The 119,126-nt window shown below is 38.2% G+C and overlaps 2 protein-coding genes and 1 long non-coding RNA gene across 6 annotated transcripts; 2 read left to right on the top strand and 1 right to left on the bottom strand.

The window, feature by feature from the left end:
- Positions 1-1,207: 1,207 nt before the first annotated feature.
- Positions 1,208-3,125, bottom strand: LOC124519031 (uncharacterized). Its single transcript, XR_006963972.1, has 2 exons — positions 3,010-3,125; positions 1,208-2,897 (listed from the first exon to the last, which is right to left on the bottom strand). It is a non-coding gene; the product is annotated as an uncharacterized LOC124519031 (long non-coding RNA).
- A 305-nt stretch (positions 3,126-3,430) lies between these two features.
- Positions 3,431-19,474, top strand: OTUD6B (OTU deubiquitinase 6B). Of its 3 annotated transcripts, XM_047088993.1 has the most exons (7): positions 3,431-3,566; positions 4,191-4,342; positions 6,777-6,857; positions 11,559-11,871; positions 13,690-13,751; positions 16,232-16,338; positions 17,134-19,474. In XM_047088993.1, the coding sequence occupies exons 1-7, from the start codon at positions 3,485-3,487 to the stop codon at positions 17,216-17,218; spliced, it is 882 nt and encodes a 293-aa protein (XP_046944949.1). In that variant the 5' UTR covers positions 3,431-3,484; the 3' UTR covers positions 17,219-19,474. The 3 variants fall into 3 exon arrangements, with proteins under 3 accessions (XP_046944949.1, XP_046944950.1, XP_046944951.1); XM_047088994.1 differs by lacking the exon at positions 16,232-16,338; XM_047088995.1 differs by lacking the exons at positions 3,431-3,566; positions 4,191-4,342; positions 6,777-6,857 and adding an exon at positions 9,275-9,607.
- Positions 19,475-34,684: 15,210 nt separating this feature from the next.
- LRRC69 (leucine rich repeat containing 69) lies at positions 34,685-118,917 on the top strand. 2 transcript variants are annotated; one of them, XM_047088859.1, is made up of 8 exons: positions 34,685-34,867; positions 54,978-55,104; positions 58,747-58,819; positions 65,324-65,519; positions 68,229-68,300; positions 97,235-97,336; positions 109,203-109,382; positions 118,807-118,917. In XM_047088859.1, the coding sequence occupies exons 1-8, from the start codon at positions 34,685-34,687 to the stop codon at positions 118,915-118,917; spliced, it is 1,044 nt and encodes a 347-aa protein (XP_046944815.1). The 2 variants fall into 2 exon arrangements, with proteins under 2 accessions (XP_046944815.1, XP_046944816.1); XM_047088860.1 differs by lacking the exons at positions 54,978-55,104; positions 58,747-58,819; positions 65,324-65,519; positions 68,229-68,300.
- Positions 118,918-119,126: the final 209 nt, after the last annotated feature.

Raw genomic sequence — 119,126 nt, 5'->3', positions numbered from 1 at the left:
CAGTTTACTCTCACAAAAATCATTTTTTTTTTTTAATTTGCATCCTAGTTAGTTAGCATATAGTGCAACAATGATTTCAGGAGTAGATTCCTTAGTGCCCCTTACCCATTTAGCCCATCCTCCCTCCCACACCCCCTCCAGTAACCCTGTTTGTTCTCCATATTTGAGTCTCTTTTGTCCCCCTCCCTGTTTTTATATTATTTTTGCTTCCCTTCCCTTATGTTCATCTGTTTTGTATATTAAAGTCCTCAAATGAGTGAAGTCATATGATATTTGTCTTTTCTGACACAATCTTTTCTTAAAAAAAAAAATTGTTTATTTTTGAGGTGGGGGGAGGGTCAGAGGGAGAGAGACAGGGAGACACAGAATCTGAAGCAGGCTCCAAGCTCTGAGCTGTCAGCACAGAATTTGATGCAGGGCTCGAACTCACAAACCGTGAGATCATGACCTGAGCCCAAGTCAAAGAGTCGGACACTCAACCGAACCACCTAGGCGTCCCTCAGTGAGAAACTTTATAGATGCTTAATATATTTTATAATCTAATCCTACGTTATTAGCCTGAGACCCATTTCTAACAAGCTCCTAGGCAATGCTGAAGACCATAATTTTCACAAGAGACCACAAAGCAGGAAGTATTATATGGAAGTCTAAGAAAGAGATGACACTTTAGTAAGTTTTTGTATGGGGGGGCAGGTGTGGTGGTAAGACTTAGACCGGAAGGTAACTAAATTTAGAAACTCCAGTTACTAAGTCTATCTTATTATGTGCATATTCCGCTCTTCACCTAATGTTCCTTGTTCCTTGCCTTTTATGCATCCATCCCACAACATGTAATGTAGAACATCCTTATTGTAGCATTTCCTGAATTACCAGTGTTTGTTGTAATTTTCTCTTTGCCGAAGTTATTTAAGAACATTCCAAAAATTCCAAGTGTGTGATTTTCCAACATCTAGTCTTAGCTTCAAGGCTGTTTTGCAATGTGGTCATTTGTGTAATGTGATCATACATTAAAGTTTTCTCTGTATCCTAACGTTAGATCATTTAGACATGTTTCAGGATAATCTGAAAATACAAATGAAGTAGCAAAGTAATACCTACTATACATACATACACACACACACACACTCCTATTTAATTACTTTATCTCCTTTCACTTACTTTACTAAGGACTATGAACGTTTAAGAGTCCATCAGTTTTTGCCATATGTATGTTAAGAATTACTTTATTAAATACATAAAATGCAACAATTTTAAGTCTACACTTAAAATGACTTATGTATACATCAGTAAAACCACCACTCAGATACTGAACATCTTACATATGAATGCCACGTTATTTACCACATAAAGCTTAAATATTACATCCTACAGCTTTATACTTTGTTATAGCTTAAATTCTGATAACAACGTTGCTCCTACTTCAATTTCTAGGACTTTGTTTCCTTGCTGTTTTTCACACTTCCTCTCCAATCCATAAAGCTGGTATATTCTAATTTACCCATAACCTTATTTCAGTGCCAAATTTACTTATAATGAACTACTACATGAAACAGGAACTACTGCTTTTCCCTGGACAAGATGTACATAAAACAAAGTTTTCATCTACCACCTCCCCAACCAGGAATTTAGAAATTTTCTTTTTACACAGTATTCACATTACAGATAAAATTGTTACTTTTTTCCCCACTATAATTAAAAATAGAGGACACAAAACTGTACCGATTTCCCATTTTGTCAGATTAACACTTGGAATGCCTTTACTGTGTCCTGTCCACACTGACAAAGCCCTTTTATTTTACTTATGTTTAGCTGAAGAGCTTGCATATCTTTGTCTACAATGCATACTAAAAATAACAGCTCTTACTTGCTTTCTAAATTATACATTTACCACACCTTTGCAGTTTAAAATGAGAGAAAGTGAAATTTTACATTTAACTTACAAATCTATTTTTTGCACTTAGTCTTATAACCCCACATCTAACAAGTTAATCTTAAGGCTGTTTAACTAGCTTTAATGCTTACCCAGTTTTTTTTTTTACCCTATTTTTTTCATACAATTGCTTCACTACCCTTGAATTGTTTTAACTTATGGTTTTTATGGGTTGCAGTAACGTCATTTAACAAATTTTTCAAGGACAGCATTTGGGTGATATACTTTATACTTTAACTCCTGAGTATCTGTGAATGTCTTCCAGTTGCCCTCGTATAGAAATAACTTAGCAGGATACAGAATTCTTGGCTCAAAATTATTTTCCCTTAAACCTCTGTAGACATTGCTTGTCTTTTTGGCATTCGGAGCTGCAAAAGAAATTTCAGGTCAGTCTGACTTTTACCCCTTTATGAGTAACCTGCTTTCTCTAAATACTCGTAGAATTTTTTCTTTATCTTCCAGTTTAACGTCACTAGGGTATGTCTAAGTGTTGCTTTCTTTTCGTTAAGTTCTGGTAGCCTATGAGCTTTTCTATTTGCCGATCTAGTTAGTCCCTCAAGTCTGGAAAATTTTCTACTATTGGTTCCTAAATTTTGTCTCTGCTTCAATTGCTTTGTCATCTATTTCAGGTATTCTTATTATGCGTAGATTGCATCTCTTGGTCAGATTCTCTAGTTGTCTCTTCTATCTTTTCCCTTTTTTTCCTCATGCTTAGTTTCTTTTTTCATTTATTTCTGTAATTCGTTTTTGTGGCCGACCGGGTTTGCATGTTTCCGTTCTCTTTCAATTCTCTTATACTTTTCCAAGTGCTCTGACAGTAGCCTCTTTATCTTCGAGCATAGGTCTGTAAGCTCCTGTACCATATGGTGGTCCATCCTTAAAACCTCTTCGGTTTCCACTTCTATATCCATTTCAAGAGGCGGCATTTTCTCAATTGTGAGCGGTTTCTGAACTCAGGTATTACGACCTTTAAAACAATGAACAAAACTTAATTCCCTACCGTTTGACTGACTCAGCCCAAAGATTCCCATGGATAGTTATTAACAGTTTTACTTATATGTTTTCTTTTTCTTCCTTACCTTTTGAACAGCACTTCTCAGGAATTTGACCAAAAGAAACGATTAGAGAACGCCGTCCGTCTGAAGACCCAACGAAAGGTAACGAACTTCCAAAATGGCTCCCGTCACGTCATCACTGCGCGCCTCACGTCAGAGCCGGTAGCCTGACGCGTAGCTTTATTCCTGAAGGAGCTATAACGCGCTAGCCAATCACGAAGCAGCAAACTGCAGCGGTCAAGCCACACCCCCACGCGCTGTCGTGCCCGCTCCCCCCCCACGGCCTCGCCTCCATAGACCAGAGTCACGGGAGTGCGCATGCGTCTATCGCATCGCCTTTCTCTTCGGCCCAATGACTCTGCTTAGATCCGGTACCGCCTCGAAGGCGGGACTGGGTCCCAGCCGCGACCAATGGCACCCCGGGTGAGGGTGAGGGGTGGAAGGTGCCTGTTAGCTCGTGGTGCAGCTACCGGCGCGTGTGCTGGGCTACCTGGTCGTCATGGAGGCAATCTTGGCGGAAGAGCTTGCTGAGGAAGAGCAGCTAGTGAGAAGGCATCGCAAAGAGAAGAAGGAGCTGCAAGGTGACCAGGGGGTGGGAAGTCTCCCGGACCCAGGAAAGGGCGCGTGGCGGGTCGGTTCTGAGGAATCTTGAGAGGCTTCTGATCTGGCTCCTCCTAGACTTTCCCAAAGTAGCTAGTATCCTCTTCCCTCTTAATCCCCTATCCCGGTGGTCCCTTAATCCGCCAGATCTTCAGAAGCTTCCTTTTCTTAGATCCGCCACGTCTCGGCTTCCCCATGTCACCGCCTGGGTGCTGGTGTCTGAGAATACCTCCAAGCCGTGATGTTGGGCCCAGACTGAACCGCCCCCTCCCCTGTCTCCCTTTCCCGTTCCTGAACCTGTTACCGACACTTGGATCTAATGGATGCTCTTAAAATACCTCACCTCAATTTTGAGGACTGAAAAGGGATAGTTAAAAGATTTAAAACTTGAGTCATTTTTCTTTTTCCTTTTCCTATCACACTAAACAAACGTACAGTTTTGAGGATTTTCTTTTTGTCTCCATCTGAGCTCTTATCTGTAAATGTCTAATAACGCAGTTACTCTTCTATCATTATTTGTTTCCACCTTTCTCCCCTTATTGTCCCCATTTCTCATTTCCTCTCAATCCTGAATTGTTGACTTAATGATTTTGGTGGCTTTTCAGCCAGAATTCAGGGTATGAAGAATGCTGTTCCCAAGAATGACAAAAAGAGGAGGAAGCAACTCACCGAAGATGTTGCTAAGTTGGAAGCAGAAATGGAACAGAAACATAAAGAAGAACTGGAGCAACTGAAGCTGACTTCTAAGGAAAGTAAAGTATGTAAAGTAATGTTTCTCTTTGCCTACAGCATTTGAAAGCCACTGCCCATCTCTAATATTAAACTGTTGACTATGTGACATCGTACAATTAGAGGGAACGGAAGTCACAATCATGCGTCACCATTCATTAATATTTCTGTGACCAGGTTTACATGGTAATGTGTTTTTGTAAGGGAGGTCAGCAAAAAAAGTACGCGTCAACTATTTACTTGCCCCATAGAGGAACAGATTGATAAAGTGGACTAGAGGAAGCTTCACCAAATGGAAGTTAGGACTTCTAGTCCCAGAATTGCCATTAAATAGTATTGTAACCTTGCTAAAGTTACTTAAACTTCCTGAGCATAAACTTCTCCACATATAATGTGATATAAATACTTCTGCTGCTTAAGCACGAGATTCTGTAAGAATCAAATGGGACAGCAAATATGAAATCATTTTTAGATTATAAAGTGCTTTATGAACAAGTTGTAATGAGTGAAAATTTACGTTTCTTGGGTAAATTGGAGCATACTGTCATTTTAACTAATACTTACTGTGGCTAATAGGTATTGTGTGCCAAGCACTTCAACATGTTTGTATTATCTCGTAATTTTTATAGTAACATACTAAGATATTATCCATGAAGTGAATGTAAAGAATCTCATTTTTCAAGAGGGAAATAGACTCAGAGAGATTAAGAACTTACTTCTGAACAGCTATTAAGTGCCAAAGCTAGAATTCAAAATCAGGATGGTCTTACTCCCAAGATGTGAATATTGAATTCTGTTACAACTTTGTATGGTGTGGTAGTTTATTGCATGAGTTTGGATACCAAGGATCACAGCCTCCATAACATTATTCCATTTTCGATAGTTAGAATGTTATGTCTGTGCAAAGTTTTATCTACCGTAATGTGGTTTTATTAAGTTTATTTTTGGTCTGTTCTTGACAGGGAAAACTTGTCTGTACTGATTAACAGTGGTCATTATATTAAACATATTCTCATTTTCTTTAGCCCTGTTAGCTAGTCATCAAGATCCTGGCCTTCTGTGCCTTAACATTTTAATAAAAAAAATTTTTATTTATTTATTTATTTTTGAGAGACAGTGAGACATAGTGAGAGTGGGGGAGGGGCAGAGAGAGAGGGAGACACAGGATCCGAAGCAGGCTCCAGGCTCTGAGCTATCAGCACAGAGCCGGACGCTGGGCTCGAACCCACAGACCATGAGATCATGACCTGAGCCGAAGTCGGACACTCAAACCAACTGAACCACCCAGGCGCCTCTGTGTCTTAGCATATTTTATTCCCAAGTAACCTAGTATGATGCCCAGGTGTTTGTGTTGTCACAATCATGGTATTCCAATTATCTTCTCATTTGCAATTTTGAGCTTTCCTACGTTTCCAAGGACAAAAATGTTTGATTCTTAAGCTACATGTTGTTTGTTAAAATACAAGCTCCCATTTTACTTTGACCTATTGTCTCTTTCATTGACTTAAGCTTGTTTTCTTTCTGAATGCTATATGAATTCTTATGTCATTGCTTTCCAGATGCTTTTCTGTTTCTTGCCTATTGTCAGCATGGCAGTTTGTAGATTTTAGCAGATTCCTCTGAAAAATATAACAATATTCATTTTATTAAAGTTGATGTAACTATTATTTGAAATCTTAATTTGGTTTTGATATTTTGATAATTTGGGAATAGCCTTGAAGAGTGCTGGCTCTATTGTTACTAGAGGTCTCTATATGCATTATGTATGTATCCTACTAAAAACTGGTTTAAGCTATAGTTGCAATAATAAAATGCTAGCTACTAATCCTGATCGTTAAAAGTCTAGCATCTTCTTTAGCAAACACATGATAGCCATTTGATGATTAAGATTGGTTGTGCTATCTGAACAATACCTTAACTTTTCTACCTATAGTTACCAGTTTGTAAATGGGAAAGGATAGAGAAAGCTCAATATGTTACTACGGTCAAGAAGCAGGGTTCATCAGGTTCTGGCTAATTAAGATGGAGAATGGCCTTTCCTGCCACATTTGAGCTTATGAAGGCAGTAGTGAACTGAGCCAGTGCAGGACCTTATGTATCCTATACGTACTGTCAATACTTAGAGAAGGGAAGGGTGGACTGCTGAATGAGTTGGCACATACAGAAAGTATTTGGGTTAATGGAGTAGGAATTGGAAGCAAGAAGGAAAAGCCTGCAGGGATGAGCATTATCTTTGGAGAGCTGTAAGAAAACCTTTTGGGAATCGGACGAATTCTCCCTTAAAAATAGAGAAAGGAGACACAACCATGTCTTGTAATAACGTATCTAGTAGTATTATTCAAATTTGAGTTGTGGGATTACATGCATTTGTGATTTTTTTCAATAATTTAATAGTCTAATACTTTGAATGATAAATTAAAAGTATTTTTCATTAATTCGTTAATGCTTTTTGTTTCCTTCAGATAGATTCTGTTGCTGTTAACATTTCAAACTTGGTTCTTGAGAATCAGCCACCTCGGATATCAAAAGCACAAAAGAGACGGGTATGAATGTCATGTCACCAAGTAATTAAGTTAGTGCTGTATGCTTATTACTCTCTTAGGTGTTGTGTAGGAAGGGAGTAGGAAAAAAAATGATGGAGTTCCTTGTCAAAGGACCTGAGCTAACATTTATTAGGCATTTGCTGTTTGCTAGGTACAATGCTAGGCTTATTATAGATTATATGAAATCTCATTTACTCCTGATTATAATCCTGTGAAGTAGATTCTTAATCTCATTTTAAGAAAATAGGCCTAACCAGTATAAAATAACATGTTCCGTTTCTAGTTCTCTTAAGAGAGTGGGCATAGAAGGGGAGTGTGCAAAGAATATTTTTTACAAATATATTATCCCAGACTTAATAATTTAGAATCTACACAGTGTGGGCCCAGATGGTTCTGATGCACAATTTTGGTTAAAAACTATGGTACTAAGTGGTGAAACAAGGATTTGAATCTAGAAATTAAGCAAGATACACAGGTGTCCAAAATTCTGAGGTTTATGCAGGTACCTATATAATGGTTAGCTGCAGTGGGAATTCAGAGAAGGAAAAGTTCATTGTGACAAGTGTTAAATGAGTTAGAATTTTAAGAAAATAGTTATTTAAAGAGGATATTTGAAGTACGATAAATAGCACGCATGTGGGCATGAAATAATTCTGCATCATGGTGAGAGCTATAAGGAAACTGATTTGTTGGAAGTAGTGAGTTCATGAAATCAAAACTATGGGACTGAGATTAGATAAGTAAGGGCTGTTCACTTGGGAAAAGAAAAAGGGGTTTTAAAAACAGTCTGTTTAGTCTCTAGTATTGTTTTACTAACACTTGATGTTTTATAGGATTTAAATACTTATTTTTAAGCTAACTTAGCGTTTTATAATTTAGTAGTACCCAGTTTAATTGGGCATGGTATTTGGGATCAGACTTTTGAAGGTTTTAATCCTACTTACTGTTGTGACTTTGGGTAAGATTCTCAACCTTTTTAAACCTGTTTCATATGTATAAAATGGGTGAAATAATACCTGCTTTGTAGAGTTATTGTAAGTATTAAGTAATGTACTGTTGCCAAAGCCCTAACACAGTGCCTGGAGAACTAGCGGGTCAGCCAATGATAGTATGTTTACTGTGTTCAGTCCTGCGTAGTGTGCCTCTTACAAATTCAACCCAACACCAGTAGCTTGTTTTTTGTTGTTTGAAAGTTGATTAAGTTGCAAATGGTCAAACATTTTCATGCTTATATAAGATTGTATTCTTGAGTAAATCTTATGATTGTGAATTTCACAGAATCATGAAACTTAGATTTTATGGTATCTTGGAGGTTATCTGTTTTAACTCCCTACTTAAGATACATGTTCTCTTTGTGATAGCCTTATAGTTGTCATCTAGCTGCTATAGATCAAAAGCAAAGGGCAGAGTTTTTGCTTGGCAGTAGCATAACAAAATATTTATTGGGATTGCCTCTACTTAGTAATTGATACATCTTGGAGTAGCCTATTTAATTTTGGAAAACATAGGCCCCAACTCCTTCCTGTCTGTATCTAATCTTATTCATCCCCAGCTGGACCCCAGCTGGACCAAAACAAAAAATTAAACTGCCTTTTCTCAAACATTTTGTTACTTTTCTCCTGAAACAATGCATAGCTAAAATGCATACCTTTTCAACTATACCCTCAAAAAATTTAGTATCTTTTGTAGTCAGCTGCTTAAATACTTGGCAGAGAAAACACCCTAGAAGTAATTCCCAAAGTTTTTTTTTATTGCTTTGTTATATTAATAGCATTAATAAGATTCTGGAACTGAAAACACTTAAAAGTTTATATAAGAAAATGAAACTTGAACTTTTTTTTCTTTTTAGACAAAGGCACCAAGGAATAAAAAGAATGGTGTTTGTCTTTGGGAGAGATACAACTCTCTTTTAGAAAAACATGACAAAAAGTTATAAATATTTATTATTGGAGTATCGGACAAATCTCTTATTTTTAATTGAGAAAAAAAGGGGAGTATTTTATTTAATTCAGCAGACTTGAATGGAAGAAGCTCTTTGGTATGCTGGAAAGAGCCCCAAGTAGAACTCAGGAGAACTGGGTTCCAAAAATAGGAAATTTGAGAGCCAGAATGAGTTCTAGTTCAATTTCTTCATTTTTCAAAATTGTCAGTGGCATACTGAAAGTTTGATACCAACCCAGGACTAGTACCCAGCTCTTAAGATTCCTCTTCAGAGTTGATTTTGCTGCATGACTTCATTGACAGGACTCTAGTTTTACTGACAATATATTTATGAAGTTAAGTGCTGTTTTCATCTTACATATATGCTTTTATTAGGTTTAATTGTTGCCATTCTGTCTCCAGCACTTGGGCTGTAGAAACCACAGTGCCTAGTGCCACTGGGAAACTATTAGTGGCTGGGAAAAGAATCCAGTGAATTTCCCACCTTGTGCCCTGGAAAGGAAACATAGTTACTGTGTAACATTAAAGTGGAGCTTGAGGACAAAAGTGAAATGCTTGGATTAGATTTTAGAAGCTTAAACGGTTTAGTATAAAATTCCACTCTTCCAGTAACTAGTACATAACATCATTAACTCCAGCTCCCATCTGCTCCAACTTTTATTCTGATTTAGGTGCCTGGATAGAAGGAGCGCTCTGTGTTGTCCTTGGTCCCACTCTGCTTCTAAACCAGCTGTATGGCCTTTGGAAATCTTTCTGCGTGCTGTTTCCTCAGAGGAAAATGAGGGGTTTTGGATTAGATGATATCCAAGGTGCTTATCCTCCCTCTCCCCTCTGAAAATGTTTTTTAGACTTTCATAAAGTAACAGTGCCATCTTGTGTTTTAAGATTTTTATGCCGCTGTGATGCACAGTTGTAGGTATGCAGTGAAATAAATTTGTTCATGTTATTTCTGGCATGGTTGGATTTGGGTGGAATAAACTTAAACAGGTGTATATTTCATTAGGAAGATAATACTGCTTTTGATTCAGGTAACTTACAAATCACTTTAGGTTCTAGTATGGCACCTACCAGGCAAGTAGTTCAAATGTGTGACAGTAAGTTACATTGAAATTTGCCTTTCCATTAATTTTTCTGCCCCAAGGAGGAATGAGAGCTAGGGACATGACAGTCTTTACCTTTTCTTACTTTTTCTTGATTTTTATTCTCTTAAATTGAAAAGCAGTCATGACCAGCATATAAATGAAGCATATTCATGGTAGAGAATTAGATGCAGAAAAGCATGCATGTGTGCACACACACAAAACAAAACTTATTTTGTAAACAAAAATGAGACTCTTAAATACAGAGAACAAACTGATGGTTGCTAGAGGGGAGGTAGATGGGGAATGGGCATGGGGGGCAAACAAATTATTTTGTAATTGTACCATCCAGAGAAAAGCACTATGAATATTTTGTGTATATTTTTCTAATTTTTAACTATGTATGTGTAGATTTAGTATATATTAGCTATATACATATCTTTTCTTAGCTCTTGACATGTTTCTGTGGTACCCTAGCTATATGCACTGTGTTCAGCTATGAAACAGTGCTTTCTGGCTTTGATCTTTGCTAGTCCAACTATCAGGATTTCTTTCTTTCCCCCCAGCCTTCCCACTCTACTTCTCATCCATCCTTCATGTCATAGATCTCATGCCCCACCCATACCTAATCCTTGCATATGTTGCCATGGGAAGAACTCTTCTGACATTTGAATAAGGAAAGCAAGTTGCAGAATATAATGTGATACCATTTTTGTTAAAGTATTTTTTCTATACTTTGAGTACATCAATATTTGTTAAAGCGCTTAGGAAAAAAAAATCTAGAAAGATACACACCTGACTTCTACAGCAGGCACTGAAATTGGCATTGGTCATTAGAGGAAGTTTTGTCTATCATGATACTTTAACTTTTTATAAGAATGTTTTTATCTGTTGTTTCAGTTAAGTGTGTGTGTGTGTGTGTGTGTGCGTGTGTACGTACACATGCACTGTTTTTTTCTTTAGGCTAGATAAATAGAATTCCCCTACCCTTCTAAAGTCTTTGGCATATTAATACTGCACAGGTGATTTAGCATGCTAATGCCTCAGTAGTGTAGTGATAAGTTAAAAAGCTTGGATTAGCTTGGCATAAATATGATAATGATGTTGCTTTAAGGCCTAGCACAACACAGTATTAAGGCAGTACTTTGAAATCAGTAACTAAAGCTTTTAGAAACGTATTTAAAAAAAATTTTTTTTTTAATGTTCATTTATTTTTGAAAGAGAGAGACAGAGACAGAATGCAAGTGGGGGAGGGGCAGAGAGAGAGAGGGAGACACAGAATCCTAAACAGGCTTCAGACTCTGAGCTGTCAGCACAGAGCCCGATGCGGAGCTTGAACTCATGAACCGTGAGATCATGACCTGAGCCAAAGTCAGATGCTTAACCGACTGAGCCACCCAGGCACCCCTCATGTAGTTTTTAAGTAGACTTTAAAGAAAAATTTGAAGGTTTTTTTTTTTTTTTTTTTTTGTCCTGGTATAGAGCTCGGTGCTGGGTACATGCAGATGAGAAAGATAGTTGCCCTTAAAGGAGTTCCCAGTATAGAAAATTCTACAAGTGATGCTTGTGGGAGAAGGGACAAAAATGGCAAAAGTCTTGAGGGTCTTACATTTCTATCCCCTTAATAAATGTAAAATAGTCCTCATTATTGTGAATTAACTTTCCTATATTCTCCTCCTAGGACAAAAAAGCTGCATTGGAAAAGGAGCGGGAAGAAAGGATAGCTGAAGCTGAAATTGAGAACTTATCTGGAGCCAGACACTTAGAAAGTGAAAAACTTGCTCAAATATTGGCAGCAAGACAGTTGGAAATTAAACAGATTCCATCTGATGGCCACTGTATGTATAGAGCCATTGAAGATCAACTCAAAGAACAGAAATGCCCTTTGACTGTGGCTGCCTTGAGAAGTCAAACTGCTGAATATATAAAAGGCCATGTGGAAGACTTTCTGCCATTTTTAACAAACCCTAATACGGGAGATATGTATACTCTAGGTAATTTATTTTTCTTTACTATGTCTTGTTGCTGCTGTTAAATAAAGTGATTCCTGGCATTGAGAAGAAGAAAAACCTATTATAGTTCTTATGGAGGAAAAAGTCTCAAAATTTAGGCAGAATTGTTTTTTATATTATAATAGATACTAGTATATTGTTTAAGGCAAAAGTGGAATAGGATTCATTATTATTACTGAGAAAATTATGTTTCTGAGTTCACATGTCACAAAGTAGGCATAGAGGGAGGTATGCTTTGACTAGTCTGTGGAAGTATAGGGTCCAAAGACCATAAGCAGAGAATGATCGGAAAACCAAATCCTTTTATCCTATACTTTGGGAAATTCAGTTTTACTTTCAATAAGCCACAATACTTAGGCAAAATTTGACTCTGCAAAACCAAAAACAAATGAGTTAATAACCTGCCTTATTATTCTCTCTAATACCTTTGACAATTAAGATAGAATATTTATGGGGAGGTAAAAAAAAGAAAAAAGAAAAACTAGCCAGTAAAGGAGAGAGCAGGAGAAAATCTGAAAGAGTGTTGGGGAGAGTCAGAGATATAATAGAGGAAAGTTCGTCCTTAAGAGAAGATTGCAGGTGTGGCAGTTTCCATTGGCAAGTCAAATGACCAGGAGGGGTAGGAGAAGGGATGGTTAAGGTTGACTTTACTTTAATGGAGTCCCTGACTCTGCTAGTTGCAGGGCAGTGGAAAAGAGTTGGCAACTCAGCATGCTGAATTTTAAAAAAAGACAAAAGACTTAATTTCTTATTCATTTAGTCAATATTTATTGAAGGCCACTATGTGCCAGGGACTCTTCTAGGCACTTCTAGGACCCTGAGCGCTGGGAATATAGCAGTGAATGAGGCAAACACACAGGACATACTTTTCTGTACATGTCCATAATTTTTTTCCTTTCCTCTAAACAGGAAGGGTATTAGTTTCCCATTTTTAACTTTCTGTATAAGGTGTGTATGCTCAAGATGTGCCATTAAACTGCACTTAGGTCCTACTCTCATGACTAGTCCAGGAAGTCCTTTCTTTGGCTAGAACTGATACTGAAGCAAATAAGGTAAATGCTTTAAAAATAACAAATAGAGGCACTGTTTGATGCTACTGCTGGCAAAGGAGTTTCAACTCCTTTCTAGTTTTACCCTGATTCTCTTTTCACATCTTTTTTTTTTTTTTTTTTAATGTTTATTTTTGAGAGAGAGAGACAGAGCGTGAGCTGGGGAAAGGCAGAGAGAGAGAGGGAGACACAAAATCTGAAGCAGACTCTAAGCTCTGAGCTGTCAGCACTGAGGCTGATGCAAGGCTCAAACTCACAGACCGTGAGCTCATGACCTAAGCCAAAGTTGGATGCTTAACCGACTGAGCCACCCAGGTGCCCCTCTTCTCACATCTCTTGTGGGGTCTTACAGTGGACCCAATTTAAGGCTGCAGTGTTTTAGTTCAGTGTATTTTTTCAGATGCAGGTTTGGATTTTAAAATACATGTCAAAATATTGAGTATGGTGGCAGTTTTGAGGGTTGCTTAGCTAAAGAGAGAAGAATAGGCTTGCTATGTAATTAAGTCCCTAGGCCTCAGCGTGAGGGAGAGAAACAGAAATGAATTGCTTTCCTCTCAGATGGAGAGGTGGTGGAAAGTTGGAGCGAGTTAAGTTTGGATCTGGGAATTGGATTAAATTCTAGAGAGTGCAGGTAGAGAAAGGAGTAGGTTTACAACTTGAGTAATGATCAGGAATTGTGGGAGCTATAAAAGGGATCTGGTAACATGAGTTATGAAAATTATTAAGTGCTATATTCTCATTTTTTCTACAGAAGAGTTTAGGAAGTACTGTGATGATATTGTCAACACAGCTGCATGGGGAGGTCAGCTTGAGGTAAGTTTGTAATTATTCATAGTATTTGTGGATTGTTAAATTATTTCTAAATCCCATATCAGATGTATTTTTCAGATGGTCCCACTTTCTCTTTGAGTATCCCTTTTTGTTACGTATTTGCCGTTTCTCTACTCATGAAGCATTGAAATGGGGAATTAACATTCTTAAGTATGTATCTTTGGGAAGTAAAGCACTATTTCATTTTAAATAGCCCAGTGGTTGATTTGTGGGTTGGTAAGGCTAATGTTACTCTTGGGTGTTTCCATTTGTGATGCTGCTCCTGGCAATATATTTGATTTTCTGGACTTAGAAAGTGATGATTTTATTCAAGTATAGTAAGATTTAGCCTAATGGCTCAGCTGATGAAAATCACTATTATAAAGTAAAGAGAAAACCGTATTTTTATGTGAAATTATGGGTCAGATCCTGCCACAGTACATCATAATTGGAATTCCAGTTGATACTGACTTCAGAGCAGTATCTGATGCATCAAAATTCACATGTAGGAAGACAGTATGTTCAGCCACTTGTAGGGAATTCATCAGGATTTTTTTAAAGCTTTATCTTACTTTAACTTTGCTTTATTGAAACAGAATAAACATCTAATAGTTCCAAGTGGTGATAAGGCAGCCTGGGGTATTCAAAAGTCAGGGGATAGGAGAGAAAGTCCTAGGTTTGGGTCCTGGCTTTCCTTCTACCTTTCAGTTTTGTGACCTGCGGGGAGTCAGCCATGTTTCCTGAGCTCGAGTGTCCTAATTGGATAGGGATAATAAAACCCCTGTGTGTACTTGGTAGGTCATTTGTGGACATTAAATAAGACAAGTATTGTATGCATAGAACTCTGTAAGCTAACGTGCCAGATGGATGAATCTAGCAGTAGAATTAATATTGTGTAGTGGTAATTAGTCACCTTGAATGGTTTGTGGATCTGAGTATTTCACTTCAAGAACTATACTTTTTGGAGAAATGACGTGAATGCTTCTTTAACGTCTTTTTCTCAGTAAGTCTGTATTTGTACCTCTTCTGAGCCACCAGAGGGAACTGTGTCCATTCGTTTTGTATGCCTCTCCTGGGTCTCTGAAACTCAGGAAATTGTCATAGTAGCTTTGTGACTACATTAGGAATAAAGGTGCTTGAACTTTCTTGAGGAGCACAAATTAATAGAACTACAGACCTAAGCAAGTCTTTTTAAAGAGAGAAAAAAAACTTTACAACATCTTTTGAAGGACATTTACTCATAAATTTTTGGTCTATGAATTCATTTGACATAGGAATTGCTGTTTTTACAATGGGGTAAATTTAAATTATTCAAGAGAAATTCTTTATATTATTTTTAAAGACTTCGAAGGGATGTTAAGATTTCCAGAGCTTGCTTCACACTCTCCATTCTGTGCTGGCTTTTAAAAATGTAATTTCAGGTATAAGAAAAAACTACCTCAAAGGAACATTTTATGAGGTAGAGTGTGGGATTAAGTTTGCTACTGTGCAGTACAGAATTTCCATATATTTGAAGAAATTTCTTACCCTTCTTTTACAACATCCTAAAAGGACCATGTTCCAGACAAAATGTTCTTATAATTGGGCAAATACATAGATGTGAGGGCACTAAGATTGAGGACTGTTGAATGATTAATTTATGAACTTGGGCTCCAGAGTCAGACTTCTCAGTTCAGTTGCAGGTCACTTTATTTCTTTACGCTTGACTTTGGGCAGGCATCTTGACCACTCGCTTTAGATTCTAGGTCTTTACCTATCCCATAGGATTATTGTCAGGATTGAATGAGTTAATTATACATAAAATGCTTAGTGTTCCTGGTCATAGTAGGTCTAAACAGTGTTACTACCAATATTTATTATTAACTGTTATTCATCTGCCTTTAAACTCTATTTTTATAATGTATGGTATGAAATTAACATTGTGTATTAATCATGTGGAAAATCCATGAAAGGATAGTACAATTCACATACATAACTTAGCTACTCATGCCTTGAATATTATGGAACAGTGGTTTTCAGCACTAGTACATTAGAATCATCTGAAAGCTTTTAGAAGAATAAACCTCCTAATATTTCCTGTTCTTTCTCTCCTTCTCCCAGCCCCTCCCAAATTGTGATTGATTTGATCTGGTGCCTGAGTGATAGTATTTTTAAAAACTGGCAGTTTTCAAGCAGTATTCAAAAGTAGAGGGACTAGTATAATGAACCTTTACTTCATTAACTATGGTATTGCTATTTCTAAAAAGCTGTTGTGTAGCCAGGGCTTGAAATTTCTGCATTTGATTTAATAAATATTACATTTGTTTTTTCAACAAATCGTATTAAATGTCTACTCTGTGGCAGGCAGGCTCTTGGTGCATAGTGAGGAACAGAGTAGACCTCTGTTGGATGATGGTTGCCCTATTCGTGCATACTCAGTAGTTTATGACTTGAGTAAGATTTACCTTTTTATTTTCCTTACTAATACATTTTCTTTCCTATAGCTAAGAGCCTTGTCTCATATTTTACAAACACCAATAGAGATAATACAGGCAGATTCTCCTCCTATTGTAGTTGGTGAAGAATATCAAAAAAACCCATTAATACTTGTGTAAGTACCTGGAAATTTCTACTGTTACATTTTTCATAGTTAAGACAAAAAGAATTATTCAAAGATGTTAGGTTGTATATGTTGATTAATTAGAAAAAATATGTCTTCGGTTGCATTAATTACGCTTATTTTATGTTAAAGGCAATTATAAAATTAGAAAGCATTGTCAGTCAATATGTGATTTAGATAATTGTTTAAACTTCTAGTGGTTTATTCTTGTGTATGAGTTAAGAATAAAATCATTTCTAAAGATTACAGATTTTAGGATTAGTTTTCATACTGTCTTAGTGTGACATTAATAATGCTAAGTTTCAACAAGAACAAAAGCGGAAATATATTCATGTTGCCTAATTGGTTATTCCTTAGAGAGTTTTTCTTCGTATTGTCAAAGTATTGTACATGATTGAGAATTCTTTTTTGAAACACAGCATGGAGAGTTTGCTGTTGGCTTTAGTGTTGTTTATTAGCCAGACTACCAAGGTAATCATTAATGGCTTAGATTTAGGTAAAATTTAAGGTTATTGAGTACTCAGCATCTCAGTAATTTTCCTTTGCCCCCTAATGATTGTGTTTTCCCTGACTTAAACTCAGCAGACAGAGTTATTGAACCAGATTTTACTGACTGCTGAAGCTTTTCAAATGGGTTTGAACTTTTAAGTAATATGTCAATGAAGTCTTTGAATGATACCCCTGTGGAGTGATTCATTGAGTGTTTGGTTTTATATACATAATAAACATTTATATACAATGAATTACTTTCGTCTAAACTACTCATTTCTCCTTTTCTCATTTCAGATATATGAGACATGCATACGGCTTAGGAGAACATTACAATTCTGTTACACAGTTGGTGAACACAGCTACTGAAAATTGCAGCTAGTTTACAAAATGTTACACAATTATGTTTTAGTACAGTGTGCCGATCTGAGTCTTCTTACAAGTGCTGGATTGTTCTGACATTACTGAAAAACACAACTACCTTAAATCAGTTTTATGGCAAAGCTACTAACAGATTTTTTTTTAAAGTATGCCAGAGATAAACTTTAACCAGTGTTCCCTTTGTGGTATTTAAAAACACTTGTGAGTCGTTGTGGAATACATCATTTACAGACTAAGATAGTACCTATTTGCTGATATTTTTACTAATATAGGGTCTTGAACATTCTGTTATGCGTTGAAATAAATTTGATTTTTCTCCTTATTACTAAAAGCTTTCAGTAACCATTTTAATGCAACTTTCTTGAAGAAATGAAATGACTTGGTCATTGCAAAAATGTGGTAAAGGTGACAGCAAATCTAATTAATGCTTATAAATGTATCTGATTTCAGTAACCCTGGTACTTGATGGAATTAATACTATGAAGCTTTTTATATAACCCCATCAAAGTGCAGCTAAAAAGCTTGCTTTAATAACTAAAAATTTTAAAATATTTATTCACATGGGAATCAGTTAAGTGTAAGAAATGAGAAATTTAAAGGTAAATAGGTGTTCCTATCAGATCAGACCTCTAAAGAAGTACCATCATGTTTTCTTACAGTTTTTTAGTGTCTTTTATTTTTTTATTCTATTTTTTTATTTTTTAAGTAATCTCTCCACCCAACGTGGGGACTTGAACACATGACCCCACAATAAATAGTTGCCTGCTCTATCAAGTGAACCAGCCAGAAGCTCCAGTACCATCATTTCTTGATCATATTCAAAACTGCAAATTTTTATATTCTTCGTTATGTTTTCCTCGTCACCACTTAGCTGCTTTGCTTTCCTTGTGGTCTTTTCCACTCATAAATAGTTTGTGGCCTCTCATTTTTTTTTTTTTTTAACTTGTACACACTGAAGGAGTAGCAATGTAAAAGGGTCCAAGGCCAACTTTACTTCAAATTCTCCTCATTTTCAATTTGTCTTACCAGACCTCTGTTTTTGTTTCATTCTCCAGGATTAGAAGAAAGTTAGTTAGCCTACATTTATTTCAGATATGTGAGAATGTTTATGTTACACATAGGGATCAAGTTGAAAGCCACTGTTTGGGAGCTAAGACTGAATAGTAAAATTAGTATACAATACTTTCTGATATGAATGATTTATCTGGCTCAGATTTCACATTATTCTTAACACTATTCTAAGAAGATAGTATCTGTATGTAGAAACATGTCTCGCTGATGATTTGTTATGTAACTAAGTATTAATGAAAATGAAACTTTTGGTTTCATCTGTTTTTCCCAAATTAGGAGTAAATACTAAGATTTAGCATCAAATTTATAATATTTCAATTTTTGCTCCATGAGCGCAACTAATTTTTGTAAGTAAATATTGGGTTTTATGATATTAAAACCAGTTGTTAGTCTCACATGCCCACCTGATGACAATGTGGGAAGCTGGTAGGGACTGTGGTCAGCTATAGCAAGTACTGCACGAAGGTGTTCTAGCTCAAATGATGAAAAACTGTTCTGTTTGCCTAACAAAGTATATTCTGAAGGCTGACTGTTTTGTAATCCTTGATCTGAAATTGTTTGGGTCTGAAATTATAAAAGAATTAAATTATAAAATGGTAAATGGCTGACTTTTTTTATGAAATCATCTGTTACTTTAAAATCAAAAGATAAGCATTAAGAAGTAATAAAAAAAGTATCATAAACCTAGTTAGTACAGATGCCATCTATATTTAAAATAACTTCCTCGTAATTATTTTTTCTTAATAAGATGAATGGAACCTTCTTGATTATAGGTTTATTTTTATTATTTTTTATTTTTAAATGGGCAGATATTGTTATGAGTAAGATTTGTGTTGTCAGCTTCTGTTCTTCCATAAAACTTCAAATAAAAATCATTTTAGCTGTAACCAAAAACTGAAGTCTTTAAAAAATGGCAGATGTAATTTAAAAACAGTATATACTAATTTAGTTTGCTGTATGATTATGGTCTAATGGAAGTTTCATAAGCTCTCTTTTCTCTTAATTCAGAAAAGTATATGTCAGAGTTTTGGAATATGTCTTTAGCCAAGAATTTTATCCACTTACATATGTTTACAAACTTATATAAAGCAAAAAAGAATGTATGTAACTATAGTGAGCAATATAGTTTTGCTCATGTTATCTGATGTTTGCCAAAAGAAGAATAAAAGATGTATGAATTAAATCATTTGTTCGTTCAAATTGTTATTCTTAAACAATTTTACAATTTAGAAATAGGGAAAATCCTCTTTGTTTTAGAATTTTATCCTGGCTTTATTTTGTCCTTATATATAATTGAGAATAATACAATCCCAAATTCTTGCTTTAAGGGTTTTGGAATAAATATATAAACATAGCACTATGTCTCAGACAAAATAGAGGAAGATAAGGAGATAGGCATTTAAGCCATGGCTCTTAGAAATCAGGTTGAAGCTTAAAACCTTTTAGAATAATGAAGGTTATTTAGGGTAAATGAAATTGAAGAATATTCTAAGACTCATGGGTGTTGAAGAAGGAAATTTGCACAAACTAATGCTGGTACAGGATTGTTAATGTATTGTTTTGGTCCAGGTGTCATGAACTAGCTGAAGGAGCAGATCTGTTGTGTTTCTGAGAATTTAATTGGTAATTTCATCATATTTTTACTGTTATTGAACAAATGAGTGTGATTTTTTCTTCCTTTCCATATGTTTTCACATACTGATTCTTCTTTCCTGTCTTAGATCTTCTTTAAAACCATTTTCCATCTTGCAGAAAAAATATAACTCAAAGGGTTTTGATTTTTTTTTTTTTTAAAGCAAGTTGTAGGAATTATCATTTCTTGTTCACCACCCTTCCTACTTGAAGGCCTTTGAGCTGCCATTGGGAGTTGAGAACTTCACCCAACCTATTTCACCTAGCTTACTGTCCTGGTCTCCATTTCATCAGCACCAACTCCCACCTGGCCGGGGCTGGGCACCCCAGTTCATACATGTTGGTTTCTAGTAACCACACACTAGTAATTAGTATTATTTGTATTTAGTTTATTATTATTGTTATTATTATTTTCCTTTAGTCTGTAAGTGCCTAGAAACAAGAACTTGTTGACTTACTAAATTATCTAGCACACTGCCTGGCCTATATAGTAAGTGCTTATTAATAAATGTTGACAGTCATAAGATCAATTGAGAGGATAAGCTTGGACTCTTAAGGAGTTGTCATTAGGTTAATGGACCATTAAGAGTACAGAGAGGTATTGACTTAGTATTGTGTCTGCTCACAAAAGGGCTGCTTTCTAATTTTCCTAACCCCTTGGATAAATCCTTAAGTCTTTAGGTCAATTTAAGGGAGGAATAGAACCCAAGAGAGCTTTTCTTTTTTCTTCTGACACTTGTTTTGTTTTGTTTTGTTTTGCCTTCATGTATCAGTCTACAGAATATAAAGATTCTTTATAAGTATACAGACCAAGAAACTATTAAGAACTTTGTTAATATATTGGCCAGGAAGAAGTTTGTAGTTGTCTTCTTTCAGTAGAATAAGGATGATGATTAGTCTAACTTATTGAATCAGATTACAGCTCTCTGCTGAAACTATCAATGCTCTGAACAGAGATGACTTCCAGTCTTCCTGCTGATTTTTCTTCTCCATGTTATTACCCTTACCTTGACAAAAGGAAACCCCTGTTTACTGTTTATTTACTGTTTATAATCTTAAGCAATACAGTATCAACCTGAGGACTAGTGAGAACCCAGTGTAGGAGTTTGCTGAGCAAAAATAAGAATCTAGTTTTAAAGAATAAACTGCTGTTTTTGAATCAGATATTTTCTCCCCTGAAATGAGAAGGGCATTCTACACCTATCTCAGAGTTTGTCAACAATGACACTACAGACATTTTAAGCTGGATAACTGTCATGAGGGCTGCCCTGTGCATTATAAGACACTTAGCATTGCTGGCTTCTAGCAACCAAGTGCCGGTGGTACTCTTCCCCGCACCCCCCACCCCCGGAGGTGTGAGGAAGGAAAATGTCTCCCAACATTTTCAATGTCTCCCTGGGGACAAAATCACCCCTAAATGAGAACCACTTACTATATCATAAGTTGTACTGCTAATGAGGTTGGCAAGTTTTAAGGAAAACCATTTAGAATAAAAATGGGGCACATTAGAGCTATTCGTCTGTTTTTTGTAACTTTGTCAACTGCCTAAAGCTAGACTTTACATGAACCCCCTTTGAAAAGCTCAATGGACCTTCTTTTTTCCCTTCTATTTTCAGACTGTTTCCTGACCCAGTGAGATGTGTTTATTTGACTTTTGAGACCACTGGTGGTAGTCAGGATACACTAAGTCAGTCTGTGGTAACAACTCAAAAATCTTGGTGGCTTGTTCGACAAAGGAGTGTTTCTTGTGTGTGCTATGTTTTTGCCAGTTGGCTGGGAGCTGTGCTCCATGTCTGTATACTCTGGGACCCAAGCTGTCACCATCTTAAACTTTTCTAGAAGAGAGCATTCTGGAGAGTTTCACTCCAACAAATAAATTCTGTGGTTCAGAAGGAACAGTCTGGTTTCCATTCGTTGACTTCAATTCTTCATACGGCCTCACCCAAACAGGAAAGTACCCAGAGGTATAGCCCTGCCATGCATGTGTCAAGACAGCTGAAATAATTGGTGAACATCATTAAGGATTTTCACATGTACTGGAGAGAATGGAATTTGGAATCAGACCTAGATTTAAGTCTTGACTGGCACTTAACAAACTTTTCAAACTGTGCATAAATTGAGGTGCCTGGACGGCTCATTAGGTTAAGTGTCTGACTCTTGCTTTCCACTCAGGTCATGTTATCTCAGTTCGTGAGTTCAAGCCCTGCTTCGGGCTCTGCGCTGACAGTGCGGAACCTGCTTGGGATTCTGTCTCCCTCTCTCTCAGCCCCTCCCCCACTTACTCTCCATCTCTCTCTCGAATAAAAATAAACTTTAAAAAAAAGCGCATAAATTTAACTTTTCAGAACACCAGTTTGCTTGTTCTAAAATAGGAATAATAACATTTACCTAGTAGAACAATAAAATATGAAAGTTTAGACAACACATCTTGCATTTTAGCATATGCTCATAGCATAATTTATGGTAAATAAAAATGGTTATTTTGCTGTGGTGTGTGTGTGGGGGGAGAGGGGGGATGTTTTTGCTAGTTTGTCACCAGAAAGGGAGGCAGACATGATAGAAAGGCTGTTGATTTCTTTTGGGAAAGTGGGATTGGGATTGTCGAGGTGGTTCACAAAGCAGAGCCCGGAGATGCTAGAAGGAGGGGGAGTTTCACTGTTGCCCTTGGTATTCAGCATGGAGGAATTTTCAGTAGCTTGTAGGCCATTATGACACGTAGGAAGCACTGAGATGGTAAAGTGAAAATTCTCATAGTATTTGTTTAGCTTCCTGTTATCTCAAAGGTTGACATTTATATTCTGTTTGGAATTGAGCTGTCAAGATTCTTTTTTTTTTTTTCAACGTTTATTTATTTTTTTGGGACAGAGAGAGACGGAGCATGAACGGGGGAAGGGCAGAGAGAGAGGGAGACACAGAATCGGAAACAGGCTCCAGGCTCTGAGCCATCAGCCCAGAGCCTGACGCGGGGCTCGAACTCATGGACCAGGAGATCGTGACCTGGCTGAAGTCGGACGCTTAACCGACTGCGCCACCCAGGCGCCCCGAGCTGTCAAGATTCTTGATCAGAATAGAATTTTTCAGGCTTGGCTGGGATATTCTTAACTGATTTTTTAAATGATATTGGTGAATTAATGTGAATTAAGGAAACACCTTTAGTAAGCTCCACAAAGAACGCCCACAACTGTCTGGGTTTAATCTCCACCACTGCACTGAAACTGCTTCTAGAAGCGGTGCCAGTGATCACCTTCCTGTTCTTATGTCCTCCTGGAAATTTCTGCTGCATTTAACACTGTAGACCACTCACTCCTTGAAATTCTCTCTTGCTGTTCACCACACTACTCTGCTGGTTCCTCCTCCTCAGCTCTGTTCTTGCTGCCCCTTTTCCCTTGACTGTCTTTCAGGATGTTCTCCTTGACTCCTTTTCTCTTGCTCCACCAGACTTCCGAACTGGTGGGCTGAATGTGACCCAAGAGGTATTTTGTTTGACCTATGCAGCGATGTAAAGAAAATTAGAAAGTGAATTAGTTGATAGTATTTACAAACTGGGAGATTTCACTTAATTAAGATCCATATTTCCACTTCTCAAAAAAATCAAAACTGTCAACACGGGGCCAGGTTTTCCTCATGGCAGCACTCAGCATGCATGTTGTTCGTCCACCACCACCCCCAGCTGGTCTGTGAAAATAAATTTCATGTCTCCGTCAAGAATGCCTCGGTCTCACTTTTGCACTGCTGGTGGGAATGCGCTCTGGTGCAGCCACTCTGGAAAACAGTATGGAGATTCCTCAAAAAATTAAAAATAGAACTACCCTATGATCCAGCAATTGCACTATTAGTTATTTATCCAAAGGATACAAAAATGCTGATTTGAAGGGGTACATGCACCCCAATGTTTATAGCAGCAACAGCCAAATTATGGAAAGAACCCAAATGTCCATCAACCGATGAATGGATAAAGAAGATGTGGTATAGGGGTGCCTGGGTGGCTCAGTTGGTTAAGCGGCCGACTTCGGCTCAGGTCATGATCTCGTGGTCTGTGAGTTCGAGCCCCGCGTCAGGCTCTGTGCTGACTGCTCAGAGCCTGGAGCCTGTTTCAGATTCTGTGTCTCCCTCTCTCTGACCCTCCCCTGTTCATGTTCTGTCTCTCTCTGTCTCCAAAATAAATAAACGTTAAAAAAAATTAAAAAAAAAAAAAAAGAAGATGTATATACATACAATGGAGTATTACTTGGCAATCAAGAAGAATGAAATCTTGCCATTTGTGACAATGTAGATGGAACTAGAATGTATTGTGTTAAGTGAAATAAGCCAGAGAAAGACATGATTTCACCCATATGGGGAATGTAAGAAACAAGACAGATGAACACGGGGGAAGGGAAGGAAAAATAAGATAAAAATAGAGCGAGGCAAACTATAAGAGACTCTTAAATACAGAGAACAAATTGCTGGAGGTGTGCTGGGTGGGGGGATGGGCTAAATGGAAGATGGGCATCAAACAGGGCACTTGCTGGGATGAACACTGGGTGTTATATGTAAGTGATGAATCACTAAATTCTACACCTGAAACCATTACTACACTATATGTTAACTAACTTGGATTTAAATAAAATTTAAAAAATAATATACGTGTGTGTATATATATAGATACAAGAATGCCTTGTTCTCAAGTCAAAATCTGGCTTGGTATTATAACATCCCACTTAGATTCTCCTTTTTGTTCTTTAATTCTATCTTTAGATTTTATAAATGTTTAGCTATCTTTATCTTACTGGGCTTGGTTTCATCTTATTGTTCTCTTTCCTAATCCTTTCTTTTCTACTTTTAATGGTTACTTCTTTCTGTTTTCTAATGTATTTGAGTTTTGGTAGAAACTTCCAAAATATATGTGTATGTGTATTTGTATGTGGGTGTTTAAGTAGAATCTAAGAGTTTCATCTAGCCTAGTAATCAAATGCTGATGTATAAGCTGATACCATTTGGAAAATAAAATTTTGTATAAGATGATGAATTTTTTATAAAGCAAACTCACTGTAAATAAATTTATTTATATTCCTTTTTTACCAGAGGGGTTTAAAATGTCCTTTTATGAAATTATGGTGGGAGTAGAGGAAAGAGAACTTTTAAAAATGACTTTACTTGGCAAAATTAAGAATTGATAACTGAATTTCATACAAATGTTTGCTGTGTTAAAGCCTGTGAACCACCAATGTTTCTAACCTCATGGATAAAGAAGAAGACAGCGCAGTGCAGGTCACGGTAGAGAGACCGGTCTTTGGAACAGTAGGCTTATATTCGCACCATGTATCAGTCCCAAGAATGGTACGTGCACACCTGAGATTTCCCAAAAGGTGGAGATCTTGACTTAAAATGTACCACAGGGGCACCTGGGTGGCTCAATCGGTTAAGCGTCCGACTTCGGCTCAGGTCATGATCTCATGGTTCATGAGTCCGAGCCCTGAGCTGAGCTTTGTGCTGTAGAGCTCAGAGCCTGCTTTATGTTCTATTTACCTCTCTCTCTGCCCCTCTCCCACTCACGCTCTCTCTCTCTCTCTCGAAAGTAAATAAATTTAAAACAATTTTTTTAATAAATTTAAAATTAAAAATTTAAAATAAATAAAAATTTAAAATAAATAAATAAATAATAAATAAATAAAAATTTTTAAATAAATGAATAAAAAATTAAAAGAAAAATGTACCAGAAAAACCACAACTACCTTTTACTGAACATTTACTATATGTGCACTAAATGCTTTACATAAGTGGGCTTATTTAGCCCTCACAGAAGGCCGGGTTGGTATTCTCATCCCTGTACTAGACATAATGGGAATGAAACTTGAAGAGCTTGGGAGCGAGCAACTTGCTAAGCCACACTGCCAGTGAGTGGTAAGGCTGACCTCAGAAGGCAGGCTTCTGAGAATCCAAAACCCTTGAAATCAAAACTTCCATTTCCATATTTAAAAAGAAAATGAACGAAGACAGAGGCAATGCCCTTTTTTATTACAGGACAGAAGATTTCTACAGTAGGATTCTAGTACATGAAGCATCTGCTCATGTTTGAAAACTTTTATCCCAAGTTTCAGACCATGTTTTCATCACGAGATAAGATTGCCAAAACAAATCAAGTAAGCGTGTTGTTTTCTGCCATAACCTGTTTGCTGAACTCCTGTTTTTAATGCATTTTTGCAGCTTTGAAAATCCTTTAATTTGTCATAGGGGCCCGTGTCATAGGATTGAGCCAGATTCTTTTGTGTTTTAGGTGTTAATCAATGTATTAATGTAATTACTGAGTGTTTTAAAGTCTTTTAGATTCTAGGATGCTATATATTTTAGCATTCCTACAGCACTGTATACTTCCAAAGTATTTTATAATCATTAGTTAGATGTTTCCCATACAGTCTCAGTGGGATAGATTGGTATTCTTTCTTGTTATTTTACTGATGAGGGCAGAGATAAAGCCAGTTTGACTGACTTGAAGTTTACAAGTCACTTGCTCCATCTAGATTAACATTCAGTTTAAGGTTCCTCATCTTGCGTTGAGTTCACAGGATGAGGCTGTCTCAAAAAATTGGTGATTTTTCAATTTGCCTACAAACAGACTGGTTTCTGGTTGTGGGAAACTCTGGATGCCAACATCCCATGGGGCCAACCCACACAGCAGAACTCACAGCTCTTTTAGCTGGGTGTTTCTAGGGAACACGTTTAGATGCAGGTCAAAACTCAGGTCTGAAATGGTAAACCCCATCTCTTTTACTCTATTTCTCTTTGTAGATTTAAAAAACATTTTTTAATGTTTATTTCATTTTTTTTTTGAGAGAGAGAGCATGAGCAGGGGAGGGGCAGAGAGAGAGGGAGGCACAGAATCCAAAGCAGGCTCTAAGCTCTGAGCTGTCAGCACAGAGCCTTACGTGGGGCTCGAACCCACGAACTGTGAGATCATGACCTGAGCCGAAGTCAGATATTCAACCGACTGAGCCACTCAGGCTCCCCTCTTCGTAGATTTTTAATGCCTTCAGAAACTGGGCTTGTGCCACAGCCTCACCCTGCCAAATACTACCCAACTCTCATTGCCCCACTTCATACCCTAAGTTGTGGTTCACCCCATCTAATGTACCTACGAGATCACGTTCTAGCGGCAATCTTACCCACATTATACCTTCTCATTTCTTCTCTATCCCTTTTTCCTCTCACCTAGAATAGTACACAAATGTCAAATTGCCATCCTGCCCACAGGGCTACTCCCTGAAACTCCCCCTTCCTTCATGCTGCCAAAGTGAACGGCCAGAAATGCAAATCTGAGTCCTATCTCCTAACCTAAACTTGCCAAGTCGCTCCCTGTTCCTACAGGATGAAGTCCACTCCTTAACATGGCATTTAAGGGAGATCCTTCATGACTAGTCCTGTGTACCTCTCCAGCATCACTTCCCATCACTTCTTCTTTTAGAATTATGCCCTCAAATTATTTATATTCCCTATGGCCCCATTATTTCATGCCTGTCAACATTTTTTTCACACTCCTTTTATTGAAATACATCCCCTCCCCCCCCCACACATGTATTTTGTCAACTGGTTAATTCTTTTTAATCCCTTATGACTGGACTCAGCAGTCAACAGCAGAAAATATTCCTTGAGCCAACAAGGTGCCTCAGTGCAAAATGGTACCCAGCATGTAATGGGCACTTAATAAATATTTGATTATTGTGGTATTCATTTTGCAACATATACACATATCAGGTCATTATTTTGTACATCTTAAACTTGTACAATGTTAAGTAAAACTGAAAAATGATAAATACCTGAGGAATGAATGACCTGTTTACACTTCTAATTTCCCTCTAGATTTATGCCCCTTGAAGACAATGACTATTATTCATATTTGTATATAAGGCATCTTGGACAGTGCCTAACAAATAGTTACTCAAAGTTTTTGTTTTAGATTTTATTTTAATTATATTTAATTGCATTAAAAAATCTTTTTAATGTTTATTTACTTTTGAGAGAGAGAGAGAGAGAGAGAGAGAGAGAGAGCAAGTGAGTGGGGGAGGGGCAGAGAGAGGGAGACATTGAATCCGAACCAGGCTCTAGGCTCTGAGCTGTCATCACAGAGCCTGATGCGGGACTGGAAGTTATGAACCATGAGATCATGACCTGAGACAAAGTCAAACGCTTAACCTAGTGAACCACCCATGTGCCCCTTGTATTGTATTTTAGAAAGAAAGTGTGAACTGTTGAGAGGGGCAGAGGGATAGAAGGAGAGAATCTTAAGCAGGCTCCATGCTGACATGGGGCTCGATCCCATGACCCTGGGATCATGACCTTACCCAAAATAAGAGTTGCATGCTCAACTGACTGAACCACCCATGTTCCCTGTTACTCTGTGTTTTTAACTTCTGTGCCTTCACATGTCTTTTCTTCTATATTTTCATGAACACTGATTTATGCTACTAATAGATTTTACATAAGGTGCTCTTTTAGACAACCCCTAGCCATAAAATTCAATTTAATTTAATGAACATTTAAATTAAATGTTGGCCTGCTCTATGCCAAGCATGGTGATAGAGATTGCAGTTCAAAGGTATAGCAAGGGAGAAATATGACAAGAACAATAATACAAAGTATTAAGTGTTAAATTAGAGTTTGTACAAAGTCTTCTTGAAACAAACATGGAAGCAATTCTGCTTGGAGAGAAGATCAAGGAAAATGATAGGGGAAATACTTGATCAGATTCTTCGAAGGATTAGGGACAGTTAGGCAGATAGGTGCGTGGCAAAGACATACAGGCACAAGGAATGGCAGAAGCAAAGGACTAAATACAGTTGATGCTTTTGACGAATAGCTAGTCGTCTTCTAACGGCAGCATACTAGGTTTGTGAAAGGAAATAACACAGAATGAAACTGGGGCTAGACTGGTATTTTGAGCCCCAACTCAATAGTTGGGATTTTAACTTCTAAGCAATGAGAGGCCACTGAAAGATTTTATTTAGGGTTATGGATTTATTGTCGAGGAAGATGTATTGTAAGATGACTGATGGCAGCGACAGTGTATGTAATGGCAGAGTGGCAGAATACGTAATGGAAGCGGTAATAGGTAGAGATAAGGAGAGATGAGGAGATGAGGAATAAGGTAGAGATGAGGAGACTTTGGACTGGGACAGCAGCAGTAGAAAGAAGCGGATAGATGTAAAGGGTGATGGTGTGGTGGATTTGTACTGGATCAGTTTAACTAAGCTCAGATTATGTCTCAGAATCCCCTTCCCTGCATAGTTTCAGGCCAATCCTGGCCACAAGAGACATTTTGCACAAAATGTGGAAGGCACAAGTCTGGCGGAAGCTTGGAAAGTTTTTGGGAAGGCAGCAAGTGTCAGTAACATGCGTACTGTTGCGAATCTGCCGGCTCACTTCTGGTGTGAATTAACCATTGAGCCTGTGGCTTCCCCGACTTCTGCCAGATCTCCTTCAGCATCTCTGAATCCTGGGTCAGGCACAGCACCACACATCAGCAACAGCCCTACGTAGATGGCTTACACGGTTCCCATAATTATCTCAGGCCAAAGTCTATATAATTCTTGTTGGTCTTTTTCTCTGATACAAAATTTGCTGCTGTAACAAAAAACTTAAGCCATGTAATGGGTTCTGGGACTGGGCCTCAGGGTAAGTCAGACGGGTCTTGAAGAGACTGTTAGCAGGAGCCTGATGCCACCCCAGGAAGGTGTTGGTGAGGGTTTAAAAGAATATGAGGGAGATATTACTGGAAATGTTATTGTTATGTTGTTGGAAGAAAGGTGACTCTTGTACACAGTAGCAGGAAGTTTAGCAATGATGCCGGCAGCATTAACATGGAAAATAAAAAGTATACCTCATTAACTGGATGATCTACCTATGGGGATTTCTAGACAGAATATTGAAGGTATAAGATTCTTCTAGGTGCCTATAGTAAAAGAGGAGAAAGGCAAGCAAAAAGAACTGTAAATGAGCCACAAATTGGGAGGTTTGAAAAATAAAATTTTCTTATTCATAGCCTCTCCAGACAGTAAATGTTGCTAAAATTACATGAGTTCCAGACAGAGAACAAATCAGGGAACTGTCAGGAAAACGAAGTCTGAAGAAGAAGCCATGGGCATGTTGAGACCTTTGCTGAGACCTCAGGAAGATGAAAGATGCTTTCTAGTCAACACATGAGAGAGCTTCTCAAGTTCTTAAGGCTTTTGTCCCGCAGTAGTCTCACAGGGAAACCAAAACAGAGAGGAGCTCTTGCAAAGACATTCTGGGTGTGGCTTCTGTTGGATGAAGAGAATTGTAAACTCAAGACAAGCCTACAAAGTTTTAAAAGGGACTGTATCAGTTTGGCTCAAATGTGACACCATAAAATGACAGGATGAAGCTTCACATGCTGCTGGTAGGAAGGTAGACTGATGCAGCCACTTTGGGAAACCGTCAACCAGGTCCTCAAAAGTACTCTATGACTCAGCAATTCCTCTTCTGGATAGACACTCAAGAAAACTGCACGCAGGGGGCGCCTGGGTGGCGCAGTCGGTTAAGCGTCCGACTTCAGCCAGGTCACCATCTCGCGGTCCGTGAGTTCGAGCCCCGCGTCAGGCTCTGGGCTGATGGCTCGGAGCCTGGAGCCTGTTTCCGATTCTGTGTCTCCCTCTCTCTCTGCCCCTCCCCCGTTCATGCTCTGTCTCTCTCTGTCCCAAAAATAAATAAAAAAACGTTGAAAAAAAAGAAAACTGCACGCAAATGTCCATGGCATCATTTGCAACAGTTGAAAACTAGAAACAGCCTAAATGTCCATCAACTGGTAAGTGGATAAATAAAAGTAGTAGAGACCTACGATGGAATCTTGTTAGGCAATAAAAAGGTACGAAGTACTGGTACGTGCTGTGACATGATGAAACTCAGAAACACTGAGTGAAAGTCGCAAAGACAATGTGTATGATCCCATCTATAGAAAATGTCAAAAATGGGCAAATCTACAGGGCTAGAAAGGATGTCAGTGGCTGCCTGGGACTGGAGTGGGTGGGAAAAATGGGAGGATGATTGCTAAAGGACACATGGCTTCTTTTTGGGCGATAAGAGTTCTAAAATTGATTGTGATGGTGGCACAACTTGGCGAATATACTTAAAAAAGAAAAAAAAAAAAACATGAGAAGACCTTTGGAGCCTTGAACTTCTATGGACAGGGTATAAAGTCTGAGAAAAAAATAGCAAACATGAGCTATGTTCTATGAAGAAGGAAAGACAATTCAAGAGCCCAGAGAGAAGACCAAGAACCAGTCCCAGGCAGTAGGGCTGAACGTTAATCAGGGATCTGACAACATGTATCCAGTTGAGTTCCAGAATTGTTACAAACCAGGGCTGCCTTGTGCCTCTAACTTTTCCCTTTTTTGAGTGGTGCTATTGCCTGTCCTATGGTTCACCCATTGTTAATTTCTGGGTACATGAGGATGAGATAACTTGTCTCTTTAGTTCCTAGGTTTTCAGATCAAGATGGACTGTCCCTGAAACGGACTCAAAGAACTGCCTTTAAGGAGCTGCATCCACCCTTGTTACTTGATTTAGATGACGAGATTCTGTAATCTGATGCTCTCAACAGATCAAAGTTTTGGGGAAGGGGGCTCTTGGGAGAAAGGGGCCCACTGGGGTGGATTTTAAGATATGTCCACTTACCATCAAGAGGTGGGGTCTAGTTCGTCTTCCTTTGAATATGGGCCGTTCTTAGGGACTTGGGTTCTAATGAATAGAATGTGGCACAAGTGAAGCTACCTGATACTGAAGCTAGGTCATGAAGTGATAAGGCTTCCATTTCACTTTCTCGCTTGAGATGCTCACTCTCAGAACTAAGCCACCATGCTGCAAGGCAGCTCAGGCCCCCTTGGATAGGCTACGTGGGGGTGTTCTAGCTGATTGCCTGAAGGTCCCAGAACCTACCACCAGATACAGGTGAATGAGTCTTTACATGATCTGCACCTCAGCCTTTGAGTCACCCCAGATGTCACCAAGAGCAACACTGATAAACTTTCTCCACTAAGCTCTGCCCAAATTCTACATTTGTGAATAAAATAAATGTATTAAGCCATTATGTTTTGCAGTGGTTTGTTACCTACCAATGGATAAACAGAACAGGTGGCATTTATGGGGCTGACTGCATGTTGGAAGAGAGAAGGAGGAATCAAGAATTCTTACCAGATTTTCTAGGTTCAGCAAATTAATAGAAAGCAGTATCAGCTTGCAGTGGCCTGTTTTACCCCTTTAAAGCCAATTACCCGTGTTTGGGTAGTGTCAGCTGGTGTCCTGGCCACATAGAGTTATTTCAGAGGAGATGAGTGTCCATAAGATTTTTTTTTTTTTATGCCTCATGATTAGTTTGTTTAGATAGTAACATGTTTGTTCCTAGGAAACGCTTAAGTGTCAGAGTAATGAAGCTGGAAGATAGGTTTGGAAGAGATAAACCAAAGCGCAGTGATTAAGTAGCTGAAAAATGATTTTACTCTAGCAACTGGAAGTCACTATTAATCAGCACCTCTTGTTTTACTGTTATGATGATACTGATGCACCTAAGACTCTTTAAAAATTCAATGATTCTCCTTTAGGACTTGGGCATTGCTTTATTCTTTTACTGGAAAAGCTCTTTCCCCTAATAGCAGTCTCTTAGGGAGGCCTTCTCTGGACGTCCTGTCTAGAACTGCAAACTCCCCACTCTCACACTCCCTATTTTCCTTACCTGCTTTGTTCCTTTTCCCCTTCCCTAATGCCATCTAACATACTAGACTTACTTATTTATCTTGATTGTTCTTCTCCCCCTACTAAAATGTAAATTCACTGACAGAGGGATTTTTGTCTTTTTAATTCACTTTTTTCCCCAGTGCCTGGGACAGTATTGAGCATATAGTAGGTGCTCCTTAAATATTTGTTGAATAAATAAATAAAGTGATTTGTGAATTACAAAGAAAAGATTGAATTGTGTCCTGAATACTTTCAATACAGTATATATTTTATAGTGTTCAAGTTTTTGGAAATCAACAACCAAAATAGGCATATTTATTTATATAACCCAAATAACCCAAGTGCCTCCAAGCCTCATATGGACTCAAATCGAGTGTTTTTTTTTTTTTAATTTATTTATTTTTGAGAGAGAGAGAGGGAGAGAGAACGAGAGTGGGGGAGGGGCAGAGAGAATTGCAAGCAGGCTCCACGCCATCAGTGCAGAGCCCAACTCTAGGCTCAAACTCACGAACTGCAAGATCATGACCGAAGCTGAAACCAAGAGTCGGTCATTTAAATGACTGAGCAACCCCAGCACCCCTCAAGTGGAGTTCTAATAGTAATCAGATACCACTGGTTTCAGCTCCTCCCCATTCCTGTGATTTTTGTCTTTGTCCTAATCTTTTCTCTGAATAATGAGAATAGTATAATGTACTCATATGTACCCATTATGGGGCACCAATAAGTTAGATCTGTTTCTTTTCACTCACTCCCCACACCCAAGTTATTTTAAAGAAAGTTCAAGATATCATGTCATTTCACCTGCAAATTTCAGATGCATTTCTAGATGTTAAGTACATTTTTAAGAACAGTACCAGCACGCCATTATGACAGATAACAGAATTAGCAATTCCTATCATCTAATAACCCGTCCGTGATCACATTTCCCCAACCCACGCCACAGAATTTTTATTCAAATCAGAATCCAAACAAGGTCCACATACTGCATTTGGCTGTTATTTCATGACAGTTTCTCCTCCCTTTTATTAATACCATGGATTTGTTGGTCAGACCTCGTGTCATTTTTGCCCTGTAGAATTCCTTGTGTTCTAGATTTGGCTCACTGCTTCCCTGAGATGAATTTAGCTTGTTTTCCCGTCATCATATTTTCTGTAAATGGTAGTTTTGTCTGGACAGTTGATTAGCTTCAAGGTTCAATTTTTAGGCAATAATATTTCATAGGTGGTGCTGAGTACTTTTTATTGTATCATGTCCATGAGACTTATAACGTGACTGTCTCAATTGTAACGATGCTAAAATTGATTACGAGTTTAAGTTATAGCCTGATTTCTTACTTATGAAGTTCTCATCAACCTCATACCTAATGCTTTTAGCATCCAATTATCATATTTCCTTAGATCTGTTATTTCACTAGGATCTGCAAAAATTGTGATTTTCCTAAATCAATTTTTCCTTCCTCATTTATTAGCTTCAATTTTTCTTTGAATAGGAACTTTGTTAACTATTAGATTACACTCAAATGAACTTTGTGCTGAAAAAGCAGAATGCTTCCTTTTTTTCATTTATCAATTTTCAGACTTATGAATGAGTTGGTTCCCTAGCAATCCCTGTGTAATCAACACATTTATTTTTAAAATACCATTATGAACTCTCAGATTTTAATGTATTTTTACGTGTTTCACTCTAGATTATTCCTTATGATCCTCAAATTTTCCATTTTAGACCAATGGGAGTCCCTAGAAGTTGATTTCTGTGTCCTTTTGATGTGATCTCATTAGTCTGATAACATCCATGTCTCTGGCATAAAGTATCGTAGGCTCATCTTATACATTAACTGCTTTAAATGAAGAGTCAGCTATTTCCTATCCGTACCTTTTACACAGGAAACTATCTGATGTCTCCCGTCTTCAACATGGTACATCTCAGAATGTTTTTGTTTCCATGACAGCCTAATTCTGTCATTAAAGGTTCTAAAGATGCACAATAAGTAACTTAATCCCTAGTGATTACTTTCTCCCTTTTCTATTTCTTTTCTAAGGCCATGACTGAAAAGATGTTAGTAAGGGCACTGAAAGGTGGTAAAAATACTAAGATTGTTACTTTGAGTGGGAAGAAGATTACAAAGATGCCCTCATCATTAGATAAACTGCCTGGCCTCAAGACCTTAAACCTTCAGAATAACCGTATTTCCAAGGTGTGCTCAGAGATAAGCACCTTGACCCAGGTGAGGAATAAATAGCATATCTTTTTGGACTGAGGTTGGAAAACAGGAAAAGAGAAAAGAGGTGAAAGAAAAATAAGGCTTTGATCTCTGGAGACGTAGCTCTGGGGAGACTTACTGTGGAGTGTTATTGGAGAGGCATCAAAAAGCTTTCTCCCTTAGGGGATTACATATGGTAGGGGAGAAGATGTTTCAACTTATTCATGTGCTCTTTGGCCCACATCTGGAATCAGAGGATTAGATCTCTGACACACTCATCTTTCTGGAGGCTGTCATCTGGAAAAGGGTTGGGAAACTGGATCTGCTTGTCTACCTTGGGGGCTCCATCTGGAAGTGAGGTTGAGGATCCCAGAGATGTTGTTCACCTTGGGGACTATCCTGAAGCTTTTGCATATTGAAGAAAGAGGCTTTGGGGTTGTAGGAAAGGGGTTCCTTTTCAATTTCCTAGAGCAGGCTGAACTTTGAAATGAGAGTGCTGGCAGGGAATGGGAAGGAGGAGACATTCATTTCTTCTGAAGCAGTCTTTTAGAGAAGGTTAGTATTTTAAATAAAGAATACCCTTCTTAAAGAGCAACAGTTGACATGAATGAATCCCAGATGCTCGTGTTAAATATTTCTGCCCAACAATGTGAAACTTCAGCTGCTAGAAATCTTGAGGTTGGGAGAAAGCAAGGGATATTAACTTGTGGTTTTCTTTTTCTCACTTCTAAACTGTTACCAAGCACTAAAAGAACCTATAAACAGTAAAGTCATTGCAGTTCACTAGTTCTGAGTTCAGAGTTACAAAACAAACAAACAAAAGACAAAAAAACTGTCTATTTTCTTACCTACCTCATTTCCTTTTAGGCTCATAAAATCATTTGAACTTGCAATCTGTGGTTGAGTCTTTGCCAAAAATAAGAGTAATATTCACAAACTCCTCCCTTTAATGATAATTTCCAGAAGTGCATATATATGGTTATAGGATGAGGATTTGGACTTTTCTGATAGGAGAGAGGAGTTTATATACAGAAGAATTTAGGATTTGACTGAGCCATGAGCTAATTTTCTCCCCCCTACTTGATTGTTTTTTTCCATTAAAGTAACACAGTGCATTGTTTGAAGATAACCAAAAACCACAAAACCCTGTAAGAAAAAGCTACTACCTTCTGTCCCACTCTCCCCCATCTCCAATTCTGATCTCCATATATAACCATTTTTCACTCATCTTTTTTTCCCCTTGATTTGTGCATTTTAGATATCATTGTTCTTCATTCTTCCAAATACAACATATTTAGTTTCTCCATAGCTATCTTTTAAACTTAATATTACTGCACCTTCATTTCTGCTTTTCCCAACTACAGTCTCTTTTTAGTCCCCATTTGTAAGATGACAATGTTAGCATCTCTACTCCATCGTCAGCTCTCCTTCCCTCTTCCCCACCAAAAATTTTAAACTTGTTACTTTAAAAATTTTTTTAAGGTTTGTTTATTTATTTATTTATTTATTTATTTATTTATTTATCTACAATCATATTAAATTTATTTTTTTTATGAAATTTATTGACAAATTGGTTTCCATACAACACCCAGTGCTCATCCCAAAAGGTGCCCTCCTCAATACCCATCACCCACCCGCCCCTCCCTCCCACCCCCCCATCAACCCTCAGTTTGTTCTCAGTTTTTAACAGTCTCTTATGCTTTGGCTCTCTCCCACTCTAACCTCTTTTTTTTTTTTTTTTCCTTCCCCTCCCCCATGGGTTCCTGTTAAGTTTCTCAGGATCCACATAAGAGTGAAACCATATGGTATCTGTCTTTCTCTGTATGGCTTATTTCACTTAGCATCACACTCTCCAGTTCCATCCACGTTGCTACAAAAGGCCATATTTCATTTTTTCTCATTGCCACGTAGTATTCCATTGTGTATATAAACCACAATTTCTTTATCCATTCATCAGTTGATGGACATTTAGGCTCTTTCCATAATTTGGCTATTGTTGACAGTGCTGCTATGAACACTGGGGTACAAGTGCCCCTATGCATCAGTACTCCTGTATCCCTTGGGTAAATTCCTAGCAGTGCTATTGCTGGGTCATAGGGTAGGTCTATTTTTAATTTTCTGAGGAACCTCCACACTGCTTTCCAGAGCGGCTGCACCAATTTGCATTCCCATCAACAGTGCAAGAGGGTTCCCGTTTCTCCACATCCTCTCCAGCATCTATAGTTTCCTGATTTGTTCATTTTGGCCACTCTGACTGGCGTGAGGTGATACCTGAGTGTGGTTTTGATTTGTATTTCCCTGATAAGGAGCAACACTGAACATCTTTTCATGTGCCTGTTGGCCATCTGGATGTCTTCTTTAGAGAAGTGTCTATTCATGTTTTCTGCCCATTTCTTCACTGGGTTATTTGTTTTTCGGGTGTGGAGTTTGGTGAGCTCTTTATAGATTTTGGATACTAGCCCTTTGTCCGATATGTCATTTGCAAATATCTTTTCCCATTCCGTTGGTTGCCTTTTAGTTTTGTTGGTTGTTTCCTTTGCTGTGCAGAAGCTTTTTATCTTCATAAGGTCCCAGTAATTCACTTTTGCTTTTAATTCCCTTGCCTTTGGGGATGTGTCGAGGAAGAGATTGCTACGGCTGAGGTCAGAGAGGTCTTTTCCTGCTTTCTCCTCTAAGGTTTTGATGGTTTCCTGTCTCACATTTAGGTCCTTTATCCATTTTGAGTTTATTTTTGTAAATGGTGTGAGAAAGTGGTCTAGTTTCAACCTTCTGCATGTTGCTGTCCAGTTCTCCCAGCACCATTTGTTAAAGAGGCTGTCTTTTTTCCATTGGATGTTCTTTCCTGCTTTGTCAAAGATGAGTTGGCCATATGTTGGTAGGTCTAGTTCTGGGGTTTCTATTCTATTCCATTGGTCTGTGTGTCTGTTTTTGTGCCAATACCATGCTGTCTTGATGATGACAGCTTTGTAGTAGAGGCTGAAGTCTGGGATTGTGATGCCTCCTGCTTTGGTCTTCTTCTTCAGAATTCCTTTGGTTATTCGGGGCCTTTTGTGGTTCCATATGAATTTTAGGATTGCTTGTTCTAGTTTCGAGAAGAATGCTGGTGCAATTTTGATTGGGATTGCATTGAATGTGTAGATAGCTTTGGGTAGTATTGACATTTTGACAATATTTATTTTTCCAATCCATGAGCAGGGAATGTCTTTCCATTTCTTTAAATCTTCTTCAATTACCTTCATAAGCTTTCTATAGTTTTCAGCATACAGATCTTTTACATCTTTGGTTAGATTTATTCCTAGGTATTTTATGCTTCTTGGTGCAATTGTGAATGGGATCAGTTTCTTTATTTGTCTTTCTGTTGCTTCGTTGTTAGTGTATAAGAATGCAACTGATTTCTGTACATTGATTTTGTATCCTGCAACTTTGCTGAATTCATGTATCAGTTCTAGCAGACTTTTGGTGGAGTCTATCGGATTTTCCATGTATAATATCATGTCATCTGCAAAAAGCGAAAGCTTGACTTCATCTTTGCCAATTTTGATGCCTTTGATTTCCTTTTGTTGTCTGATTGCTGATGCTAGAACTTCCAGCACTATGTTAAACAACAGCGGTGAGAGTGGGCATCCCTGTCGTGTTCCTGATCTCAGGGAAAAAGCCCTCAGTTTTTCCCCGTTGAGGATGATGTTAGCTGTGGGCTTTTCATAAATGGCTTTTATGATCTTTAAGTATGTTCCTTCTATCCCGACTTTCTCAAGGGTTTTTATTAAGAAAGGGTGCTGGATTTTGTCAAAGGCCTTTTCTGCATCGATTGACAGGATCATATGGTTCTTCTCTTTTTTTTTGTTAATGTGATGTATCACGTTGATTGATTTGCAAATGTTGAACCAGCCCTGCATCCCAGGAATGAATCCCACTTGATCATGGTGAATAATTCTTTTTATATGCTGTTGAATTCGATTTGCTAGTATCTTATTGAGAATTTTTGCATCCATATTCATCAGGGATATTGGCCTGTAGTTCTTTTTACTGGGTCTCTGTCTGGTTTAGGAATCAAAGTAATACTGGCTTCATAGAATGAGTCTGGAAGTTTTCCTTCCCTTTCTATTTCTTGGAATAGCTTGAGAAGGATAGGTATTATCTCTGCTTTAAACGTCTGGTAGAACTCCCCTGGGAAGCCATCTGGTCCTGGACTCTTATTTGTTGGGAGATTTTTGATAACCGATTCAATTTCTTTGCTGGTTATGGGTCTGTTCAAGCTTTCTATTTCCTCCTGATTGAGTTTTGGAAGAGTGTGGGTGTTCAGGAATTTGTCCATTTCTTCCAGGTTGTCCAATTTGTTGGCATATAATTTTTCATAGTATTCCCTGATAATTGTTTGTATCTCTGAGGGATTGGTTGTAATAATTCCATTTTCATTCATGATTTTATCTATTTGGGACATCTCCCTTTTCTTTTTGAGAAGCCTGGCTAGAGGTTTGTCAATTTTGTTTATTTTTTCAAAAAACCAACTCTTGGTTTCGTTGATCTGCTCTACAGTTTTTTTAGATTCTATATTGTTTATTTCTGCTCTGATCTTTATTATTTCTCTTCTTCTGCTGGGTTTAGGCTGCCTTTGCTGTTCTGCTTCTATTTCCTTTAGGTGTGCTGTTAGATTTTGTATTTGGGATTTTTCTTGTTTCTTGAGATAGGCCTGGATTGCAATGTATTTTCCTCTCAGGACTGCCTTCGCTGCGTCCCAAAGCGTTTGGATTGTTGTATTTTCATTTTCGTTTGTTTCCATATATTTTTTGATTTCTTCTCTAATTGCCTGGTTGACCCACTCATTCGTTAGTAGGGTGTTCTTTAACCTCCATGCTTTTGGAGGTTTTCCAGACTTTTTCCTGTGGTTGATTTCAAGCTTCATAGCATTGTGGTCTGAAAGTATGCATGGTATGATCTCAATTCTTGTATACTTATGAAGGGCTGTTTTGTGACCCAGTATGTGATCTATCTTGGAGAAGGTTCCATGTGCACTAGAGAAAAAAGTATATTCTGTTGCTTTGGGATGCAGAGTTCTAAATATGTCTGTCAAGTCCATCTGATCCAATGTCTCATTCAGGGCCCTTGTTTCTTTATTGACCGTGTGTCTAGATGATCTATCCATTTCTGTAAGTGGGGTGTTAAAGTCTCCTGCAATTACCACATTCTTATCAATAAGGTTGCTTATGTTTATGAGTAATTGTTTTATATATTTGGGGGCTCCGGGATTCGGCGCATAGACATTTATAATTGTTAGCTCTTCCTGATGGATAGACCCTGTAACTATTATATAATGTCCTTCTTCATCTCTTGTTACAGCCTTTAATTTAAAGTCTAGTTTGTGTGATATAAGTATGGCTACTCCAGCTTTCTTTTGGCTTCCAGTAGCATGATAAATAGTTCTCCATCCCCTCACTCTGAATCTAAAGGTGTCCTCAGGTCTAAAATGAGTCTCTTGTAGACAGCAAATAGATGGGTCTTGTTTTTTTATCCATTCTGATACCCTATGTCTTTTGGTTGGCGCATTTAATCCATTTACATTCAGTGTTATTATAGAAAGATACGGGTTTAGAGTCATTGTGATGTCTGTATGTTTTATGCTTGTAGTGATGTCTCTGGTACTTTGTCTCACAGGGTCCCCCTTAGGATCTCTTGTAGGGCTGGTTTAGTGGTGACAAATTCCTTCAGTTTTTGTTTGTTTGGGAAGACCTTTATCTCTCCTTCTATTCTAAATGACAGACTTGCTGGATAAAGGATTCTCGGCTGCATATTTTTGCTGTCTAGCACACTGAAAATCTCGTGCCAATTCTTTCTGGCCTGCCAAGTTTCAAAAGAGAGATCAGTCACGAGTCTTATAGGTCTCCCTTTATATGTGAGGGCACGTTTACCCCTTGCTGCTTTTAGAATTTTCTCTTTATCCTTGTATTTTGCCAGTTTGACTATGATATGTTGTGCAGAAGATCGATTCAAGTTACGTCTGAAGGGAGTTCTCTGTGCCTCTTGGATTTCAATGCCTTTTTCCTTCCCCAGTTCAGGGAAGTTCTCAGCTATTATTTCTTCAAGTACCCCTTCAGCACCTTTCCCTCTCTCTTCCTCCTCTGGGATACCAATTATGCGTATATTATTTCTATTTAGTGTATCACTTAGTTCTCTAATTTTCCCCTCATACTCCTGGATTTTTTTATCTCTCTTTTTCTCAGCTTCCTCTTTTTCCATAACTTTATCTTCTAGTTCACCTATTCTCTCCTCTGCCTCTTCCATCCGAGCTGTGGTGGTCTCCATTTTGTTTTGCATTTCATTTAAAGCGTTTTTCAGCTCCTCGTGACTGTTCCTTAGTCCCTTGATCTCTGTAGCAAGAGATTCTCTGCTGTCCTGTATACTGTTTTCAAGCCCAGCGATTAATTTTATGACTATTATTCTAAATTCACTTTCTGTTATATTATTTAAATCCTTTTTGATCAGCTCATTAGCTGTTGTTATTTCCTGGAGATTCTTCTGAGGGGAATTCTTCCGCTTGGTCATTTTGGATAGTCCCTGGTGTGGTGAGGACCTGCAGGGCACTTCCCCTGTGCTGTGGTGTATAACTGGAGTTGGTGGGCGGGGCCGCAGTCAGTCCTGATGTCTGCCCCCAGCCCACCGCTGGGGCCACAGTCAGACTGGTGTGTGCCTTCTCTTCCCCTCTCCTAGGGGCGGGATTCACTGTGGGGTGGCGTGGCCCGTCTGGGCTACTTGCACACTGCCAGGCTTGTGATGCTGGGGATCTGGCGTATTAGCTGGGGTGGGTAGGCAAGGTGCACGGCGGCAGGGGGGGCAGGCTTAGCTCGCTTCTCTTTAGGTGATCCACTTCAGGAGGGGCCCTGTGGCAGCCGGAGGGAGTCAGATCCGCTGCCGGAGGTTTGGCTCCGCAGAAGCACAGAGTTGGGTGTTTGCGCGGAGCGAGCAATTTCCCTGGCCGGAACCGGTTCCCTTTGGGATTTTGGCTGGGGGATGGGTGGGGGAGATGGCGCTGGTGAGCGCCTTTGTTCCCCTCCAAATTGAGCTCTGTCGTCCGGGGGCTCAGCAGCTCTCCCTCCCTTTGTCCTCCAGCCTTCCCGCTTTCCGAGCAGAGCTGTTAACTTATGACCTCCCAGACGCTAAGTCGCGCTTGCTGTCGGCACACAGTCCGTCAGGCCCCTCCGCTTTTGCAAGCCGGACTCGGGGGCTCTGCTTGGCTGGCGAGCCGCCCCTCCGCCCCGGCTCCCTCCTGCCAGTCCGTGGAGCGCGCACCGCCTCGCCGCCCTTCCTACCCTCTTCCGTGGGCCTCTCGTCTGCGCTTGGGTCCGGTGACTCCGTTCTGCTAATCCTCTGGTGGTTTTCTGGGTTATTTAGGCAGGTGTAGGTGGAATCTAAGTGATCAGCAGGACGCGCGGTGAGCCCAGCGTCCTCCTACGCCGCCATCTTCCAACACCAACCTACAATCATATTCGGTTTATTTATTTATTTTGAGAGACAGAGAGCAAGCGGGGTAGGGGGAGAGAGGGAATCCCAAGCAGGCTCCTCACTGTTAGCACAGAGCCCAATGTGGGGCTCGAACTCATAAACCATGACCTGAGCCAAAATCAAGAGTCAGATGTTTAACTGACTGAGTCATCCAGGTGCCCCTAAACTTGTTACTTTGATAACATGTAGAGCGTTTACAGTACAGTCAGTTATAACTGTGGTTAAATCTCTGTCTCTTGGAGAATTCTAAACTTCTAAAATATGTGTCATTAATAATCAAATATCATTCACACAGAATCAATTAATGTATTATGATCATACCTTCTTCCTCATATACCATTTTTGCTCCCTTGGAGTTTCCAATTGGCTTTCTTTCATTCTTGTGTCTTTTGCTTTTGTTGTGGCCTCATTTTCTTTCAAACTTGATTATGCTGCATATTTTATCAAATATGCTTTTTCCTTGAGTGTCTTCCCTCCAGGAGCCTCCATTCTCCTGCCCCAGTCTAAGCTGATTACTACACAGGTTCACTGGATACTGTCAGTCTAGGCCATCCCTTTGCGGTTCTCCTGAATTGGACCCACTGTGTCCTGTGGCCCATATGTTCCTCTTTCTTGGTTTCCCTTGTTATTTTGTAGAAGTTAAGTCTGCAGATACCATCCGAGTCTGGGTATGTGGTAGTTTAATTTTTTGAACTCTTGTGTATCTGAAAACATGTATTCTTCCTTCATGTTTGGTTAATAGTTGTTTAGTTAAAAATTACAGACTGTAAAATACATTTCCTAAGGAAAAAAAAGCCTGGGTCTAATTATCATTACTTTGTCTTCTTGTGGCTCTCCCAGTACTTACCTCCTTATCCTTTTATTTATGAGAGCCTCTAAAATTTTGACTTCTGTTAACTCACAATTTCCTTAAATAGGGAGCTGGCAAAACTCAGTCCTTAGAAATTAGGTTTCTTGTGGTCTCCTTTGTATTTCTTTTTTTTTTTTTTAAGTTTGTTTGTTGATTTATTTATTTATTTACTTCCTTACTGATCATGACCTGAGCTGAAATCAAGAGTTGGGTGCTTAACTGAACCGCCCAGGCGCCCCTATTGCAGTCAACCTTTAAAGCACTATACATGTCAGATTCAGGCTAATGCCATTGTTTAGCTATTCATGAGTTAGCAGTTTTCTCAGGTTGAGTCTCCACGGTTGTGGAATTTTGAAAAAAATCAATCTCTCCTTTATTTTTCTTAAGTTTATTTATTTATTTACTTGAGAGCAAGAGCACATGCACCTGTATGAGCGAGCGAGTGGGGGAGGGGCTGAGAGAGGGAGAGAGGACCTTAAGCAGGCTTCAAGCTGCCAGCACAGGAGCCCAATGTGGGCTCAAACCCATGAACCCTGAGACCATGACCCCAGCTGAAACCAAGAGTCAGACGCTCAACCAAATAAGCTACCCAGGCACCCTTCAATCTCCCCTTTATAATGGGAGTTCTAGAAGTAGCTCGAATAAAATGTGCTAGATACCTTCAAAAGATATAGATTGTTCATACGGTTCAGAAATACTGCATAGTTATTCCCACGATTTCTAACGGCAAGGACAGACGATAGTTTCTGAAAAGAAGAGAGGTAAGAGGGGCTGCTGGCCCTGGAGGAGCATTTGGGAGCCTTGGATATCTTAACTGGTGCAGCCACTTACCGGCTAAATAAAAGGAGCTTAATCCCCGTGGGTCTCAATTTCTGCCTTCATTTACTCAGTCCATGCAGAAGTATTGAGCACCATCTGTGTGTCAGGTGTTCAGAACTGGTGATTCAGCAATAGGTGAAAACCCCTGCCTTCATGGAGCTTCCGTTCCAACCAGAAGGGCTGTAAGAAACAAACAAGCAAAACAAACAGGACGTGAGGCAATGATCAGTGCTAAGGAGAAGAACACAGCAGAGAAGGCAGGCAGGGCATGTCATGGAATTCAAGCCCAAACGTTGAGGAATGATCTAAGCCACAAAGTGTCCTTGTGATCTTTATAACCTGGTGATATGTATGTCACAGTTCTAAGATCAGAATTTTTCTTCTAACCATTTTCTACAAAACCCCTGAATGTATTTTTCAAAAGTTAGTTTGAACTCTTTCTTGTATTGCTTCAGAGCCTACCTTTTATTAGTAATTATTGAAAGTATCTCCTTACCACATTTTTGAGGGGGTCTATACTGTGCTTGCTTTTTGGACTAGCCTTTTTTTTTTATCATCGTAGGAAGTCCACTTTGCCCCAGTATTCTGATTTTTGGTCATATTTTCTACAAAATAAAAAACATGAAAATAGTCTTGATATTTTTTAAGTTCCTGAAACAAAAATAATACTTTTAAATTTCAGCACCCACAAAATGCTATCGAATAGAATAACAACATAAATCATTTCTTGAGAGCCAGGCACAACGCTAGGAATTCCGTTCCTCTTCAAGGAAGTTACTATCCTCATATTGTTAAATAACATGTATGGTTTGGTAAGAGGTTAAGTCACTTGTTGAGGTCACTCAATCAGTGACTACATCTATAAAATGAGGTCTCTTTCAAGGTTGCTTTCAGCTGTACAGGTTCATTATTTATATATTTAGTGTGAAATTTACCAGGGTGTGGTGTTCAATTTGTAGTTTCTGAAAACAAAAACTGGGTTGCCTAAAAATTGCAGGTTTGAATGCTACATGGATTGTCCCCACTTTCCATTTGTTTACGTATGCGTTTGTTTAACAAATATTTACCATTCATCTTCTTGTGTCTGTGCTGGTTCCAAGGATATAAATGTGAAAAACACATGGACCCTATCTCCTTGTTTGAGGATTAAGTTGAATGTTAACATATGTGAAGCTCAAGGCCTGGTACATAGGAACTTTTCAAATAAGTTATAGTTGCTATTATAATTAGTATTACCATTATAGTGTAACTGGCAACAAGGGTAACGTGGGAGGAGTTTCTTTAGAAAATATAGATCGTATTTCTTCTTTCTTTGCTTATTTGACTAGTGAAACTGGAAAATTTTAATCACTTCTAATGACATGAAAAATATGAGTTGATGCCCTATAATTTATGGTGAATGCATTTGGTCTGTGACTGATGAAGTGCTGGGATATCAACAACTTTCAAAGAAGCATTTTATAACTCTTGAGGGCGGTGACCTTGTCTTGTTCCTAGTGCCTGGCACCTAGTAAACCATATAATGTAGACTTGAGTGGAATGGGATGGAAGCCATTTTCAGAGTTCAGCTTAACCAAACACAGTGTTACCACAATTATGGCACCATCTAGGAACAAAGTTCCCTCATAGGTAAATCAGTCATAGTTTCAAAATCCCCAGAGAAACAAATAGCCATCATCTCTAATTGTCTGTAGCAGTGTTGACATGCATCATGAGGTCCAATGGCAGTATAGTAATACTCCTTTATGAGGCTCACGTGTGTGGCTGCCCAGAACAAAGATATGGTCTACCAGAGTTTCTTATTTGACCATAAACAATTGACAGTAAATAAGGCCAACCCTAAGCAGAGTTGGGTAGTTTGTAAATTTGTTATTGTGTTCCTGGTCTCTCCTTTTTCTATTTTCACTGTCATCCTTGATGACCCCTAACACAATCAACTTCCCTTCTGCCTCCGACCCTCCCTCCCTTGCTTACTAGCTTGCTTCCTTCTATCTGTCCTTCCTTCTGATGTTCAGCAAATAGTTATGTGTGCCTGCAGTGGATGAGGCATCGTGCTGGATTTGGGCAACAAAGAAAGGAACAAAAACACTCATGTGTCCCAAAGGTTTAGTGGGAAAGGCAACCAAAAATACAGACAGATGTAAAATTACTATTATGAAAAGTCCCATGAGGGAGAATTATACTGTGCTAGGAGTATCTCTAGTTAGAAAATTAAGAGAAGGTGGTCCTGAGAAGTGCAACGGAGTTAAGACCTGGAGGATGGGTTATGCAGAGGAACACAGGAGGGATGGCACAAGCAAGGACTCCCCTCTCTCCCTCCTTGGGTGTTCTGGGTCTCACTCTCTAAAGCTTAGTAGAACAGAGGGAGCTGATGTCATCTGTCCTGTTGGTCAGAAGTGCTATCCTTTCTTCTGTCCTTATCCACTGGAAATTTCTTCTTCCATCAATAGGTAATGCCTCTGTTTTCTAAGCCTGGCTTTTCTATCAAACAGAGATTGATTATCCTGCTTTCCTGTATCTGTCCAGGTACAGAGGCACCTAGGAGTTCCTTCTCTCCAAGCTTCTTTACTCTTCCTTTGCATCTACTTCTTTGCCCAAGCCTGTGTTAAGCCTCTTACACCCTTTCTGGAGCTTCAGCATCCTCTGCTAGAAGCAGTCAGCCTCTAGAAGAGACTAAGCCTCTTCTCTCACTTGCTGGCTGGGTGATGTGAAACAACTCACATTATCTCTGTGCCCCGCTTGTCTCATCTCTAAAACACGCTTCATTATTCTTAGTGCCTAAGGTTGCTATTAACATTACCTTGTATAGAGTGCCTTCATACTGGTTACTTAGAAAGTTTTAGCTCCTACCCTAAAGGTACCTAAATATAAGGTATTAACATTACCTTGTATAGAATGCCTTACCCTACTGGTTACTTAGAAAATTTTAGCCCCTACCCTCAGATATCCAAATGCTCCATTCTTCCAAATACTTCAGGTTTTACATTTTTAATTGAATGTCAGTTTTGTGCTGTAATTCCCCTTTTCTGACAGTTTGAAACTCTTGTCTGTTTCCTCTGTATTCTTTCCTTAAGAAGCTTCTGACAGGATGCTAACAGGTAATTCTTTGTTAATGATTTTAGTATAAATGCTAATCAGAGAGCCGTTCTTATACTGAGTGAATAGGACTTGCCCATTCCATGACACTGGATTTAACCCTGGGCTCTAAGGGGACAGGGCTTAAAGGTTGCAGGAATCTCTAGAGATTAGATGCCATGCTGGACCTTAGAACTTTTGCCTCTCTTTCCAATGAAATTACAATTGTTTTGAGAAATCTGACATTGTGTACTAAGAAGTTTCTGTGAAATTAAATAATAGTTTTGAAATCTGTAAACTTATTCAAATAAACAAATTCTTTCAGAAATAGCTGGACTTAGGAGAAGCATTTGGCAATTGTGTTAAACTGTGGTTTTAAAGATGCCACAGATTCCTTTAAAAAAAAAAAGCATTTATAAGAATTAGCAGAGTGAGCCATAATGCCACCCTCCCTGATAGGCCTTGGCCATATACACGCTAGTAAAAAATGTAAAAATTCTGTTAGTCTTCTCTCATTAATTTGGTTACATTATTTTTATTAAAGAGCTTACAGAACTTAACATTATATTATGTACTACTTAGGTATAGCAAATGGGAACATTCACTGTCCTTAAGGAATTTAAGGATTAATAATCACATACTAGATCAAACATATACATATACATGTTATAGACAAGTGATCGAACAGCTTATTCCAAAGTGGTATCATCAAGCATGATTTAGTTCAAAAAGATGTCCAGATAAAATGGACATTTGAACTCAGTTTTTTTACACTTCTAAAAATGTTTTTATCCAAGTTAGTCATAGATATCATTTTAAACATCAAATAAACAATTGAAAGACACAATAAATAGCACAAAGTTCTCCAGTGGTAATTAATAGCTACAAGCACAGTATAATTAAATGTTAGGAGAAGTTTCCTGGTATAAGTTCTAGGCATACATATGATAGGTCTTACATTGAAATGAGTATAGGGGCTAGTGAAAATGAGCAGATGGCTAGAATAAGGAAAGCAGGCAACCCCTTAGAAGAAAGTAAATCAAGATGGGAAGATTGGAGCTGATTGAGCTCAACAGATACTTGATTTTGAAATAAAAAAACATGATATAGAGCCATATGAGTATTCCACCCACAGTATGAACCATTAGCTTGCAGAAATGATCTAAGCAGGCAGCATTCAACTAATGTTTAGTGAGAAGCTATTCTATCTCAGCCACTGTTCTTTGAATGCCAGATGAACACAAAGAGACCCTGTCATTGCAAAATTTCCAACTTAATAGTAAAGGTATAACATATACATGAATCACTACAACACAGAGCAGAAGATAATAATTGGTCATAGAAAGCACGTAGTGCTTGGGGTGCCTTGGTGGCTCAGTCAGTTAAGTTTCTGACTTTGGCTCAGGTCATGATCTCATGGCTCATGAGTTTGAGTCTCGTGTTGGGCTCTGTGCTGACAGCATGGAGCCTGGAGCCTGCCTTGAATTCTGTGTCTCTGTCTCTCTCTGCCCCTCCCCTGCTCACCCTCTGTCTCTCCCTCTCTGTCTCTCTCAAAAATAAATAAACATTAAAAAAAATTAAAAACAAGAAAGCAAGCAAGCACACAGTGCTATAAAACTACAAAAGGAAGGTGGCTTCCTGGAGAAGATGGTTTATGCCAAGGGGGACCAGTAAATACAGAAACCTATTACAATAATTGGAGAACTAAGGTATAGTGATAGTTCAATGGAAACAGAATCCTGAAACACATTATCACTAGAAACAATAAAAATTTTTTTCCCATCAAAATTGACAATTTAACAGAAAGTCATTATTCTGTGGCCAACATTTTTCTCTTCCCTGAAAACGTCATCGAAAAGGGATCATGACCTCAGCCAAAGTCGGCGCTTAACTGACTGAGCCACCCAGGCACCCCTGGGTGCCTGGTATTTTTGAAACCCTTTGTGAATTGAATACCATTTGGAACAGTCTTGTCAAGGTATCTCAAATACCTCACCTCAAACAACTTGTCAAGAAATCCCAGTTAGCTCGGCTCAAACATCACTTTCTCAGGGAAGTCTTCTCTTATGACCCAATCTGGCCTTGAGTACTTTCCAACCCATTATCCTGTTTTCTTTCCTTTATATGAAGCCCTTAACACTAACAGAAATTACTTGTTTACTTATTTGTTGCCTGTCTCGCTTCCCAACATATAAACACTATGAGAGAGGGACCGTGGGTGTCCTTGTCACTCTAGCACTCAAAACACCATGCACATAATAGACACATAATAAATATGATTGAGTTAATAGAGCAGTTAGGTTGGGTCTTGAGGTGTTTGTCACAGGTAATTCAGTCCTGTTATAGTGTCTCTGGAACTTCTGTATAATTTATGTAATCTAGGCTGAACTTCTGACATATTTGTTCTGATGACAGAGTGTAACCCCACAGTCTTTCAGATACCTTTATGAATTTAAAGGTCATAACCAAATCTTCTTTTAGTTACCCTACTCTATCAAGAATAATTCCAGTTCCATTCACTCCATCTTAATGTTAACACTGGAATCCTTTAAATCTTGAGGTTTTCATGTCACAGTTTTGGTGTGGAGATCAGAATTTCACACGGTAGCCTTTTCTAGACAAACGGCCATGTATTTAATGTGTCCTCCAAAGCAGGTGACTTTTCCTGGGTCATCTATCCATTTTATATCATCTTTGGAGCTGTTCAATCAGAAAACCGGCTGTGATTTTCACAGCTACCCTACCACATTTGCTCAGATTGCTCTTCAAAATTACATTTCCTCAAACCTCGTTACATCTCCTCCTCCAAGCAGATGGTTTTGTTTCATGTTTCATCAAAAAAATAGATACTGTCAGTCAGGAACTCCCTCCTATTTTATCACCCAATCCATCCATGGCCCTGATCTGCATGTACCTTCTCCACCTTCCTTCATACAACCTTGGTGAAGAGTCCTTACTCTTATGCAGGGCCAGGACCCACATGTACTCTGGATCACATCCTTTCTCATTTTCTAAAGGATTTTTTTTTAAAGTAGGCTCCACACCCAATGTGGGGCTTGAACTCACCATCCTGAGATCAGGAATCATATGTTCTACGAACTGAGCCTGCCAGGTGCCCTTCACTTTCTAAAAGATTTTGATCCTGCAATGATCCCTCTCCTTATATCATTAGTTTCTCATTCTCTGCAGAATTATTTCCATCAGCATATCAATAAGCTATACTATCTTTTATTTTTGAAGAAACAAACCCTACAGCTCCCTGATAAGTTTTTAAGATCCCTTTATAGCAAAAGTTCTTAAAAGAATTGTCTGTTACCCATTATCTTCACTTTTTCACATTTTCTCCATAGCCCACTTCAATCAGCATTTCTTCCCCAACACTTCACCCCTATTGCGAAGGCCACTAATGATTTTCATGTTGCTAAATCCCGTGGTTATTTCTATGCTTTTATTTTACTTAACTTTCCCTTGGGATCTGACCTGTATCTTCTTTTTACAAACAGCTTTCTTTTCCTTTTCTTTCCCCTTGGCTTCTGTGACACCACGTATGTTGGAGAACCTAAGTCACAGATTTTTGTCATTTATTGAAGCTGTGCTCTCAGAATAAACCTGTAAAAGTGTGAGGAAGAAGAACAGGGCAGGGAAAGAATTAAGGTTATGATATGATTTCAGGAGAAATTTAGCCTCAGCCTTATCCCATCAGAGTTCTGGAACATGCCTTGAACCACAGAGGCAAAGGGGCTGGCTGTTACATCCCTGCATCCATTATGGGATATAGGCCACCTTAGGAGGATGGAGTAGAGGCATAACCTTCCAGGCATTTCCAGGTAAAGTGTCTCCTAGTAACCAAAGGAAATTCTTCACAGAAGGATGCAGGAGAAAGTCCTCCATAGGAAAAATCCAGTTCCTGAAGACTGAACACTGTCTCCATAAAGCAGATCTGCTCTACCAGACTCTGTAGGTGTCACACCCTCCCTGTCTACCTCACTGGCCATTCCTTCTCCTCCTTTGCTAGTCTCAATCCTCTCCTCACACCCTCATCCTCACTGATCTCTTACCATCCCACATGATACCTTTTACCTGGTAAAAGCTCAGATTTCACCCTCTGGTCTTGACTACTGCAGAGAATTCTAGACTTGCATTTATAACTGTCTACTTTTCTCCAGAAAGAAATGCAGCCCTGTCAACCCTTTGTTTTTAGGTCAGTGAAACCCATTTCATTTCATCTGATAATAAATTTGCCTTGTTTTAAGTCGCTAAGTTTGTGGTAATTTGTTATAGTCCAATAGGAAAGTAATATAAGCATAGACTCTGGATTAAGTCTTTCCACTAGAATGGCTACATGAATATATTTGAACTTCACCTTTACAAAAGAATAAAGCCTTCAAGATGGTATATGATGGTCATTCTCAGTGGAAGGCAGGTATAAAAGCAAAACCTTTTCCATGAATTCTCAGGACATGGAATTTCATTGTAAATATACGATGCTTTATATTACTTTAAATTGTTAACATACATCCAAATCAAATACCAGATGATATTGAAATATAAACCATAATTTGCCTAAAAATTCTTATTTTTCTTGTCTTATGTTAAAGTCATTAATTTGTCAAGACTCCCATGATTCTGGGGCACCTGTCTCAGTCGGTAGAGCACGTGACTCTTGATCTCGGTATCGTTAGTTCAAGCCCCACCTTGGGTGTAGAACTTACTTTAAAAAAAAAAAAAAGAGGGGCACCTGGGTGGCTCAGTCGGTTGAGTGTCCGACTTTGGTTCAGGTCATGATCTCACGGTTCATGAGTTTGAGCTCCGCGTCGGGCTCTGTGCTGATGGCTCAGAGCCTGGAGCCTGCTTGGGATTCTGTGTCTCCCTCTCTCTCTGCCCCTCCCCCACTTGTGCTCTGTCTCTCTGTCTCTCAAAAATAAATAAATGTAAAAAAAAAAATTAAAAAAAAAGACTAAAGACTCCTGTGATTCCTTTTTTTTTTTTTCAACGTTTATTTATTTTTGGGACAGAGAGAGACAGAGCATGAACGGGGGAGGGGCAGAGAGAGAGGGAGACACAGAATCGGAAACAGGCTCCAGGCTCTGAGCCATCAGCCCAGAGCCCGATGCGGGGCTCGAACTCACGGACCGCGAGATCGTGACCTGGCTGAAGTTGGACGCTTAACCGACTGCACCACCCAGGCGCCCCATATACCTTTTAATATTAAAACTCTGAAGGCTGGTATTGAAACCGGGAGTTGGTACTGAAATATGAATGGTAAATTCTGTTTGGGAGTGAAAAAAAGACTCTTTTTATATCTTGGAGGTTACAATTAGATCTCAAATAAAAAAAATTGTAATTTTTTAGGGACCAATCCTGTATCAGTGATATATTGGATTAGAAGATCAAGGAGTATCTTTCTTTCTTACGTGCGGTTCTTCCTACATCTGACCAATCAGTCATTATATGATAGGAGGATCTCAGATCCTGGGTCATATTTCTAATTTCAAGAATTAGCCCCTTTGCCGAGTTTTTTCTTTTTTAATTCAAGTATAATTAACAGACAATGCTATATTAGTTTCAGGTGTACAATATTCTGATTTAAGTTCTATATATTTCTCAGTGCTCACAAGATAAGTCTACAAGATAAGAGGGGGGTGAAACAGATAAAGGGGATTAAGAGTACACTTATCTTGATAAATCCTTTGCCAACTTTTTAAAGGTTTTGATTCTGTGGGTCGCAATATTAGGATACTCTTTGAGATGCTCAAGTGAATTACGAATGAATCATTTGTGTTTTTAAATGCCTTTGGAATGGTTTGCATTACAATTTTAATAAAGTTCAGTGGTTTAATTAAAAATTAAATTGTGCTTTAATTAACATAAGATGTTTGAACATGAAGATTAAATAAACTTTAGTTATAAAGCTCATTTTAGGTGTATGTGAAATAATTGTTTAAGATTATGCTGACATTTTCTTAGGTTACATGAATCTCAACAAAGGTCCTTTTTAAAATATATATAAAAATAATTCTAATGTTGAAATTGTAAGGTATCACATATGTGTAAGGCATTGTCAGACATAAATTTTGAATAGAAAGAATTTTATATAGAACAATAACCAAGAATAATGATGCTATTTTTCATAGCAGTCAATTTAGTTGGCCTTTCCTTGTTTTGAATTACTATATTATTTGCAGCACATTCTTCCTAATATTTCTCATTTCTATTCCAATATTTTTATTCTGACATGCACTTTTCTTGTGTCTTATCATTTCAATTTTTCATGCAACATACCCAAAAGACTGTTTTTTAAATTTAATTTTTTTCTTCCAAGTATTTACTTCAATTCCAGCTAGTTAACATACAGTGTAATATCAGTTACATGTTTAGAATTTAGTGATTCATCACTTAGATACCACATCCAGTGCTCATCACAAGCACCCTCTTCAATACTCATCACTCATTTAACCCATCCCCCTGCTCACCTCCCCTCCAGCAAATGTTAATTTGTTCTCTATAGCTAAAAGTCTGCTTTATGGTTTGCCGCTCTCTTTTTTCCCCACTATGTTCATCTGTTTTGTTTCCTAAACTCCACATATGAATGAAATCATACAGTATTTGTCTTTTTCTGACTTATTTTGCTTAGCATAATATTCTCTGGCTCCATCCACATTGTTGAAAATGGCATGATTTCATTCTTTTTGATGGCTGAGTGATACTCCATTCCATATATATATATATATATATATATACACACACCACATCTTCTTTATCCATTCATCAGTTGATGGACATTTGGGCTCTTTCCATAATTGGCTATTGATAGTGCTGCTATAAACATTGGGGTGCATCCCTTTGAATCAATATTTTTGCATACTATGGATAAATACTTAGTAGTGCAATTGCTGGGTCTTAGTGTAGTACTATATTTAACTTTTTGAGGAACCTCCATACTGTTTTCCAGAGTGGCTGCACCAGTTTGCATTCCCACCAGCAGTGCAGATTCCCCTCTCCCTGCATCCTTGCCAACATCTGTTGTTTCCTGTGTTGCTAATTTTAGCCATTCTGACAGGTATGAGATGGTATCTCATTGCAGTTTTGATTCATATTTCCCTGATGATGACTGATGTTGAGCATCTTTTCATGTATCTATTAGCCATCTGGATGTCTTCTTTGAAAAAAATGTCTTCTGCCCATTTTTTAACTGGATTATTTGTTTGTTAGGTGTGGAGTTTTATTAATTATTTATATATTTTGGATACTAACCCTTTATCAGATACGTCATTTACAAATATCTTCTCCCATTCTGAAGGCTGTCTTTTAGTTTTGTTGATTGTTTACTTTGCTGTGCAGAAGCTTTTTATTTTGATCAAGTCCCAATAGTTTATTTTTGCTTTTATTTTCCTTGCCTCTGGAGACATGTCTATTAAGGAGTTGCTCTGGCCGAGGTCAAAGAGATTGCTGCCTGTGTACTCCTCTAGGATTTTGATTGTTTCCTGTCTCACATGTAGGTCTTTCATCCACTTTGAATTTATTTTTGTGTATGGTGCAAGAATGTGGTCTAGTTTTTTTCTTTTGCATGTTGCTGTCCAGTTTTCCCAGCACCATTTGTTGAAGAGACTGTCTTCTTTCCATTGGATATTCTTTCCTGCTTTGTTAAAGATTAGTTGACCTTATGGTTGTGGGTCCATTTCTGGGTTTTCTATTCTGTTCTATTGATCTATGTGTCTGTTTTTGTGCCAGTACCATACCGTCTTGATCACTACAGCTTTGTAATATACCTTAAAGTCAGGAACTGTGATCCTCTATCTTTGCTTTTCTTTTTCAAGGTTGCTCTGACTAGTCAGGGTCTTTTCTTTGAAGGTGAATAATACATGAGTTCATTAAATTTATGTATGTTTACAGTTGACAGTGCTAAATCTGGGAAATAATCTTTTAGAAGAAATTCCAGAAGAGATGAAATACCTTACATCCCTGAAGAAGCTTCATTTATTTGGAAATAAGATTTGTAAATTTGCATCTGGAGCATGTGGTAAGTTAGTCATAGAAGAGCAACATTATAAGGCCAAACTTAATATCCTTATATTGAACAAATGCAAAAGTAAGAAATTTTACCTTTTAATAATTTTTTGTTGGAGTTATTTACACATTGCTCTTGAAATTAAGGAATTCTTGGGACTTTTTTTTCAACTATTGTACTAGGTGGATCTAAGAAAAGAAGTTAGTATTAGATTAATGAATATCCCATTTTCAGAATCAGTGTATATTTTGACTCTTGAATCTGGGCACCCTTTCTCTGTACCTAACAGGAGACTAGTTGAAAATCAAATCAAGAAAAGTTCCCCTTATTTTTTACACTTTTTATTTTGTCTCAATTTTAAGCTACAATCTTTGATCAAGATGTTAAGATAGAAATCAATTTGAGGAGGACTTTAAAGAAAAAATATGAGATCCAATAATTGGCATTTTTTTTTTTGGTGTTTCCTTTCAAACTATAACTTCTCCATTCAATAGGACACTCTTCCAATTGAATACAGGTAGAGTGGGCTTAAAGACAAAACATATGACGAAGAGATCTAGGTGATTTTTATAGCTTCATATACTCATATACAACACTTTGTCATTATAAGGCTTTGACCCTACTAATAAAACTAAAGCTATGTTATGAAATTTATAAGGTTCTGTGGACTTTTGAGATATGGGTGCTATATATAATCCCTGTCATCATTAAGCAGCATTTACTAAGGATATCATTGGGGGGGGGGCGAAATTAGGGGTATATTTGGCAAACAGCACAAATAGACTCTGGTACCATCTTTTTACTTTAAGATCCTAAATCATGTATCTTGGAGAAATATTTTTTTTTCAAAATAAGAACAGTAACAAACACTTATTAATGTTCATGCACATTATATATGCAAAGCCATTGATTCAGGGTTCAATTACAATCTACTTAGGAAGAAAACAGTTTACATGCAAAAAAATTAAGGGCATGAAAACAAGCAGAGAATTTTATAAACTATTTTACAAACTCTACTTTGGGGACAAACATGGGCAAAACCTGATACATATAAATAATATTACGCAACCTAATTGATGCTAATTTAAGGCTTTCTTAAAGAAAAATTTTGTCTTGTGTGCCCATAAATTTGAGGTTTATAAAGTATATGTAATCTCTGTACAGTAGTCTCTGGATTTCTTGGCTTTGGGCTGTTGAACTTTGGAAATCCCATGTGAGTGGCAGAAGTTATGTTCTATGGCATGTTCTTATTAACCAAGGGCAGAAGCAGTTTTGTGTCAGGTAGTTGAGCATTATCTGGCATGTATTACATGACTCTGTCCCCCCTCACCAGACCAGGGGGCTGGGCCAGAGCTAGATTTGTGTCCCATAGTGGGCCAGTATTTGTCTCTTTCTTGGGAATTACGATAGAATCCAGAACAGTTTAATCGGTCTGAGCTAATCATATGAACTAAGGCAGGGGTTGCAAACTGGTGGCCTGTGGGCTGAAACTGGTTCACCAATAAGTTGGTTCTATTTTGACTGCCTTTTAAAAAATGTGAATTAGGGTACCAAAACTTGCAAATCAAAAGAGTTCACAAAAAGAAAAAAATCTGGTTCTCTGGATCTTTTTCATTCACTTGTTTTAAGAAAGAAAGACAAGGCAATACTGGAAGCATATTCCTACATGATAGCAGTGGTCAGGGGCTGGCTGAATGGCAGCTGGCCTGTTAGATAAGGCCGGTGCTCACCAGTTCAGCACACTCCTGCCAGTTACACTCTGGCCAGGGCCACTACTACCGTTTGAGTTAACGTCTCAGCTCCTGCAGGCATTTCAGTTCAAGAACTGTCTACCCTGTCTGTGAACATACAAACGCAGGAGCTGTAGGATGGCTATCCATATAGGGAAAATTAGAGAAAATCTGTTCAAAAGAAAAGCCTGGGGAATGGGGCAAAGAAAGGAGTAGCGAGAAACAATATGAATGTGAAGCTGAGAGAAGCTGTAATGAGAAATAAAACTCTACGTTCTGCAGAGACTCCCGGAGTGTATATCCCCCCAGACTTTGAGCAGCTCCTGGGAAAGACAGCATTAGCCTACAGCGTGGTATGGTGTCTTTGGACATCACAACCTGGTTCAATGGTTCAGAAGAAGCATGAAAAGCCCAAGAAACCCTGGCATGATCATTTCTGTGATTACCAAGAGCAACCAAAGGCCTATGTATATACATACACAGCCCAACATATCTATATGAGCCTATAATTACATAGCACTCCATATAGATTATGTATATATACATATATTTATATTAATATGATATACCCCCCCCCATCCCGAGGGCTGAGGGCCCAGTGTATTGGGAGGCAGGAACAGCCATGGCCTGGTTCTCAGGGAAGTTCAAAGCCAAGCCCAAAAGGGAGAAGCTTACCGCGGAGATGTACCTGGAGCCACCGTGCACCACATCTGGAGTCACAGATGTAGAGTTCAAGGGCCTGGTGGTGCTGCCTGTGGAGATGGGCCTCAACGAGAGGCTGGCAAGCTGCACACCTGGAAGTTTTCCCACTGGCCGGCCTGCAGGACAGCGCCATCTCAGAATTCTGCGCCGGGGAGGTGTGCCTGATACGCTGCGTGGACACGCAGTGCTGTCGGTTCAACGAGCCGGCAAGGAGGATAAGTGCGAAGGCCCCCAGTCCGTCCATCTGGCCTTGAGCTCCGTGCAGAGAGGCTGGTGGCCGAGAAGGACGCAGCCCCCAGGAAATGCGACAGAGAATGCGTCAGCCCCTTCCGGCCCGGGGCGAAGAATATCCGGGAGTACTTCAGCCACGTGCTAGCGCACGTCGACGCGTCCCCGCTTCAAGGACACGGGGGCCCTGGAACTCCGGGGGCACTTGTGCACACGGTACGCCCATTTCCAGTCCTCCTCACTGGGCAGGTTCACGGGCTCGGGCCCCAAAAAGAGCGCCACCCTGGGCCGCCTCCCCGCGGTCGCGTGCAGCAGCGGGGCTGCAGGGGGGCACAGAACCGGCCTGACGGGCGTGCGCATGTGCGGAGAGACGAGGTACGCGTGCGTGCCTGCGTGAGTGCGCACACGTGCCCGCACGGTCGCCGGAGGTCTGGGAGGCCGCTCTGCGCACTGCCAGTGCGACTTGGGGTCTGCAGCCCGGCTGCTGTGGGTGGAAGGGGTGGGGGGTGGTTCCCGTGGCGGGGGGAGGGGGTGGTACCCCGTGGTACCCCCCCATGTGACTGCTCTCCCCAAGTCTTGCTGATGGATGGGTGAGTGTGGCCTGTAAGGAGGAACCTTTGGAATGATTCATTCACTCAACAAGCATTTATAGGACAACCCTTGTGAGTTGAAACTAAAGCATAACCTTTATTTCTCCAAAGGATACAGGGGTGCTGTTTCTAAGGGGCATGCGCACCCCAGTGTTTGTAGCGGTGCTATCAATAATAGCCAAAGTACGGGAAGAGCCCAGTTGCCCAGCAACAGATGAATGGATGAAGATGTGATAAATTCCCCCCTTTTTAGCTGAAGCTAGTTTAAGAGGGTATCTGTCACCAGGAACCCCAAGAGCATTAGCCAAGGCAAGAAACCAGAAGGAAAACAACGGTATATAGAAAAGTGGCTGCAAGTTATTTTGTAAGAGATGGCTAACGTGATTAAAATGATTTTCTGACAGATGGCTTACAGAATTTGATTCTGCTTAATCTGAACAACAATGAGCTGGCATGGATTCCTCAAGAAATCAGCAGGTAATTTTATTTATAGTGAGACTTGGTTAAACAGCCCTTCCCCAGCCCCACCCTGGTCATCTGTTGTGCCTCAGTGGCCTCAAGTCCTTGTGGGGTTTTAATTTTAAGCAGGTGATTAAAATTTTAAGCTAATTTTAAGCAGGTGATTCTTTGAACACTTGAGGGAAATGAGAAATAGCATAACTTGGTGGTCTTGGTGTAAGGGTGAGGGTTCGAAACATTAAAGTTCTAAAGTTGATTGTAATATTGATTTCCTAACTCTGGGGTTCTTGGAGTCTGCCCTGATATGGGACTGGGGACATGAAATTTTACTTCATATAAGTATTGGAAAACATTTTCAGCTTGATAGAAAAGGTAATAGAAAAGCAAGGTGTTGAAAATCAAGATAATCATTTTCATTAAAAAACCCCACATTTTATTATCATTAACAGCAACAAAATGCTGCACATCTTATCCTGCACATCTGCACAGATGGGCTGCCGTTACAGTGGCTTTCTGGAGCCAGCTGAGGGCCTTGTCCTTCTGCAGGCAAAATGCTCTCTTGGGCTTTTGCTCCGACAGATGGAGAAAAAAACCCTACTTGAGTTTACTTGACTTTGGAGATTCTCTTTATTGCCTGTTGAATAGAAACAGATGTGTTACAACATAAGAGCATCCAGATTTTTGAAGGATACAAAACTATGAACAGTCTTTAACAAAGGGATTTTTGCAGCCCCTAAAGTCTATTCCAATTCACTTGTCTATACCTCTAGCCAATATATTATGCTTCCCAGAGAGATTTTCACAGAGAATGTAATGTTTCTAGTCAGAGTAACTAGAAAAAAGTTTTAAGTGTTCTACTTTATGAAGAAAAGGAATATTTATAATGGTGAAAATGCCAATAGCTGTCCGTTTGCTCCTTCATTTATTCAGCTTCTCAATGGGTTTGTGTATCAATGATACAATGAAAAAAGGGAAGATCTGGTGGACTAGGTCATATCTTTGTGCAACTAGCCTTATGACTTTGGGCGAGTAATTTAACTGCACCTTAGCTTTCTTACCTCTAAAGGAAAAATTTTGAGCAGATGAACTTCAGAACCTTTGCAGCTATAACATATTATGGTTTCACAATTCAGCTTAGCTCTGTTTGGAGTACTAAGCGTAATATTCAAAGAACTATATAAATCTATAGCGATATGTTAGAAACTGCAATGAAATGAAAGCTTTTACTGAAGAAAGTAGGGTTCCAAAATATATAGGTCGATGCTATTTTATAGATAATTCTGGATTGTCTGTATTCTGGCTGTGTCCTTTATGTAAGCTGATTGGTCACCTCCTCAAGCAGTATTTCCATTTTCTGACCTTGGGAAAGTTTCTTCGCCTTCCCATGCCTTAGTGTCTGCAACTGAAACAGGAGAACAATAATAGTGCCTGTTCATAAGGTAGTCTTGACAGTTAAATATTCTAATTAACCAAAAATATTTAGGGTTGAGCCTGGGACGTAGTAAATTGCGCCGTGGATGCCAACTTTTTTTATTATTGGTTGTTATTTTTATTTTCCCTTCTGTTCCTCCCATTCATTCCTTTTTAAAGGCAGAAGATTGACTTAGTGGTGAATTTGGGAAAAGCATTGAGCATACATGGCTCAGCATCCTCTTTTTACTCTGCCACCAAGTAAGCAGCTGCCTTAGGAGGAAAGGCTGTGACTGGATGGGTGTGGTTAATTCAGTGGAGGGCTGGTAGGAAGCCTGAGAATGTTCATGGAAGCTCTGTGCTGATGTGTGATTACCTTCGTTCTGAATCTCGTGTCTCATTTCTCAATTTGTTTAGAACCTGGGAGGGGGAACGTTCTGTTTGTTGGCTTACATAAACTACAGAGTAATGGTTTATGGACTTGGAGTGGAACCTGGACAGGTTAGAGTTTTGCCCCTAAACAACTCTATATGGGCAGAGTGGCACAACCACAGAAGGAAAATGAGAACGTGGGGCATCCTGGGAACAGAATGTCTCTGAAAGAAAGAGGGAGAAAGGAAGAGACGAAACCAGTAGGCTCAGTTCTTCCTCCAAACTCGCCAGTCAGTGAAATTATTCTTTGGCCCACAGGAGAGGAAGAGGGCAGGGAGAAGCTGCAAGTGTACCTCCTGTGGTTTTCTCTTGGAAGAGTAGGGAAGGTCTCCCTGCTCCTGGAAACGGCAACATAGCCATTCCTTGTTTTCTCTTCTGCTCTTTTTCAACCAATGAGTGACGACTAATTTACAGTAGCCTCTGAGCCCAGCTTAGTGCCTTGAAATAATGACAAAATGAAAAGCCAGCTGCCATAATATTAATTCAGAGTAGAATCAATTAAAATAGTGATTATAACAATGATTGATGAAGAAAATTCCTTGTCCCTTTCTCCACAGGACCTACTCCACACATTTTCACTCTTTTAACATTAGGTCGTCCATTTTTGACTCTATATCCTCTCTGCAAATGACTTTGCACCTTATTTTACTGAGAAATTTGCACTCCCTTCATTCCTTTCTTTTCAGCCTCTTTATCTTGCCTTAAGCAGACCTTAAGACAAAGTCTACTTCTTGCCTTTTCTCCTCCCTCATGGTCTCTCCATAACCAGAGTTCTCTAAACTGCCATCTGTCTATTGTTTTTGTTTCCTACTTAACCCCTTGGAATTCTGTTTTTTCCCTCTTCGTTCTACTGAATATTATTTTCAAAGTTCATTAATGTCCTTTGGGCAATCAAGTCTAATGGCCTTTTCTCTCTGTTGAATACCACGTTACACAGAAATAGTGAGTGTTCCATTCAATGAGTTTGGACAAATGTATACACACCAGTAAGGTATCAGACATTTCCTTCAACCTACAAATTTCCTCTTACACTTCCAGTAAATTCTTACCTCTCATAAGCAACTACTATTCTGATTTCTACCTCTACAGATTAGTTTTACTTGTTCTGGAACTGAAGAAATGGAATCATACAGTATATATTCTTTTGTGCCTGTCTTTTGCTGAGCATATGTTTTTTTGAGATTCACCTTATTGTTGCATTTGTCAGCAGTTTGTTGTTTTTTGTTTATCCCCAGTAGCATTTCATTGCATGAATTATGCCACAAATTATTTTCTCCTGTTTATAGACATTTGGATTATTTCCCATTTGGGGCTATAATGAATTAAGCTATTATAAATATTCTTGTGCAAGTCTTTTTGCGGACATATGTTTAATTTACTTTTCATTTCAATTCCTAGGAGTAGAGTTGTAAAGTTGTAGAGTAGGAGTGTAGGTGTATATGTTAATTTATAAAGAACTGTCAGTTGTTTTGCAAAGTGGTTGTACCATTTTACATCCCCAGCAGTTTTAAAAATGTTAACCATTGTAGTGGGTATGAAGTCACATCTTAGGGTATTTTTAGTTTGCATTTCCCTAATGTCTAATGACAATTGAGCACCTTTTCGTGTTCTCATTGCCCATTTATGTATCTTCTTTAGTGAAGTGCTTGTATCAAATATTTTTTCCATGTATAAAAATTATGTTTTTTTCTTTCTTAGAATTGACTTGTAAGAGTCCTTTAGGGGTGCCTGGGTGGCTCAGTGGGTTAAGTGTCCTACTCTTGATTTCAGCTTAGGTAATGATCTCACTGTTAGTGAGTTGGAGGCCTGCCTAGGGCTGTGCACTGACAGTGCAGAACCTGCTTGGGATTGGCTGTCTCACCCTCTCTCTCTCTCCTCTCTCTGTCCCTCCCCTGTGCGCATGCATGCACTCTTTCTCTCAAAATAAATAAACAAACATTTAAAAACAGAGTTCTTTATGTATTCTGGATGCAAGTATTTTCATAAGTGTCTGTATTGCAGATATTTCTTCTATTATGTGACTTGCCTTTTAATTTTCTTAACAGTTCTTAGAGAAGAACTGAAATTTTTAACTTTGATAAAGGCCAATTTATAAATATTTTTATTTTCAGATTAGTGCTTTCTGTGGCCTTTTAAGGAGATATTTGCCTACCCCAAAGTTATCAAGATATTATCCTATACTTTCTTCTACAAGCTTTATAGTTTTAGTTTTTATATTTAGGTCTATGATTCATGTCAAATTAATGTTTGTGCATAGTGTGGGGTAATAGTCCAAGTTTCTTTTTTTCCCACATTATCCTATATTTTCTTCTACAAGCTTTATAGTTTTAGTTTTTATATTTAGGTCTATGATTCATCTCAAATTAATGTCTGGTGTGCTGTGGGGCAATAGTCAAAGTTGATTTTTTTCCCCATATGTTTATCCAGTTGTTCTAGCACCGTGTGTTGAAAGACTGCCTTTTGAGGGGAGTAGGGCACTGGAGAAGCCCACAAGCAGGGGAGGGGTACAGGGAGAGAGTGGGAGAGAATCTTAAGCAGGCTCTACACCCAGCATGGAGCTGGTCTTGGGGCTGGATGTCACAAGCCTGAGATCATGTTATAAACTGAGAGAAATCTCAGTTATAAACTGAAAGAAACATTACTAAGAGTCAGTTACAGCCGACATATAGTATGAAATAAAATAAGAGAACCAGGCGACAGACACACAGAGTCATTTTTTTCTTAAAACTTTTTTATTTTTTTTGGTTATTTATTTACTTTGAGAAAGAGAGAGAGCATGAGTGGGGGAGGTGCAGAGAGAGAGATGGGGGAGAGAGAATCCCAAGTAGGATCCACACTATCAGTGCAGAGCCCAACGCGGGGCTCAATCTCACAACCCTGGGATTATGACCTGAGCTGAAATCAAGAGTTGGGTGCTTAACTGACTAAGCCACCTAGGCTCCCCTTGACTTTGTCTTTTTTATAATAGTTTTGGCCACACTAGTTACTTTGAATATCCATATAAATTGTAAAATTGATTTTTCAATTTTTACACAAAGAAACTTAAGATTTTTATTTGGGCTGAGTTGAACTGTAGATCAATTTGGGGAGAACTGGCATCTTAGCAATATCGTTTCTTTTTATATATGAATAAGACATATCTATACTTTTATTTAGAGCTCTCTTAAATTTTCTGTCATGATTTACAGTTGGTTGTTGGTGTAGAAGTCTCTCATATCCTTTGTTAAATGTATTCCTAACTACTTTATAGGTGTTTTTATGTTACTGTAAATGGAGTTTTCAGACCAATTATTTTCCAGTTGTTTGTGGCTACAGTATAGAAATCCAATAGATTTTTCAATAGTCACTTTGTAGTCTATGACCCTGCTTTTGGTTCTAGTAGGTTTGTTTGTATTTCCTCTCTTGAACATTAAAAAAAAAATTAATGTTTATTTATATTTGAGAAAGAGAGATAGTGCACAAGCAGGGGAGGGGCAGAGGGAGAGACGGAGACAGAACATGAAGCAGGCTCCAAGCTCTGAGCTGTCAGCACAGAGCCTGATGCGGGGCTCGAACCCATGAACCGGGAGATCTGACCTGAGCCAAAGTTGGATGCTTAACTGTCTGAGCCACCCAGGTGCCCCATATTTTCCTTATTTCTAAATTAAGGGTAATAATTCCAACCTTAGGGTTGTACTGATGATTAAATTTAATGCATAGGTGCATAGTTGGTGCTCAACATTACTAATGTCTTTCTCCTTTATTCAAAATATTAGTATTTTCTCAGCTTATTGTGCCCACCGTTGCCCCGATTTTACAAGTTCTGTTATTCAAAGCCAAATTCAAACTGTTTGTTCTTCCAAAATGCTTGTGATAGACATCATGTACCATATCTGCAATTAGAAACTCAAATTTCCTTAATCTCTTTCCCCAGGTCTGATGGCATTTCCTATCTTCATATTATGGCTCTATCTAATATCTCCTTCTAGGCCCTGACATACATAAGGGCAGAATGTGTGGCTGATTCATCTTTGCATCTTTCATAGCAGCTAAGAGTGCTTATATCTGTTTGGTGCAAGACATTTAATCTGTACCTGTATCTCTATCTCTGCCTCTATCCATTTATGTCTACGTATGTATGTGTATGTATATTTGTGCATATGTATGTCTTCCTTTGTCCTCTGGCTTCCTCTTCAATATAGCCAATGTATACATACAAAGAGTGAAAATGGAGTTTCTTCTTTTTTAAATCTGCATTTTGATTTTATAAAATACTTTTAACATAAGGGATGCCTGGGTGGCTCTGTGAGTTAAGTGTCAGACTTCAGCTCAGGTCATGATGTCACCGTTCATGAGTTTGAGCCCTGCATCAGTCTCTCTGCTGTCAGTGCAGAGCCTGCCTGCTTCAGATCCTGTGTCCCCTCCCAACCCCCCCCCCCCCGCTTCTCCCCTGCTTGTGCTCTCTCAAAAATAAACATAAAAAATACTTTTAACATAAGTTATCCAATTAAAAATAGCTTTAAAAGTTAAATTATAGAAAAGATTTTTTATGCTCAAAGTATTTGTAATAGTTGTGAACCTGTGACTAAAGTAAGGCTCAGGTGAGCTACAAAAGAATGAATTGACACATGACTTCTGATAAGTGGTATGCCCAATGGACTTTCTTATTTTCATGAATATCATTCATATCCTTTTTTTTAGATTAAAAAACCTTAAATATTTGAGTATAAATCATAACCAGCTAGCCAGCATTCCTAAAGAACTTTGTTTTCTTAAGAATCTTTTTGAACTTCACCTTAACTACAATCAGCTCATTTGCATACCTGAAGAGATTAAGTTCTTGAAGAAGCTCCAGAAGCTTCTTCTGGTCAGGAACAATATTGAAGTTCTGCCAAAGGTAAGCAAAACGTGGAACCAAATTTTCATGGGTAAAAACTCATTGCCACATGATGGGGAGTGACTGTGGAATAGATTTAGACATCTCAATACAAGCCATCACTTACTTTCCCTCCAATTAGACATAGTTAGTTCCCAAAGACCTATGACATAGGAGGGTAATAACTTGGATTATTCCACATAGTAGGGGTGCCAAATTTAATAAATAGGGACGCAGGATGCTCACTTAAGTTTGAATTTCAGATAAGGAACGAATAATTTTTTAGTATAAATATGTTCCAAATATTGCATGGGACGTACTTATAGTAAACAAAATTGTTCTCTGAAATTTCTATTTAAGTGAACCTCTTGTGATTTATCTGGCAACCCTGTGTATGGCATAATATGTAAGTACACTTTAGGTTTGGAATATGTGCTATCTGTCTTCCATTTTTCCTACACAGCTACTCTTCATCCTCTTCCAAACTGTTCTGTGCCTGGGAGACTGACCTCATGGGCATCAGTAAGCTTCTTTGTCCTCTGACTTCCTCTTGGATGTGGCCAATGATAGCCACTAGTAGGATGTGAAAGGGAGGAGGAGAGTGTGTACTAGATGGTATTCCCCTGGTACCCTCCCTGATAGGATGTTGTAAGTTGCCTGCACACTTTTCTGGAAGACTGTAGTTAGTAAGTATAAGGTGATCCTCATATGGACCATTACTACCTCCCTTGGCTCTTCAGGCCTGTGGCAGTAAAGAACTCCCTGCTGTTTGGGGAACTTTGTCAGAACCTTGCTAAACTTTTATACGTGGTGGTTTTATTAAACTCTCCTCAAATTTCCCATTTTGAGAGTACTGTTTCTTGCTGGGAACCTGTCAATGGGTTTACTTTCCTTCCTTATGCAAATTAAAATTAATTTGATAGGAGGGAATGCATGTCATACAGTAAATTGAGGAATACAAAAGGTAGATCCATTCCTACTGTTTCATTTTTCTCTCAAGAGGATAATATTCCCTTTAAAAATTCTGTGCACACTGTAACGTGATAAATATAGCAAGGTGTATGGGGCACCTGGGTGGCTTAGTTGGTTAAGTGTCCAACTTCAGCTCAGGTCATGTTCTCACAGTTCGTGAGTTCGAGCCCTGCATTGGGCTCTGTGCTGATATCGTGGAGCCTGGAGCCTGTTTCGGATTCCATGTCTCCCTCTCTCTCTGCCCCTCACCTGCCCATACTGTCTCTCTTTCTGTCTCTCAAATGTAAACATTAAAAAATTTTTAAAAAATATAGCAAGGTGTAGGCTTTAAATAGGTGTATTTCAAAAATGTTATTCTTCGGGTGCCTGGGTGGCTCAGTTGGTTAAGTGTGCAACTCTTGGTTTCAGCTCCGGTCATGATCTTGTGGTTTCATGAGTTCAAGCCCCTCATCAGGTTCTGTGCTGAGAGCACAGGGCCTGCTTGAGATTCTCTCCCTCTGTCTCTGTCCTTCCCCGACTCATGCTGTCTCTATCTCAAAATGAATAAATAAACTTAAAAAAATTAATTTTTTCTTACGTTACTTAAAAATCCTAATTTCTGTAAATAAGAATATTTCCTGAAATTACAAAGTAAATCTGTTAGAAGTATAACTCCTTTATTTGAGGGAAAAATAATAACAGTAGTAACAGGATCATGGTCATGAAGTATTATATTATTAGTGTTCATAACTCTGGTATGTTGCTCTTCTTATTTACCCACTCTAAAATAAGGAACAGAGAGGTTAGACGACTTAAACACACTTTACAAAGGTCAGAGAAAGGGCTCAAATCCATGTCTGTCTGACTTAAAAGTCTGGACTTCCCATCAATACTCCTACTACAATTATTTTTTTAATCCCGAGGAGTTTGGACTGTAAAAATTTAAATCCTAGTAAGTCCTGTCCTAAGTTATTATGTAAAGAATGCCTATGATTACTTATGTCTTTGTACATTTAATCTGATTCAGTCTATCATTGTGCTTTTTGGTCTGCATTATACATAAGGTATTCTAGAAAATACTAGTTTGTTTTGGTAATGAGCAAATTATGAATCATTTTCTGGTACATTATAAATTATGTGTGTGTCTGCACATGTGTGTGAATGTATATGCCTATTCAGTCACATTGGACATGTAGATAGAGACACTAAAAAGTTTAATTTTTTTTCTATAAGGAAAGGATTGAGTGAGCACAGAGCTAAGCAAAAGGTAGATGTGAAATAAATGCCTTTGGAATTGTTGATAGACCTTTTACATCTGTTTTTCTGTTTCTCTAAGGTTCTATTTTAGTTTTAGTATGTTTACTGAGTTCTCTCACTATAAGGCTTTTCAGTAAGCACTTACTGATTAGTAACTTATTTAATCCATTCAATAACCATATCAAAGTAAGGGCTTCCATTGCCATTTTCATTTTACAAATGGAGAAAATGAAGTACAAAGAGATTGAGAAATTTGTCTGTAGTTACATAGTGTTGGAGATCTGAGCCTACAAATAGTCTAACTCTTGGCCACCATGTTATGTTGCCCTGGAGTGGTCAGAGGTAATGGAGACCTTAGAGAATCTGGGACCCCAGGACATAGTAACTCCTCAGGGAGGATGTACTGAAGAACCGATCAGGTAATTAGGAAAGATGGTCAGTCCTATAAAGTTTGAACTTAGAAGAAATATTTATGATTCTACATACTAGATTTTTAAAAATCTCTCTTGTTTTCTGACACAGGGAGTTTGTCGTCTTAAAAACCTAAGAATCCTAGACATAGCTGGAAATATTATTCAGACATTTCCATCAGGAGTAAGTAGAGCCTACTTCTATTATAACTAGAACATGACTTCACTTATGCTATTGAGATTAGAGAAATATGCATAGTCTTAAAACCTGTAGTAACTGGAACCTTGGATTATACAAATGACTCAAAGATTTGCTTCATTCTAGAATTTCAAAACCTGCTCTCTCCCATTCCTTTCTGTGTGTTCTCTGCCTAATGAAACTGTTTGAACTAAGTGAACTCTGATTGCTATCATAAATATTTTAATATATTGGTTACGGTTATGTGTTTTTTATTATATACTGCTTTTAGTCACCTCAGACTTTTTGAAAATATGACTTTTCAAAGCATAAATTGTTATGCTTTGTAATTTATCCAAGGTGACACTTTTGTTAGTTGTTTTTGAGCCATAAACAATGAAAAAATATTTTTTTCCCATTTATAAATGAATTTTGACTTTACCGTATTTCAAAGAACTGAGAAACAGTTGGTCTTGACACGTTTTGAATTTTGGGAAAGAAATGGCAGTTTTTGATATCACATTTTATATCTGAGCAAGTATAATTCCACATGCAAGGTAATAATTAGAAGCCCATCAATCCAGAAGGTGTACAATAAATAGTTTTTGATCTATTAAATCCTTTTTCTGATCAAGTCCAAATTGAAATTTCAATGCTTTTTACCCCTAGAGAAATTGTTTGTACCGAAGGTGACTCAAATATGAAAAATAAGTATAAAGTCTATTTTAGAAAAAATGTAGTTATTGTTGTGTTAAAATATACATAACACAAAATTGATCATTTTAACCATTTTTAAGTATTTAGTTCTATGGCACTAGATGTACTCAAAATGTTGTACAACAATCATCATCTATCTCCAGAAGTGTTTTATCATCTCCAACCAAAACCTTGTTTCCCTTAAACACTACTGCCCCGGATAGCTGCCATTTTCTGTGTCTACACATTTGACGACTCTGGCCACCTCCTTGAAGAACGATATACATCATACAAACATATCATAATTTGTCTTCTTGTGACCATATTTCACTTTTAACATGTCTTCACGGTTCATCTATGTTATAGCCTTTGTCAGAATTTCCTTCCTTTTTTAGGGCTGAATAATATTCCATTGGATGTATACATCACATTTTGTTTATTCATTCGTCTGAAGCACTTGGGTTGCTTCACCTTTTGGCTTTTGAGACTAATGCTGCTATGATCATGAACATACAAATATCTGTTTGATTTTCTGTTTTCATTTCTTTTGGGTATATACCTAGAAGTGGGATTGCTGAATCGTATGGTAATTGCACGTTTACTTCTTTTTTTTTTTTAAGTTTTTATTTAAATTCTGGTTAGTTAACAGTGTAACATTAATTCCAGGTGTACAGTATAGTGATTTAACACCTCCATACAAAACCTGATGCTCATCATAACAGGTGCACTCCTTAGGAATTGCCAAGCTGTCTTTCAAAAATACACAGTTTCGAATGTTTAATAATAATTGGATGTTGTTAATATTGACCTGGTAAAGGCTACCAAGTTTTTATCATCTTACAAGTCTTAGTTCAACTCTGTCTCTGCCCTGTGATGCCTTCCCTGTTTCCCAAAGTACCATTATAGTTTGTACCACTAGTAGAATAATTCTTTTCAAGTCTGTCTTGAAAAGCTACCATTAGGCTGTAAGCTAATTAAATTGCTGAGTATTTTAGTTCCTTGAAACAAATATTTTTAATATTTTAATTTTTATAATTTTAATGTTTAATATTTTAAATATTTTTAAATTAAAAAAAATCTTTCAAGCAAAAATCTTTCTGTAACTCCTCTCTCCCTTAAGAGCACAGTTATTTTTCATTTATTTGAAGAAAAAGTTGACCTGATAAAACTGAGATAAAGTTTTAATGATCATCACCAGGGGGCATCACGACATTTGTCTTTGATATGAAGTTTGTAACAAAATATCGTCTATAAAACATTTGCAGACCTAACAGAAAACTTCACATTTCTGTAACACTCTTGATCAAGACCCTCCATTAGCAATCTAAACTCCCTGAACTATCATAACTGTACTTTTCAGATTGAGAAGTGGTGCTAAAAGTTGTATTTCTTTTTTTTATTTCTTTTTATTTTTTTAAATTTTATTTTTTATTTTTTTAAATTTACATCGAAATTAGTTAGCATTAGTGCAACAGTGATTTCAGGAGTAGATTCCTTAGTTCCCCTTACCCGTTTAGCCCATTCCCCCTCCCACAACCCCTCCAGTAACCCTCAGTTTGTTCTCCATATTTATGAGTCTCTTTTGTTTTGTCCCCCTCCCTGTTTTTATATTATTTTTGCTTCACTTCCCTTATGTTCATCTGTTTTGTCTCTTAAAGTCCTTATATGAGTGAAGTCATATGATTTTTGTCTTTTTCTGACTAATTTCACTTAGCGTAATACCCTCTAGTTCCATCCACGTAGTTGCAAATGGCAAGATTTCATTCTTTTTGATTGCTGAGTAAGACTCCATTGTCTATATATACCACATCTTCTTTATCCATTCATCCATCAGTGGACATTTGGGCTCTTTCCATACTTTGGCTTTTGTTGATAGTGCTGCTATAAAAATGGGGGTGCATGTGTCCCTTCAAAACAGCACATCTGTATCCCTTGGATAAATGCCTAGTAGTGCAATTGCTGGGTCGTAGGGTAGTTCTATTTTTAGTTTTTTGAGGAACCTCCATACTGTTTTCCAGAGTGGCTGCACCAGTTTGCATTCCCAAAAAGTTATATTTCTAAAGCAGTTCTTTGCAGTTATTAGTAATTTGCAGATTTGCAAAGCAATTTTGCATGTTATCAAATATTTGTAACAATTTGATATTGAATAGCCTATTGAAGAAGACAGATCTGGTATTATTATTCCTGTTCAGCGCTCTGGAGAATTAATTTGGCTTCAGCAGTTGCCCTTAGACTTGAGAGGGCATCAGAGTCCCTGGGTGATTTGTGAAAAGGCAGAGGGCTGGGCCACACTTGTAGAGTTTCTGATTCAGTAGGTTGGGGAGCCCAAGAATTTGCATTCCTGGTAAGTTCTCAGGTGATATTGATGCAAGTCTGGGGACCACACCTGGAGCACCACTGGCCTGAAGTATAGAGCAGTGAGAGAGTTTGAACTTGCACTCCGGATTTTCAGCTGCAAGCCCAGGGCTCTTCCCATAATAGAATGCTGCCTCTGAGATAAAAAGAATTGCTGAGGAATAAATTCTTTGTCTCAGGAGTGACAGGCAGGGCCGTCCCTGTTATGCTACACAAATAAATGAGACATTTCTTTCATCTCACTGGGAGTTTGGGTTCTGAGAGTTTCCCTGTGCCCTCCATGAAAATGATACTCAAGGAACATGCCTTGAACAATACAATTCTTGTGTATTCTGGAAGACACAAGGAATGCCTGCAAAGTTGGAAGCTGAGTTTTGTATGTCACTTACTCCTCTTCAGCCACCCCGTGGATGTATTTGGAGCATGTGTGCCGTTGACGTAACTTCCTAAACAGTTATTCATCAGCCAATCTACACATCAAAGAGATTTTTAGCATGTGACTTCAAACACTAAATTTTATTTTTGGAGAAAGTTTGGTCAAACCATCATCATGTAACTTTTAATTGTTTCTGAGGTTTGTCTTTATAAAGTTTCCCATTTATATCAGGTGGTTGTATTTGGAAGTGAGGCTCAGGTCTAGCTACAATATTTACAAGGACACATATAAATATGAAACTTACGGGAAGGTGCTTTGCTGAGCATAGACATTGAACAAATATGCTTCAAAAGATGTAAACCATAGCCAATGCTACATTTTCCACAGTTGCTGATTGCTTTCAGTTTCAAATTCATCATATTAGCATTCATTTGAAGCTGTGGCCTCCATAAACAGATTCTGTGTTGGAGTTAAGAATCTTGAGTGTTTGTATATCCCTAAAGTCTGTAGACATACAGTGTTTTTATAAGAAAAAAATACAAGGAGAAAGAGCTTCATGCAGTGGTGTTGTCATGAGAAAAATATGCTTGGACTATTTATGGGATGGATAATAGTTATAGCACCTATTCCATTTTATCAGTGCCCCCCTTTTTTCCTTGAAGAATTCTTCAGTCGTCATAAATCATATTTGAAAACAGTGCTAACACTTTCCCCTTTCACAGTATGAGAAACATAGGAGGGAAAAAAAATGTAAGTAACTTTCCCAGAAACACAAATCATTTGAATGGCAAAGGGACTATTCAAATCCACTGTTCCCAAACAAAAATTAAATATGCCCAAGTTAGTAATTTATCAGTTGTGTGACCTTGAGCACATAACTCAATCACTTAGTGTTACGTTTTTTTTCCCCTATGGAAGTTGGGCATATTAATAACGCTTACAACATTGTTGGGAAAGGGGTGACACAGCACTTGGTGTTCAGCAAATATAGAATGAATGATTAAATGAGATAATACATATAAATCTTTTACTAGCACTTGGCACGTGATAGATAGCAAATGTTATTTTCTTTTTATTTTAAAGTTGGGTCTGAGCTACATGCCACTGAATCCATCCCAGATATAGGGACATTTTTGCAAGCCTTTATTTTATTTATTTATTATTTAAAAACATTTTTAATGTTTATTTATTTTTGAGAGAGAGAACAGGCACACATGCAAGTGGGGGAGGGACAGGGAGAGAGGGAGACACAGAATCTGAAGCAGGCTCCAGGCTCTGAGCTGTCAGCACAGAGCCTGACATGGGACTCAAACTCCTGAACCGTGAGATCATGACCTGAGCTGAGTCAGACGCTTAACTGACTGAGCAGCCCAGGTGCCCCTACATGCTTTTAAAATCATGAGAGCACCTGATGATTTTAACTATTTCAGATAGCAGGGTAATGGTTGATCTGTATGTGCGGGTATACTAGGGAGATACAGGTTTATTAGCAGTTTACTGTGCTTCCTGTTCTCCGTGTGTTCTTTACCTGAATAGCTGTTCCAAGTTATTTTCCTCTGTAGACCCATTTGCAGTCTTCTGACCTACCTTGTTGAAGCAGTAAAACATAACCAACAGATGATTTCCCTGAAGATGGTCCTTCTTTCCCTCGATCTTCACTTGTGATTCTGTTTATTTCTGTCTCATCCTTTCACCCTATCTCTTGGCTCACTTGCTTTCTGATTGGCACACCGGATTACGCTGAAAATAGAACCCCTCATCACTGAACTCCCTTTTTCTTAGACCCTTTTCTCAAATTGTTGTCTATTATCCTGAGGTCTTTTCTTTCCTCAAATACTTTCAGTTTAAAATGGTATCTCTAGAGGTGCCTGGGTGGCTCAGTCAGTTAGGCATCTCACTCTTGATTTCAGCTCAGGTCATGATCTCCCAGTCCCCAGATCGAGTTCTTGTATCAGGCTCCACCCTGAGTGTGGAGCCTGCTTGGGTTCTCTCTCTCTCTCTCTCTCTCTCTCTGCCAGCTCTCTTTGTCTCTCTCAAAAACAGAAAAACAAAAAAACAAAACAAAAAACCTTTCTCTATGTATAGCCAATGCTGATTGATTTTGATCCATGCCAGTCTAAGCATGTCTTGCTGTAGTGTTCTTGATTCCAGACACTTGCCTTACATCTAACATGGCACAGATCCTGGCTTAGTGTCATTTCAGCCTCATATTTGTCTAACCCATAATGCCTAAATATTTCACAAATGCTTCCACTGTCTTTTGTTTTACTTTTCTGTGGTTAATTCAATATCAAGTGAAGAAAGCCATGTTATTTTTTTAAAAGATATTTTTTAATGGTTATTTTTATTTTTGAGAGACACAAAGCATGAAGGGGGAGGGACAGAGAAAGAGGGAGACACAGAATCCGAAGCAGGCTCTAGGCTCTGAGTTGTCAGCACAGAACCCAACACGGGGCTCGAACTCACAGACTGTGAGATCATGACCCGAGCTAAAGTCGGACACTCAACGGACTGAGTCATCCAGGCTCCCCGAAAGCCATGTTATTGTTGAATGACTTTCCTCGTTTATACATAAGATCACCTGCCTTCAGTAGAATGATTTCTGTATATGAGCAGTTGCATACACATATGTGCACTACACATAGAGAGGGCATTTCGCTTTGGATAAAGAGAAATATTTCTGTGAAACTGACCGAACATGTGGAGAACGGTTATATAAAATTTCAAAATGTCCATGATCAAAAGTGTCCTTGAGTGGTCAAAAGTGCGGTGCAATCGTGGGAAAGGAGATGCTTGGGAAAATGAAATTGTGATGTTTCCTTAAATCAAAACTTCTATCCAAACTTTTGAAACTCTGTTGCAAGATGATTAGAAAGCAGCCTAAAAGTTTAAAACTGATAATCAGGGAAATATCCATGAAGCTGTGTTCAAGAACACTTCCAAATGTCTCCACCATCTAGTGTTTTGGTTTGAGGTATTCACTTTGTTCAATAGCCCATGAGAAATTTCAATCGTCTACCTCATCCTCTTTGCTTTTCTGCCTCTTGAACAGCAACATTAGAGATCTGCTTTGTTCTTGTTGCCATATCTGTAGTTTATTTTCTGTCTCTGTTGAATATTAAGGAAAGGTCTACCGTATCCTTGAAGCTCATTAAATCCTCTCTAAAATTTGACCTTAATTTGAAAATAGTATATTTTCTTTGGTTGTTGGTGCTGCCTGCAGTGGCTCAGTTTATTAGGAGATATACATTTAAAACAACATTCAGTGACCTTTAAAAAAATGGGATATGGGCCAACGCTTGCCTAATGAAAACCCCTTGTGGCCTCTGTGGTTTTATGTAAGTGATGTAAGCTTAGCTAATAGAGAATTAGTGAGTTCCAAAACTTGACTAAATGCCTTGCCTGTCACTACTTTTACGAGAATGAGATCATGTTTTCTGCTCTTTCTTATATGGGGGAAGGCAAAAAGGAGGGTGTCGAGTTATATGGGATTGCTTCTTTCACCATTCTAATTCTAAAATTTCATGAGATAGACTTTTTGAAATGAAAAGCTTAGAGAAAATTCATAAAATATTGCCCTGGAAGCAGTGAGGGTTTTGTGAAAACTCTGGTTCAAAAATTGAGGGCTAAATTAAGTTATAGGTATAACTGATATTCCCTGCTTAGCTAAAGTAAATAACCTGAGTTCTGCCTTTTTACTTCTGTACGTGCGCATATCAGAATTCAAGACGGGCTGGTCTTGGATTCCTGTAAGTGCCACAGAGTACCCTGTTCCACATGGTGGGGGTGGTTGGTGGACAAGGTTTAACTCTCATTTGTTACCCTTGGAAATTTTCTTGTTCTAGCCCTGTAGCTAAAGACACTGAGGAGACAAAAGGGATGCTGTTTATCTTCGAAATGGAGATCCCCAAATTTAAGTAACACCCACCTCATGTGTTGAAAGAAAGGGAACATAGGGTTATTTGCTCATAGAGTCAGAGTGAGAGGTACTATTTTTTTTGCCTTGTGATAAAAGCTGATTTTAAATGATTTCAAAATGAGGGCCAGTACTTTTCAAGGGTAGTAGAAAATGAGAAAAATTTTAAAGAGAGACTTTGATTGACATTCAGTAATGCAGCCTATTTAAGCATTGATTTTTATTTAGATGATGACTTTTTTTCCACCCCCTATCCCCACTCCCAAATGTAAGCTCTTTGAAAGCAGGGATTGTTGTGTCTTTTCAATGATGTATTCCCAACACCTAGAACAGTGCCTCTAATGCAAACTAGGCACCCAGTAGATACTTGCTAAATGGACAGATGGTGGATAGAAGGATGGATTGGGTGGATATGGACTTTACCTAACAAACATATCTGCTTTGTGTTGCCTGAAAAATCAAAACTCCTATGTGAGAATGAGTAACCAAAAAGTTGTGCTAAGGCAGTAATTTTCAACCAGAGAAGATTTTGCCCTTCGGGGACTTTTGGCAATATCTGGAGGTGTTTTTGGTTGTCACCACTGAGGAATTGTGGTGGTACTATTAGCTAGCATCTAGTAGGTAGAGGCCAGAGATCCTGCTAAACATTCTGTCAAGTACGGGGCAGTCTCCTGTAACAAAGTACTGTCTGGTCTAAAATGTTGGTGTCTTGGTTTGGAAACCCTGGTTTTAAGGATTTACTGTTTATTCCTCTATGGTTTCCGGCTCATACTCCTTAGAAAGTGCGTAGCCTTATCATTCGGATTTTAGAGTGCATGGGAATCATTAGTGGTGCTTCTTACAATTTTGATGTCTTGGCTTCATGCCTATGTATTCTGAATTATGGCTAATAATGCTTTTTTTGCTTTAAAGTTGGATTTTCTCATATTAATGTGGCCGTATCAGCTACATCTATTTTGATTCATGTTTGCAGAATATATCTATTTTAATTCCTTGCTTTCAGCCTTTCTATATCCTTAGGTTTTAGATACGTTTCTTATCAATAGCACATGACTCTTTATTTTAAAAAGCCCAATATGACAGTCTTTGTCTTTAAATTGCAGCATTTAGTTCATCTAAATTTAATATAGTCGCTGATTTATTTGGGGCCGAATCAGTATCTTCCTGTATATTTGTAATGTGTTCCTTTTTCTCTCCTTCCCTTCTTTGAAATGACTGGAGATTGTTTTTTTTTTATTTAAAAGAAGTTTTTAAATATTTATTTATTCTTTGAGAGAGGGAGAGAGAGCACGAGCAGGGGGAGGGGCAGAAAGAGAGGGTGACTCAGAATCTGAAGCAGGCTCCAGGCTCTAAGCTGTCAGCACAGAGCCCAATGCAGGGGTTGAAATCACCAATCACGAGATCATGACCTGAAGCTGAAGTCAGACGCTTAACTTACTGAACCACCCAGGCACCCCGATTGGAGATTTTTATGATTCCATTTTTTAAAAATTCTTCGTAAAGAGTTTGTATACAATTTTGTTATTCTTTTGATTTACTACCTTAAAAAAATCCTACTTGCTTTATGAAAGCGTATTATTAAGAATTGTGCAGAAACTTTAGGATACTTTAAATCTATTTATTGACCTCCATTCTTAGATATTTTGTATGTATTATAATTTCGTATATTAAATAAAATAGTATTTTGCGGTGCCTGTGTGGCTCAGTCAGTTAAGCATCTGACTCTTGATTTTGGCTCAGGTCATGATCTCATGGTGAGATTGAGTCCTGAGTCAGGCTCAGCATGGAGTGTAGAGCCTGCTTGTGACTCTGTTTCCTTCTCTACCCCTCCCCCACTTGTGTCTGTGCGTATTTCTCCCTCTCTCTCTCTCTCTCTCTCTGTCTCTGGATAACTTTACAAATAAATACATAAATACAATTGTATTTTAAATGTAACTTTCTAGTTTAAAAGGTTTTATTATTATTTTACACGGATAGTATTCATTTAGATTTATTTGCAGGTTTCAAATTTTTGTTGTTGTTCATTTCCCCACGTATCTTGCATCTTCCTTTGGGATTCTATATTTGCTTCCAGCTTCAAATCACAGTTTTTAGTCTTCTTTGAGAATGAGTCTACTTGTTCAGTTTCCCAGTTTTTGATAGTTTGAGTTAAAACTATCATTCTTTTAACTTTATTTTTGACGAATAACTTTTACTGGGTATAGAATTTTAAGTTGACAGTATTATATTTCATTACTTTGAAAACACCAGCTTCTAGCGTCTATTGTTGCTGCTTAGAGTTCTGGGAAAACTGTAGCTGTTGTTCCCCCTCAGGCAATCTGTTTTTCTCTTCCTGGCAGCTTTAAACATTGTCTCATTGTCTTTCATATTCTGCATTTCCAATATGATGTGTCTAGGTGTGAACTTCATTTAATTTGTCCGACCTGGAATTTATTTGGCTTCCTAAGTATGTAAATTACTATCTTTCATTGTTTTTTGAAAAATTCTTAGTTATTGTCTTTTTCAATACTGCTTCTGTCTCCCCCTTCTTCTTTGGTAACTCTAATTTCCTATATGTCACAACCTCTCACTTTATGGTTTTTTTTTTTTTTTTGTCTTACCCTGTTTTCTCTCCTTTTGTCTCTCTGTGCTTCATTCTAGATATTTCTTCCTATTGTATTTTGTATTTTACAATGTGATAATTTACTCTTCAGTTGTGTCTAATGTACTTTTAAACCCATCCATTAGGTTATTTCCATTTTATTCAGTGGCACAATTTTTGGTTCATTCTTTTTCAAATCTACCATGTTTTTTTTTAATTTTTTTTTTTAAAGTTTATTTATTTTTGAGACAGAGACAGAGCATGAATGGGGGAGGGTCAGAGAGAGAGGGAGACACAGAATCCGAAACAGGCTCCAGGCTCTGAGCTGTCAGCACAGAGCCCGACACGGGGCTCGAACTCACGGACCGCGAGATCATGACCTGAGCTGAAGTTGGATGCTCAGCCGACTGAGCCACCCAGGCGCCCCGTCAAATCTACCATGTTATTTTCCATATTTTTCAGTTGTCTACTAAAAAATTTAAGTTTAGCTTTTATTTCCTGGAACGTGTTAAGTATGGTTGTTTTAATGTCTGAGTCTGGTAGACTCAGTATTGGGAAGTACTTTTGGGTTGACTTCTGTTGTTTGTGTAGTTTATCTGTATCACTCAGAGTTCTCCAGAGAGATGCTATTCAACCCAATGTACCATCTTTTCTTCTTATGTGATATATAGATATGGATCAATATTCTCTCTCTAAGTGTACACACACACACACGCACACACACACACATATTTAATATTGCATTAGTTTCAGGTATATAGCATAGTGATATGACAACTGTATATACAATGCTTGGTTATATTTGATTATATCCAGGACATTGTATTTGAAAAATTATTTTTGAAATAGCTTGAGGTCCAGATGATGTAACTTCCTGGAGAAGTTTTGTTTTCTTTTTTCTTTTCTTTTTTTTGTTTTTGGCCACTTTTACAGTAATGTAATGGCATCACTGTAATACAGTGGAAATAATAATACGGTACCACTTTAGTTTCAATGCTTAAGAGTTACCTAGAATATTCAAAGTAGGGCTGCTATCTATATGGGGTGGATATTTTTTTTATTTACCCTTATTCAAATATGAAAATTTCTTTCTGGTGTCAGGGAACAGAAGTGGTTTTAAATGTGGGACTCATTTCTTTCAATATCTATCTGTTCCTAGATCATGTCTTGGTTTTTCTATTGGTCATATTAGTTCTTTGATACCTTGAAGATTTCTAATATATATTTATGTTTATTGAGATATTTTGTCTGAATTACCTTATTTTCTATTACTGGATTTGGAAGTTTTTGATAGATTTCATTAAGACAGTGAGAAAACTTGAGTGACTTTATTCTGAAAACCTCATTTGCCTTCTTCAGCAAGCAACACATTTCCTTTTCTTTAATGAACATTCACCTCTCCTCGTTTCTAGGTAGCAGACTATGAAACAACAAAGCACTCTGTGACTCAGTTAGATCATTCTCTTGCTGATGCATAGATACTAGATCTGGTTCTCTGGTTAAGTAGTATTTATGGTCTCCTTATTTCCTGCCTTTCTGAGGAAATAGTCTTCCCTCATCTCCCCATGCCTGGCTCTTTTGTATCATTATAGGTCTCTGGGTAGATATCAACTTCTCAGGAAATCCTTCCCTGGACACCCAATCAAAGTAGCCATCTCATTGTTATGTCAATTTAAAAAAAAATTTCTTTATGGTACTTACCACTGTTATAAACATTTATTTATTTGTTTACCTGCTTTTTGTCTGTCTTTATCTAATCTCCATTCTTTTATGCCCAAGGGAATATAAATTCCCATGACAGGAGGATACTTGTCTGTTTATTCATTGTTATACTCCTATTGCCCAAGGGAGTGCTTGGCAGGTAGTAAGCATTCAATATGAATTTGTTGAATGAATGAATGGCTGATGGCCTGATCATAGCCATCCTTTGATTTCCCTACTCCCTACTCTTCATCTGATGCCCATAAGTCACAAGCACTGGGAGGGTCTCAAGATTCTTCTCTGACTTTGAAGTCTGTCCCTACTTCCTACATCTTCCACTTTATTTACTTGGTTATATATTGCTTTCCTGCTCCATTTTCTTTAGAGGACTCTGTGTTCCTTAGTCTTACAAGACAACTCTAAGGTAAATTTCTGTTTAATAGCTGCGTTACTTTTCTTTTATAGTTATACTTGCTTTTTAACTTTAAGAGATAATTAAAGTTATACAAGCTCTAGTCTTCTTTTTGCCTTGGGTGCCAAGAAGTTCAGAACAGAACTGCGAGATTGAAGTTTGTTTGTTTACTTATTTGTTTACTTTTTAAATATTTTATTTTTATGTAATCTCCATACCCATTGTGGGGCTCAAACTCACAACTCCAAGATCAAGAGTCAGATGCTGTACTAACTGAGCCAGGCAGGCACCCCTGACAGATTACAATTTTAGAATGATCATCTTTTTCTATATTTTTGAGTTCTAATTATATTGCCCACAATTTATAAGTCTTCTACTATAAATCACCTAAAGTTCTTGGAAGATAATTGAGACTATATTAAAATACAAACCGAAGCAAAAATAAAAACCTGAGCCCTGGCTGAGTAGTTATCCCAGGAGACTTCCAAACCTCCCTATATTAAATTGCAGGGCATTTAACATTCTATTTATAATCAGTAGTGAGGGTAGGAGGAAAGGAGGCCACTTTTCTCATTATTCATAAGATTTTTATGTGGCGAGGATCAAATAAATTTATGGAAAATTACTCATGTATAAATGTTAGCTTTCTCTTGTTTTTTTGTTTTTTGTTTTTTTTGTTTTTTGCCCCTTTAAGTTTTTTGTTTTTTGTTATTTTGCCCATATGCAAAAAATTACACTGATGTGCAGAGGAGATATAATGGTAGATAGGTACAGTGATTAGTGACAGTAAAGACTCAATGTTCTAGAGCATAATGAAGGGGGAAAAAAACCACCTTTATCAAGAAGACAACTACCCAGAAGTGTCAGGGAAGTAGGCCCAGAAAGTAGTTCTTTCTCTTGTTAGTACCTGGGCAGCTTTCCTTTAGGAAATTCTGGAAAGAAAATTCCGTGGACTAGATTGAGTCTGAGCATAGGGGCAGAACCATCAGGGTGGACAAATGCCATCATAGGAGGGGTGCTCTTCAGTTTGTGATATATTGTTGTATTGTTAGTAATTAAGGATTTCATCCACCCAGGTCACAGATGATTGCCAGAAATACTAATATGCTAAGGAGGATGTATAAAAGTTACTGCATAAAAACCAACAATGATAACTAAAATTCTTTGAAAACTATATATTTGGTTTTGTATTAAGTACTTTAGAAGCACCATCTTATTTAATCTTCATATAGCTCTACGAGCTAGGTACTATTGCTTTTCCCATTTTACATATGAGAAAACCAAGGTCTTGGGAAGAGATTAATGTACCTATAGCAGAGCTGAAATTCAAACCTAGGTCACTTCAAATTCCAAATACTCTTAATTACTGGTAGTAACTTATATAAATATACCATGCCTGATTATCACAGATGGTTCCTGTTTGTCAAGATTGTATGTTCTTTTAATTTTTGTGGAAGGCATGGCTGAGTTGAACTAGCCAGAGATAGGACTGATCTCTGAATCCTCTGCCCCTGCTGCCTAGCTCCCTGTGCTCCTATAGGCTCTGGCTAACTTTACAAAATTGAAGTCAAGACCCTTGAAATAGGTTCATTTGAGATAAAGAGTGGAGATTGGAAGTTGATGCTGCAATCTCTTGCTGAAATGGGCTTTTTGTGCCTAGTAATTAGGAAGAACAATTGGTAACATCTGAAGTCTCCCTCAAACGGAACCTCTAACCTTACTGCTGAGGGCAAGAAAACATAGTGAGTTTGGAGCGTATTTTTAGGTGCATGTCAGAGAGTTTGTTGCTGGCGTTCCTGGATTAAAGGGGGAACTTCAAAGAAACTGCAGGTGCGACTCTCTAGGAGGGTAGACTAAAGAGAAAGCAGTGCTATAAATCAAGGAAATAATTCCAGACAGAAGACACTGGGTTCGTACAAGGCTTAAGACAGCTAAGCAGTGCAGTGGATATCAGAGAACGAACTCACAGATGGGGAGACAGTAAGTGAGCGTGTCACTGTGGGGAGACCGTGAGGCTTTTGATACTGTAGTTTTTTTGTTTCAGAATACACACATTGTGCTTTTAATAATACAGATAATACTGGCTGTTGTAGTAATTGACTGAGCTAGCAAGTGTAAGTCATTAGAAACCTAGCTAGTGCTTTGTGTTACATTAGTCCTGATTCCTGTCTTTGCCTCTCACCTTCAAAGCCCAAGCACTGTTACAGTGCCATGGGGTTGCCATCATTGACGTCAAGGCCTTAGAGAAGTTAAGCTAGAAGATACCCCTCACTTTTTCCCCTAGGTTATCCCTTACATATATCTAGGTGCCCCTTGGGCAATCTGACCCAGAGACGAATGAGGGGTTGGAGGAATAATGGAAGAATGGGGTTGGAGGAAAAAAAATATAACCTATGCATACCTGAGGTGTATTGTTGGAAATCTAATTAGTGCTAGTAATTTTTTAACTGGATGGCAGGAAGAACAGTTATAGTTTATGCTCGTGGATCAAAGATGCACTGCAAAGCAGGAACAAAACAAAATAAAACAAACATGTAGCTTGTGTTTAATATTACAGTGGAAGAGACCACTTTATGAAATTATTTTACAACACTCCCATGGAATTTTTATTCAGGTATTCACTGTTTTGGAGTACAAGTTCCACTGAATGTCCTCTGGGGAATAACAAGTAGAGTCAGTCCAGCACTAACTGTCCCCATAAAAGGAACAAGAGGATTTATGCGTCTTCAGAGTAAGACCAGGACTGCCAACCAGGCGCTGTCTTCCAGTAAAAGTTCTGCCCCTGCCCATTTTCATAGACAGAGAGCTGGTCATAAATTCTGCTGTTCTCTTTCCCCACCTACACCTGATGATCTTGCCTGATTTGCTTGTTGAATATTCACAATTTTTAGTTACTGTATTGCCCCACCCTTGTTGGGCTGTGATCCTTATTCAAAGATTTTGAGATTTGGCAAGTGGAGAAAGCAAGAGGAGGGCACCATGCTGAAAACTCAGAGTCCCACAGAAGCAGCAAAGTAAGGACAGCTCCTAGGGAGAGAAGGAAGGGTAGCTCATCTAAGTGCTTTCAGGATGAATAGATAAGGAAGTGGGATGGGAAGGAAATATCCAGTGGTGTGCCGGTAAGTGTTTGACAACTAGCTCTTTTTGTGACATCTACCGATTACCATGGGGTAAAAACTCCCACCATAGTCCGTTTCAGGTTACCAACATGATATCACCAGAAGCCAAGTTGAACATTGATGCTCATAATTGGCTTTCCTGATCTTGTACCAGTCAGCAAATCAATGGCAGTCACCTTGGCACCACTGGTTTAGAATTTAAGGAGATGATATGTCTTTCTTTTGTGTCAGAGATTCGTAAAACATTAGCTTTGCTATTTATAAGCTAATCTTGGGTAGAGGTCCTACAATTCCGTTAGTCACATTTCTTTACTATTAATTCATTTGTTCAGTATGTATTTGCATGTCTTTTGTAGGCTAGGAACTATTGTTCTAGGCATTCTGGATACAGAGGTGAATAAAAATAAACTCCTTACCCTCTTAAATCTTATATTCTAGAGGGGGAGACATAATACGCAAATACCTAAAATATAACTTTAGGTAGTTCATGAATAAAGCACACAGGGCACTTTATGTCCTGAAGGGCAGATTTTGTGTGTTTTGTGCACTGCTCTGTTTGCAGGCTTACAACATTGCAAGAACAAACCACAGTATAAAAGAGAGTCTGCTACTCATATGATCAGAGGGACTTGAATGAACCTATGTGGCAGGTGCTGTTGGGAAGCTGGTTGATGGCTCCATCTCAAACCCTCTACCTTTGAACTCCTTTTGTGGAGAGTGGCCATGTGTCACAGTTCTGATCAGAGAAAATCTTTTGAATGGGGTTTCTGGAAAAACTTTTATTATTGTTTTAATATTAACTAATGTTAATAGCTGTCAGTTGACACTTCTTCAAAGCTTTGGACACTTATATTTGAAAACAGAAAGCAACACAATGCTTAGAAAAAATCTAGCATTTTATAATTTTTTGTCTACACATTTGAGTATACAGGCAAGTTGTTGAAGAGTCAATTGGTTGAGTTTTTTAAAACAAAAGAACATGTGTACATACGTGTATGTGTGAGTATGTGTGTAATAAAAAAATAAATAAAAGTAGTGAATGCTCTAAGCAACCTGAGAGAGGATATGTGAAAAAAAAGAATTTGGGTTTTCTGTTCCTATAGCTGAACCAACATTTCTCACTACTTTTTTTTCCTTTTTTTTTTTTTCATTATTGTCCTCCTCCTGCTAGGAGATTTTTAGATATTTTCCCCCTAATAATTCCTCCCCTACCCCATTACATTTTAGCACTAGAGAGAGAATGTACATGTTTATATTGTCAAGTAGGATTGAGTTGTGAGGGCCACAAGCCATTATAATATCTAAGATTGTTTTGCCTCCTCCATAAACTAATTTTCACCTCCTTAGGGATCATAACAGCCTTCACTATTGAAATGCATGAGCTGAACCAGCAGAGAACTTGAAAAAATACTTCCTACATTCTTACGTTTATACTTCATGGGCCAGATATGTGGGAGAGTTTTCAAACTTCTGAGAGAATCTTAGAATCAGCACAGATGTTGAGATAGCTTTCTTGAAATCCTTGAAATACTTTTAGCCCTGGGAAAATTCTGTCTACTTTGGGAAGCTGTATTTTCAGTCCTTTAACCCAGTACAGGAGGCATCTATCTCCCATTGCTGCCATTCCCAAACACATCTTCTAAAAGTTTGCAGATCAGAAATCAGAATTAGGGTGATGTAAGTTTAATCATTTCAGAAAAAAACTTTTGAAATATCTTTTCACTGTGGATTACTTGGAAAATAGAGATAAGCAAAAAGAAAAGCAAAATGACCTATAATGCAAGCATACTGGGGCCGAGGGAAAGTGCCAGGGAAACCAAATTAACATGTTGGTTTATTTTTTTCCTATTCTTCCAGTTTTGTTTTTTTTTGGGGGGGGGAGGAGGGACAGGGGTCTCTGTGAATGCATGTGTGTACATGCACATGTAGATTTTTTTTTAATAGAATAGTCATATACGCTAATGTGTTAGTATTATTAGTATTACTCATGCGTATTAGTGTATTATTTATATATACATGTTTTATAATCTGCCTTTTCAATTTTTATTTAAAAAATTTTCCCATTTCTTAAAGTATTTCCCTGCCTTTCTATTTCTTTCTTTCTTTTTTTTTCCCCATTGGGTATCTAGATTTATTGTGGACATTTGACTTAATTATTGAATTTTTTTTGCTTGGCCTAGTTTGTGTTAACTTTTTTTTGAATTACACTTGACATTAGTATCAGGTGTACAATGTTATGTTAGTTTCAGGTGTATGACATAGTGATTCAACCATACCTCTCTATTTCTAATGGATGCATCATATTGACATTGTTTTTATTAAAGCAGTCTCCTATTTTTTGACAAGTAGGAGATTTAAACCTGTGTGCCACAATTAAGATGTTTCAATGAATATCATTGTAGCTAATCTTTGTGCATACCATTAATTACTCCCTTAGGAAAGATTCTTTGAAATGTAATTGCTAGATCAAAATTATGCATACTTTAACTGCTTTGATGAATGTTGCCAAATTTTGCTTCAGAAAGCCCAACATTTCCAAGTTTTAAAATTGGTTCTTATTCTTGCTTTAAGCAATATTTCACATACCTCTTTAAAGATATTAATTATACTAATTACTTTTGAGTCTTGTTTTATTAGCTCTATTTCTTCTGGTATAAGTTCTTACCTCTTATTTTCAGGTAATTTTATTTTTAAACTTTCATCTTATTTTTGGATTTAGAACACAAGATTCCTGAGAGCTGGCAGCTGTCTTTGCAGTTCACCTTATGGGACAAGATAAAGTTATTACAGGAGTTTGTATTGGTCAATGACACTACAGAAATACTTAAAAATATTCCAGCAGGTATAATGCATTCTGATAGCTGCTTATTCTTCCCTTGTGTTGCCAGCCACTCAGGGTCCCTCTTACTTCTTTCTATTCAAAGCACTGCTCCTATTAGGGTATAGGTGTGCAGGATTCAGGGAAAGGAAGTTTGGAGATGGGAGGTGGAGTGTAGCTGTGGGATAAGAATGGGTGAATGAGCCCAGTGTCTACCTGCTTCTGAGAGAGTACAGTAATCCTCCTGTCTGTTGTTTCACTACCCATTCTTTTCTGGAGACCTCTACTGCCTTTGTGTACTGAGTTCCTTCATTTCTATTTGTGTGTGCGTGTGTGTGTGTGTGTGTGTGTGTGTGGAGGGAATTTTTTCTGGGGTTTTCATATCATCCTGGGTTGATACTTCCTTATTCAAGTGATACTATCTACACATGATTTCTGTTCCTATGAGGATTTCTCTTCCTGTATTTAAGTGGCTATTTATTCTTTATTTTAGAAGGTATCTTTGTGTCATTTCTAGGATTTGTCGTGGGAGAAGGATATTGCTGATTGTGCTATCTTACCATCTTGAAACTGGAAGTACTTATATCAGTTTGCTAATACATTTGCAGCATGTGAAATGCCTTTACTCTTGCCTGGTAGAGCTTAAATGAAGCAAAGTATTGGGGGTAAAAAAGGAAGACAAAATACTGGCTGATCCTAATAAGCCAGAAAAACAATAAACGTGACTTGCTAAATGGACTACATGTTGGTATAGTACCTAATTTTTCTAGAATGCTTTAAAGTTTATTAAGTATTTTATACTTCCTCATTTGATCTTCACAGTCATTGGGGGGGTATTGTTATGTTTATACATTAAGAACAGTCTCAGATACTTTAAATGACTTGTACGAAGAAGTTGTGTGGAGGACTTGGATTTGAACCAGTTCCTGGCCTTTGAGGACAATGCTTTCTCTGTTCTATTACCACATATAGATTGAGTTATATGAAGAGCTTAAAAGAAAGGGTGTTTTAGTTAAAATAACAGTGAATTACGAGAAGGTAAAGAAAAGCATTCAAGAATTCTTGAAACATTGATATCTAATATGAATAAAGAACAAAGGTATGTTGAGTGGAATTAAAGGTGTTACACCTTTGAGGAGCTTTACTTAAAACCACATTGGGGCTTGCGTGGAAACCAAGGCAGAAGCTACAAATTGGCATTCTTTCTTCAGTTCTCATCAAGAATTTGGCCACTAAAATTTTAATTTCCTGTCAGAATAAAAAAATGGAAGACCAAAGATCTCACAATTGGTTTTCAAACCATAAACAGCTTTCACAAAATCTTTGAATATCTTTCTTCTGGTTCACTACTCTGAATTGTTGCCTGGTCTGAATAAATTTTAAGATGGAATTCTTCAGTTTAAATTGTAGAATATTTCAGGGCAGAGGTTGGGAACTTTGATTTCTTTGTTATTCCCCAAGGAAAGTGTCTTTTATAGTTTAGTTACTGCTGATTACTGCTTTTTATCTGTAACTAGGTCTGTGAGATTTACAATTATGGGTGAAAGAACATCACTAGGTGTACGGCTTCCCTAGCCTGTGGAGAGATACTAATTACATAATTTTCTTTCAAAAGCCTGAAACTGTTTTTAAAGAGTGACTAAGGTTTGAAAGTCTTAGTTAGATTGAGAGGAGGGAGAAGTCAATTTTTATGTTTTACAAAGAAGGATTCGCATTAAAGTACCCAAGAAGGTTATTTGGAGCAATTCAGAAACAGTGGAGAGAATCATTTATCTGTTGAAGGTGGGACAAGAAAATTCTATGACATGTTGAAATTGGTATATGTGTTTTATTTTGGCTCTTCGGTTACAACATAAATAGAAATTAAAGTTACATAGAGAAGATGTAATGAAGAGAATTTCACAGGTATTTAAGAAGGAGCTACAGTAAGGCTGGGCAGAGCCCAAAGGTATTGGAATGAATGTTCTCAGCTCAAAGAGCATCTGGGATCTTCAGTGGTGTGAACTATTAGGTCATCACACTTGTTGCAATTGGTTGGTATAATATTGGAATAATGTGGCCATATTCCAGATGCTGCTCTGCTTATACCTTGGTTCCAGTCTCCTATAATTTCAACATACACATAGCCTACTGTGGAGTCTCCAGGTCCTTGATGTAATAACTGTTCTATTCCAGCTTCCAGAACTCAATTGCAAATTATTTCCATATTTCTTGGTTTAAATTCCCAAGAGAGTATTTGATTAGGCAAGCCTGTTGGATTTCAGATGATTGGGTCAGGCCTATGATTAGCTTTCTTTGGCTCAAGAGTCAAGCCCCTGTTCAAATGTCCAAGTAGTAAAACCATACCATGTAAAATCTGTAGGTAGCAGACTCCCTGGGTAGTGGTGGACGATGGGTGCTGGGGAAGCATCCGCAGAGTAGGAAAAGTTTGGTGGTCCCAGTATAAATTTCAGTGGAGCTGAAATTTAAATAAGGCAGTTTGATTCCGAAGTCTGTCGTCCTAAACCCATACATGTCATATACTAAGTCCTGCACTAGGAACTGGGAATACAATAGTGAGGAGCCAGATGGGATCTCTGCTCTCTCAGAGCTACAGTATAGTGGGAGACATATTAATCAAGTAATTAACATTATGAATGTATAATTACAAACTGAAATCAGTACACTAAAAGAAAGAACCCACTGGTCTGTGAGAGAAAACAGAAACCTGACTCAACAGATTGGTTAAGGAAGGCATCCCGGAGGAGGTGACAGCTGAGAGCTGAAGAGTGAGTAGGAATCAATTAAGTGAAAGGAAAAGACATATTTCAGACAGAGTGACAAGTATGTGGAAAGGGCTTGGAGGGAACATGGATGTTCAGGGAACTGGAGATAATTTAGTGTGGCTGGAGCTCAGAGATTGGATGAGAGGAGGCCATGGCCAAAGAATATAGGATATGGTAAGGATTTTGATCTTTACTTGAAGAGCAACACAAATCTCAAAGGATTTTAGGCAGGAAGTGACATAATCAGATTTGCATTTTGAAAAGATCATTCTGTCTGAAGTGTGGAAGACGTACTGGAGGAGATCAGAGGGAACGTTGGGTGGACTTCTGGTAGTTCTTTACCGAAGCCAAGTAAAAAAATTGTGGTAACTTCGTCTAAGGTGGTAGTAGTAGGAGTGGAAAGACCTGAATGGATTCATGGGATGTTTAAGAGGTAAATTTGGAAATGGTGATGGGCTAGTAAGCTTTTTGTGGTCTGGGATAGAAAACACTGGAAAAAGACAAGCCTCAGGAGAGCAGATCATGAGTTCAATCTTGAACATGGTGAGTTTGACTTGTATTTAAGACATTCAAGTGAAGATTTTGAGTAGGCAGTTGGCTATCATGTGTGGAACCAGAGTCATTGGCACAGAGATTTAATTGAAATTGTGGATTTGGGTAAAATTGCCTAGGGAAAAGAAAATAAAGTGAAAAGAAAATGTGGTGAGCTCTGTGGTGGACTCTTTCATGGTTGGGCAAAGAATGATAGGCCCGCAAAGAAAAAATAGAATTAATGTTGGCTAGCATACTGAATAGAGGAGAATTTCTGGCAACCACTAAGAGCATTTTGGAAGTTGGTGACTATGATTCCTGTGTACCCTAATGTGTGACTCTGCAAATGGGACTTCTTTATTTGGGTGCAGAGATAGGGAAAACTGATGGCAGGGATGACCCAGGGTTTTGTTTCCCTAAACATAGGGAATTAAAAGACAGAGGGCAGAGGATTCAGGTATGTCCTATAACTTACCAGGTCATTTTTTTTTAATGTGGGAAAAGATTTTTAAATTTTAAATAATTCTGAGAAACATACTTTGTGTATAAACATTTGTTCCCATTTCACATATTTATTTTGGGTGAATTCCTACTAGTAGAATTAACAAAGAGTAAGAATAACTTTTAGGCTTTTTGATGACATTGCAAATTTGCTCACAAACTGATTGCCCCAATCTTGTTTACATTGGGCAGTGGGTGTTCTAATTTTAATTTTTAATTTTTTCTGTAGATGGATCTAAGAAGCTACTTTATTTATTTTCATTGAAGTATAATTAACATACAATGTTATCTTAGTTTCAGGTGTACAATATAATGATTCAGCAATTCTGTACATTACTCAGTGCTCATCACCATAAGGGTACGCTTAATCTCCTTTGTCTATTTCACCCATCTCCCCACCCACCTCCTAATTTTTATTGTTTGCATTTTGGTAGGCAGAATAAATGTATTCCCCCAAATTTTACTTTTTGTTACTCTCTTTCAGTTGCTTTGTGTCTTGAGTAATTTTTTTGGTTAAGGTAGTTAGCTCATGCATGTGAGAATACCTTTCCATTGTCTTTGTGCATTAATGAAAACTTTTCTGGCTGTTGAATCTGAACTCCTAAATGTATGAGTCCATTTGATTCTGAATTTTAATGGTATGGACAAATCTGAGACCAGAATGCCAAGAAGAGGTGCAGAATTTCTGGAAAAAAAGCCAACATTGCCAGAGTGGAGGGATAAATAGAGAAAGTGAGAGAATGAATGCTCAGGGTCAAAGATGGTGCAGGGTCCAATCATAAGAATCATATAAGCCAGTGTGAGGAATCTTGTGTTTCATCTTGAGTGAGATTGGAACCCCTGGATGGTTTTGAGCAAGGGAGTGATGTGATCTAATTTCCATTGTAAGGAGATCACACCATTGGGGATGGAGCACACAGGGCCTCGTGGAAACAAAATCCTGTTTCCCTGCTGGTTCTCAGGTGGTATGAGGACAAAAGTGGGGTCTAAAGCAGGTGTGGGATGGGGATTGTGAGAAGATACAAACAAGCCCTTGCAGACCAGTTGTTCATTTTACAGTGATATTTAGACCAAGAGTCCTGACAAGGACTCTGGAGCCACTGTCCCATCAGCTTTAAGGCCAAATGTAGTGAAGGCAGGCAGGAAGGGGCTTGAGCTTGGGGACCTTTGGTCGCTTCTCCCTGGCCAGAATTGAGGAAGGGGTGTGTGTGTGTGTGTGTGTGTGTGTGTGTGTGTGTTTAGAGCCTGGAGTTTAGTTATCTCCCTCCTTCCAGGCTTCTCTTGGCCTCCTCTCTTCAACTCCTTCTAAGGGTCTTCTCTTGGGACAGGTATCCAGCAGATACTAAAGGATCCTCACTTGAGGTCACTTTGTGCCTGTTTTCACTCCCACTTGTACAGGGTGTGTGAGACAAGGGTTCCCAGAAGAGAGTTTTTGGCTTTCTTATGTTCAAATGATATCATCAGCCTACTCATTACACAATTCTGATTAGATATGAAGTGTATCACTTACTTTCTTGAATTTCTCATTGGTCACAAATCTTATTTATGTCCCTTTTAGAATTGTTAACATATATTTTGTTGAATGCCATAGCCCCACACTTAAAATCTTTTCCTCTTTGCAAGTTAGGCTTTAGCTTATTTAGAAATTCTAATTCTTCCTAATGGGTAACCCCATGAGTTCTGAAATGGTCTGAAGAGTCCATATTAATTTGCTGTTAGCCTACTTATCACTTCTGGTTTGGTCATTATTAAATCCTAGCCTCCTTTCTCCTTGTTTACATTAACGGTGTTCTTGCTAAACCAGATCCTTCTGATCTCCCTCACTACTTTAGGCTAATGGAAGCAACAGAAGGACTTGCTGAATGTATACATTGTTCCTGAGGCATGGGGCTTTGGAGGAACAGTTACCACAATTGACCACTTGTGGAGAAGGAGGCCTTTGAAAATTTTGAGTTTCCAGGGAGAGCTGTGGGTACGTGGGGATATCTGAGAAGACATTTGTTAATATAGCAATTATTTACTGGGCATCAGCTATGCTCAAAGTACTGAATTTAGAAGTTTCATTTATAGGCACTTAAGATATCATTCTTAAAGAGACAAAAGCCTGGTAGATGAAGATAGACTTTTCAACAATGATTATTTCATAGTGTTTGTAGGTGGTATGATTTATATATAAGGCCCAAGGAGTGGACGTGGAAACATTTGGCAGAAGCCAGAGAAGCTTAGGTGGGTGATATTTTCATTTTGAAGAAGTGTTCCAGGAATGGGGTGAGAAGAAGGCACAGCATTAGTAATAACTGTGAGATAAGACACAGGCCTCTTGTGAGACCCCTAAGTACCTTGGGATGGCTGGCATGTAAGGGCAAAGGTTGAGCTTACCAGGATATAGGGTTGGAGAAACCAGCTGAGGAGAGCCAATTATGACATACTAAGGATTTTGAATTCATTCTGTGGACAAAAGAGAACATTGAAAATTTTTCAGCAGGATTGTATTATGATCAAATTCTTATTTTAAAAGACAATTTTGGCAGCAGAGGTTTGCATGGAGACTAATTTGAGTACTATTGCAATAATTCATGTAGGGTGAAGGCCTTAAGGCAGAGTGTTGGTGGCTGGGGTCGGAAGTAGGAAGAGATTCTGCAGAAGTAGTGAGGAGGTTGGTGGGAGAGCGAGATGGAAAGAAAGGATAGATTCCAGAAGTTTTAAGAAGGTAGAACTGACAGAACATGGCGGGAGATTTGATGTGGCTGATCAGGAAAAGGAAAGAGGAAAATTTGGAGGAAACATGAGCTCAGTTTCAGATGTTAGACTTTTTAGTCATTGTGGGACTTCCAGCAGGAGATTTTTCACAGACACCCAAATATTTGAGAGAATTACTCAGGAAGTTCATTTGTAAAGGTGGTTGATACAAGCAACCTTCAGCTTGTGGTGCCTGGGTGGCTCAGCCAATTAAGCAACCAGCTCTTGGTTTTGGTTCAGGTCATGATCTCATGGTTTGTGAGTTTGAGCCCCATGTTGGGCTCTATGCTGACAGTGCAGACTCTGCTTGGGATTCTCTCTCTCCCTCTCTCTCTGCCCCTCCTCCACTCACACTTTCTCTGTCTCAAAATGAGTAAATAAACTTTAAAAAAAACAAGGAACCTTCAGTGCAGAGCACCTTGAATCCTTGATTTTAACGAGTTTTTCAGTGTTTACTTCAACAAACCACCTCCACTCTCACGTCTGGATCTTTTCTTCTTTTTTGTTAAAGTTTATTTATTTTTGAGAGAGGGAGGGGGAGACAAAGAGGGGGGCAGAGAGAGAGGGAGAGAGAGAATCCCAAGTAGGATCCACGTTGCCAACATAGAGCCTTATGTGGTGCTCGATCTCATGAATTGCAAGATCATGACCTGAGCTGAAACCAAGAGTGGGACACTTAACCAAACTGAGCCACTCAGGTGCCCCTTATGTCTGGATCTTAACATCATCTTCATCTGCTCTAAATTGGAAGAATTAAAGTCCAAGATGGCAGTTTGAGCACTGGTTCCTTCTATGTTCCAGTTCCCTATTGCTTTATAGCCATATCTTTTCTTCTGGCTCACTGAGACTTCACATCCCTTTACTTCTCCTTTTACTCCTGGTTAATTGAAACATTGTACTATCATTTCTTTTTCTATCTAGTCTAGATCATAAAGTCCAAATCATTTGCTCTTTAGTACATGCAATGCATTCATTCCCTTGCTTTCTGATGCACAATTCTCAGTGTTGGATCTGGGCTACTAAGTGCTAAATGGAAGCACAAAATATATGGACGGGAAAAACCACAACTGTGTGGATTCCAGTAGGTCATCCCTCAGCACCTCTGTCTCTGGCCAGGTTTCTCTTCAAAAACCTGTAGCATATTCCCAGCTTTCACCACCTTCTTCATGCCTTTTTCCACAATGACACCTTGCTTCACAACTCAGTTAACAGATGGTCTTACTCTTTATTTTTAAGACAAAATTGAAGGCATCATGTCTGATTCCTTCAGTGATCCAAACCTGCACCTTCAAACTTATCCATGCCTACATTTATACCTCCTTTCCTGTGGCCACAGAGGAGGAAATAATGCAAAGATGTTAGTATTCAAAGGTCATTTTGTGTTCACCTGATCGTTATTATTTCAATTATCCTTTTTCTCTCCTTTACATTAATCTATGTTGGCATTTACCTTCTACATGCTCAAGTGACCCTTATCTTAGAAAAATAAAAAAAAAAAACCCTCATTTTAACCTTTATTCCTCTGCAGCTGCCAGTCCCTTCTCCAGATATGACAGGTCAGTGAATGCTTATGATGGTCCAACTTCAACACTACTTTGGACCTGATAATTCTTTGTTGTTGGGGCTGTCCTATGCATTGTAGGATGCCTAGCAGCACCCCTGGCCTTTGCTAATTAGATGCCAGCAATACTTCCCCTTACCCAGTTATGACAACCAAAAATGTCTGTAAATCTCTGTTGTGGTGGAGGGGCAAAATTGTTTCAGTTGAGATAAAACTCATAACTCTTTTAAAAAAACTTTTTTTAGTGTCTATTTTTGAGAGACAGAGAGAGACAGAGCATGAGTGGAGGAGGAGCAGAGAGAGAGGGAGACACAGAATCCCAAGCAGGCTCCTGGCTCTGAGCTGTCAGCACAGAGCCCAACGTGGGGTTGGAACCCACGAACCGTGAGATCATGACCTGAGCCGAAGTTGGATGCTTAATTGACTGAGCCAACCAGGCGCCCCATAAAAAAAATTTTTTTTAACGTTTATTCATTTGTGAGAGACAGAGAGAGACAGAACATGAGTGGGGGAAGGGCACAGAGAGAGAATGGGAGACACAGGATCCAAAGCAGGTTCCAGGCTCTGAGCTGTCAGGACAGAGCCCAGCTGGGGCTCAAACTCAGAAACCACGAGATCATGACCTGAGCTGAAGTCGGCTGCCCAACTGACTGAGCCACCCAGGTGCCCCAAAACTGATAGCTGTTATTGAGTAAGCACGTGCAAAGAGACTCTGACAAGCTGTAACAACATTTTACTAATAGAAGATAATGTAACTGATTTTGCTACTGGACAAAAATATTGTTCTATTAAGTTACTAGGCTGACAGGAAATCCAGTAGTGAACAGAAAGAGAGGGTACAAAAAATGTTTTTTTCTGAATATCCTGGGGAATATTCAGAGTGGACATTGAGAGATTTTGTCACTTTGCAAAACACATGCTAATGAATTTCAGTAATTAATTTCATTGGGATCACCTCCTTTAAAATTTTTTTTTCAACGTTTATTTATTTTTGGGACAGAGAGAGACAGAGCATGAACGGGGGAGGGGCAGAGAGAGAGGGAGACACAGAATCGGAAACAGGCTCCAGGCTCTGAGCCATCAGCCCAGAGTCCGACGCGGGGCTCGAACTCACGGACCGCGAGATGGTGACCTGGCTGAAGTCGGACGCTTAACCGACTGCGCCACCCAGGATCACCTCCTTTTAAAATATGTGTGGTATGGGGCGCCTGGGTGGCGCAGTCGGTTAAGCGTCCGACTTCAGCCAGGTCACCATCTCGCGGTCCGTGAGTTCGAGCCCCGCGTCGGACTCTGGGCTGATGGCTCAGAGCCTGGAGCCTGTTTCCGATTCTGTGTCTCCCTCTCTCTCTGCCCCTCCCCCGTTCATGCTCTGTCTCTCTCTGTCCCAAAAATAAATAAAAACGTTGAAAAAAAAATTAAAAAAAAATATGTGTGGTAAGTTAGCAAACTGAATAACTCATTACCATGTATGATGGAAGTGTAGTGACAGGATTTGAAGGAAGAAAAGCATGATTTCATATAGAGAAATGTATGCTCTTTGAAGCACAGTTCAACTTGAAATGATGTTAATGATGTTTACACATACCAAGATATTCAAGTTTGTATCTGTTTTGAAAAAAGTGGCTATGCGTTTGGTTATAAATTATGGACTGTTGTTCTTTAGGACAGAAAGGAAACTATGATGGTTCCGTTAAGCACAGGGAGTGCTTTCTTCATTTCAACACACTCAGCACTGACTGGGGGCTACCATTGGATTCAACTGTCTAGGTTGCTCCTTCATGGTGGAAAACATAGGAAGCTGCGTTAGGAAAGGCAGAATGTCTGTGGTGGGACCAGGAGACAAGGTGATTCCAACATGGCCTTGAGCTCTGTGTTTTATTTCAAAATCTTGTCTGTGTTGTAGAGATTTCTGGAGACTTTTGAGACCTAGTGACATGACATGCTGGAAAGATGTTTTAAATCAATTATTTTAGTTTATTGCATGCTTGCTATGTTTCAAACCCTAGGCAGAATTCAGGGAACTATCTGTAACTTTCCTGTAAGTGTGAGACACAGCGGTGTGATGATGTCAGCACATCCTGGCTCATAAGAACCAATTTTCCATATTTCTCCCCAGCTCTGTGTTTTGTGACTGTAATCGCCATGGTAGAAGTAGTTATACTAAGGAATAAGGAACCAAAATATGCCACAAATCAGGGCTTTAAAAAAAGTATATTCTTTCCAGAGAACTGTTTTACCAGTATACCACCAAAGATGGGTCTTCTTTTTTTTCCATTACAAAGCTGAAACTGAAGTTCAGGAAAGTAATTCCCTAAAGTGAGTTTAACTTTGAAAACCACATGAGTTCCTGGGAGGCAAGGCACACTATTAGTATGAGAGAATCCCTTATTTTTCTACTCAAATGGTAGAGTCCAGTTGAGGTTAGGTTTTATTCATAGGGCGTTTTGATTTTCCTTTGTTTCTCTTACCTTTCTTACTGAACATAAATGGGTCATGGTTCACAGTCTTTCAGACCTGGATTTTGGTGTAAATTAGAATGTTATTTTTCATCATACTTGGTTTTCTAACAAATATATTATTTGCAAAATATTCCCAGCATTTGATTATTTAACTAACCCCTATTCTATTACTAATCAGTTCTGTTATCCTCAACAAGTTTCCTCTGCTGTCTAGTATTGGGGATGCCACCAGGGACCTCTAAGGTCAATGCCATTCATTCCAGCATGAAGACCTTTATGCTTTTAACAATAGAATATTTCCATGTGAAAATACTAACATGGAATATAAGTTCTAAATAAAGTAAGATGAGCCTCAAAAGTGAAGTTTGTTATTTTATGATGAAATGAAGTTTTTTATTTTGTTTTGAAAGTTTCAGAACCTGAAGCTGAGGGAATTCTACTGTGAAGGAAACCCTCTGTTCCTGAAGGAGCCAGTTACCGCTGTACAACAGGATGATGTCTGGAGTCTACAGGTGAAGCCTTATACCATTCACACAGCTCTTGAAACTAAAGCTATGATTTAAGTTTTAAAGAGTTTTCTTTTAAAGCATTCTTGCCAAACTGGTAAATGATTACAGCAACCCTAGTCCATTGGCAGTGTGGATCCTAGACATAATCTCTTTGACTGGCTTATAGAATCCAATGTAATACTGATTTCTAGAGTGACCAAATTTGGAGAAATGGAAACATTTTATTGGATGAAAAGAAAAGAGAGGAAGTTATTTTCACTTTAACCTTCCAAGTATTTTTTCAGTATTATTTAAAGGGTGTATTTGATTTGTTTTTACCATGGTTTTTGCCTCTTCCTTCCCATTTTCACTTGTCCCTGTTTCTAGTGGATAAAGGAATCTGACCCAGAAATCATGTTCACTTTAATCAGACAAATTGATGATATTAAAATATGGAATAGAAAAGCATAGTAGAGGACTCTCTTTGTGTGTTTTTTAGTGACAGATGAATTAAGATTGCAGATCTTCCCACAGTTGAGTATGAGTTTCCATCATGAATTTGGACTTCTCCGATTCTAAGTATTTAACAGGAATGAACTAATTTATGATTTAGTCCTCCGATAACCTTAAAAAGTAGTGCCATTATTGTCCCCCTTTTACTGATAAACTGAGATCAGGGTAAGTTAAATAACTTATCCATGTTCACAGAGCTAGTATGTGTTAGTATGATGATGCCAACCTAAAAGCTGGGCTTCAGACTCCATGCTTGGAAAGCTCCATTGTCTTAGAAAGAGTCTGCTGGAAGGTGAGGGAAAGGGAAACAGGGCTAGTCCCTTTCTGGAGGAGGGTCTGGTTTGTGGAGGGGACCGAATGAGCAGTCAACCCAATGTGGCAGTAGTTTCACTGGGATCCCTTGAGGGCAAGAATGTTGCTATGTGTCCAGCATGAAGATGCAGAGTGAGAGAGAAGTATTTCTTCCCCCTTTTCTAAAACGATAAGGACCCAGGAGCACAAGAATTTTATGCAGGCATGCGCGTGCGTATGCACACACACACACACACACACACACACACACACACGCACAGTTGACCCTTCAACAACATGGGGGTTAGGAGCACAAATCCCCAGGGAGTCAAAAAATCCATGCATAAATTTTGATTCCTGCAAAACTTAACTACTAATAGTCTACTGTTGATGGAAGTCTTACCAGTAACATAAAGAGTTGATTTACATATTAACACATAACAAATAGGTGTTAATGTATATATGTATTATGTACTGTATTCTTACAATAAAGTAAGCTAGAGAAAAGTGAAGGTTAAGAAAATCATAAAGAAGAGAAAATACATTTATACTACTATGTTGTATTTATTGAAAAAAAATCATTGGTTTTGAAAAGCAGAGGGACTTAACATTGTGAGTTTTTATAATCAGTGGGGCTTAACTCCTGGAACTTTAAAAATCAGCAGCTTGGGTCTGGGGGAACCAAAGGGTGGTAGAAAACTGGTTCCCTGCCCTTAAAGAGACTGCAGTATAACAAACAGCCCCAGTGATATGGCATAGAACCTGCGGTTTGAAAAACACCAGGGGTATGGGAAGGCTATTTGTTTACTTATCTCAGAGCCTCTGCAGCAGGGGCAGGGATCTTTAGGAGACTTTTATAAGAACAAAAGAGCTGACAGGCTCTATTTCCCTCCCCCACCCCCTAGCCTAGATACATGGAGACCTGCAGGAACCAGTACAGTGTGAACACTACCTGGCTTGCTAACAGTGTACCCCATACCCATGAAGTTCTGCAGACTCACCCCTCTAGCCCCAGTCTCCCCGGGAGTTTTCCAAAGTGACTACAGGTCCCCTGACACAGTGGACCTGCACAAAACTTGCTAACACTGTGCACCCCACCCTCGCATTCTCCTATTGATCCACCCCCACCAACCTGTCCTCCACAGGAGTCCAGAGGTGTGCCACAAGTGTGGCATTGTGCAAGCAGCCCCAGTAGGGGCCAGCACCACTCCAAAGTGACTTCTGTCCCAGGGAGTGTGGAAGATAACCACACATACCAGTTGAACTGCAGCTCCAGCAGTGGGCTAGGCCAGATATCTGGTCCCACTATAGGCCCCACCCACCAACAAAAGCCTCCTGGGGGACAACACAGGGAGAGTATCCTGCAGTTTGGTGCAACTGCATCTCTGCCCAAGGCAGCCCCAGATTGGTCCATTAACAACAGGGACCAAACCTTGCCAACAACAGGGAAAGTGAGCCATTGTTGGCAATTCCACTGAAGACAAATGCAGCTCAGCCACAAGAGTAGGGTGTACAAAATATATGTAGGAGACACCCTTGAAGCTCCAGATTCTGATGAACAGGAGACATTGCACTACAGGGCATCACAGGACATTTCCTTCATAAGGCCATACCTGCAAGAGCAGGAGACATAGTTGATCTTTCTAACACATAGATACAAAGAGACAAAATGAAAAGACAGAGAAATATGTCCAAAATGAAAGACCAGGACAAAATCATAAGAGAGCTAAACCAAATGGAGATGAGTAATATGCCTGGTAGATAATTTAAATTAATGGTCACAAAGATACTCACTGGGCCTGAGAAAAGAATGGAAGATCTCTGTGAGAACCTCAACAAAGGCAAAGAAAATGAAAAAGAACCATTTAGAGATGAATTCAAAAGATGAAATTAAAAATACACTAGAGGAAATAGAGAATAGATTACAGGAAGCAGAAGCATGGATCAGTTGACTTGGAGGACAGAGTAATAGAAGGTAAACATGCTGAACAGGAGAAAGAAAAAGAGATTAGTAAAAATTGAGAATAGATTAAGGGGACTCAGCAACACCACCAAGCATAATAGCATTCACATTATAAGGATACCAGAGGAGAAGAGAGAGAAAAGGAGGCAGAAAATATGTTTGCAGAAATAATAGCTGAAAACTTCCCAAATCTGGGGAAGGAAACTAGATCCGAATCTAGGCAGCACAGAAAGCCCCCAACAAAATCAGCCCCAGGAGGTCCACACCGAGAGCATTGTAATTAAAATGACAAAAAGTAGTGATAAAGAGAAAAATTTAAAAGCAGCAAGAGAAGAGAAATCAGTTACATAGAAGGGAAACACCATAAATCTACGAGCTGATTTTTCAGCAGAAACTTTGTAGGCTGGAAGGGAGTGGCATGTTATATTCAAAGTGCTGAAAGGGAAAAAAACAACAACAACAAACCTTCCATCAGGAATACTCTATAGGAGAGTTAAAGAGTTTCCCAGGCAAACAACGGTTAAAGGAATTCATCACCACTAAACCAGTCTTGTAAGAAATGTTAAAGAGGAATTTTGAGTGGAAAGAAAACACTATAATATAAGCAAGAGTAAGAAAGATAGGATGGATAAAAGCAGCAAAATTAAATATATCTATAAAAATCAAAGGATTCATAAAATCAAAGAATGTGAAGTATGACACTATATACAAAAGACATGGAGGGGAGAGAAGTTAATATTTAGTGCTTTTTAGAATGGGTTCAAACTTAAGTGACCATCAACCTAATATAGACTGTTATATGCACAACATGTTATATATAAACCTAATGGTAATGACAAAACAAAAAACCAGTAATAGATGCACAAAAAATTTAAAAGAAAAAGGAATCTAAGTATAACACTAAAGAAAGCCTGCAAACCATGAGAGAAGAGAGCAAGAGAAGAAAGGGACAAGGAACAACTACAAAAACACCTATAAATCAAGTAACAAAATGTCAATAAATACCTACCAATAATTAATTTTTTTCATGTTTATTTATTTTGAGAGAGAGAGAGAGCATGTGTGCACACAAGTAGGGGAGGGGCAGAGAAAGAGACAGAGAGACAGAGGGAGAGAGACAGGGACAGAGAGAATCCCAAGCAGGCTCCACACCATCATCACAGAGCCGGCTGTGGGGCTCAAATTCATGAACCATGAGATCATGACCTGAGTCAAAACCAAGAGTTTGACACTTAATCGACTAAACCATCCAGTTGCCCTGGTAAAGGAATTCAAATATATCACTAAAGAAAGCCAGCAAACCATGAGACAATAGAGGAAGAGAAGAAAGGAACAGAGAAGAACTACACAAACAACCATAAAACAAGTAACAAAATGTCAATAAATACATACCTACCAGCAATTAATTTGAATGTAAATGGACTAAACACTCTGATAAAAAGACATAGTGTGTCAGAATGGATTAGAAAGCAAGACCTTTCTATATGCTGCCTACCAGGGACTCATTTTAGACCTAAAGATACATGCAGATTGAAAGTGAAGGTGTGGAAGAACACTTATCATGCAAATCGAAAATAAAGCCAGGGTAGCAATATTTATATCAAACAATATAGACTGTAACACAAAAGTTGTAACAAGTGACAAAGAAGGACACTATATAATAATAATAAAGGGGGCAACGCAAAAAGAAGATATAACAATTGTAAATATTTATGCACCCAACATAAGAGCACCCAAATATATAAGGCAGCTATTAACAAACATGAAGTAATCAGTAGTAATACAATAATAGGGGGGTAATTTAACATCCCACTTATATCAATGGACAGATCATCTAAACAGAAAATCAATAAGGAAAGAGGGGCTTTGAATGATACATTGGCCCAGATGGATCTAATAGAAATATTCAGAACATCCCATCCTAAACAGCAGAATACACGTTCCTTTCAAGTGCACATAGAACATTCTCCAGAATAGATCACATGAGGCCATAAAAGAAGTCTTAAAAAATTAAAAAAAAAAGTTGAAGTCATATAATGCATCTTTTCCAACCATAATGCTATGGAACTAGAAATCAACTACAATAAAAAATCTAGAAAGAACACAAATGCATGGATGTTAAATAATGTGCTACTAAACAATGAGTGGATCAACCAAGAAATCAAAGAGGAAATAAAAAAAATACATGGAGACAAATGAAAATGAAAACACAATGGTCCAAAATTTGGGGGATGCAGAAAAAGCTGTTCTAAGAGGAAAATTTATAGCAATACAGGCCTATATGAAGAAGCAAGACAAATCTCAAACTAACCTAAAGAAGAAAAAGAAGAACAAACAAAAACAAAACAAAACAAAAAAGAAAAGAAAGAACAAAGCCCCAAGCAGTAGAAGGAAGGAAATAATACAGATTAGAGTAGAAACAATGGAATAGAAACTAAGAAAACCAAAACCAAATAAACAAACAAACAACAATAAAAATACCCATAGAACAGATCAATGAAACCAAGAACTGGTTCTTTGAAAAGATCAACATTGATAAACCTTTAGCCAGATTCATAATGAGAGAGAGAGAGAGGGAGACAGAGAGATACAACTCAAAATCAGAAATGAAAGAGAAGAAATAACAAACAGCACAAAAATACAAAGTATTATAAGAGAATAGTGTGAAAGATTATAGCCAACAAATTAGCCCAAAGGAGATGAATAAATTCCTAGAAACATACCTCCTAAAGCTGAATCAGGAAGAAATAAAAAATTGGAACAGACTGATTACCAGTGGTGCAATTGAATCAGTAATCAAAAAACAAACAAACAAAAACCAAAACAACTCTCAACAAACAAAAGTTTAAATGGCTTCACAGGTGAATTCTACCAAGCATTTAAAGAAGAGTACCTAGTCTCCTCAAACAATTACAAAAAAATAGAAGAGGAAGGAAGGCTTCCAAATTCATTCTATAAGGCCAGCATTACATTGATACCAAAGCCAAATTAAGAAACTACAAAAAAAAAGAGAGCTACAGGGCAATATCTCTGATGAACATAGATGCAAAAATCTTAAACAAAATATTAGCGAACAATCCAAAAATACATTAAAAAATTCATTCACCACAATCAAGTGGGATTTATTTCTAGAATGCAAGAGTGGTGCAATATTTGCAAACCAATTAATAGGATACATTACGTCAGCAAGATAAGGAATAAAAACCATATAGTTATTTCAATGGATGCAGAAAAAGCATTTGACAAAGTACAATATCCATCCATGATAAAAAAACTCTCAACAAAGTAGGTTTAAATTTTTTTTTTTCAACGTTTATTTATTTTTGGGACAGAGAGAGACAGAGCATGAACGGGCGAGGGGCAGAGAGAGAGGGAGACACAGAATCAGAAACAGGCTCCAGGCTCTGAGCCATCAGCCCAGAGCCCGACGCGGGGCTCGAACTCACAGACCGCGAGATCGTGACCTGGCTGAAGTCGGACGCTTAACCGACTGCGCCACCCAGGTGCCCCTCAACAAAGTAGGTTTAGAGGGAACATCCCTCAACATAATAAAGGCCATATATGAAAAATTCATAACAGATACCACACTCAATGGGAAAAAACTGACAGCTTTCCCCCTAAGATCAGAAACAAGACAAGGATGTCTGCTCTCACCTCTTTTATTCAACCTGGTACTAGAAGTCCTAGCTGCAGCCAACAGACAAGAAAAGAAGTAAAAGACATCTGAATTGGTAATGAAGAAGTAAAAGTTTCACTATTTGCAGATGGCATGATACTGTATATAGAAAACCCTAAAGACCACCAGTAAGCTGCTATAAATGATAAATGAATTTAGTAAATTCTCAGGATACAAAATCAATATACAGAAATCTGTTGCATTTCTATACACTAATAACAAGGCAGCAGAAATAGAAATTCATTGAATAAACACTTTTATTTATAATTGCACCAAAAATAATAAAATACCTAGGGCAAACTTAACCAAAGAAGTGAAGACCTATACTCTGAAAACTATAGCACATTAATGAAAAAAATTGAAGATGACATAAACAAATGGGAAGATAGTCCATGGTCATGGACTGGGAGAATAAATCTTGTTAAAATAGCCATACTACCCAAAGCAATCTAAAGATTAAATGTAATCCCTATAGAAATACCAACAGCATTTTTCACAGAACTAGAACATCTTAAAATTCGTATGGAACCATAAAAGACCACAAATAGCCAAAGCAATCTTAAAAAAGGAGAAAAAACTGGAGGAATCTCAATCCCAGATCTCAAGATACACTACAAAGCTACAGTAATCAAAAAGTATGGTACTGGCACAAAAATAGACACATAGATCAATGGAACAGAACCCAGAGTCCAGTAATAAACTCATAATTATATGGTCAACTAATCTACAACAAAAGAGGCAAGAATATGCCATGAGAAAAAGACAAATGGTATTGGGAAAAGTGGATAGTTACATGCAAAAGATTGCAACTGAGTCACATTCTTATACCATTTACAAAAATAAACTGAAAATGGATTAAAGACTTAAATGTGAGACCTGAAACCATAAAAATCTAGAAGAGAGCACAGGCAGTAATTTCTCTGACATTGGCTGTAGCAGCATTTTTCTTGATATTTCTCCTAAGGCAAGGGAAACAAAAGCAAAAATAAACTCTTGGGACTACATCAAAATCCAAAGCTTCTGCACAGCAAAGGAATCAATCAACAAAACAAAAAGACAATGTACTGAATGAGAGGAGATATATGCAGACAATATATCTGATAAGGGGTTAATATCCAGAAAATGTAAAGAACTTCTATAACTCAACACTGAAACAACAAATAATCCAATTAAAAATGGGCAGAAGACATGAGTAAACATTTTCCCAAAGAAGATACACAGAAGGCCAAGAGACACATGAAATGATGTGCTTGACATCACTCATCATCAGGGAAATGCAAATCATAACCACAATGAGATACCACCTCACACCTGTCAGAATGTCTAAAATCAAAAACACCTGAAGCAACATCTGTTGGTGAGGAAGTGGAGAAAAAGGAACCCTGTGCACTGTTGGTGGGAATGCAAACTGGTGCAGCCACTCTGGAAAACAGTATGGAGGCTCCTCAAAAAATTAAAAATAGAATTACCCTATGATCCAGTAATTCCACTAGTGGGTATTTACCCAAAGAATACAAAAACACTAAAACAAAAAGATATATGCACCCTACATTTATTGCAGTATTATTTACAATAGCCAAATTATGGATCCATTGATAGATAATAAAAAGATGTGAAATACACACACACACACACACACACACACACACACACGTATCTACACACACAGTCGAATATTACTCAGCCTTAAAAAGAAATGAAATCTTGCCATTTGCAACACCGTGGATGGATCTAGAGGGAATAAAGCTAAGTGAAGTAGGTCAGTCAGAGAAATACTGCATGATTTCACTCATGTGGAATTTAATAAAAAAAATTAACAAAGAAAAATGAGACAAAAAAACCCCAAACTCGTAAATATAGAGAACAATCTGGTGGTTGCCAGAGGGGCGGTAGGTGGAGATGGGTGAAATACGGGAAGAAGATTAAGAGTACATTTATTGTGGTGAGCTCTGAGTTATGGATAGAATTGTTGAATTACTATATTGTACACCTGAAAGTAATATAACACTGTATGTTATACTGGAATTTAAAATAAATAAATAGAAAGGAAGGAAGGAAGGAAGGAAGGAAGGAAGGAAGGAGAGGGAGAGGAGAAGGGAGGAGAGGAGAGGAGAGGAAAGGAATCAACATATGACTAGATCCACACAATTCAAACCTGTGTTGTTTAAAAGGGTCAGTTGGGGGTGCCTGGGTGGCTCAGTCGGTTGAGCGTCCGACTTCAGCTCAGGTCACAATCTTGCGGTCCCTGAGTTTGAGCCCCGCGTCGGGCTCTGGGCTGATGGCTCAGAACCTGGAGCCTGCTTCTGATTCTGTGTCTCCCTCTCTCTGCCCCTCCCCCATTCATGCTCTGTCTCTCTCTGTCTCAAAAATAAAAAAAGTTAATAAAAAAAAGTTAAAAGGGTCAATTGTACTTAGTAGAAAAAATGATTTTTACTTATATTAATAATTTGGGTATTTTTAAAAGTATCTCTAAGATTTTTTTCTTAGAAATGTGCCAAATTTATTATACATTTTATATTTGTACTTAATCCTTTTTACTGGATATTTGGGTAACATTACTGATTTAAACTACTTTAAAAAATATTTTTTAAGAGTTTTAATTTTTTTAGTAACCTCTACACCAAGTGTGGGGCTTGAACTCATAACCCCTGAGATCAAGAGTCACATGCTCCACCAACTGAGCCATTCAGTTTGTATTTTTTAAAATTAATTAATTTATTTTGGGGAGTGGGGGAGGGACAGAGCAGAAGGGAGAGGGAATCCCAAGTAGGCTCGGCACTGTCTCCACAAATCATGAGATCATGACCTGAGACGAAATCGAGTCAGATGCTTAACCAAACTGAGCCACCTAGGTGCCCCTGAGGCACCCTGATTTAAGTACTTTATCTGTCAAAGAATTGTAGTGCTTTGATTTAGGCTATGCCTTGGTTAGGATTTTATTTTTAAGCTTATTTATTTAGAGAGAGAGAGAGAGAGAGAGAGAGAGAGAGAAAGACAGAGAGAGAAGAGAGGAGAGAGAGAGAGAAGGAGGGGAGAGAGAGTCCCAAGCAGGTTCCGTGCTGTCAGTGCAGAGCCCAATGCCGGGCTCAATCTCACGAACTGTGAGATCATGACCTGAGCCGAAATCAAGAGTCGGAGACCCAACTAATTGAGCTACCCAGGCACCTCTATTTTTTTTTTTTTAATTTTTAGAGACAGAGAGTGCACAAGTTGGGAGAGAGACCTTTATTTTTAAGAGATGTCCTAAAAAATACTGTTGGTCATGCCGATAGTATCTTACTTTATATATACTAGCAGTTCCAAGTAATAACTTTATATTTCAGTGGTATATGTTATTCTTCCAAAGTAACATATTGGCAGCAAGTAGGAGAATAATATAATTAATGGGTAATATAAGAGTTATCAAGAGACATATCAAGTGCAACAAACATGTTTGGTTCCAGAAATCATAAATGGAAAAAGTGAACTGTATGAATGGTGACCTTTTTATAGGTCCCATGTATTCCAACAAATTTTTCTACCATCTGCTGTTTTGGGGAGTGAATCCTTATTTATTAGTTTTCTGCTTTATAGTGAGACCTAGCCTTTGAGTTCTGGTAGCTAAAAACTTACCTCTAAAATCATTATTTCACTCTGAATCACACACTATGCTGTGTGTAAGTAGTTAAAGAAAAGGTGATAATAGACATCTAATTTAGAAGTCCTGGTAATATTAGTGTGAAAGAGTAATTCTTTCAGAAAGGATAATCTTTTTATGTCACCATTCAGGAAAAAGAGCTAAAATGAGTAGGAGGTTATTCTGCTGAAGGATCAGACAGTTAGGGAGACTGTGCATAAAGGCAGCTTTCTCAGTTTCTCAGATGCTTGTTAGGTGGAATGGACAGAGTAATAAGGAACAGGGAGACAGCAATTTATAGGATTTTGTTGTTATTTTTTAAGATTTTAATTGGGCACATGAGTGAAGATTATGTATGTACATATGTATGTATGTATTTCCAAAGATTCCTGTTAGAGCCTGTTGTGGACCATTTTAACACCAGTGGGAAATCTTTCACTTTGGCCAGAAAAAAACAGTTCCATAAATTATTAAAATTCATGCAATGTTTGTGGAACATTTATACAGGGCTTCCATGCTACCAGCACAAGAGGCTCAGTTAGCAGAGTAAATCAAATATTTGTTTTATTTGCTTGCTCAGTGAAGATTTGATTTTATGTATTATATAGTATTTTACTGTAAAATGACGACGTTGTTGATGGTCATGACAAAAGCCAGCTTATATTTTCTAGCCACCCTTTTGTTATTTAATATTATAATTATTACCAAAAGTTAAGTTTCTGGACATGGCTGTGTGGATAGGTTTAATACAGATTGAATTCAGACATTTGGGTAATAGAAATCAGTGCTCTTTGCTAATATGACTATTCAGGTACTCACTGAAGTAGGTAACTTAGACCAGTGCATCTTAAAGTTGAACAGGCATACTGATTACCTGGAGAAACTTGTTAAATTGCAGATTCTGATTCAGTAGGTCTGGAATGTAGCTGGAAGTCTGAATTTCTAATAGGTTTCCAGATGATGCAGATTCTGGTCCTTGAGTCACAGTTTGAGTTCTAAGGATTTAGACATTAGTAAATATGACAGACTCAGTTATTGAGTCCAGTATGAATATTTGCACAGTCCTTGCTGCTTGTAATGAGAGGTATAAAATTTGAACCTAAACTTGAATAATGTAATTTTTTAAATTTTGGATTTATCTTTAAAAAATTATTATTGTTTTTATTTTGCGAGAGAGAAAGAGAGCAGGTGTGAGTGGGGGAGGAGCAGAGAGAGAGGGAGAGAGAATTCCAAGCAGGCTCCATGCTGTCAGTGCATAGCCTGACACAGGGCTCTGTCTTACAAACTGTAAGATCATGACCTGAACCAAAACCAAGAGTTGGATGCTTAATTGACTGAGCCACAGGCACCCCAATTATGTAAATTTTTAATAATTTGGATTCCTCTATGTAAGAGAGATAGAAATATTAAGATGGAAGTAACTTCCTTTTCTTTCTTTCTTTCTTTCTTTCTTTCTTTCTTTCTTTCTTTCTATGTTTATTCCTGAGAGACAGAGACAGAGAGAGACAGGGCATGAGCAAGGGAGGGGCAGAGTGAAAGAGAGACACAGAATCTGAAGCAGGCTCCAGGCTCTGAGCTGTCAGCCCAGAGCCTGATGCAGGGCTTGAACCCACAAGCCGTGAGATCATGACCTGAGCCAAAGTCGGACGTTTAACCGACTGAGCCACCTAGGCACCCCTCTTTTCTTATATTATTGAAAACTAATTTATAATGCCCATCATTGGCAATAAAATTCATTATATAGATTATGGAAAACTAATTTAACAGAAATTGTGAAGAATAAGCCAAAAATATAAATTAATATAATTAATATATATTTTTTTAAATCTAGGAAATAACATCAAGATTTATAATGAATGAGCTCTCAGAAAAGAATCCTTTTGTAATGCAAGCTATAACATGGCACCCACTGGTCAGGAACATAATGTCTCAGAGAAGAAAATGTGCAATATGTGAAAAGTACTTTTTAACAATATGGCTGGAATGTGTTGAATTTGTTCCTTCATCAAAGGTAAATGTGAGTAGAGCATAATATCTCCTCTTTTTCTTTTTCCTTCTCTAAGTGAGCCAATACTAACTAGATTTTTATCTAAGAATTGACTTGTATGATAGTATAATGGTTTTTATTGAGCTTTGTTGAGATATGATTAACACATAACATTATGTAAGTTTAAGGCATAAAGCATGTGGATATGCTACATTTATAAATTGCAAAGTGGTGTTGGGAAACAACAGATGGTGGGGAAAACTGGACAGCGACATATAGAAGAAAGAAACTGGATCACTTTCTTACAGCATACACAACAATGAGTTCAAAATGGATGAAGGATCTACATGTGAGATAGGAAATCATCAAAATCCTGGAGGAGAACATAGGCAGCACCCTCTTTGATCTTGGCCATAGCAGTTTCTTACTAGGCACATCTCCCTGAGGCAAGGGAAACAAAAGCAAAAATAAACTATTGGGACTTCATCAAGATAAAAAGCTTCTGTGAAGGAAACAATCAGCAGAACTAAAGGCAACCTTTGGAATGGGAGAAGATATTTGCAAATGACCTATCAGATAAAGGGCTAGTATCCAAAATCTATCAAGAACTTACCAAACTCAATACCCAAAAAAACTATATAATCCAGTTAAGAAATGGGCAGAAGACATGAACAGACATTTCTTCAAAGAAGACATAAAAATGGCTAACAGATACATGAAAAGATGCTCAACATCAGTCATTATCAGGGACATGTAAATAAAACCACAATGAGATACCATCTCACACCTGTCAGAATGGCTAAAAGTAACAACTCAGGCAACAACAGATGTTGGCAAGGATGCAGAGAAAAGGGGATCCCTCTTAACACCATTGGTGGGAATGCAAACTGGTGCAGCCACTCTGGAAAACAGTATGGAGATTCCTCAAAAAGTTAAAAATAGAACTACCCTATATCCCAGCAATTACACTGCTAGGTATTTATCCAGAGGATACAAGAATACTGAGTTGAAGGACACATGTACCCCAATGTTTATAGCAGCACTATCAACAATAGCCAATTGTTTGGAAAGAGCCCAAATGCCCATTGACTGATGAATGGATAAAGAAGGTGTGGTATATATACATGATGGAATATTACTCAGCCATCAAAAAGAATGAAATCTTGCCATTTGCAATGGTTATGCTAAGTGAACTAAGTCAGAGAAAGAAACACCATATGATTTCACTCTTATGTGGAATTTAAGAAACAAAACAGATGAACATAGAGGAAGGAAGTGAAAAATAAGATAAAAACAGAGAGGAAGGCAAACCATAAGAGACTATAGAGAACAAACTGAGGGTTGCTGGAGCGGTGGTGGGTGGGAGGATGGACTAGATGGGTGATGGGTATTAAGGAGGGCAACTGTTGTGATAAGCACACCGGGTATTATATGTAAGTGATCAATCACTAAATTCTTCTCCTGAAACCAATACTATACTATATGTCAACTAACTTGAATTTAAATAAAATCTTGGAAGGAGAAAAAAAAAACCTGGGAGTGTCAGAAACTTGTGAGAAGAAAAAAATTGAAAAGGAAAATTGCTTTGCATTGAAACAACCACTGATCCTAACTTTATTAAAATAATTGAAAAAATTTAAAAAGTAACATTTAGTAAGTATATGATAGTGAAAAAGTATGTAGCATGGAATTAGAATAAGTGTATAGTAGGAATTTATAAATTATGCCAAAATATTAAAGATATTTAAAAATTGGATACAGAAAATTTAGATTGGGGAGGGGTGCTGGGTGGCTTAGTTGGTTAAGCATCTGGCTTTGGCTTAGGTCATGATCTCATGCTTTGTGAGTTCAAGCCCCTCATTGGGATCTCTGCTGTCAGCAAGGAGCCTGCTTTAGATCCTCTGTCCCCCTCTGTCTCTGCCCCTCTCTCATACTCTCGCTCTCAAAAACAAAAACAAAACCAAAAACAAAAAACATTAAAAAAATAAAATTTAGATTGGAATAAACATTACCAGGGACTTAGCAACTGAAACATGGTATTTTCATGAGTTTGTTTAGTTCCCTGTTTCTTGAGTGAAAACGTGCACAAAATACATGGGGATGATAATCAGATTAACCATGTTGGTAAACAGTTGCTTTCATATATTTTTAGGATTTTGTGCTGCTTTTCCCAGTTAAGCAGAAAGAGATTATACAAAAACTAGTTTGCCTAGAAGCCTCCCTTTGTATTAAAAATTTTTAATATCTTAATTATCTTTTAAGGAGCTAAACTTAGAGAATGCTGACCTTTAGAGTAAATACTTCATCATGACGGGAGAGCCCATTTGATAATGCCAACGTCTGGTCGCTCTATTGTGCCTTACAGAATGTTCTGTCTCTGATGGAATTTGCCATCTGAAGGCACAGTTGAAGGAGGGTGACACTTGATGACAAATGGGTCTTTATTCTTGACATAAAACAACTAGAAACAACCAAATATCAAATTGTAATTGCTTTTATTTAGGTGAATGTGAAATGATTTGGTACTTATCTTATGAAGTAGTGAGGTGAGGAAAATAGTTGATGAAGAGTTTTGCTCGATATCGAATATTATTAACCTTTACCATAATTCATCCAGATGCTTTTGTCTTTTTTCAAATGTTATAGCTGTTGCCATCTGAGTTCAGTGAGTCCTTAGTGGTGATAGAATTATCAATAATTTCAGTGTAATTGATATTTAAATATTAACTGCTAATGATATAAATCTTTGAAATTAATCCTTTTTAGTTACTACCAACTTGGGCCATAGTGACTTAGAAGTAACCTAAATGGTGTTATAAAATCCATTCCAAACACTTGAGAGTGATCCTGAGCCCAAGATATGCATTTGATAGTTTTCATTTTGTATAGTTACATTAGTTGAACTTAACATTTCCCCAGATACCTTTAAAGTTGAAGAGTTTAGGGAGGGAACAGTTTGGAACATGAACTCTCAACCCTGTGTAGAATGATGTAATGTAATTAAAACTACCCTCAAAAGAGATTAGATTGAGTAAGTTTCACTACAAATGAATGAAAATGCTGATCTACTTTATGAAAATAAATGAAAATTTGCAACCTTAATTCCTTTTTTATGACAAGCTGCCAGTAATGAAACATAATATAAGATTACATTTAATAATTTTATTCATTACTTATAGAGAAAAATCTTACTTTGCAGTAAAAAGTTATTACTGTTTAGATACCACTGACATTCATTTATGAAACTGATCATTTCAACCAGCCAACTGTGAAAATGAATGTAGGTTTTAAAACATTTATGCAGTGGTTAGTCAATTTAATGTACATTAGCCACTAAGAGGATCAGAAGGCATCACATTTCTAATTCTAAACAGTCGTGAAAGTAATATGTATTTATTGTTCAGAAAAATTGAAATGGTGTGAATGATCCTTATTATTTTATTCAGAAAATAACAAAACAATTATAGTATAAATTAACTCACACACTGTATCTTGATTACTTCTAGGGGAACTCATTGAATTCTCTTTTTCTTTAGAAAACTCTCGTTGTTGTTGTTGTTGTTGTTGTTCTCCTTCTCCTTCTCCTTCTCCTTCTCCTTCTCCTTCTGCATCTCCTTCTCCTTCTCCTTCTTCTTCTGAGAGAGGGTGGGGGGCGGGGAGAGGGAGAGAGAATCTTTAAGCAGGCTCCACACCCAGCTTGGAGAAGTGGGGCTTGAATCCTGAGATCGTGACCTGACCTCCCTTTTGTTCTTAAACTGCTGGGTAGAGTTGCAGTTGTCTTCAATCTCTATGATTATTTTTTTCTTCTAAAGAATCTCAAATTGCATTCAACTTCAGTACATTTTTCTGAAGCTATGTGTCACCAAAATGTTTGAACCTCCCACGTGAAATTCAAAGGACATTGGTTACGCAGAGGTGGTGCTTGAGAGCAGGGTTCCTCTGGAGAGGAGAGAATGCTGCTTAGCTGGATGGGTGGCTGCAACATGAGCAGGATTTTCTTTCTGGTTTCTGCCTTACTGTAGTTCAAAGTGCCCTGTGGGTGGAACAGCCATATAATCTATTAATTAAGCCAAAATGCTTTTGAGAGTAAAAGTGAACATTATCCATGAACTGGAGAACCAGCAGGAAATCGGGACTGTCCTGGGCAAATTCAAATGTATGGCTATACTTCTTAAATGGTGCCATTAACTTTAGAGTAGTGCTCATTGCTGGCTTTTATCACTGTTGATGTGGAGGAGTTGTCATTCTGAATGTTCATCTTAAATTTTCAAATTATTTTTGGTGGCTCCATACATTTTTGAGGTCCTGCTTTAAAAGGGAAACTCTGGGTGCTAAGTACAGTGCCAATAGGTGGGGGGGCCTGGTTGGTCCCAAATGGCTTAAAATCTAAGAGTTTAAACTCTAGAGATGCAAAAGACACTGGCAATAAAAACTAAAATGAGTGGTAAGAGATTTAGTGCTTCAAAGTGGAAGGTGAGATAATTGTAGGAGAAGAGAATGACATGGAGGAGAATGAATCTTGTTCATAGGGCAGTGAATCAATTAAATTGGTTCATAGATGGAAATTGGAAGAGGAGACATTATTTAAAAAATGAGGTCAAATTCTATGAAGCTGTCAAAGGATAGAATAAGGAGTTTGAATTTGATCCCATTTGGGAAATGGAGTCCTACTGAATATGTGGGGACAAACCAATGATATAAAGAAAGATGTATTTTAGAAGGAATCATTTGGCAGTATTGTACAGGATTAATTGGAAGTTGAAGAGGAGGGAAGCTGAAGAAAAGAGATCTATTAGTGGTTGTCTAGCGTGGGTTTAAGAGGTAGTAGTAGAAATGCAAGGAAAGGAACCTCCATGGGGAAGGAGGCGTGGCAGGACTGAGTGGTTGGATAAGGGAAGCCACAGAAGGGTGTAAAAGAGAAAACCAGAAAACTCCAGAGGAAGCTTTCTGTGAGAGCAAGACCCCAGTTTTTATCTCAGATATACTGTTACAAGTGATGTGTGATAATTCAAGTGAATATGTTTAGCCAGTTGGAGACAGGTTAGAACAGCGAAACAGTGTACTTCTGCGCATTATCTGAAAATGTGTGCACTTTTCAACAACTGTTCATTCTTTCAGAGAGTTCTGCACATTGTTATTAAACCATAATCAGAGCCCTCCTTTGGTAAAAGAAGCTGGGAGGCATGCTATGACTTAACGCAGATTGAGAGTTTGGTGAACTTAGATTCTAGTCCGGTCTCTAGCTTGAACTCTGAGGCTTAAGGTAAACCACATTCCTTCTCACTATATCTGGACTAATTTCCTTATCTGGGCCACGAAGAGATGAGATCAAAGTCTCTTCTAGCTCCAGAGTGACCGAGGGGCTGTCACAGTCATGCTTTTCATGGTCCTGCTAATTTGGAACATGATACTAGTATTAGTTTCCTATTGTTTCTATAACAAATTGCCATAAACTTGGTGTCTTAAAAAAATTCATTATCTTGCAGTTTAAGTAGGTCAGAAGTCCAACATGAGTCTTGCTGAGCTAAAATCAAGGTGTCAGCAGGGCTACATTCCTTTCTGGAGGCTCTAGGGGAGGATCCATTTTCTGGTTCTTTCCAGCTTTTAGAGGCCACTGACGTTTGTTGGCTCATGGCTCCTTCCTCCGTCCTCACAGCAACATTAGCGGATCTGGTCCTTCTCATGTCACATCACTTGGATCTTCTCTTCTGCCTCCTTCTTCCATTTTTAGCAATCCTTGTGATGAAAACAAAGCAAAACAAAGCAATCCTTTTGATGACATTGGGTCCACTCAGATAATACAGAATAATTATGGGTCTCTCAAGGTCCTTATCTTAACAACACTTGTAAGATCCCTTCTGCTATGTAAGGTAACATACATATTCACAGCTTCCAGGGATTAAGACATGAACATCTTTGTGAAGTGTTGGGGGGATATTATTCTGCCTTCTATGATACTTTTCCCAAGAAACAGGAAACCATCTTACTTTTTTTTCATATTCTGTATGCTTCATGTAATACTGAAACCTTATTCAAAGCTTTAGTTTATACTGTGTGCTATACATATATATTTTGTGATAATTTTTTATTTCTCAGTTTAAAAGATGACAGTGACTATCACCGATAAGGCATGTGTTGAATGATTTTTTTAAAAAAATCTCAATTCCACCATTCAATAAATATAAAACTTAGTGAATATATGTTTTTAAATTTAAAGTACAGAGCTACTTTTTCCTAAAATAGGGAGAAGATGTAATCATGTATTCATTTGCTTTATGAAAGAATGCATTTCACTATAAAGAGTGAAAAATTAGCCTGTAGTATAGCTTTTTTACATTTTAAAGCTTTTGCTACAAAGATATTTCAGAATAAAAGTATGTCTAATCATAGACTAATTCCTTTTCCTTTCCTAACCTCAACTTGACAAAAAGGGGCTTTCAAGTGTTTCAATTTCTATCTGTAAACAGCGACCAAAGCAGTAGTTATCTTACAGAGTCCTGAAGTTATGTTAATTGATGTTTGTGAAGAGAGGTCCTCTATAAGAGGGTATGTGATTATTCCTTCGTGACATGCTCATGTCAAATGGACAGGTGTCATACTGGCAGAAAGCACTATCATGATCCCACAAGTGGACATAAAAATTTAAATGGTTATCAACAGGCTAGGTATTCAAGACTTTCTTTTTTTATGAAAACATTACTGAGTCCAATGACTCTAGGTGGAAAAGTATATGGCCAAGGAATTATGTTGAGTTCATTTTTCTCAGTAAAATTTCCAGGAAACAGTTTATAGCCCTGAGAAATATTTTATCAGAAATAGTAATAATTAAGTTATAGAATAATTACAAAGTTTCACATTCAGTACAAAACTGATAATGGCCCTTGGTAAAATAAACTTCTAAAAAGTTAAATAAAACATTTTATTCTAACTAAACAGTAATACCCCCAAGTAGGGGAAAGAGGGATACAGACACTTCGTATTGGCACAAGGGAAATGGCTAAAACCACAGTGGAAATAGAAAATACCATCCATCGTTTCTATTGTAAACTTTGTATCTCATGGAGAAACTGGACAAAGCAAATCAGATTAACTGTATGGCTCCACTTGTTTCCTTGGTAGATGTTTGACTTTCTATAACCTCCTCTTGGCTCATGGCTCTACTCTTTGTTCTAACTCCTTAAACAGCAGCTAAGTGAAGTGTGTTAGCATGGTTTATTTTGATAGCCCTTAGTTCTAGATGATAGGTACTTCAGTAGTAAGCCAAGGTTGCTGGTGGCATGAGAGGCTTGTCTACCATATGCAAAGGGAAAAAACACATTTAGCTTTTGAGTGCAGTTTCAACACTTTGTCATTATAATCTAATCGGCCAGTAGGATCTCTTGTCTATTTAAAATACTATACATAATGTGTGTATCATTAGAAAACTGATTATGAATTCTTCTTCCCCTAGACTAATGTAGTCACATTGTTGATATCCCATGATTCAACATTTTATGGTCTATTTATTGTTTATACTGTGTTGTTTCCCCAATACAATATGCACATTCCTGAAGTTTTGCTCCCACAGCTCACTCTTTCTGAATGTCCTTCATGTCCTTTCTAGGTAGTCACATCCTAGTCATCCTTTAAAACTCAGCTCACTATTTTCTTATACTGTGAAATCTTGCTTAATGTGCAGCCTATGATGGTGTCTCCCTTCTTGGAAATATCATAGAACCTATCATAGTATCGAGTCTTTTGTTTCTAGGTTTTTTGTGTGTTTATGTCTTAGCTTTCCAACTAGATGCTGAAAAGATTCTTTGAGGCAGAGATTATTTGTTATATCTCTGCATCCTTGGCATGTCGCTTAATGTGGTTCAAGTTTTAGGTGGCTTATAATTTTTCAGAACTCTTGGTTGCAAACTAATGAAACCCAACTTACACAGTAACTAATAGCAAGTGATAAAGAAGGCTTAGGAATGGGTCTGGCTGAATATTTAGTCATGCTGGATCAGGTAACCCAAAGTTATCATGAGGAATCTCTCCTTCTATGTGTATTGTGTCTGCTTCCCTTGGTCTCCATTTTGCACTTATTGTAAGCCAAACTATGCCTTCTGGCAGTAGAGGGAGAGCTTCCCTCAGTAGATCCAGCAAAGCCCTGGGGCCGATGTTCATTGGCTTTATTGGACTGTCCTGGGTTATGTGTCCAGCTTGAATTATGTGGCTAAGTCTTCAGCCAAGGAGTGGGATCAGTTGTCTTCTCTGTTCCATAACATACGCACTGAAATCAGTGAAAAGGTGGTTCCCAAAAGGAAAAGATGGGCTTTTGTGCCAGCAGTACAGGGAATAGATGCTGGCGAGACAAAAACAAGATGCTTATTGGAGATTTCAGTAAATGTTGGCTGATTGATCAACTAAACCTCCTTCTAGGAATAGAGTCAGATTTGTAGAGATTCTATACCATTTTCTACCTTCATCCAAAATATCTTATCATTAGAATAGTGCCATGTATCCTCTGAGCACTTCATAGTCACGGTTGGAGGTGGATGTGAAGGTGATATGATGTATGACTTGGACTCCCCACCGATTTGCCACCAAAGCTGAAAGGCTCTTACTCTCTCAAGGATGGATTAATAAATGTGCTTAGGTATTTGAACCTTTAAATGGGCCCTCAGTTCTTTTGTGGAAGAGTGAACAAAACAGTAATGAAATCTCTCACTGGGGCTTGTAATGATGACAGCCCAGTGGGCTCATGAAAGTAGCATTGTCGACCAATTAAACTACTAGTTGTGTGTCTCTGTTTTGGATTCTCTTACTAATACCTATGTTGACTTCAGAAGTTGTTCATAAAGAATGTAAATGGCAAGCTTTTGAAGTTGCCATTATTTCCAGTATTCGTGCTCAAGACATGTATACTAAGTTGGCTAAGAGTTCTGACTGCCTATTTTGTGCATGGAGAATGAAAATCAGAGATTTGAAGTACAAAAACTTAAATCACGCAGTGGGCAACTTGCTGAAATCCAGCCAATGAAAATCAACATTATGGATAGTGAGCAAAGAATACTAATTTCCATGGGAAATGGGTGATGGACAGACCAAACGAGGACATTCATTGGGGAGTTCAGTAAATGTCTGCTGACTGATCAATTTAACATCCTGTAGGACAGATGTCAGGTTTGTGTGGATTCTGTATTTTTACCTTCATTACAGACACTTTATTGCTAGATAGTATAATAATATATTTGGGTAAGACAATCCTTTACCATTTAAATTTTGTTTAGTGTTGAATATGCCTTTCTTAGCTAGTTAATTTGTTTATTTGTGCATGAGAAAGGAGCACATCAAGCATAAATAGAACACTGTGCCCTTTAGAAATTAATGCTGTGAAATCTCTGAGAAAGCTAATATTTATTTTATTCAAAAATATTGGAATATTGCTTTAATGTTATTTTTAATCTTTACCTTTTAGAAATGGAAGATAAGCAGAAATCTACAGCTGGTACCTCTTCAAATATTAATTTGTTCTTACACATGTTTTAATCAACGCGGCCCTAACCTCTTCGGAATTGCTCAAGTGTAGAGCCGGTGAGAAGCTCATTTAGAGACTCACATGACGTGCCCCATCAGTTCTGCACACAAAGTCAGATTATGCCCTACTATGGTACCGTGCTGTCTCTCCTCTCTTTGCCAATACATTAAGCAAAGGAAGAAAAAGAATTTACTTGTAAAGGTCCCAACTTAAGCACTATAGTCTACCGTTAGCTTGTATAGACTCTAGGTGTTCTGTTT

This window comes from Lynx rufus, unplaced genomic scaffold (assembly GCF_022079265.1).
Source record: "Lynx rufus isolate CCGP_SWC_20201006 ecotype Redwood Valley unplaced genomic scaffold, mLynRuf1.p SCAF_26, whole genome shotgun sequence".
In the NCBI taxonomy this organism is placed as follows: Eukaryota; Metazoa; Chordata; class Mammalia; order Carnivora; family Felidae; genus Lynx; species Lynx rufus.
The sequence above is the reverse complement of the archived record's forward strand: the minus strand, read 5'-3'. Positions and strand labels throughout refer to the sequence as shown.

Bases quoted from the DNA above. Each gene is read 5' to 3' on its own strand.
- LRRC69 (XM_047088859.1), top strand. From the start codon at position 34,685: ATGACTGAAAAGATGTTAGTAAGGGCACTGAAAGGTGGTAAAAATACT. The intron at 65,520-68,228 runs GTAAGCAAAACG...TTTCTGACACAG, and splicing joins ATATTGAAGTTCTGCCAAAG to GGAGTTTGTCGTCTTAAAAA. The intron at 109,383-118,806 runs GTAAATGTGAGT...TTTACCTTTTAG, and splicing joins AATTTGTTCCTTCATCAAAG to AAATGGAAGATAAGCAGAAA.
- OTUD6B (XM_047088993.1), top strand. From the start codon at position 3,485: ATGGAGGCAATCTTGGCGGAAGAGCTTGCTGAGGAAGAGCAGCTAGTG. The intron at 3,567-4,190 runs GTGACCAGGGGG...GTGGCTTTTCAG, and splicing joins AGAGAAGAAGGAGCTGCAAG to CCAGAATTCAGGGTATGAAG. The intron at 4,343-6,776 runs GTATGTAAAGTA...TGTTTCCTTCAG, and splicing joins TGACTTCTAAGGAAAGTAAA to ATAGATTCTGTTGCTGTTAA.